At 43.2% G+C, this 135,789-nt stretch overlaps 5 protein-coding genes across 8 annotated transcripts; 4 read left to right on the plus strand and 1 right to left on the minus strand.

Moving 5' to 3' along the window:
- The first annotated feature begins 4,411 nt into the window (after nucleotides 1–4,411).
- LOC129841151 (beta-1,4-galactosyltransferase 1-like) lies at nucleotides 4,412–15,241 on the plus strand. Its single transcript, XM_055909290.1, has 6 exons — nucleotides 4,412–5,190; nucleotides 6,487–6,722; nucleotides 11,461–11,648; nucleotides 11,861–11,983; nucleotides 12,851–12,955; nucleotides 13,454–15,241. Exons 1-6 carry the CDS (start codon nucleotides 4,824–4,826, stop codon nucleotides 13,581–13,583), a joined length of 1,149 nt encoding a protein of 382 aa, XP_055765265.1. The 5' UTR covers nucleotides 4,412–4,823; the 3' UTR covers nucleotides 13,584–15,241.
- A 1,476-nt stretch (nucleotides 15,242–16,717) lies between these two features.
- LOC129841143 (phospholipid-transporting ATPase ABCA1-like) lies at nucleotides 16,718–62,305 on the minus strand. 4 transcript variants are annotated; one of them, XM_055909281.1, is made up of 48 exons: nucleotides 62,144–62,305; nucleotides 59,825–59,930; nucleotides 53,246–53,339; nucleotides 49,991–50,132; nucleotides 49,635–49,753; nucleotides 45,112–45,233; nucleotides 43,241–43,432; nucleotides 41,072–41,161; nucleotides 37,148–37,394; nucleotides 36,749–36,888; nucleotides 36,351–36,467; nucleotides 34,839–35,033; nucleotides 33,511–33,719; nucleotides 33,086–33,262; nucleotides 32,540–32,762; nucleotides 32,202–32,423; nucleotides 31,779–31,983; nucleotides 31,449–31,556; nucleotides 31,150–31,324; nucleotides 30,642–30,773; nucleotides 30,279–30,418; nucleotides 30,031–30,168; nucleotides 29,561–29,787; nucleotides 29,162–29,234; nucleotides 28,758–28,960; nucleotides 28,538–28,595; nucleotides 28,311–28,418; nucleotides 27,720–27,868; nucleotides 27,312–27,436; nucleotides 26,948–27,034; nucleotides 26,565–26,754; nucleotides 26,361–26,455; nucleotides 26,209–26,241; nucleotides 25,869–25,974; nucleotides 25,478–25,552; nucleotides 24,761–24,930; nucleotides 24,152–24,329; nucleotides 23,217–23,332; nucleotides 22,816–22,960; nucleotides 22,420–22,543; nucleotides 22,124–22,253; nucleotides 21,776–21,959; nucleotides 21,376–21,482; nucleotides 20,946–21,087; nucleotides 20,274–20,408; nucleotides 19,721–19,917; nucleotides 19,352–19,595; nucleotides 16,718–19,090 (listed from the first exon to the last, which is right to left on the minus strand). In XM_055909281.1, the coding sequence occupies exons 2-48, from the start codon at nucleotides 59,888–59,890 to the stop codon at nucleotides 18,947–18,949; spliced, it is 6,798 nt and encodes a 2,265-aa protein (XP_055765256.1). In that variant the 5' UTR covers nucleotides 59,891–59,930; nucleotides 62,144–62,305; the 3' UTR covers nucleotides 16,718–18,946. The 4 variants fall into 4 exon arrangements, with proteins under 4 accessions (XP_055765256.1, XP_055765255.1, XP_055765254.1 ...); XM_055909280.1 differs by having other exon boundaries at nucleotides 28,302–28,418; XM_055909279.1 differs by having other exon boundaries at nucleotides 29,516–29,787.
- A 19,867-nt stretch (nucleotides 62,306–82,172) lies between these two features.
- On the plus strand, nucleotides 82,173–101,012 carry LOC129841147 (zinc finger protein 777-like). Its single transcript, XM_055909285.1, has 6 exons — nucleotides 82,173–82,690; nucleotides 94,722–94,852; nucleotides 95,053–95,226; nucleotides 98,939–99,091; nucleotides 99,467–99,578; nucleotides 99,788–101,012. Exons 1-6 carry the CDS (start codon nucleotides 82,408–82,410, stop codon nucleotides 100,735–100,737), a joined length of 1,803 nt encoding a protein of 600 aa, XP_055765260.1. The 5' UTR covers nucleotides 82,173–82,407; the 3' UTR covers nucleotides 100,738–101,012.
- A 5,097-nt stretch (nucleotides 101,013–106,109) lies between these two features.
- On the plus strand, nucleotides 106,110–111,262 carry LOC129841149 (zinc finger protein 19-like). The gene is made up of 3 exons (XM_055909288.1): nucleotides 106,110–106,554; nucleotides 106,946–107,076; nucleotides 107,271–111,262. The coding sequence occupies exons 1-3, from the start codon at nucleotides 106,302–106,304 to the stop codon at nucleotides 108,537–108,539; spliced, it is 1,653 nt and encodes a 550-aa protein (XP_055765263.1). The 5' UTR covers nucleotides 106,110–106,301; the 3' UTR covers nucleotides 108,540–111,262.
- Nucleotides 111,263–116,813: 5,551 nt separating this feature from the next.
- On the plus strand, nucleotides 116,814–130,352 carry LOC129841146 (uncharacterized). The gene is made up of 6 exons (XM_055909284.1): nucleotides 116,814–117,315; nucleotides 122,238–122,368; nucleotides 122,546–122,707; nucleotides 128,297–128,446; nucleotides 128,618–128,729; nucleotides 128,927–130,352. The coding sequence occupies exons 1-6, from the start codon at nucleotides 117,036–117,038 to the stop codon at nucleotides 129,979–129,981; spliced, it is 1,890 nt and encodes a 629-aa protein (XP_055765259.1). The 5' UTR covers nucleotides 116,814–117,035; the 3' UTR covers nucleotides 129,982–130,352.
- Nucleotides 130,353–135,789: the final 5,437 nt, after the last annotated feature.

Genomic DNA, 135,789 nt, shown 5'->3' on the forward strand with positions numbered 1-135,789 from the left:
TCTCTTCCCTCTGCTCAAACCTTCTCCAACCTATCTCCTGATTCTGCCTCCTCAACCCTCCTCTCCTCCCTTTCTGCATCCTTTGACTCTCTATGTCCCCTATCCTCCAGGCCGGCTCGGTCCTCCCCTCCTGCTCCGTGGCTCGACGACTCATTGCGAGCTCACAGAACAGGGCTCCGGGCAGCCGAGCGGAAATGAAGGAAAACTCGCCTCCCTGCGGACCTGGAATCCTTTCACTCCCTCCTCTCTACATTTTCCTCTTCTGTCTCTGCTGCTAAAGCCACTTTCTACCACTCTAAATTCCAAGCATCTGCCTCTAACCCTAGGAAGCTCTTTGCCACCTTCTCCTCCCTCCTGAATCCTCCTCCCCCTCCCCCCCTCTCTGCAGATGACTTCGTCAACCATTTTGAAAAGAAGGTCGACGACATCCGATCCTCGTTTGCTAAGTCAAACGACACCGCTGGTTCTGCTCACACTGCCCTACCCTGTGCTCTGACCTCTTTCTCCCCTCTCTCTCCAGATGAAATCTCGCGTCTTGTGACGGCTGGCCGCCCAACAACCTGCCCGCTTGACCCTATCCCCTCCTCTCTTCTCCAGACCATTTCCGGAGACCTTCTCCCTTACCTCACCTCGCTCATCAACTCATCCTTGACCGCTGGCTACGTCCCTTCCGTCTTCAAGAGAGCGAGAGTTGCACCCCTTCTGAAAAAACCTACACTCGATCCCTCCGATGTCAACAACTACAGACCAGTATCCCTTCTTTCTTTTCTCTCCAAAACTCTTGAACGTGCCGTCCTTGGCCAGCTCTCCTGCTATCTCTCTCAGAATGACCTTCTTGATCCAAATCAGTCAGGTTTCAAGACTAGTCATTCAACTGAGACTGCTCTTCTCTGTATCACGGAGGCGCTCCGCACTGCTAAAGCTAACTCTCTCTCCTCTGCTCTCATCCTTCTAGACCTATCGGCTGCCTTCGATACTGTGAACCATCAGATCCTCCTCTCCACCCTCTCCGAGTTGGGCATCTCCGGCGCAGCCCACGCTTGGATTGCGTCCTACCTGACAGGTCGCTCCTACCAGGTGGCGTGGCGAGAATCTGTCTCCTCACCACGTGCTCTCACCACTGGTGTCCCCCAGGGCTCTGTTCTAGGCCCTCTCCTATTCTCGCTATACACCAAGTCACTTGGCTCTGTCATAACCTCACATGGTCTCTTCTATCATTGCTATGCAGACGACACACAATTAATCTTCTCCTTTCCCCCTTCTGATAACCAGGTGGCAAATCGCATCTCTGCATGTCTGGCAGACATATCATTGTGGATGACGGATCACCACCTCAAGCTGAACCTCGGCAAGACGGAGCTGCTCTTCCTCCCGGGGAAGGACTGCCCGCTCCATGATCTCGCCATCACGGTTGACAACTCCATTGGGTCCTCCTCCCAGAGCGCTAAGAACCTTGGCGTGATCCTGGACAACACCCTGTCGTTCTCAACTAACATCAAGGCGGTGGCCCGTTCCTGTAGGTTCATGCTCTACAACATCCGCAGAGTACGATCCTGCCTCACACAGGAAGCGGCGCAGGTCCTAATCCAGGCACTTGTCATCTCCCGTCTGGATTACTGCAACTCGCTGTTGGCTGGGCTCCCTGCCTGTGCCATTAAACCCCTACAATTCATCCAGAACGCCGCAGCCCATCTGGTGTTCAACCTTCCCAAGTTCTCTCACGTCACCCGCTCCTCCGCTCTCTCCACTGGCTTCCAGTTGAAGCTCGCATCCGCTACAAGACCATGGTGCTTGCCTACGGAGCTGTGAGGGGAACGGCACCTCAGTACCTTCAGGCTCTGATCAGGCCCTACACCCAAACAAGGGCACTGCGTTCATCCACCTCTGGCCTGCCCGCCTCCCTACCACTGAGGAAGTACAGTTCCCGCTCAGCCCAGTCAAAACTGTTCGCTGCTCTGGCACCCCAATGGTGGAACAAACTCCCTCACGACGCCAGGACAGCGGAGTCAATCACCACCTTCCGGAGACACCTGAAACCCCACCTCTTTAAGGAATACCTAGGATAGGATAAAGCAATCCTTCTGACCCCCCCCCCTTAAAAGATTTAGATGCACTATTGTAAAGTGGCTGTTCCACTGGATATCTTAAGGTGAATGCACCAATTTGTAAGTCGCTCTGGATAAGAGCGTCTGCTAAATGACTTAAATGTAAATGTAAATGCCTGTTGTCCGGACCTCTGGCAGTCTCTATGGGGGTACCACAGGGTTCAATTCTCGGGCCGACTCCTTTCTCTGTATATATCAACGATGTTGCTCTTGCTGCGGGTGATTCCCTGATCCACCTCTACGCAGATGACACCATTCTGTATACATCTGGCCCTTCTTTGGACACCATGTTAACTAACCTCCAAACAAGCTTCAATGCCATACAACACTCCTTCCGTGGCCTCCAACTGCTCTTAAACACTAGAAAAACCAAATGTATGCTTTTTAACCGTTCGCTGCCCGCATCCGCCCGACTAGCATCACTACTCTGGACGGTTCTGACTTAGAATATGTGGACAACTACAAATACCTAGGTGTCTGGCTAGACTGTAAACTCTCCTTCCAGACTCATATTAAACATCTCCAATCCAAAATTACTAGAATCGGCTTCCTATTTTGCAAACAAAGCCTCCTTCACTCACGCCGCCAAACATACCCTCGTAAAACTGACTATCCTACCGATCCTCGACTTCGTCGATGTCATTTACAAAATAGCTTCCAATACTCTACTCAGCAAACTGGATGCAGTCTATCACAGTGCCACCCGTTTTGTCACCAAAGCCCCTTATACCACCCACCACTGCGACCTGTATGCTCTAGTCGGCTGGCCCTCGCTACATATTCGTCGCCAGACCCACTGGCTCCAGATCATCTGTAAGTCTATGCTAGGTAAAGCTCCGCCTTATCTCAGCTCACTGGTCACGATGACAACACCCACCTGTAACACGCGCTCCAGCAGGTATATCTCACTGGTCATCCCTAAAGCCAACATCTCCTTTGGCTGCCTTTCCTTCCAGTTCTCTGCTACCAATGACTGGAACAAATTGCAAAAATCGCTGAAGCTGGAGACCTATATTTCCCTCACTAACTTTAAACATCAGCTATCTGAGCAGATAACCGATCGCTGAGGATGTACATAGCCCATCTGTAGATAGCCCACCCAATCTACCTACCTCATCCCCATATTTTGATTTACTTTTCTGCTCTTTTGCACACCAGTATTTCTACTTGCACATCTCCATCTGCTCATCTATCACTCCAGTGTTAATTTGCTAAATTGTAATTACTTCGCTACTATGGCCTATTTATTGCCTTACCTCCTCACGCCATTTGCACACACTGTATATAGACTTTCTTTTTTTCTATTGTGTTATTCACTGTCCGCTTGTTTATTCTATGTGTAACTCTGTGTTGTTGTTTGTGTCGCACTGCTCTGCTTTATCTTGGCCAGGTCGCAGTTGTCAATGAGAACTTGTTCTCAACTGGCCTACCTGATTAAATAAAAGTGAAATAAAATCACAAATCAAAATCTGACATTAAGGTAGAGTGTAGTGCATATGGCCCAGTACATCACTGTGGCCAAGCTTCCTGATATCCAGGACATATATACTAGGCGGTGTCAGAGGAAGGCCCAAAAAATGGTCAAAAACTCCAGTCTCCCAAGTCATAGACTGTTCTCTCTGCTACTGCACGGCAAGCAGTACCAGAGCGCCAAGTCTAGGACCAAAAGGCTCCTTAACAGATTCTACCCTCAAGCCATAAGACTGCTGAACAACTAATCAAATGACCAACTGGACTATTTGCATTGACCCTTTGTTGTTACACTGCTGCTACTCGCTGTTTATCTATATAGTCACTTTACAAATTACCTCGACTAACCTGTACCCCAGCACAGTGACTCAGTATTGGAACCTCCTGTTTATAGCCTCGTTATTGTTATGTACATTTATTGTGTTACTTTTTGATTGATTCGATTTTTTAAAACTTATTTCGTAAATATTTTATTAACTCTATTTCTTGAACTGCATTGTTGGTTAAGGGCTTGTAAGTAAGCATTTCACGGTAAGCTCTACACCTGTTGTGTTCGGCACACGTGACAAATATAATTAGATGTAATTTGATATATAAACCCTTCTCATAAAATATTATAAAGGATTACACATGCTTAGAACAAGAAATAAAGGAGTGTATACGTCGCTTATGCTGGTATTGATTTTAAAGTTGTATTAAATCCAATTATTTTAAAATGTAGGCCTTTTGCGTCAGAGAAACAAGTAGCCTAGTCCTGGCCTTTAGGCTAAAACGTTTTCCGGGAAAAGAAAATACCTATCTCACAGGCATCTGGTCCCTCTCCTAGAGTGAATTTAAATTCAAACAAATCTTAGCCTAGGGACTTGCAAATTAATAAAGACTACGTAATTAGTATATTTTGGGCATTTTACTGAATAGTTTGCTAGTGCAGTTCCCTAGTAGGCTAGGATTTCCTCGTCGTGGCTTTTATTATAGAGGAAGCCACAGGTCCACTAGCTGTCATATTACTGCCATAAAGTGTAGTACAGAGTGAATTTACTCTCGGGAGCCTACGACAATTGATGGTCACGGCCAGAATGCAACCACCACACAGTAGAGGAAAACATGATCTTATCTTGTTTTTTTTATCTTTAAACTATACTGATTGTTGCAAAAAATAAATAGAGTATTTGTAAATAGCTTTTTTAATACCGTCGGTGAGTAAACGGATATGTGTTTCGGTTCGGTTCGGCATATGACAACCGCATTATGCTCGACTCATCTCTCAACTTTAGGCTGCGGAGGAGAGGCTGCACCTTGGTTGTAGTTTTAGGTGTTATTAATCTCTTAGTGGCTTTATTTTATTTCATGGGTTACTCGAATGGGTTGTCACCAAACCAACAACTACAGACACAGACGCGAATTGAAACGGATTTTATTACCGTGACACTTCCACCGGAAGATATTGGACATCACGACCTTAATAATAATAGCGTTGTAACATTGCAAACTCCGAAGCATCACGATCTAGATTTACCCAATACAGCTACTACAACAACTACTAACACTACTACTACTACTGCTACAACTTCGTGGAAAAAGTTAGAAAAATGTCCTGATCCGTCTCCACATCTTGGTAAGTAGCCTATGATTTGATCAATTCATTTTAATACAAGGGCTGGTATTTAATCAAACATGCACAGCAGAAACATTACATTATACTGCATTATACATGTAACTGTTATAAACATGTAAGAGGAGTCTTTATAACACATTATTAGGCTATTTCTATACAGATTTTCTTTCTCTCAAATTCTTCTGTCATGCACATATTGACTGTATTCCCCCCCCCCCCCCCCTCTAATCTAACATGAAACCTACATTCAGATAGTTTGGCCTCCCATGGAAATACATCCAAACTTTTTATATTTAATTTAACTGTTTTGCCAAAAAATAACAGGATAAATAAACATGCTGCATATCCTTGAAATATACCTAATTATCAGCTGTTGAGCATGAAAAACCCAGCAGCGTTGCAGTTCTTGACACAAACCGGTGAGTCTGGCACCTACTAGCGTACCCCATTCAAAGCCAGTTAAATGTTTTGTCTTGTCCATTCACCTCCTGAATGACACACAATTCATGTCTCAATTGTCTCAAGGCTTAAAAATCCTTCTTTAACCTGTCTTTTTCACTTCTTCTACACTGATGAAGTGGATTTAACAAGTGACATCAATAAGGGATCATAGCTTTCACCTGGATTCACCTTGTCAGTCTATGTCATAGAAAGAACAGGTGTTCTTAATGTTTTGTATACTGGCACAGTTGCATCAAACATTGTATTATGTAGTTATACATATATTATGTAGTTGTGTATCTCATATTAGGCCTACACTTCCTGCCTTTAACTGAAAGTCGATACGAGGAAAGATCTCTCGATTTATTTCATGTTAAGCCGAGCTGCATTGTGAAGTTTGCTCCCTGCTGCTGAAAATAACTATATGTTCTGTATTCAGCTCAATCATGGCTCGGGGAAAATACTTTCAGCAGCGTAGACCATATTTTTTTGGGGGGGGACGAGATAACACATATTTCCTCTTAACCCCTGAACTGCCTGTTGCAAAGAGACAAGCATAAGATATCCGTTAAGTCAGCATCATTTCCTGTGGGTATGGGTGTGTCTGTGCATGCGTGCGTGTGTGTGTGCGTGCGTGTGTGTGTGTGTGTGTGTGTGTGTGTGCATGTGTGTGTGTTTTTTTTTTTTTTTTACATGAGGTCAAAGGCTGCAAACTTTGAACAAAGAGAGAGAGATAGAGCAGGGAGAGGTGGAGGCGTGAAGGCAGAAAGTGAAAAGGAAGTGAATGTGGTAGAGGAACAGGAAGAGGTGTGTGAGAGTTTGTGACCCAACATATCTGTTTCTCCCGACCTGCAGTTGGGCCTCTCAGGGTTGAGTTCTCTACGCCTGTCAGCTTGGACACAGTGAGGAAGGAGAACCCAGGTCTGCAGGAAGGAGGTCGCTACAAACCACATGACTGCGTCGCCCTCCAGAAGGTTGCTCTAATCATCCCCTTCCGCCATCGTGATGAGCACCTCAAGTTCTGGCTCTACTACCTCCATCCCATCCTTCAGCGCCAACAGCTGGACTATGGTGTCTACGTTATCAATCAGGTGAAGCCAGAGAAACCAATCTAATCTCTGTGTATAAGACTGGTTTCATATATTCACTGAACTAGCCTTTCAGAGTCTGTCTGAATAAAGAAAACCGCTCAGTTGTCCGACATTTGTTTATTCATGCCTGAAGGTTTCCACACAAGTAACCTCCCACCCCCTCGTTGTAGATTACAGGAAGAATGTTAACGTGTGTCGCAACATCCCGCCTGACAGTTACAAATCAGGGTCTTTAAACCGAGGCTGAATCTCAGTAGCCTATCCTCCATTCCTTGTGTCCTCTCCTGCCGTCCTTCACCCTCGCTTCCTACAGAAAAGCGAGATGTTCCGTACATTTACGTACTACGAAATGATAGATTTGTACGAAATGCGACGTTTGTGAGAAACTGAGAGAGCTAAGAGAGCTCTGAGAGAGACACAGAGAGACACTGAAACAGGAGATAGACAGACATAGAGACAGACAAAGCTTGCACTTTCAGCTGTTTCTCCGAGAACAGTTGTTAGAGGGTGGACCGTGGTGGCTGTTATTGCCCCAGGCCCAGCCCGAACCTCAGCCCCAGCTTAGCCCTAGCCCCAGTCCATCTCCCCAGCCCCCCAGCTCCCCAGCCGCCCTGCCCCCCAGCTATCCAGCGCCCCAGTTCCACACAAGCCCAGGCCTGTACTTTAAACAGACATGGTTCAGCTGTTAGTTGAAGTTTATCCTCACTATCTGTGGACCACCAGCTGTCCTGCTGTGTTTCTCACAAATAATCAGAGGACACAGCCAAGCCACCATGATGAACAAATGGAAACCTTCTTATAAACAAACGGTTTGCAACATGGAGTGTCTCTATCAAATAACCGTGATGCCTGATGTGATGTCATCAAGTATGAGTTTATTCTAAAGCACTGTGTATTGTTTTAAAGGACAACATGTCTTACTGTACTTAGGATAAGAGGAAATAAACATGGTTGACAGACAGCGTCTATTTCCTGATTGTGTGGTAAAGCAGGTCCATGTATTTCTTTTTGATGGTTTCTCCAATGGGCAAACCGTTTGTTAGTTTAAGTCAACAGATTTAGTGATTGTTAAAGGGTTTGAGACCCAGGTGCGTCTTGCTCTCTTTGTGAACAGTTTATTTTCTTGTAAACAGATTAGAAACCAGATATGGCAGAATGAGAGCCCATCCTACAACACTAGAAGAGAAAAGGGTCAATGGCTCACAAGGAAATATTTTGCATGAGGAATCCATTCTCACCAGCTGAAGCTGTTTGACTCTGCATACCGCTGCTAGCTTCTCTCTTTTTCATTCTCCCCTCTTTCCTCCACACCTTTCCTCCTTTCCACCACATCCATCACCTCAATGAACTCTGCCTTTCCTAACCTGTAATGATAAAGAGACAGAGGATTCCTTATTTTTTCTTCCATAGGTTTAAAACAGAAGAAAAAAAGTACAATTTAAAGGAGCTATCCACAGTTGAAACAATAAAAGGGCCTGGAGAAATGTAACGACTCTGTAATGTTCGTTCTCCTCCTCGTCTGAGGAGGAGCAAGGATCAGACCAATATGCAGCGAGGTATGAAGACATAATGATATATTTAAATAATAATAACGAAGACGAAAAACACTTAATAAACTACAAAACAACAAACGACGTAAACAGACCTGAACATGAGAACTTACAGACAACGAAGAACGCACGAACAGGAACAAACGAAACAGTCCGGTGTGGCATAAACACTAACACAGGAACAATCACCCACAAACAAACAGTGTGAACAGCCTACCTTAATATGGTTCTCAATCAGAGGAAACGTAAAACACCTGCCCCTGATTGAGAACCATATCAGACTAATTGAAAAGAACCCAACATAGAAACACATAACATAGAATGCCCACCCAGCTCACGTCCTGACCATACTAAACAAAGACAAAATAAAGGAAATAAGGTCAGGAACGTGACAGACTCTTAAAATCATAGATGGAGATATTGATGCAAAGACTGACCATCCAAGATATCAACTTTAGAGTTTTAAGCATATTTTCAGGCTATACATTTACAATGTTTACAAACATTGTTTACAAACATTGGAGTATAACCAGCTTATATTTTGGGTTCTGATGGGGTATGAAAGTTGAACAAAGCTCAAAGTCATTTAGAAGCTATATTCTTCAAGAATCAATGCGTATCTATCATTAATTTATAAGTCCAAAATTGGATGTAGTAACTACAGATTTCCCCTTTAAAGCATGATTCTTATGAAAATGGTCAGGTACAGTAGTTTTCAGGATATAGCAGGTATCTCTAATTACGAAGATCAAACAAAGGCAAATGATTAAAGCAATAGTACATGAGAGGGTGTGCTTTTTTAGCACGGCTTTGCACTAGCGGTTCTGGGGGAGGGCCAGGGGGGGCCAGTGCCCCTGTGACAACAATTTTGGACCCCCTTGTGGCCCCCCTAAATGTGGAGTATGAAATCATTTTTACATAACTCATTTTTGCTATCGTTCTTTTTTTACATCTGTTATTAGACAGTGGCAACGATGATGATTATGAACGTGGTATTTTGCCTGCTAATGCCTGCAATGCATTGAAGAAAACAATATGACAACAATAACGTCTAATGTAACTGGCCCCTCTAACAGTACAACTGGCCCTAGAACCGCCACTGCGGCTGTGATAGAATTGCAATATTGAAACACTGTTGCAAATGTCGGATAGAGACAGATAGTAACGTATGTATAGTACAAACCCCCGTTGTTGCAAACCAAAAGTAATGCCTCGATCAGACCAACAGTGTCCTTGCGTTTTGGTTAATTTATCCAACGTATGCATCACATTGTATGTGTAGACTTGACAGAAATAGTAGCAAAAAGTGAATGTTGAACTTTTATTGCACACATATCCAGTAACAATTTTGGAAGCCCGGGAGATAATGTCAAGATGCTTTTTATAGTGGAAATCAAGTTAACGGATTGCTTGACTGGGCTGATGGGACAGTGGATGCGCAATAATTTCTCTGATGGAACAGAAAACAAGATTCCAATTTTTGCGTTATAGGCTTACCCGTGCTAAATGGGTTATTTAGTATGGCTTAGACCGCGTCTCAACCAATCACAGTGCTTGTTTTGTCCAACCTGATGAAGAATTTAAACTTTAGATTAAAATAAATAAACAATCAAATTCAATATTATTTCATTTTTGTGGTGTATTTGGATGACAGAATCACCACTTCGGACCTAACTGTCAGCTGATGACTACCACGCATTGATAGTGAACAGTAGCCTACTCCTATGAAGATGACATTGACAGTGTAGAGGAAAGAAGTGTGTCCTTCTACAGGTGCTTCCTGTTCTTGTGACAACATAGGCAGCACTTGAAACCAAAATAACATAACTTTTCTCTCTCTCTCTCTCTCTCTCTGTCTCCCCCTTTCCCCCTCTCTCTCTTTTTCTCTCTCCCCCCACCCCCTCTCTCTCTCTGTATGTCTCTCTCTCTCTTTCTCTCTGTCTTCTTTCTCTTTCCCTCTCTGTTTCTCACTGTCTTTCTCTTTCCCTCTCTCTCTGTTTCTCACTGTCTTTCTCTTTCCCTCACTCTCTGTTTCTCACTGTCTTTCTCTTTCCCTCTCTCTCTGTTTCTCACTGTCTTTCTCTTTCCCTCACTCTCTGTTTCTCACTGTCTTTCTCTTTCCCTCTCTCTCGGTTTCTCACTGTCTTTCTCTTTCCCTCTCTCTGTTTCTCACTGTCTTTCTCTTTCCCTCTCTATCTGTTTCTCACTGTCTTTCTCTTTCCCTCTCTCTCTGTTTCTCACTGTCTTTCTCTTTCCCTCTCTCTCTGTTTCTCACTGTCTTTCTCTTTCCCTCTCTCTCTGTTTCTCATTGTCTTTCTCTTTCCCTCTCTCTCTGTTTCTCACTGTCTTTCTCTTTCCCTCTCTCTCTGTTTCTCACTGTCTTTCTCTTTCCCTCTCTCTCTGTTTCTCACTGTCTTTCTCTTTCCCTCTCTCTCTGTTTCTCACTGTCTTTCTCTTTCCCCCTCTCTCTGTTTCTCACTGTCTTTCTCTTTCCCTCTCTCTCTGTTTCTCACTGTCTTTCTCTTTCCCTCTCTCTCTGTTTCTCACTGTCTTTCTCTTTCCCTCTCTCTCTGTTTCTCACTGTCTTTCTCTTTCCCCCTCTCTCTGTTTCTCATTGTCTTTCTCTTTCCCTCTCTCTCTGTTTCTCACTGTCTTTCTCTTTCCCTCTCTCTCTGTTTCTCACTGTCTTTCTCTTTCCCTCTCTCTGTTTCTCACTGTCTTTCTCTTTCCCTCTCTCTCTGTTTCTCACTCTGACATACTAATAACTACTATTAACTCTGTTTCCACTCTCCTAGCACTGCATGTCTGCAACCAATCACATCTCAGCTAAAGTATGGTTGGGTTCTTCCAATGCTCGGTGGCTTTCTTCTCTTTCTGCTTTCTTCTTCTGAGGTAACTAAGAACTCTATGGTTCTCTAACACACCGCTGCTTATATTCTGACACATTTCTTAAAGGGAAGTCCCTTGGTTTTTCTATTTAGTGTACTGCATGATGGTTATGAAAATATTGTTTACTTTCCCCATGCTAAATGACAAAAATGTGCATATACCGAAACTTTTTTTTAAAAATTACACTTTTCGATGAATTAAACATTTTCTATGGACAAACTTTATTCAATTATATGTGAATATTTGTCAAATAATTTAGCATACCCATGTTTTGAAAATGACTGTAACTTCTTCATTAGGATGGAGACAACACGTTCAACAGGGCTAAGCTGATGAACATTGGCTATGCTGAGGCCCTGAAAGAGTATGACTACGACTGCTTTGTGTTCAGTGACGTGGACCTCATCCCCATGGATGACCGCAACACCTACAAATGCTTCAGCCAGCCCAGACACCTGTCTGTCTCCATGGACAAGTTTGGCTTCAAGTACGGCACAAAACTCAACCGACAACTTCTTTCTAATGCATCATCATTATTTTGATTAATTGGGACTCTCCCTCTTCCTCAGTTCATACCATGAGTACATAGCTAGAAGAGTAGTAAACAAGTATATCTATTTATGCTTAGCCTACCCTTTTCATTACTTGGCTCTTGGTATGGGCCAGATGAGAACTATTTTGTCTTTGTCTCATCCATAGGTTGCCCTATAACCAGTTCTTTGGCGGTGTCTCAGCGTTAAGTAAGGAGCAGTTCCTAAAAATCAATGGCTTTCCCAACAGCTACTGGGGCTGGGGTGGTGAAGATGATGACATTTTCAACAGGCAAGACAGTTTTTTATTTATTTTTTTATTTAACCTTTATTTAACCAGGTAGGCAAATTGAGAACACGTTCTCATTTACAATTGCGACCTGGCCAAGATAAAGCAAAGCAGTTCGACACATACAACAACACATAGTTACACATGGAGTAAAAACAAACATATAGTCAATAATACAGTGAAAAAAAAATAAGTCTATATACAATGTGAGCAAGTGAGGTGAGATATGGGAGGTGAAGGCAAACAGATATATGTATAAATAAATAAAAATATAAAAAGGCCATGGAGGCGAAGTGAGTACAACACAGCAAGTAAAATAAAAACTAAAAAAAAACACTGGAATGGTTGGTTTGCATTGGAAGAAAGTGCAAAGTAGAGACAGAAATAATGGGGTGCAAAGGAGCAAAATAAATTAATTAATAAATACAGTAGGTAAAGAGGTAGTTGTTTGGGCTAAATTGTAGATGGGTTATGTACAGGTGCAGTAATCTATGAGCTGCTCTGACAGTGCATTCCAATTCAAACAGATTTTTAAAGCATTACAGATGAGCCTATATTAAAGTCAGACTTGGCAATGGGGCATCATCACTTTCTAATGTTAGCGATGTATTGTATAATGTTCATGCAAAACACAATATATCCACCAGGGTGTTAGGGTCGGTCAATTCAAGAAGTAAACTGAAATGGCAATTACTTTTTCAATTATTTTTCAATCAACTGAAAAGGAGAAACTATTTACTTAAAAAGTTGTGACATTTTTTACTCGGATCACTTCCTGAATTGAATTAGAATTGACCCCAACCCTGAATTCCACACTATTTCCAACTTGTCTGCAAAGTCCATTATAATAATAAACTCTGATTTCCACAGGGTGAGCTCCAGAGGAATGTCCATCTCTCGTCCAGATAGCGAGGTCGGAAAATGCCGGATGATCCGTCACGAAAGAGACAAACTGAACGACCCAAATCCTCAGAGGTAGAGCTTTAGAACAACCACATTCACCGGGTTCCCCACAAATCAAATCAAATCAAAGTTTATTTGCCACGCGCGCCGAATACAAGAGGCCTTAGAGTGAAATGCTTACTTACAGGCTCTAACCAATAGTGCAAAAGAGGGGTTGGGGTGGGACACAATGCAGATAGCCCGGTTAGCCAATGTGCGGGAGCACTGGTTGGTCGGCCCAATTGAGGTAATATGTACATGAGTGTATAGTTATAGTGACTATGCATATATGATAAACAGAGAGTAGCAGCAGCGTAAAAACAGGGGTTGGGGGGGGGCTCACAATGAAATTAGTCCGGGTAGCCATTTGATTACGTTTTTATTTCTTCATGATAGTATCAGCATTGATACTCTGCCATCACAGCCAAGAAAATATTGGCTATTGTATGGCCCCAGAATTGACATATCAGTGCATTCCGAATATCTTCATATGAGGATGGTATACTGATAGTTGTTTCCTTTGCATCGCAGGTTTGACAGAATACAACGCACGAGACTGACGATGAATACCGATGGGATCAGCTCTCTCAAGTACGAAGTCATCAAAGTGGAAAAGGATCCTCTGTTCACGAAAATCACAGTAGATGTGGGGAAACCTTAGTGAAAGTGGATAAATGTGAGGAGTTATTTTGCACATCACTAATCACAAGGTGGCGGGCAGTGAAAGCACGGCAGAACCATGGAATACAATACTGAGAATGCTCTGAACGCGGTCATTTATTGTGGAAACAAATGGACAGCACTTGGACGAATAAGATGGCACAACAAGACCTTGTAAATATCAGAGTGGATCAAAATGTTTGGTCAACATGTTTGATGGCAGTACAAAAGGGAGAGTGCGTGGGACGAATAACTTATTTTGTACATAATTTGTAATAAGTTGCCTGTGTGTAATTCTGTACGGGACAACTACTTGATTTAAATGGGTATATAAGTTTAATAAATATGTATATAGTTAATACATATTTTATACATTGTTTCTTCTTGCATTTTTGGCAGAGATATTTGAGATGATTATGGTTTAATATGTTTGAAACTGTGTGAAAGGTCTTAATCCCGATCTACAGCAACTGTTGGTTTGGTTACTTATACATGTTTCCAAAAACATCAGTTGATACACACTTGTTTGCTGTATTCTGTACATTCACTACCCACAGGTAGTGATCACGATCACATGATCACTTCCATGCTTCTTTACATTCAAAACCTATTCAGCACCTGTTACATGAATGATCACTTCCTTGTTTCTGCAATGAGTGTACAAATCAGTCAGGAACAAATATACAACCTACCATCACGATGGTGTAGTATGTAGGTATGGTCAGTCTCAGTCCCCACCCACTTAAATTAAATATGTAAAAATACTGGTTTGGTGAGAAGGTTTGGTGGACCCAACCTGTCACTGTATTTCATGTGACTGAAAGCAAAAGCCTAATGTCTGGTGTTCAGTCATAGGAATAGAACAGGGAGAAGTTATTAAATAAAAAAAATGTTTTACATTTGAATTATTCAAATAATTGTTTTATTGAATACATTTTACTTTATTCTTCAGTTGGGCTATTGAATACATACATTTATTAGAATTAGAATTATTGGAATACATGTTTTATTGAGTTTATTTTATTTCAAGTTTCCAGTTAAGGACTCCAAAAAGTGACTACAGATGTAATAAATACCATTTTAAATAACACAAGCATATTGCTATTACATTGTTATAACTAACTTCTTTCTTAAACAAGGTTTTCTCACATACTCATAAGCAGAAACTGAGACCCCCACACACACCCAGAGACAGATGGCTGACACAGAACATTCATAAACACTGATAAGGCAGGAAAGGCCTTGAGCAAGAGTGCTTGGGTCTGTATTTCACGAAATAATGAGACACACACATAACCAAGGACTGAGGGCTGACGTAAACCTTTCATAAACACCGATTAGATAGGAACATCTGCGCACACACCTAAATCTCCTGTTTTAGCTGAACATTTGGTAACAAAGAACTTTTGATACAAGACTCAGAAGGATGACGCACAGCTCATCCGGACCAATCTGAGAAGACAACAACCTGATCAGGACCAACCAGAAAACCAGATCTACCAGACTCTACCTACTTTCTGTGCTGTTTAAAATGACTATATATTTCTGTTATCTGGGCTCTGTCTGCAGGTTCCTTACGAGCTGAATGAACGAGTCCATGCATGTTTGTATCAGATATCTTTACCTCTGAATAAAACTGCTTTTTATTATACGAATATCCACCCTGTCCAGAGTCTCTACTTCGTCTCAGTTCTCCAGTAAACTTGTGTCATCAACACAGACCTAGCTCTGTGTTTGATTTTCGTCCTGTTACAAGGAAACCAGTAAAGTATCGGTAAATTGTGCTTAGTCATTTTAGCTACTGTTGCATCAATAGGTTTTGACCATTTCAGTTTACAATCCAGGGTTACACCAAGCAATTTAATCTCCTCAATTTGCCCAGATACAATGCTTTTAGTTTAAAAAAAATATATATAAATATATATATTTATATAAACGTTGCAGTGGTTTCACTTGCTGTGGGAACTGACGTGTATAATGTTGAGTCATCAGCGGACACACTGGCTTTTCTCAGGGATAGTGGTAGGTCTTCAGTAAAAATACAGGTATGCCTAACTCTACCTGGTTAGCGTTAGAGGCAAGCATTTAAGAACACCTTCTGTGTTCTGTAACTCTCGATCCACAAGCTGCCGCTTATCCTTTCTTTGGATTGGTGGATACATCTCATTATTGTAACCCTTTTAAAATATTCGACGAGGGTCGTTGACTTCAACCGCCTGTATTCAATATAGAGACTCTATGATACTAGCCTAATTTCATGAATATGCATAGCCATCTCTAGACAACGCTCATACGAAGTGTTTTTCCTCAAAGTTGCCGGGATGTCACTTGTCCTACATGTATCAGTAGAATCGTAACAACTTTGGCATTATGAAACTTCTATTTGATCAAATAAACCCCACGTAGCAAATACGCTATACATTTTTTGTTGACCGCATTTGATACTCATTGACTTCCATACAAAAACACCTCGCTTGGTGAGCGAAACACAACGAAAAAAACACCTGCTGGAGGGAGACAGATTTCGAGTTTAGACTCTCTCTTCCTCTTCCTCTCTTCTATTACCTACCTACCCGATGCAATCTATGACGTGTGATTGATAGGAGAATATGTAAAGCAGGGTAATACAGCAGCCGATAGTCATCTAATGAAAAGCATGAATAGACGCACACCCAAAAATATTTAGAGGTGCTGACTAACGGAAAGGTAAACTTGAGATACAAAAACTATCACGAGTTGGTCATTAGATACAGCAGATTATAACTGGTTTGTTTGACTTGAGTGCATCTTTTGACATTATCAATCAGTCTGCTCCCGAAACAATGTATGTGTTATGGTTTTACATCCTCTGTCGCAGCTAGACAGCCTGCTGTTGTTCCGTTAGGGTGAGACATGTATCTTGTCAGTATATCTATCATCTTTGGTAGAAGGGAAAAGTTGTAAACAGCAGAAATGGTGCCGCCTGTTGTTAACATGAAGTTGTTTGACTTGAATTATTGTCGAAATAAGGGCAAAATATAAGTGATGTATTTTAAACTGTTTTCCAAATCCTTTCTACCTTAAAGATATCTAGAATTGATCATGATAAAGACAAGATAAGCGTTAAGATTTAAAGAAAGCAGACAAACTACTATCTTCAAAATGTATCCATTTTTATTCATGTAAATAAGTACTGTACACAACAAATAACAGACACAAACAACATTTGTAATACTTTAAATGTAAACATATAATATTCAAACACAAGAAAATAACTACCATGGTACTGTTGGACACTTTCTCCTCCGAATAGTTTTTTTTCCTTCTTTTTTGTCATGGAACAAACAAAATGCATTGTAGTTTCAGGTGTGTCTTCTGAAATCTAGGACTATTCCAGTGTAAATCCTGTACTGTGTAGATTAGATTACGTAGAAAACTTCTATAAAGTGCTAGGAGTCGTCCACATCACATCTTTGTGTCATCAGCTATTCTGTCCGCATGAACGTAGTAGTATTCATCGTAACGTAACCAAAACAGTGGCACTTTATTGGTCTGGTCCCTCTCAATTCGACTGGTGTTCGACTGTTGCCTTTTATCGTGTTTGTTTGGCCCTACGTTTGTATGTTAATATGGCAGACTGCTGGTGTAACTATGGCAGACTTGTTGTGTGTCAGTAAATACAACACCGGGAGTTACAAAAGAGGGAGGTGTACATTTGGGGTTATGGTCAGGAATAATAATGCACAAGAAGGACCGTGGCAATTGCAACAGAAAGTGCAATGATGTTTGGATCGTTTGTGAGCAACACGTGAGACCCAGCCTCCATGTGTAGCCACGTGCTCGGCGAAAAACCCCAAAGATGGTGGCTGAACTACAGGAAGTCCGCTGTTCAAGGAAAAAGACAAGTAAAAGTGTACAATTAAGCCGCCCGCCCACGACTCAACCTCATCACAATGTTGACTCAACGTTTTGGCACTGGTGACAGTGTTTACTGAACGACACATATTCAGATATATATATATTCTACATTGAAGATATATCTCATCAACGTCTGTTCTCCTGTCACTGTTAACCTGTGACTTCACAATACATATATAAATGAAGACGAAGAAAAAAAATGAATACGCAGTCACATTTCTCCCGTGGTCATGTTAGTAATACCGCTTTTTAAACACAGAATCTTGAAGCCTGCCGGGGGGGAAAACCCAGTAGGTTGTCCAACAACAACAGCCCATCTCTATAGTCCTTAATGCCTGTCTTAGAGGGTTTATGCTTTGGCACACATATCGTACAGGTCCTATCTACGCTGTTAGAAAGCATGAAATTTAGTTCCATCCTCACACTTCAGAAAACCTGTCACAAATGTCAGACGGATGATTGTTAGCTAATAAACAACCTTTGTCATTATCAGACTGCACATTCACATACAGAAGTACAGAAATTGACGCCTCACTGCCACAGTACAGTACATTTAAAGCAGTAATCTGACAATAAGGTCTCTGACATCCCTTCAGGGTTCTAAAGAAGCTCCGATCTTTTTGCTTTGTCATTCCAGAACATTCCATGGCCTCTCTTTTGGAGTGTTAACATTATCTCCACCACGATTGCAGGCACTGTGCTGGGCGTCATGACAACAACAACAAAACATGAATATTTTTAAACAAACACCATTAAGTTCCATTTTTTCAGATGCAAAATTAAATTGATCAATATGCTGTATTCAAAATGTATTTTATTTGGGATTGGACTATCGTTGGAATTGGTTCTTGTTCTTCCAGTTCATAAAAAAAAGTACTTCTCATGGTAACAAAGCGAGGGAGAGAAAATAGACTTTGAATCAAAATGACTGTCGGTTGGCAGTTGATTGGAACTTCCTTCTTTTTACATTGTCGAGCGTGTCGCTGATCCTGGTCGAGTGAGCACACAGAAACTGTGTACTCTTCATGCTCTGCCTGGGGTACAACTTTGAAGTGTATTCAAGTCTTTCAGTCTTTTCAATCTAGCTAGCGAGGGGCACAAGGCTGTTCCTCGGAGAACACTTCATGGGATTGTATCATCTTTATTGATTTGCATTGATTTGCATTGCGTTTCAGTGTTGAACTTCTGCCACTCGTTCTCGTGTCGCCCTACAAAGAACGCTAACCCTGGGCAGTCCACTGAGAAATAATTAAAAGAACGCTACAATAAAGTAGAAAACCCTCCTCTCCAGAATGACCCATCTACAGGGGCCTCAGCAGTTAATCTGGGAAAGGGATAGGAACAGACACAGGGTGCGTCCAAAATGGCACCCTATACCCTACATAGCGCACTTTTTTGACCAGGGCTTTGGTCGAAGGTAGCGCACTATGTAGGGAATAGAGTTCCACTTCAGGTGCAGCCTTGGATTCACACACAGCTCTCCCTGGCCTTCTCGTCTGTGAGGAAAGACTTGAGCTGAGTAATGTCCACTGCCACCGCGTCTCTCTTGTGCACGGAAATGTCTTTTAAGTGGTCCTCGTCACTTTGGTCCTTGGCGAAATTGACAAACACCTGAAGACAAGAGAACACACACAAACCAGATGAATCAGTGTGCTATGCAAGCGACGGTTGTTTAATTTGTATTTTGATTTAAATGTTTTTCTTTTTATTGTTCTATTTTGTATTGGCGATGAAACACTAATTTCATCTAAACCTATGCAAGACCCTCTAGAAAAACAACTTTATTTCAATAAAAAATTATAATAATAAAGGGATAATTGCTATGATAATCAAAATGGCCGACGACAACATTCAACCAGCCTCAGTGCTTACTTGATCTAGTGTTGTCTGGGAAACAGAGTAGTCCTCAATGTGCAGCCACTCCTTGTTCTTGGCCAGGATGCTGAAGATGCGTGCCAGGGAGGTTTTGGAGGAGGACAGCTGATACTGCAGCATGTTCCTGTGCTTCTCCTTCAGAGTGCTGCCTGGAAGCTCCTTCTCAATGAACTCCATCACCGGCCTCAGGTCCGGGTCTGGTCCTGCCACCCGGAGGATGATAGTGTAGCCATCCCCAAATCTGAATGAGGAAACGCATATGGATGAATAGCGTTAGCTCAATGTTGATCCAAAATGGCCACCGTGCTTCTTCACCAATGTAGTGATTCACTACTGAACATCCCATCTCTCACTCTCTGTTTTTACCTGTTCTTTAAGTGCTGTACGCTGCCCAGGCAGCGGAACCTCCCATTGACCATGATGGCCATCCGCGTACACAGGGCCTCACACTCCTCCATACTGTGCGAGGTGAGAACCACCGATCGCCCCTCCTTGACGATACTGAGAATGCAGTTCCACAGAGCCCGTCTGGCCTTTGGGTCCATACCAGTGGTGGGCTCGTCCTGTCAGTCACAAAGAAGAACCACGCCACAGCCTGGTCAGACTAGGCTCAGGAACAAGTTGGTGTAGGAAACACCATCCTCTAGCGCCTGGTCTATTGTTGACATCCTCAATGGAGAGATTGGTTTCTAGGTTATAGGCTGGGCTGGGAGTTTTTCCAACTGACCATGATGTGATCAGGAAAAACTCTGGGCCCTAGATACTGTAATAGGTATTGAACTTGAATTTAAAAAGGTTAGTCCAGTTCACAAACATTGCTATACTGTAACGTACCATGACCGAAAAACATTATAACAGCGTTTGGGTATATGAACAAATGATTAGTTAGTTAAAAGGCTCAGAAAGTAGGACTACTCACCAGGAAGACCACCGGGGGACCACCGATCAGTGCCATGGCCGTGGAGAGTTTCCTCATGTTCCCTCCACTGTAGCTCCCTGCTGCCTTGTCCACATACTTGATCAGGCCTAGTTTACGGATGCCCCACTCTGCAACCTGGACCAGAGAGAGAGAGAGAGGTGCCAAAGACATGATTAGACAAACAAGATAACAAGATCACATACTATAGCCCACCAGGGCTGGGGTCAATCCCATCTTACTTCAGTCAATTCAGGAAGTAAACCGAAACAACCTGTCCTTAAAAACAACAACCCGTCCTTAAAAACAACAACCCGTTCTTAAAACAACAACCCGTTCTTAAAACAACAACCCGTCCTTAAAACAACAACCCGTTCTTAAAAAAACAACCCGTCCTTAAAAAAACAACCCGTTCTTAAAACAACAACCCGTTCTTAAAACAACAACCCGTCCTTAAAACAACAACCCGTCCTTAAAACAACAAAGTGTCCATAAAACAAAAACATGTCCTAAAAACAATTACCTTCCCTTAAAATGGACCAACAAAGAGGCAGAGATAAGGTCTCCAAATAAAGAGCATGACATAGTTACCTGTCCTTTGACAGAGCACAAAATGTCACGATTGTAAGAATGTTCTTTTTTTGTCAGGAGGATAACACACGGACACACACTCACCTCACACACTTCCTTCTCGGGAACCCCCCTCAGGATGGCGTAGAACTCAAGGTGCTCCCTGCCAGTCAGCAGGTCGTTGATAGCATCAAACTGAGGGCAGTAGCCCATGTTCTGGTGCACCTCGTTTATCTCCGTCAACACACTGACAGACCACACAGAGAACGCACACTGTCAGTCACAACAGCACACACCTCCAAGCTATTTAAGACTCTGTTCACAGTACGTATTTCAAGACGTTGTTAGGCTATTTCAAGACTATTTCAATGTACAAGGGTCATGGAAGCTTCAGTGTGAACAAGGTCTTAGAGGCTATAACCAATCATGCATTTAACCATTAAGATATACTGTAAAATACGGTACCTGTATACTGTATAAGTCCCTCAATAACAATTTGTTCAGATGGTTTAATTATCTTTACTATCCTTCTCACCTCTTTCCCGCCAGGTAAGCTTCTCCACTCGTGACTATTGAGTCTCCAGTCAGCATCTTGAAGGTGCTCGTCTTTCCTGCTCCGTTGACTCCAAGCAGACCAAAACACTGGAGAGAGAGAGGAGAGAAGAGTTTCACTGGACTGAACTACCAACAGGATATGGAAAGGGGAGACTCTATGGGCAGGGCCAGCTACTTTTCCTGACCATCTGACCTGACCAGTAAAGCTAATCTATTGTAGACCAATGATCAGGTGAGGTCATGTGACCAGGAAAACTAGTCTAATGGTCATGTGACCAGGAAAACGAATCTAATGGAGGCTAATGAGCAGGTGAGGTCATGTGGCCAGGAAAAACTCCCGTCCCTATCTATGCTGTACAGTGGTAGCACAGCCAGCTCACCTCTCCTGGAGGAATTCCCACACAAAGACGATCCACTGCTGGTTTCTGTTTTCTATTGTACACCTTGGTCAGCTGCTTGAGTTCCAGAATGTCAGACTGTCCCCCTCCTCCCAGAATCCTTTGCCTCTCTCTGGCCACGTCTTCATCCTCCTCACCGATAGGTTTCTGGTCGGTGCGCAAAGACCTGAGAGAACCAATCAGATCAGGGAGGATATTTACAGCAGATCATTATGAATACAAAATGTTTTACTGACTTGACAATTTAGATTTGTATTATTTTTTAAATAGAAAGTGGATAAACAAAAGAGTCAGTTGAATCTGTCCAATGAAATGTGAGGCTACGCCTACCTGGCCTTGATACAGAAGCGGTATTGGATGAGCACGGTGATAGTGAAGAAGACCACGCCCTGCACAGCCATGGCGAACAGGTTCTTGCCCACCATGTCCCACGCCAGAGGGGAACGGAACCGGTTCTCACCTTGAACCAATGGAAGGAACAGATGATGGTCAAGAAACAGAAGCACAGCATTGACAAATGTACAATAATAATAAAAAAAACATTAAATCACAAACTTGATTCATGGACATTACTTTTTTGTCCCAAAGTAATAACGACCTATGACCTATGACCTGAGCCTACTTACCAAACCTCTCCAGAGCGTCGGCCATGGCCTGGTTCTTCACCATGTCGATGAGGCCTCGGCCCAGACAGAAGTGAGGGAAGATCAGGAACACGTTCTTCAGGATGTCGTTGATCCCGCCGATCTCCTGTTGTCACATAGTAGAACAACACACAATCAGTCAAACTGTCACATTCATTTCTAAAGTCCCAATTTAATTCAAATCACTTTAAATGTTGTAATAAAATAAGTGCTGAATTGTAACAGTATGTCACACGGATAAAAAGCATTTCCACAGGGATCTTTCATTTCTGCAGTATGGGTCCACCTAATGACTTTCACAAGTTCTATGAAGTCTCATTAAGCCCTATAAGTCCCTATGAAGTCTAACGAAGCCCTATGAAGACTTGTTGTACGCACGTTGCTGCCGAAGAGCTCGAGGACGAAGGTGGAGACGCTGCCGTTGATGCCGATGAGGATGTTGACGGAGGTGAGCACCACGTAGGCCGTGCTGGGGATCTTAAAGAAGAAGGACGCCGGGTACATCAGGGGCGTGATGGACCACCTAGGAACAGACATCAACAGGAAGTGAGAACAGGTACGTTGTAACTCCCAATCGATCGTATATAGACGCAGCCTTGCATCGCTAGGACATATGGTGTGTGAGTGACGTAGTTTGTGTGCGACATATCGTGTGTGTCGAAGGCAGTGTCTGTGTGCCTGCACGTGTTTTCCGCGTGTGCGTTCTTCTGCATGTGTTCATGTGTGGTGTGTGTTTCTGCGTCTGTGTGCCTCTGTGTGTGTATGTATGTGTCCCTCACCCATAGAGCAGCAGCAGCAGGGCCAGTACAGGCAGGTTGGTGGAGGAGACGTAGGCGTCTTGTTGGAAGCAGATGAAGATGATAATGACCAGAGTAGCAGGGACGATGTAGTTACACTGGAACATACAGGAAGAGGCCAGAACATTCAGGACTTTCTCATACAGTCACATACCATTTCAGGGTAAAGGAACATGCTGCGTACAGTCCAGATACAGAGTTTTTCCAATGAGTTGACTTCAAACAACGGAGAAGATGTGTTTGTGACATTTCCATGGTGTCTCAAGTTATTTGTATTTTTATAAAAGTCTAATATACAGTTATTGAAAGTCACTACAGTCTCCACATTATGCTGCCTTCAAATGACATCTAAAAAGGTATACGTTCACTAGTCACTGTAAGGCTAATATATATGGTATACTGTATATCCACACTGACCTCTCTACACTCGTAGAACTTAAAGTTCTTTGGCTGTCGCCATAGGAGAAGCCTTTTTGGTTCCAGGTAGAACCCTTTTAGGTTCTAGGCCAGTGAAGGCTGCTGAGAGGAAGAAGGCTCATAATAATGTCTGGAAGGGAGTCAATGGAATGGCATCAACCTCATGGAAACAATGCCTTTGATGTGTTCTGATACCATTCCATTGACTCCATTCCAGCCATTATTATGAGCCGTCCTCCGCTCAGCAGCCTCCACTGTTCTAGGTAGAAACATTTTGGGTTCCATGTAGAACCCTCTGTGGAAAAGGTTCGACATGGAACACAAAAAAAGGTTCTACATGGAACTCAAAAAGGTTCTTTAAATGGTTTTCCTATGGGGACAGCCAAAGAATCCTTAAAGGTTCTAGATAGAACCCTTAACGGTTCTTAATAGAACCGTTAAAGGTTTTAGATAGAACCTTTTTTCCCCCAAAGAGTGCAGGATGAGACGAGAAGCCTTACCATGTCCCAGATGAAGTTGGACACCCAATAGAGGAAGGGCTGCACCCCACTGATGAACTGCATGTGTTTGGCCTTGTTGACTCTCTCCTGGATGAGGAAGACTACGAAGCTGGCCGGGACGAAAGACATGGCGAAGATCACGCAGATGGACACCAGCACATCCACAGAGGTGGTCATCCTGGAGGGAGCATGCATAGGGAAAGATGCTTCTGAGTCATACATAGAACAAGTTATAAAGCATTATGCCTGGATGTAAAGTGTTGCCATGCTTTTTTATTAAAAAAATGTATAGTAATTAGGTTGGTACTTACACTTGTTCTATTTCACACACACAGTGTGTATTATATGCATGTGTGATTTGGAAATGTGTTTTTTGCGTATCCCAACTCTCTCTGATTCACCCCCCCATTGAGCAATTAGAATTAATTGCATTGCTCAAGGGCCCATCAACAGATTTTTCACCTTGTCGGCTATTGCGATTCGAACTAGCGACCTTTCAATTACTATAAGGAGGTGCATTGTCATAATGTGTATTTCTTCCAATCCATGTTATGGATAGATGAGAAATTTATGTCATGGAAGAATTTGAGTTGTCGGCTAGGTACTTACAGTGCGACCTGGGACAGTTGCTCCTTGGTGAGGTTGAGTGGGTGGTTGAAGGCACGGATGCCATACTTGCTGGAGTCCTGGCCGGCGGGCAGGCTGGCGCGCAGGATTCCGTTGTTCATCACGTTCAGGAAAGACCCGATGCTGTGCCACCCCTTGTTGTTGAACCAGATCTGGATGGGGTCAGAGGTTACAGGACAGAGGTTAGGAGGGAGGAGCTATTAAAACAGAGGAAGGAAGAAGTGGTTTTGTGAGGTCTTAAAATGGTGGAAGCGATAAATGCGAAAACTGACTAAGCACACACACACAAAGGCCTCATCTTCCGCTTCTTGGTAGAATAACGGAAGTGATGATGAGTGACTTTAGGTTCTGGAACAAAAGGTCTTTGGTCTGGATATAATCAACATCGTTCAAGTTCCCTGAAAAACAGTGTGAGCGTTTCCTCAAGTCTCATTTCCTGGTCATGGCATTTCCGTCGGTCTTAACCTGCTCATTAAGGTCAAAGTGCAGTCGTAGCAATTGTAAAAGCTTTTCAGCTGTGTAAGCATAGAAATCTACTGTGTTGGGTCTGAAACAATGTTCCCACAGTACAAGCGGCACGAAGTTCAACATGTGATTAAATGAAATCACTGTGCAATTGAAATTGTGCAACAAAAGACCTGCAGTTGAACCCTACATTTATACAAGTGTGGAAAATTTGCACCAAAGCACTAAACTAACCTTGACGTTGTTCTTAGTGTCCAGTCCCTGGATAAAACTGGATAAGCTGGCAAGGAAACGGTCAGCAGCAGTCCCCTATACAGAGAAAGACCGCAAAACCCAGTTTAGTACGCAAGCTAACCCTAACAACATTAAATGCCAACATTTAAACAAATAGCAAGTATTGGTAATCATAGAAATTTAATTGTTAGAAGGGACAAAGCCCCTCAGACCCTAATAATTTGAGTGAAACACTCATGAGTACACTCAATATGGCCGCCGTTACACACAAAACAGAACCTGGACTTGAACGTCCATTCTAGCCATTCTATTTCTATGTTGACAATATTGTACAATGGCATTGTTCCAGGGTAAGTTTAGGGGATATTGAGTATGTAATGGTAAGGCTTACTCTTTCCAGGTGGAAGCGTCGTCTGATCTCAGAGATGGCCTGATCAATATCATCACCTGGTGGGAGGAGCTGAGTGTTCCTAGCGCCCAATGAGAATCCACCATATCTGCATTAAAAAAAACACATTTGCATATTATTGAATAACGTGGTGGGGGTAGGATGACCTAAAATATTCTGCTTTTACAAAATGTGATGCTGTTTTCAAATGAAACACAATACCTTGCTCTTGTTAAAGCTTTTAGAATTTTTATAACGTTCTCAGACCACTACTGATGCCTATGGCGCGTTCTAAAGACCTACAGTGTATTTAGCATTGAGAGATTGACACCTGTCAGTTTACCTGAATTCATTGACCGAGATTTTGTTCTTCAAACTGTGAAAAGACACCATGTACAGTATTAACATAATGTTCCACCTCCTTTTTCATTGAAATCAAATGGCGCATTAAAATGAACATCTACATTTGTAATAAAATAATACAATCAATTATACCTTTTCCCGATAATCTGAGCATAGGTTTTGACCAGGTAATCTGAGATATTTCTGCCAGTCAGATTTTGCAGGGTACCTTTGTCACTGATTTTCACCTGAAGAGAAAGAACGAGATTAAACTTTTGTGGATACTACATTATCTGCATTTCTCTGTGTGTGTGTGTTTTTGCGTGTGCGCGTGTGCGTTTTCTCATGTGTGTATACCTGTGGAGGAGGCAGACCACCAGCTCCCGCTGGGCATTCAGGTAGCATCTTCTTGCGCCCTTCACAGCTGCACTCACACAGAGGAGAGGGGTTTTCCATACTCCAGTTGCCATTCATAAAGATGTCCCTCACACTCTCCGGTACCTCAGGAGCGGCCCACTCATCATCCAACGTGTTGCAAGGAGCATGACTGTTGAGAGAGGTAGAGAGAGAGAGAGAGAGAGAGAGAGAGAGAGAGAGAGAGAGAGAGAGAGAGAAAGAAAGAGTTACAATCACTCTTCAAAGCGACAAGTATTTAACTATTAACTCTTTTACAACCAGTGAATATCGATACTGTAGTTTAGCCTCATTGTATTTGGTCAGTAGGGGGGGGTCAGACTTACGGTGAGTTACAGCGTGAACCAAAGCCATCATAGTTTGTCAGGGCACCCAACAGCTTGTTAGTGTCTGCATCCTCAGGGGCGTCGTTGCTGCGACAAGATAATATTGTACCATCGTCAAGGAAACAGACACGGCACTACTTCTTACAACCCAATGGGTGATCTTCATTGTATACGTTTATATAACATAATTTCTCTATGTAAGAAACACTATACTTTGGTTTTGAACTTTGATTTCCAGGCTTTCTAACCTCGGTTCAAATAACTGAGTGAATGCGAGAAGTATCTACATATTCAAAGATATATGAAAACAAATAAACATTCTGTTGGCACTAATATCGCTCCATAAAGTTAGCGTTGGTCTTACCTGATGAAGGTGAACTGTTCTTCGTACATGCCAGGCTCCAGCTCTAGACTGGGGTACTTTCCAAACGGAGGGACGATGAGACTGAAGACGAGGGCGATGCACACAAACACAGCAGGAAGCACGATCTGAAACCAACACAGGACAAGGCTCCGTTTACAACAGGAACTGATATTTGAAGTTGAAGATCTACTTCGCTACCAAATGAAGAGGTTCCAAGGTAAACACGGCAATTACCCACAATGCCAGTAAAAATATGGTATAAACTTGCGCAGTACAATAGATGCAGAGAGGTAAATGTACCTGCTGCACCATTGCTAGATCATTTAATGATGATGAATTAAAATGTAACACTTAACAACTTTGATCAACTTTGATTTTATTTGTAATGCCCTGATGAGTCCAGTTTACCTGAGCGAAGAAGCCTTTCCTGGAGCGCCGGGCATACAGGAAGCGTTTCCATATCAACGCCACAAACTGCTGTCTAATCAGACGCCAGCCTTTGACCTGGTACGACCCTTTACCATCCGAGCCTCCCAGCCAGTCCGTCTCACGAGATTCTGGGGCAGGAAGAGGAGAAAGTGAATGAGCCTCAAGTGTTCGAGGGTTTCCACTAGTTACCACAGCCACAATGTCAAAAATATCGCAAAAATGAATCAAATGTTTCATTTAAGGTTAGGGTTAGGCATAAGGTTTGTTTGTATGATTAAGGTTAGGGTTAGGTTTAAAAGAGAAAAGAAATTGAAATTGTAGAAATAGGTAGGGAAGAGAAGAGAAAAGAGAAAAGAGAAGAGAAATTGTAGAAATAGGTAGGGTTTATGACTTTGTGGCTGTGGTAACTAGTGACGACCGTGTTCAAGGGCAAAATGCACAGATATGATGCTTTAAAATGAGACGAGATCCTTTTAGTGAATTAACGGCGAAACAAAGAGCGCTTCGTTCCAATGGAACGTGAGAGGAGTGAAGTGATGGTTCATGGCTAATAAATGGTACCTGGGTCACCTTCTGAGTCGTTGAAGTCGAAAGCGTCATCCTCGGTGAAGGGTTTCAGACAGCTCTGGTGGTCTCCGAATGCGTGTCTGCGGTGCCTACGAGCCGGGATGGTGCCATCTGAATGAAAGGCGACATAGAGAAGGTTGAGTCACGGAGTAATAATGAGTAACGGAACACTAATAAATGAAGTATTTGCTATAAAGGGGTTTCAATGGGGTAGTATGATAATGTCTCACCAGATTTGGGAAGTTCAGCAGCGTCCACTCCACTGTCCTCTGCTACTTTCAGGAAAATCTACAAAAATGTATTGTAAATATGTTTTTTTTTATAAAAGAACCAAAGTCAACATACATGCATCAAATAATCAACTGACACAATAACTCACTTAAAAGAATATAGCATGTAAATATATTTTTTTTAAATGGTCAAATCCAACTGCTTGGTTATTTGCCGTACCTCTTCCAGGGTGGTGTCTGAGATGCCGTAGCTGGAGATGCCGAGGTCAGACAGGCGGTCGTCGATCTCGTGGAAGAGTTCCACGAAGGCTCCGCCTTTGGCCGCCTTGTAGGGCAGAACGTAGGTGAGTTCATGGCCCAGGTCCTCAACCAGCCTGGCAGCGGGGACGTGCTTGAAGATCACATTGGAGATCATGGTTACGTCTGCGAGGAGGATAAGGATCAAAAGGATTATCGTCAGCGTCATTATCGTCAGCATCATGTTATTGTTATCCAAAAAAGGATGAGTACCAAACGGTTTAAATGATCATTTATTGTTCCTTTCTGATCAAATTGAAAACGGTACAATAAAACGACCCTTCTATAGGGATCAAGGTGTGTCCGTAAGGCATTTTTCTGACTTACCAATAGTGGTGGCTTCACTCTCAGGTTCACTACCCAGTCCAGCATCAGAGCTGCTCTCAGAAACACTGTCCCCCTGCAGAGAGAAAAACGACACTGGTTAGTCTAACTGAGGTAAAATTCTCGTTAGCATAAGGTGCATTTATATTTGTCTGGCACAGGGCGATTAACTTGGTTATTATGTGAATTAAAGATCAGAGCAGTCTAGCTGTGAGAAGAATTCCATTTCTGCCAATTCTCATAACTGTGATGTCTTTAAATCTACCTTTAAAAGTGAGTACCGTAGTTTATATGTGTCGGGAGGTGTCGGGATCTGAGGGATTTTCGTCCCTTCATCCCGGATGTATTTCAATCTACCTTTAGGACTGTGAGGGCCTGAGGTTGCGGCTGAGGGAGGCCCACCTTCTTGCTGTAGGAGACAGAGCTGCTGCTGGAGGAGTTCCTACAGGAGCTGAGGGTCAGGTCGAAGTCTCTCTTCACCAGGGTCAGGTAGTACCCCGTCCCCAGCTGGGTCTTCAGGAACAGGGAGGAGCCCACGCAGCACAGCTTGCCGTGGGAGATGATGGCAATGCGGTCGCCCAAGATGTCCGCCTCGTCCATGTGGTGAGTTGAGAGGATGATGGTGCGGCCTGAGGGGGTGAGGAGAGAGAGGGGGGGAGAGCGATTGAGGGGGGGAGAGAGAACCAGGGGAGGGTGATAAGAACCAAGAAGAGGACATTAGATTGGATATAATAAAGCTAGCCGTTAGCCTATTTACATAATAATTTGCCTGCTTTCCATACACATTTGTTTCAGAGAAATTGTTTGCATAATGACAGTCTCACTCCTCCAACACAGGAGAAATAGTAAAAATTCTATGTACAGTTCGTTACCTGCACGATACTTCAGAAGCAGGTCCCAAATGCCCCGGCGTGCGTAGGGGTCGACTCCAGCAGTGGGTTCATCCAGGATCACGACCTTTGACCCTCCAACGAACGCCAACGCCACTGACAGTTTCCTCTGCATGCCCCCTGAGACCAAAACAAACAGGGTCGATCAGCTTCAATTATTCTCAGCAATACTACTATTTTTAACAACGGCTGATATAGTTGTTATATCGACAGGAAGGAGAACCCCTTACCGGACAGCGTGTTGCTACGACACTGGCGTTTGTGAGGCAGGCCGATGTCGTTGACGATCTGCTCCATCTCAGCCTTCACCTTCTCCTCAGACAGACCCTTCAGACGGGCATAGAACCAGATGTGCTCCTCCACCGTCAGCCTGGGACAGAGGAGGAGGAGGAAGAGGAGGAAGAGGAGGAAAAGGAGGAAGATACGAGGGCAAGAAACAGATACAGTCAGTCATAAACAGCTACAATTGTATTATGCAAATTAACTTGAGTTAGAAGGACTAGTCATTATGTTTTACTTGAACTAGTAAAGTACTAAAACTGTCAACCCCAGTGAGTATGTATAACAGTCATAGTACGGTAGCGATGACTTACATGCTGAAGAGAACGTTGTGCTGAGGGCAGACGCCCAGGTTCTGTCGGATGGCGCTGAGCTCCGAGCGGATGTCCTTGCCCAGGATGTAGGCGGTGCCAGAGGTGGGCGGGAACAGACCCGTCAGGATGGACCTATCAGAACACACAACCATACCTGTCAATTAACACAATTTAACTCAACACAGTTTAGTTTCAAACATTTCCTATGTACACATATTGCATCGGACTGTTGTATTTTCAACGTGTCAAAATGTTTTAATTGTATCTGTCCCGACGTTAATAACGATCCAAACAAAAGATTGCCCTTACACACAAATTCATTTCAGCTGTTTAAAATGTCTAGATTGATAAAAGGTGTATAAACCCCATAAGCCGTCCTGCCACAGCTCTGTGAACCGTGGCACATTAAAGCATATAATTGGTCTAGTTATGTAAGGGATCGAGGGGATTGGATGCAGGTTTTAAAGAAACGCCCCTCAAGATTAAGCTCTTTGATCCTAGGCCTTACATGGTGGTGGTCTTGCCGGCTCCGTTGTGCCCCAGGAAGGAGGTGATCTGCCCCTCGTAGAAACCCAGGGTCAACCCGTCTACAGCCAGCTTGTTGCCATGGCTATATACCTTCACTAGGTTCTTGATGTAAACACCAGGCTCGATGTGAGACGGCTCCTCTTCGATGCACACAGCTGAGGACGAAACAAGACAAAATTAGCATCTGAAATATCTCAAATCAAAATCACCCCCCCCCAAAAAAGTGTTAAATCCATTTAGAAAAAAGAGGTGTAAGCAGATTTTCTTGTTAAAATTTACCTTCTGCGTTTCCTTCCTTTCTTTCTTGCATATTCTTCCCTTGTTTCTCTCCACACCAGTAGGACTTGGTGAAGGGGAAGTACCAGGGTCTGGGGATCCCATACTGGCCTAAAGGGGAATACCAGGCATCATACACGATGAGTACAAATACACACTCCTTTATGTACAATATAATATGACGTTTTATAATATGACATTTCTTTTCTGGTCTATTTTATTTGCCTAATAGTGTTGGTAGTCATAAGAAAATGTGTGTAGGTATGCTTGGGAACACATTCAAAAACAATACAGGTTCATCAAACGACATGGCTTCCTCTGGCTGCTGCTTACCGGGGAAGACAGCCTCGATGTACCAGGTCATGACCCCGTAGAGGAAGGAGTCAAACAGCATGAGACAGATGGAGGTGGTGAGGGAGTAGCTGTCCTCCTCCAAGGGGCTGGACAACAGATTGGACCACTGGATTCCCACTCCCTGCTCCTCAAACAGGGCAAAGTACTCACAGCCGAACCCAAACGCCACCGGGGACAACAGGCTCTGGAGAAAGACGGGAGAATAGAACACAAGTTAGAAAAGAGGACTATGTTTATGACAAAGAACAAACAAAAAAGTGACAAAGTAGATTCGAACAGTCTTCAGGTCTCGGGCAAGGTAGCTCGTCATCACGTGAGAGGGTTTCACAAACCCACCTCCACTACAAGCCCATTCCAACATTACCACGACAACAAAAGAGTGTATTAGCGATCTGAACTCACCACAATGACTTTAGCCCCGAAACCCACGTAGTCCTGCCAGGCCACACAGAGGACATAGGGCAGGTAGAGGGTGAAGTAGATGATTCCTCCGCAGGCCGCCGCCAGGTTGGCACGGGAGAAGATGGTACTGATGAGGAAGCACTGCATGATGGTTACCACAGCAAAGGAAGCCAGGAACAGGAAGACCACGCAAGGGTCGCTGTAGGGAAGCAGGTTCCCCATCTGATTGGACCAGAGGAGATGAATGAGATTATGAAACATGGTGAATTGTGTGTGTATGTGATTGCGTAAGGGTTCCGTGCATGTGTGCGTGTGTGTGTGTCTGCTTCCACACACACCTTGAGTATGACCACCAGCAGCGAGGCGGAGATGAGCAGGGGGATGAGGCTGCTGATGAACCAGCTGAGCCACAGGATGCCGTTGTCCAATCCCATGATCCTCATGGTCTCTTTGAGCCGTGCCTCCTTCTCATAGACCACGCCCTTGATGATGAGGGCCACAGAGTACATCCAGGCCAGGGTCATGAAGAGAGGCATGGAGCGACTCATCACCCGCAGGAACCTGGAGAGGAGGGAGCACAGAGAAATCCTGAAACGCTGAAAATGATTAAAGATACAGCGTACTTTCGCAGGCAGTGTTAACAACTAACCGGAGCTTGTAGCCTCATCTCTATGCTCCAAAATATCTACTTTTCAGCATGACTCTCTGAGAAGGGGAAAAAAAAGCTTTGTTTTCTTGTGTGCTCTGCTATGCTGTGCTGTGCTATTCTGTGCTGTGTTATGCTATGCTGTGCTATGATATTGTGTTATTCACATACATACTATAATATTTCATCCTGGCTATAGAACAACAGCATGTCTCCAAGTCTCCGCAGCGCTACTTACATGTCGTCTACGTAGCAGGGGTAAGGCATCTGTTGGATGTAGACTCCAGTCTTCTCCTTACTGCCCGTCACCGCCCTGACGATGCCCTGTTCTATAACGTCCTGCAGGTAGGAGAAACCACCCCAGATGTAGCGCAGGTCCTCAAAGGGGTCGGCCCGGGGACCAGGGTCCCAGTAACTACAGAGAGACCAGGATAGAAAGTTAGGAAGACGTGTTTATATACTCTATGTTCACGATTGGCTTCTAATACCTTATTACAACATACTGGACTCTTTCAATAACTAGAATAACTAAAAGTATAAAATACATTAGTCTACAGCAGGGGTTGGCAACCGGCAGCCCACGGGCCAAATACAACCTGCAAGCCAATCTGATTTGGCCAGCCAGAGTTGTCGTAGTAAAACATTTTATGAAATCGATCTTACCCGTCCTTGATCTTGTTGGTGCGCTCCACATTGTCGATGTCCATGCGGATCTTGTAGTTGACGTTACCCGGCAGGTCAGAACTGTTGCTACGGGCGATGTCCGGGAACACTATCCCAGCCCAGAACTTCTGGTTGTCTAGGAGACCCATGGATTTGTTGACCAGTCTTTCCTCATTGGCCACTGGCTCTAGTTTATCCAGGTTCACACACTGTGGAAGATTACAAGAAGGGTTGTCAGGCTTTTAACACACTGTGGAGGGTTGTCAGGCTAATAACTACTCACTTGATATCAAATGACTTGTGCAAATAAATTACAATTTTGAATGAGTTTCTCATTTTGACAAATGTACATTGAAAAGCTTATTTAAATGGCCATTGGCCTTATTTCCAAGGAAGTGTCACGTGTGCTCCCTCTCCGGCCTCTAGGTCACCAGGCTGCTAGTTATGGCGCACTCCCGTCACCAGCGTTCTGTGGATCATGACACTCACCTGGACTCCATCACCTCCTTGATTACCTGCCCCTTATCTGTCACCTCCCTTTTGGTTTCTTCCCCAGTCGTCATTGTTTCTGTTTCATGTCGGCGCGCTGTTCGTGTTTCTTGTTTTGTTCATTTATTTATTAAGTGTATTCACTCCCTGAACTTGCGTCCCGACTCTCAGCGTACAGCGTTGCCGGAGGAAATGTGTTAAAGTAATAAGCTGCACTAATACCGTATATAATGATTGTGTTATAGGAGCCACAAATACCCTTGCAAAACGCATAAATCTATCAGCATGACTCTTAAAGGTTTTGGCCTCCAGCTTTTTGGGACTCACATACTTTGAAGGGACCAGTGTCACCAAGCCAAGGCCTATTTGGACACACTAAACTATTTTCAACCCGTACAGTATGTGTCATGTATAATTATCTGGAATGGAAAATCATTCGGTTGTCCAATAGCGTTTAATCTGGCATGGCAACAACAGTTACCCTTTCATTGGAGCCATTAAAATGGATCAGCATTTAGCTACAGAGAGCAGGGTTACGTAAGACACTGACAAACTGACCAAAGTCTAAACTGAATTGATTTGATTTACAAGGGCATGGTAAATGTGATGTTCACGGGAAACCTAAGGCTTAGAATTACCACCATCTATTGGTGCTCAGTGTTAACAGAAACGAACCAGGGGCTCATTCGTTATCTTACGTCCTTTACCTTGAACTGAGCTGACGGAATTAGATAGGAGTGTAGACTATAGAATGGGGCCAATTCCACCTACGGTATGTCATTCGCTTATTAGTGTCATCTAAGCGTATAACTGTCCTTGAGAACGGCGCACACACGCACCTCCATAAAGCGGGAGATGGTCTTGATAGCGTCATCGGTCTCGTTGAACACCTCTCTCCAGGTGTAGGCCGAGCCGGCGGGGCGTTTGTCCTCCGCAGTCTTGGTCAGGAAGCGGGACACGTCCTCCGCCTTCCACTCTGTGCCAGCCAGACGGTCGTTAAAGAAGCGGGCGCTGGCGTTATTCTGAAGCAGTGTCTAGACAGGAATAAGGTAACAGACGGATAGAGATTCAGATATAGACGCTGTGTTGGTTGCCTATAGTTGTTTGTGTAGTGTGGAGCTCTCTCATAAGCATTGTTTCCCTCAAATCATTCATCCATCCTATCCATTAGCCTGTATCTATTACCAGGGGTCTCCTATCAATAACACTCACACCACAAAGTACTATGTAATGATAAGTCAATTACAAGCCATTGTGGTTAATGGCCACATTAGCTGTAAGCCACTAAAAATACCACAAAATGAATTGCTATGGAGAAAATGCCTCTGGGAGTTCATTTTTGTCATATATTTTCGACCACTGTGTGGCAGTATTGGACCGGTGATGTACATTACTGGTAGGACCATGGCCTTTCTCACAGCATGAGGAGGAGCCATGTTAGGTGGCAACCTCTGTAAGAAATGGAAAGATCTATACACCTACGGTTACCTTAAATTAACATGAATCAAATAATGTAATTTCATCGTTGTTTGTCCCTTTCCTTTCAACTGCATGTCAGATTCTCAAGACGATAAACCTGCTGTGTGTACACTGAAAACACTGTCCCCTCTTTTCTAACCCCTTTCAAAAAAATATTACAGTTTTGAAACTGCGGTAAAAGTGCAGTAACTGCAGTCGGCTGTGGTATTTTGGACACAGTAATTGCAGAATAGACTGCACCGCAAAATTACTGCAGTAAACATTTATTTCTATTTTTGACGCAGTATTTGCAGCATACTGCAGTTATACTGCACTCTGACTGTAATATTGTTTTCCCGTTAGGGACACCGTAGACCACGTTAGTTACGGTGATTGAAATCTTTAACAACATCTTGTCAATAAATAATAATAAACCACACAGCAAATGATGTATTGCTTGGACTGTCTGGGGGTTCTTTCACTTCAAATATTTTTCCCACCTTCCTAGCTCTGACTTTGCTGATAGCTACTTTGTTGAGGACAAATTGACTTACTATGACTGAGATATGTGGTCGTCCTACCTAGCTATCTTAAGATGAATGCACTAACTGTAAGTGGCTCTGGATTAGACCGTCTGCTAAATGACTCAAACGTGAATGTAAAAGATCTTCCCCAACAGCCTTCTTTTAGGCTAATAGGAACCATGATCACATTAGCAGCCTCAAACCCTATCGACACCAAACCTATGCGTGGAACCCTATGTTGTTCTCTGTTTTCTGTGTTCTTCTACAGTGCCCGATACTGTTGGTATCATGACAACCGATCTGTAGCTACTGTATACTGTAGGTAGAACTGTAAATATCATAAGATCAGATGAGAGAGTAGAAACTCACCCGAACCAGGTCCATCTCCTCACTGCTCTCCATGAAGGTCCAGACTTTAGGCCTCATCTCCTCCCACATCCCACCCAGGTCCCTCAGGATACCCAGCTCCTGGAACGTCTTGTTCATCTGGGGGTTGGGGTGGGGGGGGGGGAAGAAAGAGAGAGAGAGATAGGAGAGAAAGATAGATAAGAGGGAGAGAGAGGGGAGAAAGAGAGAGTCGAGAAAGAGGAAGAGAGATCAGAGAGAGAGTTATAGGAGAGAGAGAAAGAGAGAACGGAGAGAGAGCGAGAGAGAACGGAGAGAGAACGGAGAGATGGTTAAAATGGCTGCCTGGCCTCGATGCTGAGTTAGTGGAGAAACATTTATATGTAGGTTCCTTTGGTGTTCCTTCAGTTAGAGTCTCTCACCTCGTGTATGATCCTCTGTGTGGCGGGAGTGTCGGGGGTGTAGAGGATCTTTCCCATGAGGAGAGGCTTCAGGGCCCTCCAGATCATCCTGGAGATGGGGCTAGCTTCCAGACTCCTCATCATGCTGTTACAGTACGGAGCTGAGGGGCGGAGGACAGACGGACACAGGTTAGTATCACACCACCGTAGGCTGAGTATTCCGTAGCCTATACACTTTGAAGAGGGTTACTGTGGCAAAAGCTGTACCAAAAATTACAAACTGAAATTGCATCTGATTGAAGTGCGTGGAGACTCCGTTTTTTTACTCTAACATTGCGAACAAATTGATCCACGTTTGATATAAGTGAAAACTAGGAATTTATGTAAAAGTTCAGATCAGGGAGTTGACCAAGGACTCACTTGAGGTGTTGTCGTAGGCGGACACGGGTTCGTCGTCGCTGCCGTTGCCGCCATGGTTACCGAACAGGGCCTTGTAGTTGTTGTCCTCGTACCAGTTGAGGGACTTGATCTTCAGTCCGCCGCCCTCGGGGTGGCCACAGACGATACGGGACACGGCCTGGTACATGTGGCTGGGGGAGCCTGTGGCGTTGGCCGTCAGGTAATGGATCTCGTTACGCATCTCCTTCCAACTCTTCATACTGGCCAGCTAGGGGAAGAGGAGTGGAATGTGTACATTTAAGACACTATAGAATACATCTTATGAAGCGTATTATTTCGTTTTTTTTATTTGATGCATTTGTCTGGTACCGATTTATTCAAATTTTTACTCTTGTATTTGTGTATTGTGTTCTATTGTGTTTTGTGTATGCGTAAATTAAAGTATTTTCAGAGTACAGTAATATGTGTCAAGTCAACACATAATTACACCATGTGCCGAAGACATGTTGAGACATGTTTACACCAACACTCAGACATGTTCTAGAACTGATGTACTGTGTGAGTTCAGAGAGTTAATGAAAGATAGGAGCCTTTGGCTGCAACGGGCCCTAGTCAAAAGTAGTGCACTATATAGGGAATAGGGTGCCATTTGGGAAACAGACTTTGTTAGACTTAAGGTGAAAAACACTTGTCCTAACTGCCTGCCTAACAGCCTGGGACAAATACAGCAACTGTTCTTGTCACACTCACTCAAATTGCATGGTAGCCTGAAAACGTTGAAAACATGTGGCTTGTGTGGTCTATTGCGCAATCCCCCGCCCATATTTTCAATAAAGGATTTTTAAAAACATTTTAAATACTCACATCCTTATTCTCCTCAAGTCCTCACTACTTCTGAGAATTCTGTGTCCGGTAATAAATTAGAATAGCAATGGGTTCACTGTGCACTCAAGGTCAGAAATGCTGAAAATCCACAAACATTTAAGACCCTAAAAAACCTTGAATAACTTCTATGAGAGTTTGACTTTTTGTTGTTGTTGTTGTTGTTGTTGTTGTGTGGACCCATCACACCTTTTTGCTGATCTGAATTCCCAGGTTTTATGCACCAACCAAACTTCTGGGAGAGTGTGATGGTCCCCTTTTAATTGAGTCTATTTAGCTAATCTGCTTCTTTAGGTGTAAAAGTGACATTACGAAAACCAGGTCGACCTGTGTGCTTGAGAGTGAGACAGGCCCTGTGCGTGTGTGCGCGTGTATCAGTGTTTGCACAATGGAGACAAAGAAAAATGGCCGAGAGTAACCGAAGAAAGGAAACACAGTGGACTCACCGCACAAGTGGCTGGTTATCTTAGAAAAACACTTTGAAGACGGTGGACGGAGCTAAAATTAACGCACCTATGCATAACAAGGTCTTTTGTCATTTGAGACGGAGAATAGAATAGGTAGGTCAGTAATTATATCCCAACGCAGCATCTTTCTGGAACTATAAATATATATTGGTTTTATTATCTAGCCTTGTTGCATAATATCTTGTGATACGCGATGAAATGAAACAGACCGGATATTGTTGCACAGTTCTAGTAGTTTTCTTCCACAAGGAGACGACTTGAGATCCCTCCGACACGTAACATATCTTCATTGACACTGACCCTTTAATTTAACAACCCTAGTTTTCCTAGAACTGCCCTTTTTGACAAAGATGACAACACATTCTAAGCATTTAGAATGTTGTCATCGTTTAGAATGGTGTAATCATTTAGAATGTTGTCATCGTTTAGAATGGTGTAATCATTTAGAACGTTGTCATCGTTTTGAATGGTGTAATCATTTAGAATGGTGTAATCATTTAGAATGGTGTCATCATTTAGAATGCCGTGATCATTTACAGTCAAGTTTCTCATAACAAAGACAAAGAAATTCCAGCAAACTCCGAGATCCGCCCTCAGTGTTCTGTGGTTGCAGCTGATTCCGGCAGCCGCCTCAGCAAGTCACATGCTTCCTCAGCTCCAAAAACACACAAAGATAGAACAGGGCAGCCAGTGGGAGGACGAGAGGAAGAGATGGGAGGAAGGTTTTTTTCTCCACTCCACCTCAAGTAGAGCTCTCCGTATACAGTGAGAACGGTGACAGAGCCTCTCTCTCTCTCTTTCTGTCTGTGCCTGTCTCTCTGCCTCACGCCCCGCGGGCCAGACATATAGCATGCAAACAGGCCGAGTCATTTGAGGAAGGCTGCGTCTGTTCCAACACCTCGTGCCTCCAGCCTGAAGAGAGGTTACTAGAGGTTATGTCTCTGAGCCGAGACAGCTCAGTTAGCTACGAGGCTAACTAAGCTTCTTCCCTCTCACACCAGGGAACAAAAGCAGCTAATGGCAAAAAGCTGTGGTTGAGGTTAAATAAAGGTGGAAAAAGTGTATTTTTCTGTTTTTGAGACATTCATACCGGTAGCTTCTCTTGCCTTGTAACATTGCTGCTTGTTTGACTTGTTGAGTAGGGAGAGGATCATTCCATCATTCTTTTAAGGGACTTATCTTTGTCCATGGATTTCCTCTGATGACACATACAGTATGCCAGATGGATATACAGGGACATACAGTTCTGCCAGAGAGTGTATGCTAAACACATCAGTGGGAACGACCTCTTTTTCCCACAGCTGACGGCTTCCTTATGTTCCGCCAACTCAGCAGTACTGTGGCTGGAGAGAGGGGAGTGGTAGGGAGAGAGGGGGAAAGGGGGAGGTGGAAGGAGGAGAGATTGAAAAGGGGGGGTGACAGGGAGCTGAGAGTCTCGTGACAAGGTGATCTATTGTAGTCTTTTCCCCTAGTACAGCCTGCTAAGTCTCTCAGCGTTTCCCAGCCATGTATTGTATTCGACATTACTTAAATTGTTGTACTTTTATGTCTTTGTACTTTTTACCCCTTTTTCTCCACAATTGGTAGTTACAGTCCTGTCCCATCGCTGCAACTCCCGTACGGACTCTGGAGAGGCGAAGGTCGAGAGACATTCGTCCTCCGAAACACGAACCACCCAAGCCTCACTGCTTCTTGACACACTGCTCACTTAACCTGGAAGCCACCCGCACCAATAAGTCAGAGGAAACACGTACAACTGGTGACCGTGTCAGCGTGCACTGCGCCCGGCCCGCAACAAGGAGTCGCTAGAGTGCGATGGGACAAGGAAATCCCGGGCGGCCAAACCCTCCCCTAAACCGGACGACGCTGGGCCAATTGTGCATTGCCTCATGGGTCTCCCGGGCGCGGCCGGCTGCGACACAGCCCGGGATTGAACCCGGATCTGTAGTGACTGTAGCCCGGGATTGAACCCGGATCTGTAGTCACTGCAATGCAGTGCCTTAGACCGCTGCACCACTCGGGAGGCCCCATAGTGGACATTTCTGTATGTAGCTAGCACAGATTTGGTTACCCCAGAACTGGGTCTGATATGTTGGGGGCAGTTAGCTATGTTGACAGTGCAGATGCCACGGAGAGATAGCGTTGCGGTTTGGCCATGTCCTGACCTGGACTGCTACCAACTGGACTGATGACACTAAACAGTCGATTTGTTGTGAAAGACTAACCTTGTGTACAAAATTGCAGGGTTACAGCCATTTGAGGTGGCCATTTTGTGAGGGCCAGAGCACCAAGCTAGCTTGTTTATTATTGAGGGGACAGATGGGTTTTGTTTGCACATTGCGGTCCAGAGATGTGTAACGGGAGGAGCTGTTTTTGTCAGACCACTGTTACAACTGATGGCTATCTTAGTGGTTGCTTTCGGCCTACATTCAAATGAGTTCACTGATAAGGCAGGTTGATTCACGGGTTGTTTAAGACTATCCAAAACAGATGCAGACCCAGAAATGTACGTTGAAACATACATGTTAGTGTGTGTGTGTGTGTGTGTGTGTGTGTGTGTGTGTGTGTGTGTGTGTGTCTGACAAACAGCACCTACCTCTACAGCCAGCGCTCCCAAGCTCTCTAGCAGACCGTCGGTTGCCACGGATACCTTCTGGACGACCTCAGGGTCGGACTTCACATCCTTCTGTTGTGGGTGAGGAGGATGAGGGAGAAAGGGGAGAGAGGGGGAGGGGGGGTAAAAGACATGAGAACAAACACTCTCCAGGGACACTTCAGAGAGGGGTTCCTGTTCAACCTCATCTGTTATTGACTGTCACAAGAGGGCCGCTGAAATGTGAGCTGCTGCACTCTCACAGCTGACCCCAGACCTGTACTTAGTGGCTAAGGTGCATCTGAAATGTAACCGTATTCCTTATATATTGCACTACATAGGGAAAAGGGTGCCATTTCAGATGCACCTTAGCCACTAAGTACAGGTCTGGGGTCAGCTTTCCTTATAGGTCCAATATTGCTGCATTCCATTGTCCATATTAGTGTACCACTTAGAACGCAAGCCTAATGCAAGGCTTAATTTTATGTGTAGTTGTATGATGTGGATATTGGATCAGGGCCTATATCAGTACAAGAGAAGTCGGTTACTTTATACTAGTCTAATATCCCTGATCTATTTTGTTAGGGAGGGAAACCTATTGGTCTTTTTTAGAACAAATATTATCACCATAACACCGGTTTGAAATTACGGCTGATTCAGCAGTATGATATTTCGACAAATATTTACAACATTTTCTCCCGTGTTAGTTGACCATTGCGACAGCATTTTCATTGGCAGACTGTTCTGTACACTTTGGCACCTTCCAAAAGCTTGTCCCAACACCGGACTGAGAGTTCTGACTTAGCTAACAAAACTGGGTCAGCTAAAATGGATCACTCCTCTATTTGCATCCAAGTGTGCCGGTTATCTGAGGTGTACAGTGATTCTATTCACTGAGTCCTATTATTGTTGAAATTAACACACTGTATCTGTCTGTCTGTCTGTCCGTCCGTCCGTCCGTCCGTCCGTCCGTCCGTGTGTCTGAGTGTGTGTGTGTGTGTGTGTCCGTCCGTCCGTCTGTGTGTGTGTGTGTGTGTGTCTGTGTGTGTGTGTGTGTGTGTGTGTGTGTGTGTGTGTGTGTCTGTCAAAAGTCTATATTCAGACATCTGCCAGAGCAGGGTTCACGGCCTCTCCAACTCCCATTACGAGAAAGAGACAAGGGACGAATTCATTGTCAAGCTAATGTTTTGTGACAGGAACAGGACTTATGTTCTTATGAAATAAGAACAGAAATCTTGTACAGAAATATGGATTGATAATTCCTGACCCTAAATGGTAATCATGTCAGGGAACATGATGTTCTCTTTATCAGAAGAAAGAAGGCTTGGTGTCAGCAGGCTACATTATCCCGCCATAAAGTGTGCTTTGTTTAAAAGTGAGTGCAAAGGGAAAAGCCTATTCAGTTTGTCTGACTGACCAATAGTGTAATAATACATTCATTGAACAAATGAAGATTTGCTAGGCCTATGGAATTGAGTTATTAGGTGTTCCGTGTTAAAGCCCCCAGTGTTAAAGTGTTCAGTGTTAAAGTATTCACTCTTTTTTTTTTTTTTTTTTTTTTTTTTTTTTATCCAATTTTCTCCCCAATTTTCGTGGTATCCAATCGCTAGTAATTACTACCTTGTCTCATCGCTACAACTCCCGTACGGGCTCGGGAGAGACGAAGGTCGAAAGCCATGCGTCCTCCGAAGCACAACCCAACCAGCCGTACTGCTTCTTAACACAGCGCGCCTCCAACCCGGAAGCCAGCCGCACCAATGTGTCGGAGGAAACACCGTGTACCTGGCCCCCTTGGTTGGCGCGCACTGCGCCCGGCCCGCCACAGGAGTCGCTGGAGCGCGATGAGACAAGGATATCCCTACCGGCCAAACCCTCCCTACCCCGGACGACGCTATGCCACTTGTACGTCGCCCCACGGACCTCCCGGTCGCGGCCGGCTGCGACAGAGCCTGGGCGCGAACCCAGAGACTCTAGTGGCGCAGTTAGCACTGCGATGCAGTGCCCTAGACCACTGCGCCACCCGGGAGGCAAAGTATTCACTGTTAAAGCCCCCAGTATTAAAATATTCACTGTTAAAGCCCCCAGTGTTAAAGTGTTCAGTGTTAAAGCCCGCAGTGTTAAAGTGTTCCGTGTTAAGTTTTAAAAAGTGTTAGTATTTTAAGTGTTTCTTACCCGTATGGGTTTTAGGAAGTCCAGGTTGGACAGGAAGTGGTCCTGGGCCTTGTTCAGCCAATCAGGGGAGGCCTTGCAGATGATGTCTTGAGTGAGCCGTGACACATTATTGTCGGAGATGGTCACAAACTCCTCCAGAGAAGTGGTGTTACACATATCTCTAAGATGGACGCCGAAACCTCCAATCAGGACCTGGTAGATAACATGAAATGATATTTCAGGGATCAAGTTCTCGCAGTCGAGAAACAAAAAAAAAAAATGTGTTGCGGGGATGTCGAGGAGAATTGTGATTTCATGTTTTAACTGTAACAACTTTCACGATGAATGCCTAGTCAGGAATGATTTTGCAAATATGTTTTGAATCATATATCATCACAGGAAAGGTGTTGTTATATCTCTGCTGGCAGTACTACTGCCTCTAGGGCAGCGTTTCCCAAAACTCAGTCCTGGTGACACGTTTAGTTTCTTTCCTTAGCACTACACAGCTGATTCAAATAATGAACTCATCATCAAGCTTTGATTATTTGAATCAGCTGTGTAGCGCTAGGGCAAAAACCAAAACGTGCTCCAGAGGCATTACCAAATGTTCCTATGACTCAACACAAACAAAGATGTTTGGGGAAAGTTATTTCTAACCTATCAGAACCACTCTGGAAACCCAATTCTTTAAAATTCTATTCCAGGAAACTATTTGCTTGCGGAATGACCCATAAAAAAAATCTAATTTCATAATTTTACATTTCCACATGGTCATAGCTATCTCACAACATGGTCAACAACTTAACATATGAAAAATGTGCACTGTGCAGCTTTTCAGTCATGCATGGGAGAGACTTGTTTTTTCCACTTAGGGAGGCATAGCTCGAACGTCCCACCGGTCTGAGGCGCATACAGTGCACATGTGTCCAGACTGGCTGACTGAGGGAGGGAGGCAGAGGAAGGAAGGGAGGCAGAGGAAGGGAGGGAGGCAGAGGAAGGAAGGGAGGCAGAGGAAGGGAGGGAGGCAGAGGGAAGCTGCTGCGGTGAATAATAATGTGTCCTGTATTACCACATCCAAGCTGGGATGAACTACATGATAGCCTGGCTGAGACAGCTTCAGGACATTCTTTCTGTGTAACTGTAGAGTAGAGTGGAGGAGTAATGAGTTGACTCCCTTAATGACCTTGACCCTCAGCATCACAGGTTACTTTTGAACCTGGGACAAACTGTTAGATAACTGCACTACTAGGTACCTATGGGTATTAAAGGCTACACTGTTTTTTTGTGTGGATAATACTGCCAAATTCTTTACCATACCAAATATCCCTTACGCAAATTGATTTCCTTGATGATTTTTTTTTCTTCATATCAGAAGAAGAAATGTATCTCAACAGAAAGCCGGACTAAAATCCCCTGAACATTTCTACAATGTCCTGTAGGACCATCCCGGACTATCTGTGGAAAAAGGCCAGAGAGAGAGGGGGCTGATGGGTTATAAAACATCCCCAGGGGTGGGTGGTGATACGGTTAATAGATCCACCGCGTGTGAGTGAGCCCCTCTCTGCACATGCTCACTGTGAGGCAGACAGAAGATGGAGGAGAGACGGAGGGCGGAGCTAAATCATGTGACTACTGCCCTCCAACTACAGACAGTGATGAATTCTGCTGAAACTGAGCTGAATTATTTTCCCTGAGAAAGAGGATGATACGAGCCAAAGACGTGGTTCTCTCCGCAACACCACCCCCCCCTTATGATTTCATAACAGGGCGTTACAAGTGTAGCCGTCTCACGTTATATATATAGTTACAGCGTGTCAAATACCAGCAAACCAAGGTCATGGCATGTATGACTACCTTTAAAAAAGCACTCTTCACACAGTGAATATGTTTACCTTCTCTAGGTTGAGGTCAGCCTCTACAATCTGCTGGACGGCATGATGGGATAGGGAGGCGTTGCGATGCAGGAACGACGATAAGGTCTCCTTATCGCGGAGAAAGTCCTTCAGCTTGAAACCTGGAATGGGATGATGGAATGCACATTCAACAGACTGACTAGGAACACCGTGCTGCATAATTAGAAACAGATCTATTTAATAGACAGAAATAGGTTTTTATGGATACAATTGTGATTTAGCATCGAAACTCATCGTCTTGAATAAAGAAAATGATAGTCTATTATCTGGGGAAACTCCAACTACACAGGGTTCTTTGGTTGAAAACTGGAAAGTCCTCAATAATATGGTATAGTATAAATGTTATACTAATACACTGGCATGGACAGAATGGAGTGATACAGTGAGGGGAGAGATATCATGGACCCAGTTTACCCTGCTCTGAGGGCTATTGTGTTCACTGGGTCAGAACATTCCAGAGAAGTCATCTCCGCTTAAAAACCAGTTGAAGTCAGCTCAGCACTCTGCTGCTTGGCACTCCGCAGCCTGGGTTACTCTAGGGCGTTCCACTTTGGCCCAAATACTGGGCTAGAGTTCTGGGCTCCTCACTTTTCACTCTGCCCCGTCCCTCCCTGCCCAGCTTGAATTGGAAATCTCCTTACTTAAACATTAGCATCTCTGTGTTTGTGTTGCGTTAGTTAGCACAGTGACAAGAGTAGCTGACGGATACATGGTAAAGTAGGAACATTACCCCTTGGAGGGAGGAAGGGGGGTTACTAGAAGGTAGTTTCACCCCTAACTAGGGCCAAGGAGTTTTTCCTGGTCAGAACCCTAACCCTATTCCTAACCCTATACTTTTTGAAGAAAACTTATACCTACAACTTTGTCTGTCCCTGTAGGAGAACCCTTTTGGGTTCCAGGTAAAACTCAACTGGTAACACGATCTAGACAGGAAACACTTAGCTGCCCCAGAGGCTCCTGGGAGCAGGTCAGGGGGGACGTGGTGTGTGTTGAAGAGACGTCCCCACAGCATAGAGACCACTCCAGAGCATAGAGACGACCCCAGAGCATAGAGACGACCCCAGAGCAAATAACCAAGGAGTGGTCATGAGCTCTAATCATCCTGACTTCAGGAAACAAGAGACTGGAGATGTGCCTTAACAACAGTACTGAGTGAGAGTACTGCCATGAAAGACCAGCGGGATAGCCCCTAAAGGTACTGTCTGTCTGCACTTGGCCCCTAACTACTGAGAGTACCGCCATACAAGAAAGAGGGATAGCCCTGCACGTGACTTAGGTGGTGACTATGCTGTGTCTCTGACCTACCAAAACAATAACAAGTAGGCTACAACAATACGAGGCAGACTGGCAGCCAGGCTTGTCACTACTTGCCCTAGCTTCTGGTGAGTAATTCTTGATAGACCCGAGGAGACTGATGATTCACCTGTTCCCAAACCTCACTGACTCAACAAACAACCTACAATCAGACAAACAAAATGGCTGCCTTTGCCAAGTATGACAAATGACAGTTGGCTACAGATAATTTCAGGTTGATTGAAGAAGTGGAAGAAACTTACTGCACTATACCGGGAATAGGATTCCATTTGGGACGCAGAAGACGACTGTCCTGACTGACAGTCTAATATCCTGAGAGAAAGAAGCTGCCTGTGGTGTTATTCAACAGAACCAAAACGGGAAATGAGAGTCTGACTGATCTGGAACTTGACCGACCGACAGGGGGAAAAGGACAAAGAATGTGGGACACTAGGCAAGCCAGACCTCTTCGAGAAGGAGAATTGTGCGTGCGTGCATCCGCGCGTCAGTGTGCAGAGAATAGTTTAGCGACCTTCGAAAGAACAAACGACCCATCTAGGAAGCCTGTCAGTCAGTCTGGCTGACACATCAACCGATTACATTAAAGCTAGTTTTTGCTACAATCCCAAAAAGAGAAATGCAGGCAGCAGTCTAACGATGTCTAGCATATAAAACATACAGCGAGAGAAGAGAAAAGTCTGTGGATTTCGTGAGAAGTGGACATGTTTCATGAATAAGATTAAAGTGCTTCTGTTGTGACACGAGGCACTAATTCTAACAACAACATGAACTTTCTCCCCTTTGACATATCGGCACTTCACTGTAAGGCTTTATATAGGGGAAGGATTTTACAGCGGGTCAATGCACAGCTGTGATCTGCTCCGAGACTCCTTTTGAACACTGACGTAACCAATTGTAACACTAGTTGCTTTTCAAGTCTTGATATTAGAACACTGGTATTTTTAACACTGACACCTTTCTCCACGTTTGCCCAGACTGTTCACGTGACTCGTTTTAATTTGCATACAACATAATTATGCTGGAAGGAGCTGTTACGCAATAGTGTTGACGCGGTCTTCGCGACCTGAATATCTCAGGTCATATCTTAACTGTGCTCGAGTCCTCTGGAAGGACGCCTAGGTGGGAAGTGATACTGCAAGAGTAGATAGACGATAAATGCATGTTGGAGTGGAAATGTGAAATACTTTTTCACACCTTTTCTCTATCCAGACCAAAGTGGGGTCAGTGTTTTGAAGCGATTCATCTTGTAGTGATAGTCCTATGTTAATCTCTGAACTACTCTTTGGTTAGATATAGAATTGTAATAGTATGGTTACCACAGACACAGTTCATTTATGCTCCTTTATGTAATAATGAATGACATTTGTTATCTTTAAAATGCGTCAGCTTGATGGTTTAACAGCGGTGTTAGCGTTAACCTTGACGACGTGCCATGAGGCTCATCCAGCAGTTGATATTACATAATAAGCCAATTCAACCCAAAAAGTCAATTAATAGTCAATGTCAGTTGTACGTTGAAATATGACATTGGTATAATGTTAATTCAACGCGTTCTGCCCGGTGGGTAGGTAATATGTATGGCAGATTTGTAGGTGTGTGGGGACTGGGACACCTCAAGACTCATGCAAGGGAAAGATACTATCATCAACCTGATATCCTCGAAGACCTTTCCCCCTCTTCCTGGGCCAAGGTCATGACATCCCCATGTACCTTCCACTCTGAAAATGGCCGCTCAGCAGGAGCCAAAAGCGAACATACGGTACCCATTAAATCTGTGGAGCAGTGTGCAGGAGTTTCTTTTCAATGGTATGCAGTTTTATCATGCCGTTAATACAATTACTTATTCACCATCTAAAATGAGATGGACAGGAACGTGAGGGGAGACTAGAGCACATAATGATCCTCAAACAGGATGCAGACACATTCCAAGCCCAGGGTTGGTCCAGTTCAGACACAGCAGTCAAAACATTAAAAGGGCCACTTTGTTTAAATCTGTATCCTGTTGTGATGGGTGGGGTCCAGGGAGGTCTTCCTGCCATTTAAAGAGATAGAACAGGACATGGGCGCTCCCCCCCCCGTTGGCCCAGCAGCAACCTCCCCACCCCAGGACTGGCATGGACTGATTACACCAGTGCTATGCCAACCATAGAAATCTAATTACTAGAAGGGACAAAGCCTGGTCCCATATTTGTTTGTGCCGTCAAGCCAACTCCCAGCAGATCTGGGACCAGGCTAACAAAGCCCCTCAGACCACAGCGTTGTTTGACTGGATCACTCATGGGTACACTGAATCATAGAACATTGACTGGAATGAGAACGTCCATTCTAGTAATTCTATTTCTACGCTGCCAACCTGCACCCATTGCCCTCCATTATGAGCCAAAAGGCCCCATTCTGATTAGGAGCTGTATGGTCCCCAGTAATCTGCTTTTCTTCACATTAGGAATTTGGGTTTTCATGGAGGCCATTAAAATCTAAGCATGCCATTTGCTCTGAACTCTCTGCACCGTATGGCCCCAGGAAAACGAGGACTGAAACCGTCAAACAAGTCTCAAGTTCAGTACTATGTGCTTCAAGTGTACAGCGTGTGTCCTACGTCTATAGCTATAAGGCATGTACAGATAGGTGATCATACCTACCTACTGAAAAACCAAGCTAACCAAACCCAGATCAGTATGCGTGCAATACGTCTATGGCTCAGGGCCTATGTATGCATGTGGATACAGGCTTCGGATCAGATTCAGTAACATCAATGTCCACGCAGAAACATACATAAAATGTGATGTCAAGCAGTACTTTAAACAATACGTACAAATATATAAATCAGCGTAAATATATGGACGGTGCATCAATAAAAAAGTTTATCCATGTACATCCCACTGGGCACAGATGTCATTTCGACGTCTAGTTTTCATTTACATTTGGTTAAGTTGTCAACTAGCGAGAATTCAATGTGAAATCAACAAAACATGTCACCATGTCTTTGAATTTAAGAAAAAAGACGAAATTCCTGCATGTTGATGACTTTTTGCAAATCCAATCAGTTTTTCACATTGATTCAATGTCATCGCATTGCATTTACTTTGTTGAAATGACATGGAAACAAAGTTGATTCAACCAGTTTTTGGCCCAGTCGGATGCATCTTTAAGTCTGTAGCTCAGGGTCTATGTAATGTGATCTGTCCTACCTGCCGTGTTGCTCTGTAGTTTCCTCAGAGCCCGCACCAGAACTTTGTAGCCCTCGAAGCTCTTGTCATTCTGGCTGTAGAGGAGGATCTTCTTGGCATCGATGAACAGGCGGGAGATTCTGTGTTTCATAGAGAGACGATTAGACGATGTGAGGAACAACGGTGGTAAAACACACATGCTGATCCTCTGGGGTTGAGGGTCTGAAAGGAGGAACAATGCTCCTTGTGGCATGGTCCATTATTTCAATCTTTTAATGTCTTAGCTTACATTGTTTACTTGGTTGTTTGTCATAGACATGACTAATCAAATCATTCTATCAAATGTTAAAGGGCCAATTTTCCCGGGATGAACTCACATAGAATCGTTGAAGTTGCCCACCAGCCCTGGGGTCTCTCCTGGTGTGGGGTGGCGGAAGCAGGGGTTGTTGGCGTTACAGATGATCCCTTGCACCCAGGGCAAGGTGCCCGCCGAGGGCATGGCCTTGTTAGGGAAATGGCCTGGGGGGGGGGGGGGGGGGGGGGAATAGAGAAGTTCAATGATCGACACCACTCTATGTCACAATATCTCTCTATGTAACTGCCCAGATGGCCACTGAAGTCAAATGATTAGGTTGGGTAATTGTGGTACTTTAGTCAGTCACCCAACATTTCACAGTGGCAGAGCAAGGAGGACTGAGTGAAACTCCATTTCAGCTTGGCTCAATTCAGAAGATCGAAAGGACAGCCAGGCGAACATCTTGTTTAGCATGAGAACCGTGTTATCTAACAGAGAGACCAAGCCTGCATCCCAAATGACCCCCTATTCCGCAGGTGCTCTGGTCAAAAGCAGTGCACTATGTAGGGAATAGGGGGCCATCTGGGACGGAGAACAAGCGAGATCGTCATTGTCCGCAACATCAAACTCCGTACCATAGACAACAGTCAGACCCCCGTGGGGGGGTATCTGGTGAATAATTGCATCGGTGAACCACACGACTCATGTGACCTTTGGATCAGCATTCACTTTCAGTGACGGGTCAGAAGAGGTTGTCACTGCTACTGTACAGTAGTTAGTTATAAAGCCCGGCAGATTGTGAAGCAATCAACTAGACTGGGACGGTACAGTGTGACCCAGTCCTGAGGTCAATACTCTTGAGTTCAGTAGGTGAAATCAAGTATTACTATTTACATCCGAGTTGACTAGTGACAAGTTTGACCGTCAACAAAATGGTGACGTGCACATTCTGCAAAACAAGATGTTATAGAAGTATTCACATTTTCCTTTTTGTCAATGTTTGTGTGTGTGTGTGTGTGTGTGTGTGTGTGTGTGTGTGTGTGTGTGTGTGTGTGTGTGTGTGTGTGTGTGTGTGTGTGTGTGTGTGTGTGTGTGTGTGTGTGTCTGACAAGCCTGCTGGACTTTTTAAAGCAGTGCCATTGTAGTGACACTTGAATTGTCCTTTCACATTCCACAGTTAAGGTATCATACACAGAGTTTAATAGTCTAGCCTACTGGCCTGCTATCCAACCTACACTGAGTGTACAGAACATTTTGAACACCTGCTTTTTACCATGACATAGACTTCCCAGGTGAAAGCTATGATCCCTTATTGATGTCACTTATTCAATCCATTTAAAATCAGTGTAGATGAAGGGGAGGAGACCGGTTAAAGAAGGATTTATAAACCTTGAGACAATTTTGACATGGATTGTGTATGTGTGCCATTCAGAGGGTGAATGGGCAAGACAAAAAATGTAAGTGTCTTCGAACAGGGTATGGCAGGCACCAGGCGTACTGGTTTGAGTTTGTCAAGAACTGCAACGCTGCTGGGATTTTCACATTCAACAAGAATGTGTATCAAGAATGGTCCACCACCAAAAGGACATCCAGCAAACTTGACACAACTGTGGGAAGCATTGGAGTCAACTTGGGCCAGCATCCCTGTGGAACGCTTTCGAGACCTTGCAGAGTCCATGCCCAATGAATTTAAAGAGGGTGCAACTCAATATTAGGCAGGTGTTCCAAATGTTTTGTACACTCAGTGTATATCTGTATTATATATGAGGGCAAAGAGCCTTCTGACCTGGTGAAATACAGTATGTACATCCCAAATAGCACCCTATTCCCTAGGGCCCTGGTCAAAAGTACTGCACTATAAAGGGAATAGGATGCCAATGGAGATGCAACCAAGATCTTTACTGGAGACCTGTACTGACAAGATAGAGATAAGGAGGGCAATAGAAAGTATAGTAGCTATACATTCTTCTACTGACGTCCATACTGTATTGATGTAAACAAACATACTACACAGTCCAGTGTTGTTGGAGTCTTACTGGTATACATTTGAATTCAGGAAGTAGATTTAATGGAGATTAATTTATTATTGCGTTCAGGTGAATTTTGCAATAATTCAATTTCATTTCACTCTCTGATTTTACAGAAATAAACAATTCCACTTTAGCTTCTAACTTTGTCAAAACATCTTTAAAATGTCATCAACAGGTTTGTCGGAGTTGACGTTTTCTAAGAATTATTATCATGTTCTCATTAACAACGTTATTCAATGTGAGTTTGCCAAGATACAACAGGCAAATGTTGTACACCGGTCATTCCAGGAAACAGGCTTTTCTTGACTGACTCCATTGAATTAACGATCAATGGATCTTTCACAAAGTGGAATGCAAAGGAAATAGAATTACACTTAAATGAAGTACATCAGCATTGATAATATATTACCTGTGTAAGTAAGTTCCCAGAGCTGTCATTGTGTACTACAGGAGTTTTAAAGGCCAGCGGGTCAATATATCAAATGTTGACCAACTGAGTGGGATATTGACCAACTGAGTGGGATATTGACCAACTGAGTGGGATATTGACCAACTGAGCGGGATGTTTTTAAGAAAAGAGTATAGAGGGAGGACATTGGCTTGGGATGAGTAATGGCAGGTAAGGCCATTAACGTACTCTTCTCTGCATTGACATTTGGACAATAAAAAAAAAAAAATTGCTTTCCAGGAGGCCTATGGAACAATTCCACAAGTGTTCACTCAGTCCACAATTTGTTTCCCCTTATCCATTGTTCTAGATTCTAGAATAACTAAATCCATTTAGACACATTTCTTGTTGGAATGTCCTGCCTTCCACTGTTTTGTTGTGACTATCTGTCTTTGATATGAACAGTAATGTCCTTTAAAAATGATGAGCTCTCTCTTTCCCTGAAGTATCTTTTGCCTGTATTGCTTTGCTTTCCTATGAGTCTTGGACTCAATAAACAATAGTGGCTGATGATATAGAAGACAACTGTCTGGAATCCTGTTGTCCTCCATCTTGTGATCTCTGACTCATCTGACTACAAAGAACGGGAAATGGGAACAAATGATTACGGGAAACAGTATTCGGACCAAATGTCATGAGGTCTCTAGTACGTCACTGCTTACCCAGTCGAGACTAACATTATTCTTGAATTGCCTCATTATAACTGTGCGTATAGACAAGGCTAGATTTGAGTCGATTTGAGCTCAATTCAAATTCTAAAAGCTTTATTGTCCTTCAAATTTACAGAAGACAGAAAATCGTCTTTCACAGGCTAGTGCACTGTGAATTCAGGCACTCTGTGTATGTGTGGGCTACTTACATTCATGTTGCTCGTAGGGCGGGTAATGCATCCTCACAGATATGAGGATGAAGAAGATGAAGAGCGGCCATATTATCTCGATAACTAGCTGGAGCTGAAAGGGAAGTTCAGAAGGTCGATGAGAGACTGAAACTCAGTCAGGACAAACAGCATTCAAACAGTGAAACCAATGCCATAGTAAGGATGTCTGGTCTCCCTACAGAACAACCCATTTAGAGATTTCAATCATGTGGAGTTTATTCGGGGCAAAATGACAGATAAGGAGGAATCTTTGAACCTGAAATTGTTTGCAAAGTAGGGTGGCCATGGATGTAAAAACAATTTGTCGCAAAAAAATACTGAATGTTTCAGTGTCTTAGAGCAGTGGTTCCCAACCAGGGGTACTAGAATAGGTACTTGAGAAGACTTATGAGAGTCTTGGTACTTGGTGGTACAATAACTGAAAAAGGTTGCGAACCACTGTCCTGGAGTAGACAACCCACCTCTAAGCTTTCTTTGTGTACTTTAGTCTACAATCCAGGTTACCAATTTCTTGACTATGTTGGATGGATCATTTTGATACTAAATGAGACATTTCATCAATTACAAAAATATTATTTTAAAATCTAGGATCCCCTTTAGAATGGACTGGTCCAGCTATACAATGGAAGTGGGTCATTCCACAAACCCTTATTGGGGTGTCAGGCAGCCATTAAGGGCTTTATCAGCTGTTGTTGGCAAATATATTATAATCTTTATCCTAGCTAGGGCTGGGAGTGGGAAGGGAGAGGTGTTGGTTGGGTGGACATATGTTCACAACAGCTGCTGTCCTCCCAGCCCCAGACTCACAGAGCATCGGGATGGGGGATGGGAGACGGGAGACGAAAGGATGATTGGTCAAATGGAGGCCGAGGATATGTTCTATAAATGTACCTGGTTCTTAGATTCTTCTGAGAGATTTCGAGGTTTAACAGTTGGATGACATGATAAGACAAGGTGACAGTGTTGTTTAAAATGTTCCAGAATCAAAACCCTTTGTGTGGAAAACGTGCACTTGAGAGAGCACTTAAGACTCCTCCCCGCTATGAGACACCATCACTACATTGACTCTCTGCTACGTTGACGTCCTCTACAGTCTGAACATCCTCAATGAGTCAAAGGATCAAGTTCATTCAAGTGTTGTTTTTTTTACAATATCTGTCATGTTTTGTCATTGATTATCATGTCTTGTCCCTGTGCTTCCCTTCTATTCGTTTCCCTCTGCTGGTCTTATTTGGTTCTTTCCCTCTTTCTATCCCTCTCTCTCTCCCTCCCTCTCTCCCTCTCTCGCTCTCTCTCTATCGTTCCGTTCCTGCTCCCAGCTGTTCCTCATTCTCCTAACTACCTCATTTACTCTTTCACACCTGTCCCCTATTTTGCCCTCTGATTAGAGTCCCTATTTCTCCCTCTGTTTTCCGCTTCTGTCCTTGTCGGATCCTTTTTTGACGTTTGCTGTTCTGTGTCCTTGTTCCGCCCTGTCGTGTTTTTGCCTTCATCAGATGCTGCGTGTGAGCAGGTGTCACCTAAGATATATCCAGGAGTACCGTTTTGTTTAAGACTGGAATAAAGACTCTGTTTATGTTAAGTCGCTTTTGGGTCCTCATTCACCAGCATAACAGAAGGATCCGACCAATAATGGACCCAGCGACTACGGATTCTCGCAACACTGCCATCAAGATCCAGGAAGCAATGCTCGGCAGACACGAGCAGGAATTGTCTGCTGCTCGTCATGCCGTTGAGACCCTGGCCGCTCAGGTCTCCAACCTCTCAGGACAGTTTCAGAGTCTTCGTCTCGTGCCACCTGCTACTTCCTGGTCTTCCGAGTCTTCGGAACCTAGGGTTAATAACCCACCATGTTACTCTGGGCAACCCACTGAGTGCCGCTCCTTTCTCACCCAGTGTGATATTGTGTTTTCTCTCCAGCCCAACACATACTCAAGAGAGAGAGCTCGGATCGCCTACGTCATATCACTCCTTACTGGTCGGGCTCGGGAGTGGGGCACAGCTATCTGGGAGGCAAGGACTGAGTGTACTAACGATTATCAGAGCTTTAAAGAGGAGATGATACGGGTTTTTGATCGTTCAGTTTTTGGGAAGGAGGCTTCCAGGGCCCTGGCTTCCCTATGTCAAGGTGATCGATCCATAACGGATTACTCTATAGAGTTTCGCACTCTTGCTGCCTCCAGTGACTGGAACGAGCCGGCGTTGCTCGCTCGTTTTCTGGAGGGACTCCACGCTGAGGTTAAAGATGAGATTCTCTCCCGGGAGGTTCCTTCCAGCGTGGACTCTTTGATTGCACTCGCCATCCGCATAGAACGACGGGTAGATCTTCGTCACCGAGCTCGTGGAGGAGAGCTCGCGTTAACGGTGTTCCCCCTCTCCGCATCTCAACCATCTCCTTCCACCGGCTCAGAGACTGAGCCCATGCAGCTGGGAGGTATTCGCATCTCGACTAAGGAGAGGGAACGGAGAATCACCAACCGCCTTTGCCTCTATTGCGGTTCTGCTGGACATTTTGTTATTTCATGTCCAGTAAAAGACAGAGCTCATCAGTAAGCGGAGGGCTACTGGTGAGCGCTACTACTCAGGTCTCTCCATCAAGATCCTGTACTACATTGTCGGTCCATCTACGCTGGTCTGGTTCGGCTGCTTCCTGCAGTGCCTTGATAGACTCTGGGGCTGAGGGTTGTTTTATGGACGAAGCATGGGCTCGGAAGCATGACATTCCTCTCAGACAGTTAGGGAAGCCCACGCCCATGTTCGCCTTAGATGGTAGTCTTCTCCCCAGTATCAGATGTGAGACACTACCTTTAACCCTCACAGTATCTGGTAACCACAGTGAGACCATTTCCTTTTTGATTTTTCGTTCACCTTTTACACCTGTTGTTTTGGGTCATCCCTGGCTAGTATGTCATAATCCTTCTATAAATTGGTCTAGTAATTCTATCCTATCCTGGAACGTTTCTTGTCATGTGAAGTGTTTAATGTCTGCTATCCCCCCTGTTTCTTCTGTCCCCTCTTCTCAGGAGGAACCTGGTGATTTGACAGGAGTGCCGGAGGAATATCATGATCTGCGCACGGTCTTCAGTCGGTCCAGAGCCAACTCCCTTCCTCCTCACCGGTCGTATGATTGTTGTATTGATCTCCTTCCGGGAACCACTCCTCCTCGGGGTAGACTATACTCTCTGTCGGCTCCCGAACGTAAGGCTCTCGAGGATTATCTGTCTGTTTCTCTTGACGCCGGTACCGTGGTGCCTTCTTCCTCTCCCTGCCGGAGCGGGGTTTTTTTTTGTTAAGAAGGACGGTGCTCTGCGTCCATGCGTGGATTATCGAGGGCTGAATGAGATAACGGTTAAGAATCGTTATCCGCTTCCCCTTATGTCGTCAGCCTTCGAGATTCTGCAGGGAGCCAGGTGCTTTACTAAGTTGGACCTTCGTAACGCTTACCATCTCGTGCGCATCAGAGAGGGGGACGAGTGGAAAACGGCGTTTAACACTCCGTTAGGGCATTTTGAATGCCGGGTTCTGCCGTTCGGTCTCGCTAATGCTCCAGCTGTCTTTCAGGCATTAGTTAATGATGTACTGAGAGACATGCTGAACATCTTTGTTTTCGTTTACCTTGACGATATCCTGATTTTTTCACCGTCACTCGAGATTCATGTTCAGCACGTTCGACGTGTACTCCAGCGCCTTTTAGAGAATTGTCTCTACGTGAAGGCTGAGAAGTGCGCCTTTCATGTCTCCTCTGTCACATTTCTCGGTTCTGTTATTTCCGCTGAAGGCATTCAGATGGATCCCGCTAAGGTCCAGGCTGTCAGCGATTGGCCCGTTCCTAAGTCACGTGTCGAGTTGCAGCGCTTTCTCGGTTTCGCTAATTTCTATCGGCGTTTCATTCGTAATTTCGGTCAAGTGGCTGCTCCTCTCACAGCTCTGACTTCTGTCAAGACGTGCTTTAAGTGGTCCGGTTCCGCCCAGGGAGCTTTTGATCTCCTCAAGAAGCGTTTTACGTCCGCTCCTATCCTTGTTACTCCTGACGTCACTAAACAATTTATTGTCGAGGTTGACGCTTCAGAGGTGGGCGTGGGAGCCATTCTGTCCCAGCGCTTCCATTCTGACGATAAGGTCCATCCTTGCGCTTATTTTTCTCATCGCCTGTCGTCATCGGAACGCAACTATGATGTGGGTAACCGCGAACTGCTCGCCATCCGCTTAGCCCTAGGCGAATGGCGACAGTGGTTGGAGGGGGCGACCGTCCCTTTTGTCGTTTGGACTGACCATAAGAACCTTGAGTACATCCGTTCTGCCAAACGACTTAATGCACGTCAAGCTCGTTGGGCGTTGTTTTTCGCTCGTTTCGAGTTCGTGATTTCTTATCGCCCGGGAAATAAGAACACCAAGCCTGATGCCTTATCCCGTCTCTTTGGTTCTTCTGGGGCTTCTACCGACCCCGAGGGGATTCTCCCTGAGGGGCGTGTTGTCGGGTTGACTGTCTGGGGAATTGAGAGACAGGTAAAGCAAGCGCTCACTCACACTGCGTCGCCGCGCGCTTGTCCTAGTAACCTTCTGTTCGTTCCTGTCTCTACTCGTCTGGCTGTTCTTCAGTGGGCTCACTCTGCCAAGTTAGCTGGCCACCCCGGCGTTCGGGGTACGCTTGCTTCTATTCGCCAGCGGTTTTGGTGGCCTACTCAGGAGCGTGACACGCGCCGTTTCGTGGCTGCTTGTTCGGACTGCGCGCAGACTAAGTCAGGTAACTCTCCTCCTGCCGGTCGTCTCAGACCGCTTCCCATTCCTTCTCGACCATGGTCTCACATCGCCTTAGACTTTATTACCGGTCTGCCTTCGTCTGCGGGGAAGACTGTGATTCTTACGGTTGTCGATAGGTTCTCTAAGGCGGCACATTTCATTCCCCTCGCTAAGCTTCCTTCCGCTAAGGAGACGGCACAAATCATCATTGAGAATGTGTTTAGAATTCATGGCCTCCCGTTAGACGCCGTTTCAGACAGAGGTCCGCAATTCACGTCACAGTTTTGGAGGGAGTTCTGTCGTTTGATTGGTGCTTCCGTCAGTCTCTCTTCCGGGTTTCATCCCCAGTCTAACGGTCAAGCAGAAAGGGCCAATCAGACGATTGGTCGCATATTACGCAGCCTTTCTTTTCGTAACCCTGCGTCTTGGGCAGAACAGCTCCCTTGGGCAGAATATGCTCACAACTCGCTTCCTTCGTCTGCTACCGGGCTATCTCCGTTTCAGAGTAGTCTTGGGTACCAGCCTCCTCTGTTCTCGTCCCAGCTCGCCGAGTCCAGCGTTCCCTCCGCTCAGGTTTTTGTCCAACGTTGTGAGCGCACCTGGAGGAGGGTCAGGTCTGCACTTTGCCGTTACAGGGCGCAGACTGTGAGAGCCGCCAATAAACGTAGGATTAAGAGTCCTAGGTATTGTCGCGGTCAGAGAGTGTGGCTTTCCACTCGTAACCTTCCCCTTACGACAGCTTCTCGCAAGTTGACTCCGCGGTTCATTGGTCCGTTCCGTGTCTCTCAGGTCGTCAATCCTGTCGCTGTGCGACTGCTTCTTCCGCGACATCTTCGTCGCGTCCACCCTGTCTTCCATGTCTCCTGTGTCAAGCCTTTTCTTCGCGCCCCCGTTCGTCTCCCCCCCCCCCCCCCCCCGTCCTTGTCGAGGGCGCACCTATTTACAGGGTACGGAAGATCTTGGACATGCGTTCTCGGGGACGTGGTCACCAGTACTTAGTGGATTGGGAGGGTTACGGTCCTGAGGAGAGGAGTTGGGTTCCATCTCGGGACGTGCTGGACCGTTCGTTGATTGATGATTTCCTCCGTTGCCGCCAGGGTTCCTCCTCGAGTGCGCCAGGAGGCGCTCGGTGAGTGGGGGGGTACTGTCATGTTTTGTCATTGATTATCATGTCTTGTCCCTGTGCTTCCCTTCTATTCGTTTCCCTCTGCTGGTCTTATTTGGTTCTTTCCCTCTTTCTATCCCTCTCTCTCTCCCTCCCTCTCTCCCTCTCTCGCTCTCTCTCTATCGTTCCGTTCCTGCTCCCAGCTGTTCCTCATTCTCCTAACTACCTCATTTACTCTTTCACACCTGTCCCCTATTTTGCCCTCTGATTAGAGTCCCTATTTCTCCCTCTGTTTTCCGCTTCTGTCCTTGTCGGATCCTTGTTTGATGTTTGCTGTTCTGTGTCCTTGTTCCGCCCTGTCGTGTTTTTGCCTTCATCAGATGCTGCGTGTGAGCAGGTGTCACCTAAGATATATCCAGGAGTACCGTTTTGTTTAAGACTGGAATAAAGACTCTGTTTATGTTAAGTCGCTTTTGGGTCCTCATTCACCAGCATAACAATATCACCCTTTTTACCAATACATAGACAATGCTATTTTTCTGTGTGCATTGGCCACACAAACCACAATAGTAACACATTGTATAGCTACCAAATCTCGTAGCCAATAACCCTTATTTTTTCCACTTTTCCCCAGCAACAACCTTGACATGCTCCCCTTATCTCACAGAACCTTCGTAGGGTTGGTGGACTTTTATTTTGTAGTAGCTACTTACTGTCTGTCTCCGTCTGTAGGTGAAGTTCTTCCACAGCAGTAAGCCCAGTTGAGTAGAGATGGCCATCTCGCCTCAGGGACCTATCCTACAGCCGTCCAACTCCCAACTGCAGAGCACAGTGACAACACAATGAGACTCAGGGACCTTTCCTACAGCCGTCCAGCTCCCGACTGCAGAGCACAGTGACAACACAGTGAGACTCAGGGACCTTTCCTACAGCCGTCCAGCTCCCGACTGCAGAGCACAGTGACAACACAGTGAGACTCAGGGACCTTTCCTACAGCCGTCCAGCTCCCGACTGCAGAGCACAGTGACAACACAGTGAGACTCGGGGACTTTTCCTACAGCCGTCCAGCTCCCGACTGCAGAGCACAGTGACAACACAGTGACAACACAGGAGTGAGACTCAGGGACCTTTCCTACAACTCTTGAGCTCCGCATCTGCAGACACACAGCACAGTGAGACCAGAGAAGAAGGCTGTTTGAGTCCACTGGACACCACGCCACTCATAGGTCAAAGTCTAACCAAATATAACCATCAGATCTCCAATGGATACTGGACTGTATTAACCAATCAGAGCAGTTTCCAGGATTGGGAGATTCAGTGTATGTTACAAAAAACACACTGGGACTTTTGGATCTACAAACAGTCACTGGATACTTGGCAAGTGAAGGTGTGCCACCCACACAATTGCAAAAAAAAATTGACTTTAATATCTAAAGTACCAGATGTCCTCATGACATTTCAATTCTATCCAGCTATTGCAATGCAGAAATTAGCAATCACTCAAATAGCAAAAGGCAAATGCTGTTACAATCTATTTATACAAACAGCTGTATTGTTAAAAACTTCCAGATGCAACAGAGTTTTTATGACACAACTGGGTCCCGTGTGGCTCAGTTGGTAGAGCATGGCACATGCAACGCCAGGGTTGTGGGTTCGATTCCCACGGGGGACCAGAATACAACAACAACAAAAAAAGTATGAAAATGTATGCACGCTCTATTCAATAAACTATGGTGATGAAACACGCTCTCAAACAATTGTAAATCCCGTTCTTAGGCCAAAACTGTATGAGACGAATGAAGGACAGGCAGACTATGCATGTAACATTTCATCAGTGATGTAGCCTATTCATTACGAAACACATTCAAAAGATTAATTGGGCAAAATCTGAATGATAGTTTACCTCAGGTCCCAGCGTAATAAAACAGATGTTCAAATGAACATATCGTATATTGGTTACATTTAAGGTTGTTACCATGTTTTTACGTTCTTTTTTCCATCAGCTTCATCGCATAACATAACAAACCACTACAGTACAAATTGTAAACAACAGCCTCCCTCCAAATGAATCAAAGCGGTTGCCTGGTGCAGAATTGCTGAGGGCTCCTCTAGTGTTTTAATGTGGTTATTGCCTTTTTCACTCGTTCCAGATCCATATCATGATCATCTTTTTCCCCCAATAGAAGCTTAGCCTGTTATTTTTTCAACTACGGTCTCAAAACATTCAGAATGCGAACATCTTACAAAGATGAATAACAAAATTAATCAACGCTTTGATGAAACAGGCTATGAAAAAAAACGAATGAATAACGATATGACAACCACTATAGTCAACGATGGGCCGAAAATAAAACCTAATTGCTCATCCTTTCTGGCAAACATCTGCTACCTTTACCAACAACATCAAGCCTGCATCAATGAATCAGAAACAAACATTTATTAAAACAATACAAACATAATTTCACAAACTAAGACGTTGCATTCTTTCATTGTAATCGAAAGTCAACCATATCAGGGCAATATAATTATCGAAATTATTTCAGAACTTCATGCTGGGTGTTTCATTGTTTCAAGAGGAAGGGGTTACTCTCGGTCATTCAGCGCAGCGCAGACTCTTCCATACAATAAACCGCAGCAGATGCTGTAGCCCATACACTGTATTCATCAAGCACAATACGGTCATATGTGATAAAGGACATAACATACACTACCCACACTTTGTCATCTTACCCATCCGACCAAAATCTCATAAATGCATCTAAGTTATTCAATAGATTTGATGGAGGATAAACACTAGAAATCATGTGTTGATTGTTGTGAACGACGTCGCGTACTATACAGGCGCGGAGGCAAAGATGCGCTTTTGTTTTGAAAAGATTTACAAACTGAATCAAACATGCGCAACCATGTACATCCATTCTGTAAATATCAAATAAAACAGTTCCTCTGGGATGTTGCATGACACAATGCATATCACCCACAGAGCAACTTAACAAAGAAACAACAAAAACGAACAAATAAAAACAACCGACCTTTTTCCCTAATGCTGCGAAATTCCAATTCTTCAATGTTCATAAATGTTAATTCCTTGAATTGGAAAAGGTAAAATGTACGCTTTTTTATTCGCTTTTTCGGGACCGTTATTGTCTTCGCTGCTCTGTGTCTCTGGTTCTGCCTTTTTTCTCTTCCAAGCTTTTATAGTGGCAGCCAATGCAGCCGCTTTCAGAAGAGGAAAGGTAACTCGCGGTCAAAAGGATACGAGGCTGTTTGTGTTGCTGTCGCCTTAAACGGGACACACGCGTAGAGCCAAAACACTGCTCTTAAGAGGGCTACGGTGCCCTATACGGATATATTTAGGTATTGAATTGGTCCATGCAATGTATACAACAATTTTATGATTGTGTAATTGTCATATCTGTATAATAGCCACATTTTGGGTTGAAAACAAGTGCTCAGTCTTGTCAGTGGCCAGTGGGGACATAATCGAGTCCAATAAATACCATCATTCTATGACAGACTCTAAATGTAGGTTCAATCTGAAGGCATATCAGTTCACACACTTTATAAAAATAGAATTGTGTTTTATCCTTTGGAAATAGAATTCTATAAGTGTTTGAACTTCAGATTGAACCTACATTTAGAGTCTGTCATAGCATATTGATATTTATTGGCCCAAAGACCATTCCACCTCAGTGACTTTGACTAAACAATAACTAGACACACAAGTTTGACGACCAGGTTTACTGGTTAACTAACTACAGAATGCTGTCCAACGATGCTGCATTCGTGATGACTAGGGCCAATATCAATGTATCATCAACTAGACTACAGGAGAAAATACACTCGGAGGCTGGGCACAAGTTGAATGTTGAAGACGTATCACAGATTGTTGAGTAGAGTAATCCTAATTGGTTTGTGTCTTTGTCTTTAGAGGATGGGTGCAAGGACATGGTCGCATCTCTCTGCCAAGGGATCGACCATCTGGTGTTCAATCTTTAAATAGCTTGTCTAGTCTCTTAGGTTTAGTCTTACTGTATTACAGTCTTACATACATCTACTCTTGTATTCACATCCAATGTACAATATGGACCATAGAGTTCATGAACCCTAAAGGTCTTCATTTGTTGACTTTAGAGGGCAACACAAAGGCTGTTCCTTACAGTAGCCTATCTTTGTAGCTTTACTGTACCTTTACTGTAATATGGTGAATCTTTACTGTAAGATGGTGAATCTATACTGTAACTTTACTGTAAGATGGTGAATCTATACTGTAATTTTACTGTAAGATGGTGAATCTATACTGTAACTTTACTGTAAGATGGTGAATCTATACTGTAACTTTACTGTAAGATGGTGAATCTATACTGTAACTTTACTGTAAGATGGTGAATCATTACTGTACCTTAACTGTAAGATGGTGAATTTTTACTGTATGTTGGTGAATCTTTACTGTAAGATGGTGAATCTTTACTGTATCTTTACTGTAAGATGGTGAATCGTTACTGTATCTTTATGTATACCTAAATATATTTTTAAGTGTAGATTACTGTTTCTATACTCATTTACTGCACAGGAGGTTGGTGGCACCTTAATTGAGGAGGACGGGCTCGTGGTAATGGCTGGAGTGGAATGGTATCAAATACATCAAACACATGCCATTCCATTCACTCCGTTCCGGCCATTATTATAGGCCTCCCTCCCCTCAGTAGCCTCCACTGATCTACTGTATCTTGAAGACAGTTTACAAAAGTATTTATTTTGTCTAGTAGGAGTAGTAGAACACTTCCACACAGTAGCGTGTTTCAATTAGACAGCAGTTAGGAGAGATTAGAGACAGAATCCATGAAGAAATATGATTCACTTAGATCAAACATTAAGGATGAAGGAGAATCCTGATTAAGAGAGACAACTGTATTGAAAACAGCTCAATATTTACCCCCACAAAGCTCAATTTGATGAGGTTCAAGTTGATGGCCCACTGTGATATTTGTAATTGTTTTGCATTTAAATGACTGATGATTGAATCTTGATGAATATCACTTACACAGCAAATTGGCCAGCGTTACCTCGTGTTGATTTTTCAGTGTAACATTTCTAGTGTTGATTCAGAAGTTACATTCACTTTGTAAGTGGTAAATGGTGTAAAATAATCCCAGTGTTGGTGTTAATAACCAGCGTTGCATGTGAGAGTGTGATTGTGTCAGTTTTACTCTGTGGAGGGTAAAACATTCCCATCAAAACCACGCTCATCATTATCATATTTCCCAGCGTGCTCTACTGCAGGTAGATTTTTTAGGATTGTTTATATTATCTGTGTTTTTGCATGCTCATTGATTGATTAATCACATGCTACACAAAGATACACAACATAATTTTTCTAAACTAATCAAATCAGACAGATTTATTGCACCCGTTACTGAAATGGTTGTTCCAGTTTAAATGGTAAAAGGAGAGAAAGGAGATGCGATAATCTTTTAATCTGCAGATATAGGAAAGTAACCCCATTTCTGGGTTGAATTTTCCATATGCATAATTTCTTACACATTTTTATTTTCTTAGATTTTTGTATAACTGTTGTTATACATCAGTGTTTAGAACCCAGACAGCCATTCTGAATGCAGGTTGCTGGTGAATGAAAATTCCAACTGTTGGAATGTACACATCACTTTGCAAGCCAACATAATGTGACTTGCAGGCCTGATGTGGCCTGTAAACAATGAGGCCACAAACTAGGCCTCAAAATAAGGCCCTATGAGATGTAATGTCATAAAGATTTGAATGATAACATTTGCCTAGAAACTCACTTGGTGAACGAATTCAACAACCATGGGTCTGTCACTAATAAATACAGTCATGGGTGGTAACTCAATCAAAAAAGCAATTATATCGGAGGCGTGGCTTAGTGGCTTTCAGTTAGTTATTCTTGGCCAACCTTGAGTGGAAGTGCTGTACCAGTTTAAGTGGTCTATGGTTATGTTAATTAGAGTTGGAGTATGTCCGCTACCAGATCTGAAGTCTTCGTAAATACTTTGATAAGTGCATGTGACAAAGGGTTGTAAAGTATATTGTAACCCAACACTGAGTGACCTTGTCAAGAGAAAAAAATGTGTGTGTTTGTGTAATGGTTAAAAACACTATATGAGGTGTTATTGCATAATATATAAATACACACAGTGCCTTCGGAATGTATTCAGACCCCTTGACTTTTTCCACATTTTGTTACATTACAGCTTTATTCTAAAATGGATTAAATAAAATAAAAAGTCCTCAGCAATCTACACACAATACCCCATGCTTACAAAGCGAAAACAGGTTTTTCTAAATTTTTGCAAATTTATTAAAAATAAAAACAGAAATACCTTATCTACATAAGTATTCAGACCCTTTGGTATGAGACTCGAAATTGAGCTCAGGTGCGTCATGTTTTCATTGATCATCCTTGAGATGTTTCTACAACTTGATTGGAGTCCACCTGTGTTAAATTCAATTGATTGGACATGATTTGGAAAGGCACACACCTGTCTATATGAGATCCCACAGTTGACAGTGCATGTCAGAGCAAAAACCAAGCCATGAGGTCGAAGAAATTGTCCGTAGAGCTCCGAGACAGGATTTTGTCGAGGCACAGATCTGGGGAAGGGTAACAAAACATTTATGCAGCATTGAAGGTCCCCAAAAACAAAGTGGCCTCCATCATTCTTAAATGGAAGAAGTTTGGAACCACCAAGTTTCTTCCTAGAGCTGGCCACCCAACCAAACTGAGCAATCGGGGGAGAAGGGCCTTGGTCAGGGAGGTGACCAAGAACCTGATGGTCACTGACAGAGCTCCAGAGTTCCTCTGTGGAGATGGGAGAACCTTCCAGAAGGACAACCATCTCTGCACTACTCCATCAAACAGGCCTTTATGGTAAAGAGGCCAGATGGAAGCCACTCCTCAGTAAAAGGCCCATGACAGCCCGCTTGGAGTTTGCCAAAATCAAATCAAATCAAATTTATTTATATAGCCCTTCTTACATCAGCTGATATCTCAAAGTGCTGTACAGAAACCCAGCCTAAAACCCCAAACAGCAAGCAATGCAGGTGTAGAAGCACGGTGGCTAGGAAAAACTCCCTAGAAAGGCCAAAACCTAGGAAGAAACCTAGAGAGGAACCAGGCTATGAGGGGTTGCCAGTCCTCGTCTGGCTGTGCCGGGGGGAGATTATAACAGAACATGGCCAAGATGTTCAAATGTTGTTAAATGACCAGCATGGTCAAATAATAATAATAACAAAAGACACCTAAAGACTCTTAAACCATGAGAAACAAGATTGTCTGGTCTGATGAAACCAAGATTGAACTCTTTTGCCTGAATGCCAAGTGTCACGTCTGGAAGAAACCTGGCACCATCCATACGGTGAAGCATGATGGTGGCAGCATCATCATGCTGTGCGGATGTTTTTCAGCTGCAGGGACTGGGAGATTAATCAGGATTGAGGCAAAGATGAACGGAGAAAAATACAGAAAGATCCTTGATGAAAACCTGCTCCAGAACACTCAGAACCTATGACTGGGGCGAAGGTTCACCTTCACATAGGACAACGACCCTAAGCACACAGCCAAGACAACGCAGGAGTGGCTTCGGGACAAGTCTCTGAATGTCCTTAAGTGGCCCAGCCAGAGCCCGGACTTGAACTCGATCAAAGGTCTCTGGAGAGAAAAATGGGAGAAACTCCCCAAATACAGGTGTGCCAAGCTTGTAGCGTCATGCCCAAGAAGACTCGACGCTGTAATCGCTGCCAAAGGTGCTTCAACAAAGTACTGAGTAAAGGGTCGGAATACTTATGTAAATGTGATATTTATGTTTTTTATTTGTAATAAATTAGCAAAAACATTTGAAAAAGCTGGTTTTGCTTTTTCATTATGGGGTATTGATTGATGAGGTGAAAAAAACAGTTTAATACATTTTAGAATAAGGCTGTAACATGGAAAAAGTCAAAGGGTCTGAATACTTTCCGAATGCACTGTCTATATACAGTACTAGTCAAAAGTTTGGACACACCTATTCATTCAAGGGTCTTTCTTTATTTTGACTATTTTCTACATTGTAGAATAATAGTGAAGACATCAAAACTATGACATAACACATATGGAATGTGATCTTATTCAAATATAAGCACGGTTTTAAATTATTCTGTTTTAGTTAAATATTATATCCCTTTGGGCTTCTTGCGGTCAATTTGCAGTTGAGAAATTATTTGTAATTCTGTTCTGGTCCCCTGATCATCCGCTCAAGAAAAATAAATGGGCCCGCGGCTGAATATATTTGATGATCCCTGCTGTATACACCTCCTTGTGTTAAATATACTATATGAGATGTTATTGCGTAACACTAAAAGTTTGAATTACCTAACACTGACAAAGTGTAATGGCGTCAGCACTTAATTTAACACTGAAAAGTTTAGAGCCATTACACACTGGCTGATTTTTAAAATTGTAACAGTGTTGATTCAACACCTGTGAATTTTCTGTGTATAAATACCTCATGGTCCAAGTGCTTTTAATTTTCCAGTGCATGGGACACAATAGCTGTTGTGGCTAGCACAGTGTGGGGCTAGACTAGACATTGTGTTAGCGGTGGAAGAGAATGGCTGAATAAGTTGGGTAGCTAGCTAACCCTCTTTTGATGTAAAAAGCCCATCTGTGAGTGCCTGATCATTCAAGTGTCTCAAAGCAGAACCTTGCTGTGAGATCTGGTTGTCTTTCTGTAATCTCAGCAACCCAGAAGCAAAATCTCCTGTAACTACGTCAGCGACTAAATATATCTGTTCATGAGAGATTAGTCTTTATGTTAAACACCAGTAGCCTTCTTATGGAAACCTACACCTGCAACAACTTGAATACAAAGCATTTAGAAAACAGAGGAAGTATGCTATAGGCTTTGCTGACAGTGAAACTTCCTTATCAAGGTTAAAGCATTGGCTATTTTGTTCTGGCTCATACAAGTGATCCATAGACTTAATTGTTTGTTCCATGTGTTTAAAATTAGACGTAGGCTGGAATTCAATTGAAACCACATTTACAACAAATATTTCAGTTGAAAAAAATCTGCAGTAAAACTGCAGTAATTGCAGTTGACTGTGATATTTTGAACGCAGTAATTGGAGAATAACTGCAGTTGAACTGTAAAAATGTTATTTTGGATGCAGTATTTGCAGCATACTGCAGTTATACTGCACTCTGACTGCAATTATTTTTTGTAAGGGCATGCTTATGCAGTGTGTTGTGCACACACACTCTTATATAAGCTATAGTAGCCAGTGGTGTAGTGGAGAGTAAACAAGTAAAAGCAGTTAACCCACGTGTTTTGTGCACGACAGTTTACCCACCTTTAACGAAAAGACGCATTGAAAGTATTTATCTTTAAAAAAAAAATGTTTTACCGCAACACGATTTCCCCCCCACTACATCACTGATAGTAGGCTAGTCTATTATTACAGAACCCCAAAACATATTTATTCGTAGGAGGAAGAGATGCTGCCTATTTACCGCAATGCGGGTTTGATTGAAGTAACATCCATCTTTCATTGGAGGAGCACACAGTGGCGTTGCCCTTTTAAGAGCGAACAGTTATGTGGTGGTCCATAGAGGGGCCTACTTGGTCTAGAGCAGAGAACCAAATTCACAGAGGAAACCGCAGTCGAAATGATGCTGCATACTGAGTGCCTTTGGAAGAATACACATTTGTTCGATTGTTTTGGCTTTATTTTTTACAAATATGATAGGCTACTGACTTATTCAAAATATCAAAACACACGATGTACATGAGCATAGTGCCCATCATCTTGAATGATAAACATTCGCTCATTAAATTAGCCACAGAAAATGTTGACCATTGAAATGAATAACTTGCGTCGTCTTTATTTGGGGTTTGTACATCGATCTGCAATTCATTTCAAAATTTGGCAACACCACACAAACACTATTGTGCTTCCTCAATTGCCTAAATACCTAGGCAACTTCTCAAAGCCATAACCTATATATAGTAGACTGCCTGTCTGTACGTCCCCATTATCCTAAAATTACGTGTTACAGAATACAGAAACACAGTTGTGTTGAAAACAAAGGCACGCCTGCCTGCCGGTATGCAACGTAGACAGCATAGTTGATGAGCGGAGGAGGATGGTTTGTCCGATAGTAACCTCGGAGTGAGAAAAGGAAGGGGTTACGTGGTTTATAATCAGTTAGCTATATATAGAACGGCAAATCATTCATTTTTATATCTGTACCGTGCCCTGCAATTATTAAATTATACATTTCCCTCCTGGACCTGTGAAAGTGTCCCTTCTTGTCTCAAAATAGGCATCACTCATTCCTTTCTCTCTGATATTTTTCATACAAAACCAGCCATCAATGATCAGAACAATTCCTCTGAATCGCACATCGTTTATCGGATAATTATAACCATATAAATATAATCTATGAAATAACAATGTTGACGAAAACATAATGGAGCTAAACACAAATGTTCGAATGTTGAGAAACCATTGCATCTTATCGAAAAGATAACGCTAGAGAAGAGAAACATCAACTCAAGTCGAGACCACATCCGCTTTGCAAGAAAAGCAGCTTTGACCGATAGTAACCTCGCTTCGTAGCCAGCAGGAACTCGGTGAAAGGGGAATGATGTCATTGGGCTGTGGAGGAGAATATCATGGCTCGAAACAGCAGAATATCACGATGGCTACTTGGTTTTAGGGTAATATTTATAAGAACATGGTCATGTGTGATTTACTGCACAGAATGCTGCAATATGTTACTTTTTGGGCAACCCGAAGAAATTGACAGAAATGTGAGCTATAGATAAGAAGCGGTAGATCTGTTCTAGTTGCGCTATTTCTACTCGACCATTCTAAGTTTCGTTTTTACATATTTTACTTTTGGTTTTGTATACCAGCTTCAAACAGCAGAAAATACAATATTTTTGGTTATTGAAAATCTGTTTCACAGCGGTTTAAATGGTACAATGAATATCTATACTATACTTGCTTTGTCACAAACTGAAATTAGGTGAATTATTTCTGCACATTTTTGTACATTTATTTAAAAAATCACATTTACATAAGTATTCAGACCCTTTACTCAGTACTTTGTTGAAGCACCTTTGGCAGCGATTACAGCCTCGAGTCTTCTTGGGTATTACGCTACAAGCTTGGCACACCTGTATTTGGGGATTTCTCCCATTCTTCTCTACCGATCCTCTCAAGCTCTGTCAGGTTGGATGGGGATTGTTGCTGCACAGCTATTTTCAGGTCTCTCTGGGGGTGTTCGATCGGGTTCAAGTCCGGGCTCTGGCTGGACCACTCAAGGACATTCAACGACTTGTCCCAAAGCCAACGACTTAGAGTCGTTGTCCTGTTGGAAGGTGAACCTTTGCCCCAGTCTGAATTCCTGAGCACTCTGGAGCAGGTTTTCACCAAGAATCTTTCAGTACTTTGCTCCGTTCATCTTTCCCTCGATCCTGACTGGTCTCCCAGTCCCTGCCGCTGAAAAACATCCCCACAGCATGATGCTGCCACCACCATCCTTCAGCATAGGGATGGTGCCATGTTTCCTCCAGACCATAAAGGCCTGATTGGTAGAGTGCTGCAGAGATGGTTGTCCTTCTGGAAGTTTCTCCCATCTCCACAGAGGAACTCTGGAGCACTGTCAGAGTGGCCATTGGGCTCTTGGTCACCTCCCTGACCAAGGCACTTCTCCCCCGATTGCTCAGTTTGGCCAGGCGCCCAGCTCTGGGAAGAGTCTTAAGAATTCCATTTAAGAATGACGTAGGCCACTGTGTTCTTGTGGAGGTTCAATGCTGCAGACATTGATTGGTACCCTTCCCCAGATCTGTGCCTCGACACAATCCTGTCTCGGAGCTCGACAGACAATTCCTTCGACCTCATGGCTTGGTTTTTGCTCTGACATGCACTGTCAACTGTGGGACATTATATAGACAGGCGTGTGCCTTTCCAAATCATGTCCAATCAATTTAATTTACCACAGGTGTACTCCAATCAAGTTGTAGAAACATCTCAAGGATGATCAATGGAAACAGGATGCACCTGAGCTCAATTTCGAGTCTCAAAAAATGATTTAATCCATTTTAGAATAAAGCTGTAATGTAACAAAATGTGGAAAAAGTCAAGGGGTCTGAATACTTTTCGAATGCACTGTATACCAACATTGCGATATGCATAGATTGTTGTGGAACTCATACACTTGTGCAAGACTCTTTAAAGCCAGTGTCAGTGTTTGACTTTAACACGTGATAACAATATAACAGAACAGATTAACCGGAATAACATTTACTCTCATGGATGGCCAAAAATAAACATCTGAAAGCCACACCCCAACTAAACCACGTCTCTAGCCTCCTGAGCTGACCCGCTGGGTGATATCTCAATAACCCGGCATCAATAACCCAGTACCCGGCATCAATAACCCTGAATTTTATAAAGAAAACAACCCAACTAAGTGACCCAACACCTGCAACCCAGAAGTTGGGTCAACCAAACAATCCAGCATTTTTTTTAGAAGGTAAGCTTCCTGTCCTAGAGAAAAACTATATGGAAAAAGTAACTGGATCTCCTATGGAAAAACTAGGGTCTTCAAGGGAAAAATAATGTCTACTGGCGATGACAAAAAAAGTTGATATTCTAGCGAAAACTGAATCCACTAGGGAGAACTGGATCCACTAGGGAAAACAGATTCCACTAGGGAAAACTGGATCCACTAGGGAAAACTGGATCCACTAGGGAAAACTGGATCCACTAGGGAAAACTGGATCCACTAGGGAAAACAGATTCCACTAGGGAAAACAGATTCCACTAGGGAAAACAGATTCCACTAGGGAGAACTGGATCCACTAGTGAAACAGATTCCACTAGTGAAAACAGATTCCACTAGTGAAACTGGATCCACTAGTGAAACTGGATCCACTAGTGAAACTGGATCCACTAAGGAAAACTGGATCCACTAAGGAAAACTGGATCCACTAAGGAAAACTGGATCCACTAAGGAAAACTGGATCCACTAGGGAAAACTGGATCCACTAGGGAAAACCTCTACCTCAGCAGAAGAACATGAATCATCTGGAGACTTAAGCAACACATGCTATGTGGTCGGTGTCATGAGAGCTGACGTCTATAGAACCAATGACTCAGTATTTACTAAGCACCTCCACTATGTTACATCAGCACACAAAGTTACTCGTTTGGTGGTGTGTTCAAACGTGTGTTAATATGCTTGACAAATTATGTTTTACTTTCTCACTCATTAGAATGATCTTGATTAATCCCCCCCCCCCAGACACAGACAGGTGTCATACAAATAGCTGCTTTATTGGGGGAAAATGTACTTCCTATGACTGACATGTGTTTGTCTCACCCAGCAGTCACTGTAAGCCTATGCATTGATAAAATTGTCATGGGGGTGTTTGACGTTAGTACGGTTGGTGAATTGGAAACCTATAGGTATTATGTTGTCCAACATGTTGATAGTTTACGCCAAGTAGTATGTTACATGGACACACTATGTCTCTCGTGACTAAACAGAACTGTTCTTCTTGCTTCCGTTTGTGTGTGTGTGTGTGTGTGTGTGTGTGCGTGCATGTTGTTGCTTCCTCATTTATGATCAGTATAATAATCGTTACCACTGAGCAAGATAATCTTGCCAACTGTTGTTATAGTAACGTACATATTTTTAGTCAACAAATTAAGCGATTGCATTTTTGTCCATTCTAGTCTTTAAAAAATAAAAAAAATAAAGATTTTATGTTACTTATTGAAGCTGTAATGATACAGTTTAAAAGACTAATTTACACTGTAAGACTAATTTACAACGTGCAGTACAAGCCTCCTCTTGATGTGGCTAACATTTCTAAAAATGATTAGGAGCTATGAGCTGCATTTAAATCTATTATAGAAGCTGTTTAATACTTAGTGTAAAAATGTTTTTATCATTTCTGGTAAAAAGCTTTGTAGAATGAATTAATGTACAAGGGAATATTATAGGAAATTGCTAAATTAATATACCTTATCAAATATAAGCTTATGGAAGGACACTATATTAGTTACTTTAATTATGGAAAACAAAACTGTAAAAGTATGAGAGTTTTGCATGGGAATGTGGATTTTCACAAGTAGTCCAAAAACAACTGACAACAGCATACTTCTTTAAATCAGAACAACAGTTTTCAGCTGTGCTAACATAATTGCAAAAAGGGTTTTCTAATGATCATTTAGCCTTTTAAAATGATAAACTTGGATTAGCTAACACAACGTGCCATTGGAACACAGGAGTGATGGTTGCTGATTAAATGGGCCTCTGTACGCCTATGTAGATATTCCATTAAAAATCAGCCGTTTCCAGCTACAATAGTCATTTACAACATTAACAATGTCTACACTGTATTTTACCTTTCCTTTCAAAAACAAGGACATTTCCAAGTGACCGCACACTTTTGAACAGTAGTGTACATGTCATTATCCTCCCCATTTAAATTTGATACACTCCTACATATGTGTTCTGCCTGCCTGTCTGTGTCTCGTGCTTGCTGACCAACCAACCACCTGCAGCCCACTGCCACATAAAGGCCCATTCAACCCCAACAGCTGGTTACAACACTATGCTCTTTCTCTTTCTCTCCATCTTTCATGGTCAGAGTGGTGGTTGCCCCCTCGGTTTCTCATGACTCTATATCTGCTTGGCCTCGAGTACTTTTCTCTTTCAGTTGCTGTTTGGTCTAAACAGACAGTTGCTGTTGTTTCTTCTACCCCAGTGTGTTGGAGGGTAGGTTACCGCTGTCCCAACATGGGCCCCGGACCAACACTCTCACTGCGCTGCTGACTGCTGATAACCGCATGTTTCACTTCACCAACCTTGTGTTGAGAACATGAAAAACAACCGGTTATGAACCACTGAGGTCTCTGGTTGGAATGTACTCACTTCTCCGGTAGTTAGGGCCAGAAGTTTATCTGACCTGATCGGGAAAAGCTCTAGGGCATAGTTAAAGGCTGTGCCGTAGGAGTTTTCCTGGTTGGGTCACAATGCTCAGGAAAAACTCCTGGTTCCTAGCAGAGTTGTTAAAAAAAATTATTGCATAAAAAGATATGAAATGCACTGTATAAAATAAAATAAATACTGAAAGACTGAGCGTTCATTCTGTTCCCAAAGGGATCACCCAGTCTATGTCAAGCAGGCCCTTTGAAGTAGTCAGATTCAGAGGCTGACGATGTATGTCTGAAAGACCTATTTTAGTTACAAACAGGGTTTCAATTACAAGATTGCTGGGGGTAGCTTGGTTGCTACTCTGGACAACCCTTTGCCCACTGTAATATTAACATGGGCATCCCTATAGATGCTGGAAAAACAATGCCCTATTTTTAGAGCACCTCGCTACGTAAGTATGACTGTATGTAATTCAATCCGTGGTATGAAATTAGTCTGGCAATGGACCAATCCTCAATATAGATTGAATATAAATCTCAGGTGCATTCAGGAAAGTATTCTGACCCCTTAACTTTCTCCACATTTTGTTACGTTACAGTTCTATTCTAATTCAATTTTTATTTTTATCCTCATCAATCTACACACAATACCCCATAATGACCAGTGGTGGAAAAAGTACTCAAATATCATACTTGAGTAAAAGTAAAGATACCTTAATAGAAAATGACTCAAGTAAAAGTGAAATTGCCCCAGTAAAATACTACTTGAGTAAAAGTCTAAAAGTATTCGGTTTTAATTATAAAATGACTTAAGTATCAAAAGTGAATGTAGTTTCTAAAATATACTTAATTATCAAGAGTAAAAAGTACAAATAATACAAAAATCCTTATATTAAGCAAACCAGATCGCACAATTGTATTTTTTATTTATGGATAGCGAGGGTCGCACTGCCAGATCAGAGGCAATAGAGATGACCAGGGATGTTCTCTTGATAAGCGAATTGGACCATTTTCTGTCTTGCTAATCATTCAGAATGTAACAAGTACTTTTGGGTGCCGGGAAAAATGTATGGAGTAAAAGGTACATAGTTTTCTTCAGGAATGTAGTGAAGTAAAAGTAATCACAAATATAAATATTAAAGTACAGACACCCCAAAAACCTACTTAAGTAGTACTTTAAAGTATTTTTACTTAAGTACCTAATACAACTGAGAATGACAAAGCAAAAAAAGTTTTGACATTTTTGCAAATGTATTAAAAATATAAAAACAAATACCTTATTTACATACATATTCAGACCCTCTGCTATGAGACTCGAAATTGAGCTCAGGTGCATCATGTTTCCATTGATCATCCTTCAGATGTTTATACAACTTGACTGGAGTCAACCTGTGGTGAATTCAATTGATTGAACATGATTTGGACTGCCATTAGGTACCGAGATGAGATCCTCAGACCCCTTGTGAGACCATATGCTGACACATGCACATTTGTGGCCTGCTGGAGGTCATTTTGCAGGGCGCTGGCAGTGCACCTCCTTGCACAAAGGCGGAGGTAGCGGTCCTGCTGCTGGGTTGTTGCCCTCCTACGGCCTCCTCCACATCTCCTGATGTACTGGCCTGTCTCCTGGTAGCGCCTCCATGCTCTGGACACTACGCTGACAGACACAGCAAACCTTTTTGCCACAGCTCGCATTGATGTGCCATCCTGGATGAACTGCACTACCTGAGCCACTTGTGTGGGTTGTAGACTCCGTCTCATGCTACCACTAGAGTGAGAGCACCGCCAGCATTCAAAAGTGACCAAAACATCAGCCAGGAAGCATAGGAACTGAGAAGTGGTCTGTGGTCACCATCTGCAGAATCACTCATTTTTTGGGGGTGTCTTGCTAATTGCCTATAATTTCCACCTTTTGTCTATTCCATTTGCACAACAGCATGTGAAATTTATTGTCAATCAGTGTTGCTTCCTAAGTGGACAGTTTGATTTCACAGAAGTGTGATTGACTTGGAGTTACATTGTGTTGTTTAAGTGTTCCCTTTATTTTTTTGAGCAGTGTATAAAGAGGGAGAGAGAGAGAACCATCTAAAACAAAGAGTAAAAGCATATTGGTTTCATTACAATGTTGAGAAATGTGGGTTATTAGGCTTATCTGGGAATTGTTTATCCCAAAATAAGAAATACGGCTGTTTGTTTGAAATAAACATACGTACCTAGAGTCATATGCAAGTCAACACAACACACAGACATAGATAAGTATTTGATGCCATTAAACTAAAAGATTACTTTTTACGTCACTCTTACTAAATGTTATCCAGCACACCATCAATTATTAAGCATTATGTAGGCATATAAACTGTCCTAAATATAGTAGCCTACTGTACTTAATAAAAACGAAAACTGTCCAAAGAAAATTAACTGTATAAATCGGAAAGTGTCACGTCTGGCTGGGCCCCTCAACATGCCCTTCAGTGGGTGCATGCTGCTTCAGTGGGTGCATGTGAAAGGTTGTCATTATGAAAACAAATATTGAAGAAAAAAAGAGAAGGATGTGGAAGAAGGAAGTGGGGCTCACAAGCGTTCCGAGAAGTTGCAATGTTCCTGAATCTCCGGTGACTCATTTAGCTTCCCAACAGGAATACAAATAAAAACCCTGGACCATTGCACCATCTAGTGGAGTATAGGGATAAATGGATTTCGTTTTTTGTACATTCAAGACCATAAAGGGAGGCCCGCAGTGACTGAAAAGCAGTCTGGAGCTCTTCAACAGCCTGAACCAAAGAAGGTGCACATGAATATATGACTGTATCATCTGCATATAGATGTAACTTTGCTGGTTGCATCCCATTTCCCAAATCATTAATACTAATTGAGAACAACATTGGAGCACACCTATATTCATCTCAAGAATGCTAGACGTGTGATTGTCAGTATATACACATTGTGTTCTGTCAGAAAGATAATTCCCAAACCAATTTACTGCCCCTTCACTGAGACCAATGTTTCTGAGTCTAGCTTGCAACAATTCATGGTCAACTGAATCAAAGGCCTTTAATAAATCCACAAACAGAGCAGCACAATGTTGCTTTTTATCAAGTGCATTAATGTTGTAATTTGCCACTGCAATAGCTGCAGTTGTGGAGCTGTGCCCCGATCTAAAGCCAGACTGAACCTAGCTCAGTATGTTCTTTTCAATTAAGACATTTTTTTAAACTGTGAGTTCTCTATGGATCCATAGACTTTGCTTGCTTGTACTATCATAATGATATTTAAAAACACATCAGATAAAAACAGATCAAAAACTGATATCTTTATTTATATCACTTCCACATAATTGTACACTGTACAAATGGATTACTTTATAATATTGAGAAAAGGGCCTCCCGAGTGGTGCAGCGGTCTGAGCTACTGCATCGCAGCGCTTGAGGCGTTACTACAGACCTGGGTTTGATCCCAGGCCGTTTCACAGCCGGCCGTGACCGGGAAACCCATTAGGCTGCGCACAATTGGCCTAGCGTCGTCCGGGTTAGGGGAGGGTTTGGCCGGCCAGGATTTCCTTGTCCCATTGCGCTCTAGCAACTCCTTGTGGCGGGCTGGGCGCCTGCAAGCAGACTTCAGTCACCAGCTGGACAGGGTTTCCAGGTTAAGCAAGCAGTGTATCAAGAAACAGTGCTGCTCGGCAGGGTCGTGTTTCGGAGGACGCTTGGCTCTCGATCTTAGCCTCTCCCGAGTCCGTAGGGGAGTTACAGCAATGGGACAAGACTAACTACCAATTGGTGATTAAAAGTGGTCAAATAAATAAATTATAATAAATAATGTTGAGAAACAATGACTAGGCAACTTGAAAATTGACTTAGGCCTAAAATAAGAAAAGTCAAGTGATTCATTTAAACCAACTAATTTGAAGTGACCATTTTAGGATGCCACGTATCCTAGAACGTCCAGTAAGTAGCCCAGGGCTCTAAAGGTGACTAGGGTCTTGTTTTTTCTCTGTGTGAGTGTTCCTCCCATCTTGTGACCGTGGGCTGGAAAACAGAAAACATGGAATTCCCAGAAAGGAAGCCTTGACCTTTGCTCTGAATTGTTTGTGACTACATTTAAAACAAGGGTTAACTAAACCAACCATTGGAGGGAAGCCAGTTCTGCTGAGATGACATGGCCTTGATGTCATGCTTTCATTGGGGAAGAGATCCAAAAACAACCCCTTCTGTGGTCGTTTCCTCTATAACCCTCCCATGGCACTGGGTAGTAGGTAGGAGTTGTCCTTAAATCAGATATTTTTCATCATCTTCCAGACTGACTGGTCTCTACAAACTGGGTCAGAGTGTATAACCTGCTTATGTCTGTTTAAGGGGGTAATTTACCACATACCCCTCATTAACCATTTGTTAACTTGTCATTTGAAACGGGGTTGCAAATACCTGTTTTTAGAGAGACAGTAAACCTAAGCAAAATAAAGGACAGATTAATATTTACCTTACTGAGGCGATGTAGAAATAGTCATAATAATACTTTTCTTTCTAAAAAATAAATAAAATAAAGGTATTCTCTGAGCTTGAAAGTTACTGATCATGACTAAGAGATTGAATGTGATAAGAAATTATATATATATATATATATATATATATATATATATATATATATAGACAGTGTTGTAATGATGTGCAAATAGTTAAAGTACAAAAGGGAAAATAAATAAACATAAATAGTTTGTGGCGGGACACAAGGTGGCAGGACACAATGCAGATAGCCCGGTTAGCCAATGTGCGCGAGCACTGATTGGTCGGCCCAATTGAGGTAGTATGTACATGAATGTATAGTTAAAGTGACTATGCATATATGATAAACAGAGAGTAGCAGTAGCGTAAAAGAGGGGTTGGGGGGGGGCACACAATGCAAATAGTCCGGGTAGCCGTTTGATTACCTGTTCAGCAGTCTTATGGCTTGGGGGTAAAAACTGTTGAGAAGCCTTTTTGTCCTAGACTTCGCACTCCGGTACCACTTGCCATGCGGTAGTAGAGAGAACAGTCTATGACTGGGGTCTTTGACCGTTTTTAGGGCCTTCGTCTGACACCGCCTTGTGTAGAGGTCCTGGATGGCAGGCAGCTTAGCCCCAGTGATGTACTGGGCCGTACGCACTACCCTCTGTAGTGCCTTGCGTTCAGAGGCCGAGCAATTGCCGTACCAGGGCAGTGATGCAACCAGTCAGGATGCTCTCGATGTTGCAGCTGTAGAACCTTTTGAGGATCTTGGGAACCCATGCCAAATCTTTTTAGTTTCCTGAGGGGGAATAGGCTTTGTCGTGCCCTCTTCACGACTGTCTTCGTGTGTTTGGACCATGTTATTTTGTTGTTGATGTGGACGCCATTTTAAGTCTGCTTGAAATGTGTAAATTTTATAGGGAAGCTGAGAGGTCAAATATACTGTTTAGGTTTTCTACTGCCAAGTTTACACCTTGAAATATTTTGTCCAGGAAATTGTCTAGAAGGGATTGAATTTGTTGTTGCATTATTTATTTATTTTCCTTCAATCTATAACATTTCTTAATATTATTCAGTTCCTTTGGCTTTGATGCTTCATGAGATTGAGCACAGCTCTGTACAAGTAGGCTGTGATCTGATAGAGCATTCACAGTCAGTCCACTGACACCCCTACGAGACTCTGGGTTGAGGTCTGTGATAAAGTAGTCTACAGTACTACTGCCAAGAGATGGGCTATAGGTGTACCTACCGTAGGATGACCATCAAAGCCTACCATTGACTATGTACATTCCCAGCGTCCTAAAGAGCTGCAGTTGTGACCCGTTTTTGTTGCTTATGTCGTCTTAGTTGTGTCAAGGGGGCCATATGGGGGAGGGAATGCTGTCACCTCCAGGTAGGTGTTTGTCCCCTGTGTGCTGACGGTGTCAGGTTCTTGTCCAGTTCTGGCATTGAGGTCGTACATGTCCCTGGGCCTGGAAATTGTTGATCTCCCCCTCTAGGATGGAAAAGCTGTCATCATTAAAGTATGAGGATTCTATTAGGGGTGCATATAGGTAGCACACAAGGCCATTTTTCTCTTATTCATTTCTAGCCAAATGTGAAACGTTCCTGACTCATTTAATAGAGTGGGTTAGGTCTGCAATGTACCAAATTAGCATACCCCCTGAGTCTCTTCCCTGTTTCACACCTGGTGATTTGGTGGATGGGACTCCCATCTCTCTGTAACCTAGAGGGCAACCAGTGGATCCTTGGGTGGCTGTAATAGTGGGAGTTGGGCCTGTTGCTCTGCTCACGGCCTCATATGTCCTGCTGTCATGTTGAGGTCCTTGATGCAGTGGCGTGTGGCCAGGGTTTGCTAGGGTTGGTCTTAGCTGGTTGGGGTGTGGCTGGTGATGCTGTGGTCTGCATGTAGGTCCTTTTGGTGTGGGTTCTCACAGTGCAGTTCCTTCGGGAGGGGGTCTTGCACGTCTGGGAGGGTGTCTCGCTGGTCTCGGCGGGTTGTCCGTTGCTCCTGTGTGAGGTGCTGGGGCTACGATTGAGGGTGATGTCCTTCAGGGTCCTGGAAAAAGTTGGGATTGCTGCCTTGTAGAGGTGGACCTGGTCGTAGAGGCTGATAAAGTCCAGGGTGGAGTTGTGGGCTAGGTAGACATTAGGTTTTGGAGGTACAGTCTCGCGAAATGCTTGCATTCACCTGCTGTATGGTGGCAGGGTGAAAGTATTTGTGGTATAAGGGTCTCTCTCGCCCGCTCTCTCTTTCTCCTTTGCCAAGATAATCCATCCACCTGACAGGTGTGGCATATCAAGCTGCTGATTAAACAGCATGATCATTACAAAAACGACCTGTTTTTTCAAGGTATCTGTGACCAACAGATGCATATCTGTATTCCCAGTCATGTGAAATCCATAAATTAGGGCTTAATGAATTTATTTCAATTGACTCTTTTCCTCATATGAACTGTAACTCAGTAAAATCTTTGAAATTGTTGCGTTTATATTTTTGTTCAGTATAGATGACTCTAAAGACTGAGGTATAGACTTGGGAGGAGTAATTTTACATTTACATGTTTTTTGTCATTTAGGAGACTTGAGCAACTTGTCATTCAGAGCAACTTACAAGAGGAATTGGGGTTAAGTGCCTTGCTCAAGAACACATCGACAGATTTTTGACCTGGTCAACTTGGGGATTTGAACTAGCTCCAGAAAGATTCCCGAGTTTCTGACTTGGAATTCCTAGTTGTTTGAATGCTGGCATAAGTGTTTAGACACCGGACACGAACCAATAACACAATTTCTCTTATTAGCGTCATGGCAGCAGCACTAGTTTCCCGGCAGCAACATTAAGACTTCCAGTTTTTGCCTTCAAAATAAAAGACTGCGGTAAAACGCTGTGTGTATGATACGAAATCAATCATTTTTGCAGCTTTGCATAGTGCATAATGTTAAAATAATAAACTAAAAAGAGAATGACTACTTTATATAAGATACATCATATTATAATGTGGTGCACATTGAGAAATGCTTGGAACTTGAATAAATGACTGTAAAGAACATAATATTCTACAGACCCTATTGATCTAGTACTAGAGTCTATATATGGTGTTATTTCTTGGATGATACCCAGCAAGCCCTTTCTACTCCACTCATTTCATTGCTCCCAATGCAATACACTGTAGGCCTATAAATTACATTATTGGCTTAGAGAGAAAAAACTATTCTATGTGCCAATGTAAAAGTGGGGTTGGAAATACTCAGTAGGGTCTGTAGAATGTATGGTGTTATTTCATGGGGGACTGAGGTTGGTCCCAATGGAATGAGTGGAGCAAAAGGCCAGCAACACTCTCTATTATTCAGAGCCCCATTGAAATGACACAGAGCCCTATTGAAATGCGGCACCCAAAATAGTTTTTGCTCTATAAGCCAATATGTATTCCATTAACAGTGATTCACATTGGGGGCATTCATATGACTTTGGAACATGGTGCAAATGTCACTTAAATATGAACAAATGTAAATACATTCATGTTATTGACAGTTTTCTACTAATACTTGAAGAACCTTTATTTTGAAAATGTCTAAAACAATGACCCGGAAGTATTTTACGTGCTGCTGACGAGACACTGACATTTCTCGTCACTGTGAACGGAAGTAAACAGTGACGAAGAACAATTTCCACGTTAGCGATTTGATTTAGACGTTTATTAACACCATGGACATCTAAATTTGACTCATTTAACTGCACAACATCACATACTTACCCCAGGTTGTTTTTCATTCGCGTTGGAGACAGGACTTGGTTGATACATTTTATCTATATAACGCTAGCTAGCTGCTAATGTTAGCTAACAATGGCCAACTGTATTGTTTTTCACACTCAAATAGCCTCCATCATGGAGGTGCTAGCGAATGCAGCCGTGGCAGAGATCTGTAAACTCGTAGACGACGACTATGCAGTGTTTCGTTTGGAAATAAGTCAAAGCCAGAAAGAAATCAGGACATTACGAAGGAAACTACAGCTACAGGAACTTAAGGTGTCACGGGAGCGCGCAGAGGGGACAATGCGAGAGCGCGTCCTTGCCAGTCGTCCCAGAAGTGTCAAGATCATGGACCGATACAGGGGAATGGCAAGAGGTACATTTTGCATAAATGCGCTGCATTAGTTAAATAAAACTAAATTGAATGAACATGAAATTGATTTCTACAGTATAGGCCTATACTTTAGGTAGGCTATATATTTTTTATGCATTTACGGTGATACGACCGCTACAGAAGTCAGGACATTCATACCTCTTGTTGTTTCGCGGAGCAGCACAGAGCTGTTGTGGAGAAAGTTGTATTCTATGGTATATTGGCAAACGCACAATTTAATGTACATCCCACCACCTACTGTGAGGGATGGAAACAGGATTCCCATAAATGAATAAAAATACCCATAAAAAAACGAAACTAAATCAAACAACTTTGCTGTTTAAAAAATTAAACCGATCTGATGCCTACTCAGGCTCAAGGGGAAACTGGGAGGGCAGGTCTTCCGGCGCCAGTACCCCTTACAAGTCTTCATATGTAAAATCTTTAAGTCACAAAAACGTTTCTGCCACAGCCACAATATTGTCCAGTTTCTTAGTCTTCTACGAGACTTATGCCGTACAGTTAATAACTGTGGCAATGACTACCACAAAATCCACCCTTTTAACACACAGTATCTTTTGACTGGCAGCAAATATTTACTACAGGCTGTGGTGCGTCCACTAACATATCTTCACTAGCATCCCTTGTTTTCTCAATTGTTTTAAATCACCTCTGCATAGGAGATTTGATTGGCCGCTTTAACTACATCGTTCTTCAATATACTCTGTCCGTCTGCACACACTTGAATCATGGCCAAATCCTTTACAATTCTTACACTGCAATGGTTTGGAGATTAAAGCTCTTACAGCGTATCTTACATAACCAAGCTTCACACGCATATGTTGCTCTTTATCAAAAAACAACAGGACCGACAGACTTTGAAGGAAGTTGTCAAGTAAGTGAGTTTGTGTTTACACAGGACCTCTCGCCCCCACCTATAGTCAACCAATCATGTCAGTGCGGAGCTATACAGAGCAGTACTGAGCTCAATTTGGCCTTTGCATGCCTCCCGAGACTCCGCGATTGCGTCACACCGTCCATACGGATCCTCCGACCACATTTTCGGATCATGCATAAATTGTCTTAAGTCGGCCCGTTCCCCTCTGCGTATTTGTTCAGGGCCCGGTTTCCCAGAAGCATCGTAAGGCTAAGTATATCGTTAAAACCTTCGTAGGAGCATTGTTAAATCTCCAAGCTGTTTCCTAAAACCATAGTTAATGTTGCACTTAAACGCTCATAATTTAACGCCTGCCTTAGCCAACTCGTAGAACAGCTGAGTGGGTTGTTAGATGCTTTTTTGCTCTCCAGCGTCACTTTATACACAGAAGAGATATGTTATCCGTGACCACCGATAACTTCACAACGAAGTTGCCTATGTCTTTGCAATTGTAGGGATAAAATATGCTTAAAAATTAAAATTGAGATGACTGCATAAAAAATATATAGCCTACCTACAATGTTAGGCCTATATGTTTCAATGATATTGAAATACATGTTCACTCAATTGAGTTTTATTTGTCTACTGTTTAATTTTTGCCTCAATATATTTAATATAATGTAGCCTAATGTGCTCAATGATCTTGATTGTATTGTGGAATCATGTTTATGTTAAGGTATGATTTGAATGGAGAAAACTGACCCGAGAACAGCGCTGCCTTTCTTTCGATTCTACCAGTATCTACAGTTGAAGTCGGAAGTTTACATACACTTAGGTTGGAGTCATTAAAACTCCTTTTTCAACCACTCCACAAATTTCTTGTTAACAAACTATAGTTTTGGGAAGTCGGTTTTAACATCTACTTTGTGCATGACACAAGTAATTTTTCCAACAATTGTTTACAGACAGATTATTTCACTTATAATTCAATGTTTCACAATTCCAGTGGGTCAGAAGTTTACATACACTAAGTTGACTATGCCTTTAAACAGCTTGGAAAATTTCAGAAAATGATGTCATGGCTTTAGAAGCTTCTGATAGGCTAATTTACATAATTTGAGTCAATTGGAGGTGTACCTGTGGATGTATTTCAAGGCCTACCTTCAAACTCAGTGCCTCTTTGCTTGACATCATAGGAAAATCAAAAGAAATCAGCCAAGACCCCAGAAAAAAAGACCTCATGTTTGGTTCATCCTTGGGAGAAATTTCCAAATGTCTGAAGGTACCATGTTCATCTGTACAAACAATAGTACGCAAGTATAAACACCAGGCGCAGCCATCATACCGCTCAGGAAGGAGATGCGTTCTGTCTCCTAGAGATGAACGTACTTTGGTGCGAAAAGTGCAAATCAATTCCAGAACAACAGCAAAGGACCTTGTGAAGATGCTGGAGGAAACAGGTACAAAAGTATATCCACAGTAAAACAAGTCCTATATCGACATAAACTGAAAGGCCGCTCAGCAAGGAAGAAGCCACTGCCCCAAAACTGGCATAAAAAAGCCAGACTACGGTATGCAACATGGGGACAAAGATCATACTTTTTGGAGAAATGTCCTCTGGTCTGATGAAACAAAAATAGAACTGTTTGGCCGTAATGACCATCGTTATGTTTGGAGGAAAAACGGGGATGCTTGCAAGCTGAAGAACACAATCCCAACCGAGAAGCACGGGGGTGGCAGCATTATGTTGTCGGGGTCCTTTGCTGCAGGAGGAACTGGTGCACTTCACAAAATAGATGGCATCATGAGGCAGGAAAATTATGTGGATTTATAGAAGCAACATCTCAAGACATCAGTCAGGAAGTTAAAGCTTGTTTGCAAATGGGTCTTCCAAATGGACAATGACCCCAAGCATACTTCCAAAGTTGTGGCAAAATGACGTAAGGACAACAAAGTCAAGGTATTGGAGTGGCCATCACAAAGCCCTGACCTCAATCCCATAGAAAATTTGTGGGCAGAACTGAAAAAGCGTGTGCGAGCAAGGAGGCCATACAAACCTGACTAAGTTACACCAGCTCTGTCAGGAGGAATGGGCCAAAATTCCCCCAACTTATTGTGGGAAGCTTGTAGAAGGCTACCCGAAACGTTTGACCCAAGTTAAACAATTTAAAGGCAATGCTACCAAATACTAATTGAGTGTATGTAAACTTCTGACCCACTGGGAATGTGATGAAAGAAATAAAAGCTGAAATAAATCATTCTCTCTATTATTATTCTGACATTTCACATTCTTAAAATAAAGTGGTGATCCTAACTGACCTAAGACAGGGAATTTTTACTCTGATTAAATGTCAGGAATTGTGAAAAACTTGAGTTTAAATGTATTTTGCTAATTTGTATGTAAACTTCTGACTTCAACTGTATATCACCTTGATCTACAGTACCAGTCAAATGTTTGGAGACACTTATGCACTTACTCATGGTTTCTTTATTTTTACTATTTTCTACAATGTAGAATAATAGTGACAACATCAAAACTATGAAATAATATGTTGATCACTTGTTGGATGCTTTTCCATCACTCTTCGGTCCAACTCATCCCAAACCATCTCAATTGGGTTGAGGTCGGGTGATTTTAGAGGCCAGGTCATCTGATGCAGCCCTCCATCACTCTCCTTCTTGGTCAAATAGCCCTTACACAACCTGGAGGTGTGTTGGGTCATTGTCCTGTTGAAAAACAAATGATAGTCCCACTAAGCGCAAACCAGATGGGATGGCTTATCGCTGCAGAATGCTGTGGTAGCCATGCTGGTTAAGTGTGCCTTGAATTCTAAATAAATCACTGACAGTGTCACCAGCAAAGCACCATCACACCTCCTCTATGCTTCACCGTGGGAACTAGAGGTCGACCGATTAATCGGAATTGCCGATTAATTAGGGCCGGTTTCAAGTTTTCATAACAATCGGAAATCGGTATCGTTGGACGCCGATTTAAAATAAAATTATTTTTATTTTTTTACACCTTTATTTAAATTAATACACAGAAGTATATATTTTTAAACCTGCATATTTAGCTAAAAGAAATCCAGGTTAGCAGGCAATATTAACCAGGTGAAATTGTGTCACTTCTCTTGCGTTCATTGCACGCAGAGTCAGGGTATATGCAACAGTTTGGGCCGCCTGGCTCGTTGCGAACTAATTTGCCAGAATTATGACATAACATTGAAGGTTGTGCAATGTAACAGGAATATTTAGACTTATGGATGCCACCCGTTAGATAAAATACGGAACGGTTCCGTATTTCACTGAAAGAATAAATGTTTTGTTTTCGAGATGATAGTTTCCGGATTCGACCATATTAATGACCTAAGGCTCGTTTTTCTGTGTGTTATTATGTTATAATTAAGTCTATGATTTGATAGATCAGTCTGACTGAGCGATGGTAGGCACCAGCAGGCTCGTAAGCATTCATTCAAACAGCAATTTTGTGCGTTTTGCCAGCATCTCTTCACAATGCTTCAAGCACTGTTTATGACTTCAAGCCTATCAACTCCCGAGATTAGGCTGGTGTAACCGATGTGAAATGGCTAGCTAGTTAGCGGGATGCGCGCTAATAGTGTTTCAAACGTCACTTGCTCTGAGACTTGGAGTAGTTGTTCCCCTTGCTCTGCATGGGTAACGCTGCTTCGAGGGTGGCTGTTGTCGATGTGTTCCTGGTTCGAGCCCAGGTAGGAGCGAGGAGCGGGACGGAAGCTATACTGTTACACTGGCAATACTAAAGTGCCTATAAGAACATCCAATAGTCAAAGGTATATGAAATACAAATCGTATAGAGAGAAATAGTCCTATAATTCCTATAATAACTACAACCTAAAACTTCTTACCTGGGAATATTGAAGACTCATGTTAAAAGGAACCACCAGCTTTCATATGTTCTCATGTTCTGAGCAAGGAACTTTAACGTTAGGTTTCTTACATGGCACATATTGCACTTTTACTTTCTTCTCCAACACTTTGTTTTTGCATTATTTAAACCAAATTGAACATGTTTCATTATTTATTTGAGGCTAAATTGATTTTATTGATGTATTATATTAAGTTAAAATAAGTGTTCATTCAGTATTGTTGTAATTGTCATTATTACAAATACATTTTTTTTTAAATCGGCCGATTAATCGGTATCGGCCTTGTTTGGTCCTCCAATAATCGGTATCGGCGTTGAAAAATCATAATCGGTCGACCTCTAGTGGGAACCACACATGCAGAGATCATCTGTTCACCTACAGTACTCTCCATCTCACGAATACATGGCGGTTGGAACCAAAAACCTTACTTTTGGACCCATCAGACTAAAGGACAGATTTCCACCGGTTTAATGTCCATTACTCGTGTTTCTTGGCCCAAGCCAGTCTTCTTCTTATTGGTGTCCTTTAGTAGTGTTTTATTTGCAGCAATTTGACCATGAAGGCCTGATTCACCCAGTCTCCTCTGTACAGTTGATGTTGAAATGTGTCTGTTACTCGAACTCTGTGAAGTATTTTATTTGGGCTGCAATTTCTGATGCTGGCATCTCTAATAAACTTATCCTCTGCAGCAGAGGTAACTCTGGTTCTTCCTTTCCTGTGGCGGTCCTCATGAGAGCCAGTTTCATCATAGCGCTTGATGGTTTTACAACTGCACTTGAAGAAACTTTCAAAGTTCTTGAAATTTTCCATATTAACTGACCTTCATGTCTTAAAGTAACGATGGACTGTTGTTTCTCTTTGCTTATTTGAGCTGTTCTTGCCATAAAATGGACTTGGTCTTTTACCAAATAGGACTATCTTCTGTATACCACCCCTACCTTGTCACAACGCAACTGATTGGCTCATACGCATTAAGAAGGAAAGAAATTCCACCAATTAGCTTTTAACAAGGCATACCTGTTAATTGAAATCCATTCCAGGTGACTACCTCATGAAGCTGGTTGAGAGAATGCCAAGAGTGTGCAAAGCTGTCATCAAGGTGGCTACTTTGAAGAATCTCAAATATAAAATATATTTTGATTTGTTAAACACTTTTTTGGTTACTACATGATTCCATATGTGTTATTTCATAGTTTTGATGTCTTCACTATTATTCTACAATGTAGAAAATAGTAAAAATAAAGAAAAACCCTTGAATGAGTAGATGTGTCCAAACTTTTGACTGGTACTGTACAATAAGGCCGTGACAACAAAAAGACCACACAGTGGTGGAATAAATTCAACTACACATGTTTGTTTCATCACAAAACTGGAGAGCAATATCCATCCGCTGAAGTCCACAAAACAAATATTGCATGTAACAAACAGTTATATCACATGCAGTATTGTGAAGCAATTTAATGTTTTCGACAGTTTACTAAACAACTACTGATTTAGAACCACAGAGTTACCACAAGTCAGCACAAAGACAACAGGAGCACTGCCTCCGCTATTCCATCACCATTTCAACTTAAACATTTAAACATCATCAAATCAACAAAACTATATATGCTTAGTTTAATACACTGAAAAAAAAACTTAAAGATACAAAAAAAAAAGATTTAGTTCTATCAATGTTGCTAAATATCATACTTGTAGACTAGTTAAATGCCTATGCCATCCTCCTCTCTTTGATGTTGGCAAAACGGTCTATGGCTCTGTCATACAGCACGCTTTTAGTTTTTGTTGTCATAGGCTACATAGCTAAAACGCTTGCTAACCTGACTTCCTCACATGGGCAACAATGAACCAGCTAAGTTAGCTAGCTAGTTAACGTGAGCCTTCTAGGCTACATCTAAACTACATATTGACCTTCAATCGTCTCAGGCCAGTGGTACAACATTAATTTATGGTTAGATCTGAATCGCCATCATAATCATTGGCCTGTACAGAGAATTAAGTCAAAATCCCCATTCATGGCCAATTTAGCGAGCTAGCTACTGAAGACCAGAAACAATAATGACGTTTTGCTTAGGATGTGATTTGATTGGTGTGAAGCCGAATCCAAACTGGCCTCCCTTGGGACAACCTACTGACAACTTATGCTGATTGGCTAATTATTTTATAAAAATGTTTATCAAGGGAGGCCAAATGCTTGCTGGCATCAATCAATCAAATGCTCCGGCGGCAACATGTCATACTCTTTTGTTCCAGACAGCATCAGATACATGGGCTTCACATGCTGAGACAGAGGGTCGCTGTTTCCCTCGCTCGGATGATTTCTCCTGTGAAATTCAGCCCCTTGCAAATAGATGGAACATTTTGAAAAAACAGAGATGAAAGAGACCTTATTTTAACATTTAAATTCTTTTATTGGTCAAATGTTTGGGGAAGCCTGGCTTCCCTTGGCGTCCATGAAAACACAGCACTGTATTTAGGCTATTGTTTATATGTGTATTTCACACTATGTTGAGGTAAAAATCTTAGTATAATGCTTATGTGGATGACAAGCCCCAATACATGTCGATGTCATTGTCAGTTAAAACTACTTTGACGACCACCATCACCGCTTTCTGTATGCTAGCTATGCTACCAGTTTATACGAATGGGAGCTAGCATTTAGCAGTCTTTTTTTCTAAACCTGAAAAGTGACAATCTCTAAATGTTATGCAGCGAAAAGAGCCAAATGTATTCAAATTGGATTTGAGTAACCACATTGTGGGCCTGTTACAATATATCAATCATGATGGATTTGACAAATATCCCCGTTGTTAGATCAGATTTGTTGAGTGTGCGCCAATCCAACTTCCTTCTGTCCCCTACGGTCTGCATTCCATTGACCTCTTTACCACGTCTATCCCCATTACCTTCCCAATCTCTTTCCAGGAGTTCAAACACATTTTTGTGTCTTTTGAAATCCCTACATGAGGTATCATAAATAGTTATTTTTATTTGTGAACTTCTTCTGATAGCCTTTCATCAAAGTTGATAGCCTTTCATTGGTTGTCAAGGAAGTTGTCAAGGAAGTGAGTTTGTGTTTATAGTGGATTTACCACCCCCACCTACCGTCAAACAATCATGTCAATGTGGAGCTATTCGGAGCCCCCCTTGTTGTTACAAAATATAAGAGGCGCATGGCATCGCTGTACGGAGCTCGATTTGGCCTCCACAAGCCTCTGAATGCTCCGCAATTGCGTCACACCCTGCGTACGGAGTGTGGTGGTTAATTTCTTTATCAAATGAGAGACACACTTATCACACAAGTCAGAGTTATACTTAAACCACATCTTTAATAATAAGAGATTTGCAATGGCAATGACTTTCAACGATTCACTATTTCTAATGATCCGTTGAGAGTGACAACACAATGGCTACTGAGATCTTTTATAGCAAAGATCCATCCCCTAGTCGACATAACAAACCACATATATTAGGAACAGTTCACAAAGTGAGACTTTATCAAGGAGAAAGGAGTATCCCGTAGCCAGATAGCATTTGCTATAAATTATCGTTCAGTTTGGTCTCTAAGACAAGGTTCTAATCTCGTTCCTGGTACTTCATAGCACAAAAACACCAACTCATCCAATGGCATAACTCAATTGTCAACTCTAGATACTCCCATCTCAAGGAAAACCCATTCTTGACTCCTCTCCTGGACAAGCTCACTGAGGGGAGTGAGCCTCTAGGTCAGGGGTGTCAAAGTCAAATGGACGGAGGGCCAAATAAAAAATTTAGCTACAAGCCGAGGGCCGGACTGTTCGAATGTTCATTGAAATTTTTTTAAATGACGCATATAGTCTAGTGAACCTAATTGAACCTACTGAAAACCTAACAAATATATTCCAATATGATCAGATAAATAAAGCAATATTTTCTTATGGCTCTGTCAGTAATCTTTAATTTTCAACAGACACAAAAGACAAATTTCCTTTATATAAAAATCCCCATAACATGAACATTAAATGAAAGAAACCGGTATTCAAGGCACCATCAGTAGCCTATATTTTCTATTTTAGCAAAAGTGGGCTAAATTTACTTCAAAGAAAAAAACAATAATAGCAATTTTCTATCATCCACTCAACTGAAATATTTTTAAAATATAATTGGATTGAAATACAATAAAATAAAGTGCAAAAATCTATTAATCAAAAACAACACTTTGTTTAAGGAGAAGTAACATGCAGTGAAAACAAATATTAAACTTTAACTTTTAAACTTGAACTGAGTAAAAACTCTAAATATGTGATTGCACAGTAATGTTCACTTGTTTGAGGTTGAGGGTGATACTTGGTGGTGTCCCATCTTTTCCACAAGTTCATCAATGTTCGGGGTAAGGCTCTGAGCTGAGGAAATCCTCAGAATTGAGTGGAGGTGTTCAGCAGTAAGTCGACTTCTGTGTGATGTTTTGTTCAGGTTCATCAAAGAAAACAGTTGTTCACACAGGTATGTGCTGCCAAACATAGACAACGTTTGAGCAGCCTGGATGCGCAGCTGGGGCATTGTGTCGGGGAGGAAACGGGCGAACTCCGCAGCACCCACTGCCGCATATTTTGCCCTCAGTGCATCATTGCATTGGAGGTCAATCAACTCCGTTTGGTGGTGAGCTTTCCACGTCAACAGCAAATGGGTTACCGAGCAGTTCCAACCTGCTTTTTTGTGCTTCAAAGTCAGCAAATCGGCGTCGAAAGTCAGCGGCAAGCATACCTATTTTATCAGCCAACTGTGCGCTCGGGAACGCACTGGTAGAGAGCTTCTCTTTCATGGTCTGGCAGCTGGGAAAGTGGCTCAAATTTTCTTTCCGCATCTGCGTCTCCCACAGAGTCAGTTTGGTTTTAAATGCCTTCACTGTACTGTACATATCAGAGATGACATGATCCCGACCCTGCAGCTGCAAGTTCATTGCATTCAGATGACTCGTAATGTCACACAGAAAAGCCATTTCACACAGAAACATTTCGTCTCGGAGTTGTGTTGTGTCTTTCCCTTTGCTGTCCAAGAACAGACAAATCTCCTCACGAAGCTCGAAACATCTTTGAAGCACCTTTCCCTGGCTTAGCCATCGCACCTCTGTGTGATAAGGCAAATCACCATGCTCCGTTTCTAACTCCGTCAGAAATGCCTTGAACTGGCGGTGATTCAAACCTTTGGCTCTGATAAAGTTAACTGTGCGCGTGATGATGCTCATTACATGCTCCATTTTCAAGGCTTTACCGCACAACGCTTCCTGGTGTATGATACAATGATAAGCTGTCAGCTCACCTGTCGCGTTTTCCTCTTGCATCTTTTCCCGTATCTTCGCCACCAGTCCGCTCCTGTGTCCACACATCGCAGGTGCTCCGTCGGTTGTCAAACCCACGAGTTTTTCCCAAGGCAGCTCCATCTCATTTACACATCTTGACACCTCTTCATACAAATCATGCCCCGTAGTTGTGCCATGCATAGGACGTAAAGCCAAAAACTCCTCTGTCACGCTTAGGCTGGAGTCCACTCCGCGGATGAAAATTGACAACTGGGCAATGTCAGAAATGTCGGTGCTCTCATCCACAGCCAAGGAATATGCAATGAAATCTTTTCCCTTTTTCACAAGCTGCTCTTTTAGATTGATGGACAACTGGTCTACTCTCTCGGCAATGGTGTTTCTGCTCAGACTCACATTTAAAAAGAGTTGCCTTTTTTCTGGGCAAACTTCGTCACAAACTTTAATCATGCAGTTTTTGATGAAATCCCCCTCCGTAAATGGCCGGGCTGATTTAGCGATCTCTTCTGCCAAAATAAAACTGGCCTTGACAGCAGCCTGGCCTTGTGATTTGGCTTTTTTGAACAGAGCCTGTCGAGATTTGAGGCCTCGTTTTAATTCCTCTGCCTTTTGTAGCCTTTGTTCCATGTCCATATTCTTGTTTTTGTCCGCGTGTTTCGTTTCATAATGTCGTCTCAGATTATACTCTTTCAGTACCGCCACACTTTCTCCACACAGAAGACACACATGTTTTCCAGCTACCTCCGTGAACATATACTCCGACTCCCACCTTGTTTGAAACCCCCGGTTCTCAGTGTCCACCTTCCGTTTTGCCATTTTTGATGGGTATCTGAAAGTTAATTTTACTGTGATGCTGACGACTGCTGTGCCAATAAATATTGAAATGAAGCAGCCTACTGCTCGGTGCGTCACCGTTGCATTGTGGGAAATGTAGTATTGGTGCGTGTAAAAGATCTGCGGGCTGCCGGCTTGCTGCGGTCTGCGGGCCGGTTCTAATAATAAATCAAGATCATCCCAGGGGCCGTAAAAAACCTTCTCGCGGGCCGGATGTGGCCCGCGGGCCTTGACTCTGACATATGTGCTCTAGGTCATACACTATCCCAGGATAAGTGCAACATCAGAGATGACATACAATGTTCCATCCTGACCTCTCCCCTCTCTGGGCCCCAGGTGACTGAGCCCCAGCTGAGGGAAGAAGTGCAACTGCCAACACCAGAGTCCAAAAGGGATACATTCTAATAACAAGTATATCACATAAGCATATTATGCAGATAAGACATCTTAATTGTCTATGTTACCCAACTAATTCTGATTCATCCACCACGGGAGCCTTTGGATCAAGCATAAATTGGCTTTAAGCAAAAGTTGTCTCTGCTTGGTGTTTTGGGAAATATGTTACATGTTAGGCCGTTGTAGGAAAGATGAACCGTTAATTCCATCGCTATCGGGAAACCGGGCCCAGATGTGTTACCCAGAATTGGGTCTTGGTCAGTTTTTGGATAGCGTGCAATAATTCCCCTATCTTCCGCAAAGACACAATAATATATTCTAACCAGATTCTTGATTGGGGCTACAGGTAGCCTACCGGATAAGAGTGTTGGACCAGTAACCAAAAAGTTGCTTGCTCGAATCTCTGACTAGGGGAAAAATCTGTTGATGTGCCCTTGCGCAAGGCACTTAACCCTAGTCGCTCCTGTAAGTCGTTCTGGATAAGAGTCTGATAAATGACTCAATGTAAAATGTTTTTTTTTTACTGCATTTCAAATGATTTACTCAATGAAAACAATGTGATGCATGGAAAATAATACATCAATTAATAAATAGTGTATCAAGAAGTTATGAGAAGTGTTACCTTACACCCTGGCCAATTATAGACAGTGTCAATAGTGTACAATATACTGTTGAGCATTGACAATACCGAACTTAAGCCCATCTTTCCCCCAATCACTCTCTCAGGTGAAGGACATCTCACTGGAGGCCACAGGGGCTTTGTGAAGCCAGCGGGACACAATACTTGGAGAGATGACCAACCAATCACTGTTGATGAGGGGAGTGGAACCTCAACCCAGCACGTTATCGTGATAGAGGTTAGTGTAATAATATTACATCAAAATTACAGTACATCAAATGTGGCCAGTTTATTTAAAAAAGGCTCCCCTCAGCTATTCACTTGCTTACATGTACATCTTCATTTATCTGCCATAGAGGAGCTTGTGAGACTTCCCCATGACATTGTTATCCAATTTAACTCATGTACCGATAATAGCCTCCTCTCTTCTTGTGTCAGTCTGCAGATATAGAGGCTGCAGGTCCTGGGGTCAAGCTGGAGAGGTCTGAAGGAGAGGAGGACCCACGGCACAGCAGAGACATCCAGTCTGTAACTACAGGGGGAGCTCCTGCCGCTCCAGAGGATCCCACCGCCTCACCAGCACAGCCCAGGACCAGACGCAGCATCACGGAGGTCAGTGGAACGCTGAACGCCGGCCTCAAGTCAGAGACTGACAAAGAGACTTTAACTGTAACACAAAGGCTTTTACCCACACGATCTGACCACAGATCAGACCCAGAAAGACTGGAGCCACTGGGCTGTCCTCCTGCTCTCAGCTCAGAGTATTTACTTTATGGTAACCTAAGCCCGAGGACGGTTCAATCCCATCGGGACTCAGGTGACGCGTTAGAGACCGGCAATGATCCGTCTTGTTCTTACACTAAAGAGATGGACCCTGGCAACATGCCCTTGGGTTTAGAGACACAGACTGATCTGTCTAGAGGGGACTGGAACCAGTACAGTAGTAGTGTATACTCTGAAGGGTGCCTAGATAAGAAAGGAGATGGTCTGGTTGTAGAGGAAGTGACTGTGAAAGTGGAGGGCGACGTTTCTCCCACATGGAATGCAGATGGTCACCTAGGAGATGGAATCTCACAGGGAAGAGATTTCTTAGATTACAGTGAAAGCTTAGAAACAAATACAAATGTTGCTACCCACTCCCCTTTACACGCGCTCAGGCATCACGACCCAGTTTCCACGTCGATGGGGCCTTCAGATTCATACGGCCATGTCTTTTTCGATCAGGTGTTGAACTCAAACAACAGGGCTAGAGCCCAGGCTCAGGGAGGGGGAGCCACATCAGGATATAGTAAAGAGAAACGGTTCCTCTGCATGTTCTGTAACAAAGGCTTCAGTTGCTCCCAGAAGGTGGAGAGGCACCAGAGGGTCCACACAGGGGAGAAACCATTCAGCTGTACCCAGTGTGACATGCGCTTCGCCCAGGCTGGCCACCTGAAGAGGCACCAGAGGGTCCACACAGGGGAGAAACCCTACAGCTGTACCCAGTGTCACATGCGCTTCGCCCAGGCTGGTGACCTGAAGAGGCACCAGAGGGTCCACACAGGGGAGAAACCCTATAGCTGCCCCCAGTGTGAGAAGAGGTTCTCAGAGAGGAGCTACCTCAGGATGCACCAGCAGAAAAACCATTCCACTCTATAACATAGAAAGTAATCATTCCACTCGATAGCTTCTGACGTTTAGATCAAATCCTGCATTAAAGACACATTTTCATTGTTTTCAGCAGAAAAGACCCACAGATGCATTTGGAATATTCCTTGGTAGAATATTGCATCCAGACATTGTGTGATATGATATGCACTGAGTGTACAAAACATTAGGAACACCTTCTTAAAATTGAGTTGCATCCCTTTTGTCCTTAGTACAGTCTCAATTCGTCAGAGCATGAACTCTACAAGGTGTCGAAAGCATTCCACAGGGATGCTGGCCCATGTTGACTCCAATGCTTCCCACAGTTGTGTCAAATTGGTTGGATGTCCTTCGGGTGGTGGACCATTCTTGATACACACGGGAAACAGTTGAGTGTGAAAAACCCAGCAGTGTTGCAGTTATTGACACACTCAAACCGACTACCATACCCCGTTAAAAGGCATTTTCGTCTTGCCCATTCACCCTCTAAATGGCACACATACACAATCCATGTCTCAATTGCCTCAAAGCTTAAAACTCCTTCTTTAACCTGTCTCCTCCCCTTTATTTACACTGATCTAAGTACATTTAACAAGTGACATCAATAAGGGATCATAGCTTTCACCTGGATTCACCTGGTCAGTCTATGTCATGGAAAAAGCAGGAACGTGTTCCTAATGTTCTGTACACTCGGTGTATAAGCCACATAAGCCTAAAAAGTCTGTTACATATTGTGTTTGTACTGTGTAGGCTATATGATGTTCACAAATGCCTTGTTTCATTACTTCCAATCAACTACTTCACCCCCCCCCCCCCCCCAAGACATGTTTAATGAGAAATTAATGCAGTTTATCAACTTCATGCAGATTTTTAGTTGAGTCGTGTGTATGTGTGATTTTCATATGGTGTATTTAAAACTTGTTTATGTTTAATAAACACAAAATGGGACTTTTCATCCTAAGACTTTCATTGAGATTCTCTTTAGTATAAATCACATCTGGACCCGTATCCACAAAGCATCTCAGAATAGATCCCAGCAGTTAAAATCTGTTTTAAGACTAAAATAACTCCCAGCTCAGAGTAGGTTTTAGGATGACGTCGAGACACTGCCCAGACAAACTCTGAGCTAGGAGTAAAATCAACTCATAAAAGTGTATCTCAACTGATAATCACGACATCCTGCAAAGGAAAGATAGTGATGACGCTCATTGACGTTGTTTGCAAATGATAGGGAATAACCAATCACAATGAGGCATCACCAGCTGTGAACTCCATAGCACTCATCTACATCAAATGTTGCAATGGTAAAATGTTTGATATAATATTCACCTGACACGATCACTTTGCCTACTCTTAATTATCACCTAATATGTTGGCATGAATAACCTTTCAATTTCTTTTGACCAATTCCCCTTTAACAACTTCTCAACTTTGAACTCCCGTTTATCAAATCACTTGCCGATAATGTTGCATACGTTTGAAAGGTTTTTCATCGGACACAATCAAAGTTAAAATAAGCCCTAAATGCTTTCAGTTGCCCAACTCACCGGCATGCCCGATTTAGGCTTTTTTGTTGCACTCCAAAGGGATAACATGAAATAGCATGATGTAGGTAATTAAATAATCGAAAGAAAAACTTGTTTATTTATTAGCCTAGTGGTTATAAGTATTTAGGCATATCATGTGAAATAGGCCATGTGAAATCATTGTCAAAATCGCCAGAGGGTCTAAATTATTTATGGATTGATCATATAGACATATCAAAACATTATTTTAATAACTTCAAAGCAATTGCATGTGGCACAGGAACCACTGACTCGCTTCATTACCAAGACACCTGCTGGTAACTCTGAACTGTTTAGGACAGCTCATGAGGTCTCCTAAATATCTGTTGACAAGGTGGGACTCTTATGGCTAAAGAGGCTTCACACATAGCTTTTATTTTTACTCATCAGAGTAGGAGTAAAATTTCTCTTCTCAGCACTTACGACCAATTTTCTACTTTGAGAGGCTTTTGTTGATACGGCCCAACAAAGAGTCTCAGAGTAAAAGTGCTGATCGAGGATCAGGTCCCCACCTGTCTACATAGTCTTATTCATTATGATCTAAAAAGGCAAAACTGATCCTAGATCAGCACTCCTCTGGGAGGCTTTGTGGATACAGACCCCTGATTTCACCCTATTCTACATAGCCCGACAGAGCATTATAACCAGACTACTTACTAATGATACCTACACATCCCCACACACTAACAAACACCTACTGTACACGTCAAAATAGTTCAGTCAGGTTTGTCTGATGATGACATCATAGCTGACTCATATTTACCCACAACATGATATTTATGTCCACCATGATGGGCTTAACAACAATGAAGTCATTCTGTAACTACAGTACAGGACTCAAACGTAGAACGTACACACACACACGATAACAAGGATTTTGTGTTGTAGATATGTGATAGTAGAGTAGTGGCCTGAGGACACACACCTAATGTTGTGAAAGGTAATGTAATGTTTTCATTGTGCTGAACCCCAGGAAGTGTAGGTCCTCCCTTGGCAGCTGCTAATGGGGATCCTTAATACATATAAACATAGTGGGGATTGGTAAACACTCCATGTTGAAAGTGTGTTTATTATCTGTGTGTACGTACCTGTGTGCGTATGTCTGGGTAATCTGTCTCACCTGTCTCTTTCAGGAGGAGGAGGGTCCAGAGGTGTTGCTGGTGAAGGAGGAGGGTCTGGGCAACCCTGAGGGGACCATGGTCATGGAGGACAACCAGACTACACCTCCTCCTGAACCCACAGAGGAACCAGCTGAGCAGCACAGGACCACACACAGTCTCACAGAGGTGAGCCCACTGAACTACTGTCTGAATGGTATTATTTCAGGGCCTGTATCCACAAAGCCTCTCAGAGTAGGAGTGCTGTTCTTGGATCAGTTTAGCCTTTTTGGTCATAATTAATATGATTATATGGAAAGATCCTAGATCAGCACTCCTACTCAGAGATTTTATGGATACAGGCCCAGGTGTTGATTAGTTTTGTTTAAGTGTGGGACCCTGCGTTTGAATTATCCAACCATTTAAGTGTCAGGTGATCAAATCAACTGACATGTTTGCATAGTACTCATCAATCCCTCATTTCCCAATCAGAAAATGCTCCATAGCAGGGTGCTCATAACAGATTTCTTGATCCAACATCCTCTCACTCTGTATCTCTTACAGTCAGTAGACATGGAGGATGGGAAGCCTGATCTGCTGCTGGTCAAAGAGGAGACGATAGAGGACAGACAAGAGAGCATTGACCTGCTGAGTGGACTAAAGATGGGGGAGCAAGGTAAGGAAGAAATACATATAGCCTACGTACAGTATGGGTACTTTATTTCTAAAACAATATCAATACAATTTGTATGATATAATGAAATAAACAATACGATGTATATCAACATAACAGTCATAGATATCGCCAGGCAAATAACACGCACAAAATCCATGTCTATGATTTTTGTTCTGTTGCTAAGTCTGGATTGTAATATTTGCCTGAAGGTGGCTGGCTGGAGGCAAACAGAGAAGACTGGGTGGCCATCTTGGATTCCCAGACTGGTGCCGCCAAAGGCCCAGAGGATGACATCACCGAGCAGGCTGGGACCAGGAGCGACATAGTGGAGGTCAGTGGATGGGACCGTGTCCTCAACTCTGGGATGGGGAACAACACTGTTAACCACAACCAGAAACAGTCTGTCAAATACAAAACAACAACCGAACTTAGTCTCCATGACAACAGACTGGCTGAGACCAGGACGAGGTTTAGATTTGGTCCACGGGGACGGGGAGGTGTCCGTATGCGGCAGGAGAGAACAGACACAGACTCTGCTAGCGATGCTCCGTCCTGCTCCTATAGTTGTGATTCAGAGAGACTGATGGCGCCTCAGGTTAACCCCCTAACAGATGCTGCCTTCAGCCTGCCTTCTATAGGATCTATCAACTGGAACATGGACCCTGCAACAACACAGACACTCCCTGGCCGTCCTCCTCACACTCTCCTAATGTTAAACCAGACCTCAGACAATGCCAGTGCACTAAATGGCTACACAAGCCCATTGACAAATGACAGTAGTAGTAACTCTATCAGCAGATCTGGTGGCAAAGAGAAATGCTTCCCGTGTTCGTTCTGTTGGAAAGTTTTCAGTTTCCACAAACAGATGGAGAGCCATCAGAGGATGCACACGGGGGAGAAACCGTTTGGCTGCCACCTGTGTGAGAAGAAGTTCTCCCACCAGCACCACCTGAAAAGGCACCAGAGGGTCCACACAGGGGAGAAACCCTACAGCTGCCCCCAGTGTGAGAAGAGGTTCTCCCACCAGCACCATCTGAAGACGCACCTGAAGGTCCACACGGGAGAGAGGCCATTCACCTGTACGCACTGCGGGAAGAGGTTCTCAGAGAGGAGTTACCTCAGGATACACCAGCAGAAAATGCACATGGCCCATGTATAGAGTATAGTAACATGTTATGTAGTACTAGCTAGTTTGTTTGTTTAATTAATTCTGCTGGTTTTGGATGTATAGGGAACTGGTCAACGGAGGAAAGAATGAGTATGATGAGGCCGAGTAAATGATATGGTGATGGTTGGTGTGATGGTGTCTGTAAAAATGCTTTACTTATGAAGAGTGACAACCTTGTCCTGTTGTTTGATAATAAAGAAATGATATGCCTTAATTCATGTTTACTTGACATGTATAATTGTGTGCAATAAAAGTACTGTACTTAACGTTATGTGAGTATGACCATTTTGTTTAAATGAAATACAAAATTGACTCTGTACTGACTGACTTGTATATTTTTGTATCATTGCAGGGACTGAGTTTCTCTTCTCTGTCGAACCAAAATATATATTTTTTTACCCCAATTTCGTGGTATCCAATTGTTAGTAGTTACTGTCTCATCACTACAACTTCCGTACGGACTCGGGAGAGGCGAAGGTCGAGAGCCATACATCCTCCGAAACACAACCCAACCAAGCCGCACTGCTTTTTAACACAGCGCGCATCCAACCCAGAAGCCAGCCGCACCAATGTGTTGGAGGAAACACCGTACACCTAGCAACCTGGTCAGCGTGCACTGCGCCCGGCCCGCCACAGGAGTCGCTAGTGCGCGATGAGACAAGGATATCCCTGCCGGCCACACCCTCCCTAACCCGGACGACGCTAGGCCAGTTGTGCGCTGCCCCATGGGCTTCCCGGTCGCGGCCGGCTGCGACAGAGCCTGGGCTCAAACCCAGAGTCTCTGGTGGCACAGCCTTAAACCACTGCGCCACCCGGGAGGCCCTATTATACTTAATTATTGAATCAACACATACAGTTGAAGTCAGAAGTTTACATAGGCCTTAGCCAAATTAATTTAAACTCAGTATTTCACTATTCCTGACATATAATCCTAGTTAGGATCAGCACTTTATTTTAAGAATGTGAAATGTCAGAATAATAGTACAGAGAATTATTTATTTCAGCTTTTATTTCTTTCATCACATTCCCAGTGGGTCAGAAGTTTACATACACTCAATTAGTATTTGGTAGCATTGCCTTTAAATTGTTTAACTTGGGTCAAAAATTTCAGGTAGCCTTCCACAAGCTTCCCACAATAAGTTGGGGGAATTTTGGCCCATTCCTCCTGACAGAGCTGGTGTAACTTAGTCAGGTTTGTATGGCCTCCTTGCTTACAAATTGTCTATGGGATTGAGGTCAGAGCTTTGTGATGGCCACTCCAATACCTTGACTTTGTTGTCCTTAAGCCATTTTGCCACAACTTTGGAAGTATGGGTCATTGTCCATTTGGAAGACCCATTTTGCAACCAAGCTTTAACTTCCTGACTGATGTCTTGAGATGTTGCTTTATCCACATAATTTTCCTGCCTCATGATGCCATCTATTTTGTGAATTGCACCAGTCCCTCCTGCAGCAAAGTACCCCCACAACATGATGCTGCCACACCCGTGCTTCACGGTTGGGATGGTGTTCTTCAGCTTGCAAGCCTCCCCCTTTTTCCTCCAAACATAACGATGGTCATTATGGTCAAACAGTTCTATTTTTGTTTCATTAGACCAGAGGATATTTCTCCAAAAAGTATGATCTTTGTCCCCATGTGCAGTTGCAAACCATAGTCTGGCTTTTTTATGGTGGTTTTGGAGCAGTGGCTTCTTCCTTGCTGAGCGGCCTTTCAAGTTATGTCGATATAGGACTCGTTTTACTGTGGATATAGATACTTTTCTGCCTGTTACCTCCAGCATCTTCACAAGGTCCTTTGCTGTTGTTCTGGGATGGATTTGCACATTTCGCACCAAAGTACGTTCATCTCTAGGAGACAGAACGCATCTCCTTCCTGAGCGGTATGACGGCTGCGTGGTCCCATGATGTTTATACTTGTGTACTATTGTTTGTACAGATGAACATGGTACCTTCAGGCTTTTGGAAATTGCTCCCAAGGATGAACCAGATTTGTGGAGGTCTACAATTTTTTTTCTGAGGTCTTGGCTGATTTATTTTGATTTTCCCATGATGTCAAGCAAAGAGGTACTGAGTTTGAAGGTAGGCCTTGAATTACATCCACATGTACACCTCCAATTGACTCAAATTATGTCAATTAGCCAATCAGAAGCTTCTAAAGCCATGACATCATTTTCTGGAATTTTCCAAGCTGTTTAAAGGAACCGTTAACTTAGTTTATGTAAACTTCTGACCCACTGGAATTGTGATACAGTGAAATAATCTGTATGTAAACAATTGTTGGAAAAATGACTTGTCATGCACAAAGTAGATGTCTTAACCGACTTGCCAAAACTATAGTTTTTTAACAAGAAAGTTGTGGAGTGGTTGAAAAATGAGTTTTAATGACTCCAACCTAAGTGTATGTAAACTTCCGACTTCAACTGTATGGACATTTAAAAATAAAAAATCTGATAGCTCCATATTGTTTGGTACTTGAATCACGGTGTTAAGAGGCTGGGAATGGGACCGATCCGCAACGGACCGAGACTCCACCACCACCACCACACAGAACACAACCAGTGGAGACAAACGGGAGTACTGAACAACCTCAGACCTGGTGGCTTTCTCCTACAATTTGTTTTTGAGAAGGAAACAAGGAGAGGACCCGAGGAGTAAGATATTAAGATCTTCCCAGAGGCTCCAGTCAGGGATCCAGTCTGCAGCCCAGACCCTTCTCTTCACAGTCTCAGTGCAGGGATGAAGCAGGGCCTGGGGCTGATAGAGATAGACCCTCCTGTTCCTATTATACAAACACCACAGTATCCATGATGAACAGAGCAGGTCACCCTGAGCTTCAGCCTTCACAGAGAGTGGTGGGAGACCCCCCTGGTGGTAGTCTATCAGCAAGTCTGTCTTCTCCTTCAGGATCTTGTCTAATGTCTGGTAAAGCATTCATAGAAAGTCTGGGCCTGGCCTTCCTTAACCTTCTCCCCAGGCTATTGCGCACAGTGCATATAAGCCTGGGATATCAACCACTAAAGTTGGTTTTAGTGGGAGTGACCTACTTGGTAAAGTATTTGTCATCATTGAATTTTAGCGAATCACACGACTGCGTGACTCTGTGATTGTGATGTGCTAGCATACGGGGGAGTGTTAGGTGGAAGGTGTTGAGGGAGATGATTGGTTGGTAAATTATGCAGATTAAGCCAATACTATTGGAACCGGGAGATTCTCAGGTTGAATTTGACGTTTTGGTCCACCAGACTCTACGCACATTGGGCGTAAGTGTCTGGGAATGACATTAAGCCTTCCTCAGTTACCTCAAGGTTACTCCACCAACACAGACAGGTTCAAGATGGACGTTCACAATCCCAACAACACTCAAATAATGGCTTGAGGTCAAAGAGGGAGCTCAAAGACTAACCACCTGAGGGTTGTGGCTCCTGCTTCTGCCTCCTCTGGTGTCATTGGGTCACAAAGTGGGAGGCCGAGCATTTGGATGGACGCAGACAAGCCGTACGCCTGCCCTATGTGTGGGAAGCGCTTTGCTGAGGCGAACTATATGGAGAAGCACAAGACTGTTCACACCAAGGGGCCCTTAAAGCAGGAAAATGCATGAAGACGAAAAGGGCTGCTCTCTGGAAAAACGAGCAGTTGTTTAATCTTCTCGGTATAACAGTTAAGATAATGGGACAATTCTGACTACAATGCAATTTCTCATCCCTGGATTGAGGTACGTTTTTTCCCGAGCCATCTCTCACCAGCTCCGCTGTGTCTTCATCTAAATCGGGAAGCCTGTCTGACCCCAGTGCAGCTGTTAGCAAGCATAGGGTCGGAATCTATTCCAACTTTGATCAACCTGTGTCATGCTTTGCTCTCCGGAGTAGGGCGCTGCTCAGCGTTGAGTGTAGAGGTGGATGAAATGAAAAATAATATTCCTGGTGTTTGAGACGCCTGCCGTTTGGTGAGACGTACTGTAGACCCGGTGGCAATGGTGAGACCTGAGAATACCCTGTCTGTCTTGTTGAGCTTTGACACATAACCTAACCTGATTTTATCAAGTAAGAAACTATTTGTTATTCTGTGAGGGCCTATGTTCCGAACCCGCTACGATGCTTTAGGTGCCAATTCTGACATGTTGCAGCAGTGTGGAGAATGGAGATCCCACAATGTGAGAAATGTACAGGAAGATGTAGTCAGAGGGAGTGTAAAGTTGGGATAGAGAAATCACTTTGTGCCAACTGTGGGGGCGCCCATGCGGCTGGGGATTCAAAGAGCCCTGTGAGAGAGATGGTTGAGATTGCCAGAGTTTGAGTGGGGAGGAAAGTTTCTGATGCTGAGGCAGTGAAGAGAGTAGAGTATAGGCCAAGTGATTCGACTGGGAGCCCCCTAACCCTTAATCATGACTCTCACTTCAATTACACATAAGAGTCATTGGACGAAGGCGTCTTCTGTAAGGGGGGGATTTGTTAAAAGCCTCGACGGTCGATCTGAACATAAACACGCGTCGCTTGCGGTACGGTTTTGGAAGCATAAGGACCTTATCTTTCATATCAGCAAGAAATAATTTACAAAGAACAAAAGGTTAAATTGATACACACCCTGATAGTGTTAGGGTTCCCACACGGCCATATCGCCATGTTACAGCGCTTGTTTAGGGAAAACAGCCGGAAGACAGAGGCAACCATCTGTGCTAATTAGCAATCTAGCGTGCTCCCAACACGTGTGTGTAAGCGTAACTCGGGAAATGTAGTTTCGTCGGATGGAAGCACCCATAGCTGCATGGATCTGTGCAAAACTGCTACAGTAAGTGTATGTTTTTGTTTCGAAAGCCGTATTGCAAGCGATGATTATTGACGTTTCTAAACGTTAAAACAAAGCGTCGGGATTGTAGTGCACATGAGCCAGTCGTGGGCGACGCTAACAGCTGAGAACTGTAGGGAGAAGGACGCCTAGAGTTTGAGAGTTAGGGGCCTCCCAGTGAATAGGCCTGGAGAGAGAGATACAGAGAGGATGAGTTTCAGTAAGGTAGGATTTCTTGCGTTTATGGCTATGGTTATTGAATTGTACTGCACTGATGGGGCGTAAATCCCTGTAAAAAAAAATGTGGTAGTGACAACAGCAGAGACAAGTTGGGGTGTAAGAGTTGTTTTTCTTCTGAAGATCTACAGGAGGTTTTAAGAGAAGGGGCTCCATCCTTCCCAGGCTGGAGGAGGATCTGGTTGGGCTGGTGTGTTTTTGGGGTATAGTGGTGTATATGTGCAGGGTTAGATGGAGGTGAGAAACTTTTTTTTTAAAATCCTTAACACTTTTTCCTGTCAATGTGCAATTCACACTCCAACCTGTGAAAGGCAGCAATACGTAACAAAGCTATTCTGCTGGAAACTCACACGAAGTAAACGGAAGTGAATAAGAACAATTTCCACGTTAGCGTTTTTATTTAATGTTAAAATATGACTAATTTACCTGCACAGCTTCACATACTTAACCCATATAGTGTTTAATTCACGTTGGAGACAGGACTTGGTTGATAGATGTTATCTATGTATGTAACGCAGACTAACTAACTGCTAACAATGGCTAACTGTGTGGTTTTTCACACTCAAATAGCCTCCATTATGGAGGTACTAGCGAATGCAGCCGTGGCAGAGATCTGTAAACTCGTAGACGACGACTATGCAGTGTTTCGTTTGGAAATAACTCAAAGCCAGAAAGAAAACAGGGCATTACGGAGGAAACTACTGGAACTGAAGGTGACACGGGAGCGCGTCCTCGCCAGTCGTCCCAGTAGTGTCAAGATCCTCGACCGATACAGAGGAATGGCAAGAGGTACATTTTTCAGGAAAAAGGCAGAGGCTGCGTGGCCTGTCGCTCGGTTCAGCCCTGCAAGTGTTAAGATGTGTTACCCATGATTGCGTCTTGATCAGTGTTTGGATAGAATGCAATGATTCCCCAGATTACTTAGCTACCTTGCCCAAAGACAATAACATATTGTAACCAGATCCTTGATTTACTGTATTTCTTATTATTTACTCATTGAAAACAATGTGACAAATGGAACATAATCAGCCTACATCAATCAATAAATAGTATATCAAGAAGTTATAAGAAGTGTTACATTACATCCTTGCCAATTCTAGACTGCGTCAATAGTGTACCATATACCGTTGAGCATTGACAGTAGCTTACCTCACCATCTCTTTTCCCCCAACACTCTCAGGTGAAGGACATCTCACTGGAGGCCATAGGATCTTTGTGAAGCCAGTGGAGCACAATACATGGAGAGATGACCAACCAATCACTGTTGATGAGGGGACTAGAACCTCAACCCAGCACGTTATCATGATAGAGGTTAGTGTAATAGTGTTACATAAAAATGTGTTACTTTGTAAATGAAATGTGTGTTTATTTCAGAAAGGCTCCCCTCAGTTATTCAGCTATGTACATCCTCATTTATCTGCCATAGGGGAGCTTGTGAGACTTTCCTATGACATTGTTATCCAACACAACTAGTGTACTGGAATAACCTCCTCTCTCCTTGTCAGTCTGCAGATGCAGAGGCTGCAGGTCTTGGGGTCAAGCAGGAGAGGTCTGAAGGAGAGGAGGACCTACGGCACAGCAGAGACATCCAGACTGGAGGGACTGGAGCGCTCCCTGTAGCCACAGAGGACTCCGCCCCGGCGCAGCCCAGGACCAGACGCAGCGTCACAGAAGTCAGTGGAACGCTGAGCAGCGTCCTCAAGTCAGAGACAGACACAGAGACTTTAACTGTAACACAAAGGCTTTTACACACAGGATCAGACCCAGAGAGACTGGCGCTGGGGCCACTGGACCGTCCTGCTCTCGGCTCAGAGTATTTACTTTACGGTAACCCAAGCCCGAGGACAATTCAATCCCATCGAGAAGCAGGTGACGTGTTAGAGACTGGCAATGATCCATCTTGTTCTTACACTACAGAGATGGACCGTGACAACATGCCCTTGGGTTTAGAGACACAGACTGATCTGTCTAGAGGGGACTGGAACCGGTACAGTAGTAGTGTATACTCTGAAGGGTGCCTAAATAAGAAAAGTGAGGGTTTAGTGTTAGATGAGGTGACTGTGAAAGTGGAGGGCGACATTCCTCCCACATGGAATGCAGATATTCACTTAGGAGACGGACACTCACAGGGCAGAGATTTCTTAGATTACAGGGGAAGCTTAGAGACTAATCCAAATGTTGCGACCCACTCCCCTTTAAACGAGCTCCAGGATCATAACCCAGTGTCCACGTCGATGGGACCTTCAGATTCACATGGCTGCATCCTTTTCGATCAGGTATTGAACTCAAACAACAGGGCTAGAGCCCAGGCTCAGGGAGGAAGAGCTACATCAGGCAATAGTAAAGAGAAACGGTTCCTCTGCATGTTCTGTAAGAAAGGCTTCAGCTGCACCCAGAAGGTGGAGATCCACCAGAGGGTCCACACAGGGGAGAAACCCTTCAGCTGTACCCAGTGTCATATGTGCTTCGCCCAGGCTTGTGACCTGAAGAGGCACCAGAGGGTCCACACAGGGGAGAAACCCTTCGGCTGTACCCAGTGTCACATGCGCTTTGCTGAGGCTGGCAACCTGAAGCGGCACCAGAGGGTCCACACAGGGGTGAAACCCTTCAGCTGTACCGAGTGTCGTATGCGCTTCGCCCAGGCTGGTGACCTGAAAAGGCACCAAAGGGTCCACACGGGAGAGAGGCCATTCGCCTGTAATCACTGCGGGAAGAGGTTCTCTGAGAGGAGATACCTAAGGATACACCAGCAGAAACACCATTCCACTCTATAACATAAAAGTAACCACTCGATGGCTAGCTAAGTAAACAATAGCTGGAACGATCTAGCTAGCTGTAAAGTTTACATGTATCCCCACTAGCTGGCTACTAGACGACCAATATAAAGCTTTTTTTTCTCTTCTTATTTCTACTTTTTAAAAAGGTATCCAATTGTTAGTAGTTACTGTCTTGTCTCATCGCTACAACTCCCGTACGGACTCGGGAGAGACGAAGGTCGAGAGCCATGCGTCCTCCGAAACACAACACAACCAAGCCGCACTGCTTCTTAACACAGCGCGCAGCCAACCCGGAAGCCAGCTGCACCAATGTGTCGGAGGAAACACCGTACACCTAGCGACCTGGTCAGCGTGCACTGCGCCCGGCCCGCCACAGGAGTCGCTAGTGCGCGATGAGACAAGGATATCCCTGCCGGCCTATCCCGGACGACGCTAGGCCAATTGTGCGTCGCTCCATGGACCTCCCGGTCGCGGCCGGCTGCGACAGAGCCTGCGCTCGAACCCAGAACCTCTGGTGGCACAGCTAGCACTGCGATGCAGTGCCTTGGACCACTGCCCCACCCGGGAGGCCCGGGCCTAATGCTTTTTGTAGGGACCCATGGAAAGCAACTCTTGCCTGTATCAGTGATGGACACTAGTTGTAATAATGTAGACCAATACTTTTATAGCTAACTACTAATACAACAGCCTAATTTATTACATTGTTTTAATAAACTGGTTAGAATATGGTCATCATAATCTGTACCAAATGGATTGCCTATCAATTAGGGCTGGGCGATTTTATATTGAATTAATTAGATTAATTCAAATTAATGTTTTTGCGAGATATTCCAAATGCTTGTATCGCAGAATCGAGTTTTGTATTTTCCGATTTTATGAGCGGTTCTTTAGTATGCTTGTTCGCATGTTGTCTTTTTGGTCTTGTTCGCTCCTTCTGTGCTGTGCACATTACCATTTATACCAATGATCTGTATATAATGATGAGATGCTCATGTCTCCGCCCTAACAATGGGAGTCTTTGTCCCAAAGGGGGGAATGCAGGGGGACAAGCTTAGGTTCCAAATAAGCGCATAGAAACCCATTGGGCTTATTTTGGATAGATTTTGGCGATAGTGAAACCTCTCGCTTTGCCTCTTTCTCCCAAGCCCCTCCCCTACCAAGCACAACAATAAAGATGAGAGGTCACTTCTTCCTCTCTGACGAACGGTTTCAATTTGCTATTTGCATTTGGTCCAACAGAATCGGTCATATGGACATCGCAACATTTGAACCCTGTTTGTTTCAGCTGCTCACATTTTTAGCAGAGCAAGCACTGCTAAAACGGATGTACCAATGAACATTCATTCTGGAAAATGTATGCTCAGTTTGTCGTGCATATATTACGGTACCACGTATCGCTAGCAGCATTTTTGTCAAATAAAGGCTGTTATACTAGCTGTTTAGTCTGTTTTATACATGAGCAATAAGCATAAAACAATTCTATAAGGAATTGGCAACTCGTCATTCTGAGAAATAAGGTACTGAACAAGGTGGACAAACTAGCATGCCGTTCAAACAGTTGGAGACGGACAAAAGAGTCTGTTCATAACAAATCAACTGTTCTACCTCGTTAGCTGAATTCAGAGCTTGTGAAGTGATACCTAGATCCAAGTTGGCTAAACTTGAAATATAAATATTAGCTGGCTACTCGCTAGCACGTGGGCTTGTGCTTGAGAGATTGTTTGAGACCTGTGTTCATTTTCTACAATGCCTACTACATTATTAGTGAATGTGCATTATGCATGGGTCTGGTTAAATTTGTAACAAAATCACATTTTTATAGACAGACCTGAAAGCCAGTGATTACTGCAAAAAAACAGCAGGTTAAACTATTTTGATAAAATGATTTAATTATTAGTGGGTCTTATGGTTGTGGAAGGCTTATATTCAGCCAAGGTATAATTTCACACCTCTGAATTCATTATATTATTGCTGAGTGTTTTAAATGTATTTGACCTTTTTAAAATTGTACAACAAAGCTTATTTAGAGAACATTCAAAATAATTGAGAGATGCGTTTTAGGCCATATCGCCCAGCTCTACTATCAATAAACATCTTACAATGTACACATATCATGTACTTCTACTATGATCCATGTCATTTACTTAGTATTATCAACCTTCATTGATATATTACACTGTTGATGTTTATGGAGTACAACATGACTAGTTAGCTTGTATTCTCCGAACAATAACACCTGTGTTCCTGTACCAGAATGTGTACACTGTATTAAAAGTTGTAGCCAAGAGAGGAGGAAGTGGTGGCTTGTTAGAGCACAGACATGGTTCTAATGTCAGTGGTGCTCATGAGGAACCCTGTAACAATGGAAATGTCAATGTGGCCTCTGTCAAACATTGTAGCATTGGGAACCCTCGGTAGTCAATGTGTGATAGGATGCTGAGTGCAGGAGTAGACTAATGAATGTGGGCTTTCTGTACATTGTAATTTATTTTCCATTACATTGTTTGCTCATCTTGCAATTGGTTATATAAACATGATCAGAACAGTCATTGATTGATAAACTGAACAAAACGTGGACCCATTGTTTACAATTGGCTCATTCATCCCCCTCCTCTCCCCTGTAACTATTCCCCAGGTCGTTGCTGCAAATGAGAACGTGTTCTCAGTCAACTTACCTGGTAAAATAACGGTAAAATAAAATAAAAATAAATAAATTGTGATGTATTTGTTTGTTTTTTACAATTTCATCCGCATCCTCACTTTGTGTCAATATTACAATATTGCTGCTTGCTCAGCCTCTGTCCTTGGTCTGCATCACACAGCCTGGGAGTCCTCTAAGACCCATGAAACACATAGCTAGGTTGTTTAATGGTCATGTCTGTCATGGATCCGGTCCATACATGACCAGTTTGCTGTTCTCAGTTTAGCCCAGAGAAGTTAGAATCAGGCATCTCTCTCTGTATAGAGTCAAGACAGTGCTGTCGCGTTCCTACAAACTGTGTACATCAACACCCGGGTCAAGCCACCGATGATTGCACAGTCTCGTTGTAGTCCTAACTCGACTCCACCTATCCTGACTCGACTCTATTTCACCTAGGTGGTGGAGGGATTTTAGCAGGGTTAGACAATCATGAACGGTGACCCGATTTGCATTTTGTGTGAGAGAGAATGCACTCTGTTTTCTGGGCGTGTGAGTTCTGATATATTTAGAGTGACATAGGCCTACCTTCACAATAAGCTACTCAAATTAATGTGTACACAGCATTTTTCTCGGACAAACTTCAGCGGGGCTGAATTGTCGGACTCCCGAAACAGACACAAAGGTGGAGTTAGTGAATAAGTCACATTGTCTGCCTGTCATGGGTCAATGTATCGCCTCAATTCTATGAGCTTGACAATGACAAGACACTTAGAATAGTTGAGTCTGTCTGGTCATGGTGTCACTTCTGTAGCCATGCAGAGCAGAGGGGGCTGTGATTGGTAGCCTAACAAAATGGCAGGTAGGCAACTACAATGTTAGTTATCGCATGTGATGCCTGTTGGATACGATAGAATGTTACCATGCCTAACACAGATGTGCGAAATTGAGGGATAAATTAATTTCACTAGCTACATACACCAAATCTCTCAACTTTGAAAGCAAGCATTTTAGCTAATTAAATTTTTTGTCCTTTACACGTTTTTGAATAATTTGAGTTTAGAAAATTGACGTTAAAGGGTAAAAAATTAGAAGCAAAAAACAAGAAATTATCAAATAAAATTGTTTGACAACCCTGGCATGTAAGCTTTTAAATGATATCAAACTCAACTGTTTATCTTTTCCAGTGATTAAGACATGGATGTCTCAGGGTATGGTGGGGGAAGCAAAATGGTTCAACTTTGAAAAAAGTCCCTTTCTGACCACTTCTACCATGGGCAAGTATGTATGGAAAGTTTAGTTCAAATCAAAAGGGATGTGGTCAAAAAGTAATTGAAATCAAATGGAATAACCCCAAATCAATGAATACATTTGCATATTATCAAATCAACTAACATAAATCTCATGGCAATCCCTCATTGCCCAATCATCCTATCAGATGTCTTGATCCTACATCCTCTCACTCTGTATCTCTGACAGTCAGTAGACATGGAGGATGGGAAGCCTGATCTGCTGCTGGTCAAAGAGGAGACAATAGAAGACTAACCAGAGAGCATTTATCTGCTGAGTGGACTAAAGATGGGGGAGCAAGGTAAGAGAGAAATACATATAGCCTACATACAGTAATAGATCTTCAATGGGAATAGTGATGCGCCAGGCTGTTTTTCCTGAAACCAGTACAACATATGTTTGCATAATGTATGAACTTGACCAGGTAATTGACTCAAACTTCATATGTAGTTTTTTCTGCCATGTTTGTAAAGTCTATTTTCTTACCTCTTCCTGCAGGTGGTTGGTTGGAGGCAAACAGAGGAGACTGGGCAGCCATCTTGGATTCCCAGACTGGTGCAGCCAAGGGCCCAGGGGATGACATCACTGAGCAGGCCAGGACCAGAGGCGACATAGTGGAGGTCAGTGGATGGGACAGAGTCCTCAACTCTGGGCTGTGGAACAACACTGTTAACCACAACCAGAAACAGACAGTCGCACAGAAAACAACAACCAAATTTAGTCGCCATGACAACAGACTGGCTGAGACCAGGGTGAGGTGTAGATTTGGTCTGCGGGGACAGGTAGGTGTCAGTATGCGGCGGAAGAGAACATACACAGATTAAACTAGCGATGCTCCGTCCTGTTCCTATAGTTGTGATTCAGAGAGACTGATGGTGCCTCAGGTTAATTACCCTCATAAACAAGTCATACAATCTGACCCAGTTTGAAGAGATCAGTCAGTCTGGAATAAAAAGTACAGGTGGACTTTTGTTCATGTTTAATATTTCACTGAAGAGAAGCTGCATGTAGGCCTACCAAATGTCAGAAATGATAAGCAGAAATGTATTTAAATTAGGAGTGAAAGTAGCCTTAACCACTCGGCCCAGTGCGGAATATCAACAAAATAAATTATGGTGGATCGAACTGCGCATGTAGCCTACTTTTTCAAGTCATTTTTCAATCCGTTGAAAACGCCATCACACAACACTCATGATATGCGAAACTGAGCCTAGGCAAACCGTGAAAAATAACAACAAACAAGGGATCCCCCTAAGATTAGCATAACCCAGGCATTTTATCCGGGTTTCTCATAACCGGGATACAACCTTTTTCGGGTTATTGTAAACGGGATATGATGTTTATGGGTCAACGCAAAAGCAGAGTATTTTTTTATATCAAAAATAAAAACAGGATACTGGTGTGCATGTGAACATGGTCAATGATTAAGAAACATGGGTTAGATTGCTGGCAGAGGCAATGGGGTGAAAGTAAGGTACTATAATATAATGAAATTGGAACAGAAGGGATGAGATTAGGGCATATGGGATTGAATTCTTATTTTGAAATTGATAGGGAAACATGGTACTGGAATTAGGTTTGTAGGGAATTCTTTTATTTTATTTGAAATTCTGGGTTAAGAGAATATAGTAGTATAGACACCCACAATGGAGGTGTCATAACATAGTGGTCAAACAGGGAAATGGTTCCAAAAGTTTTTCCACTGTATTTTTTCCGTTGCTACGCTGCTTGGTCCGAGATTGGTGGGTGGTTCTGTAACGGCAGCCTTCCCTCTCTTCACGAGAAGAGAGGGTGTAGCATTGATCGGACCAACACGCAACGTAGCCAGTGCTCAACATGTTTAATAAAACTAATAAACAGTGAACACTAAACACTTAACAAATAACAAAATGTGGCAAACCGAAACAGCCCTATCTGGTGCAGACAAAACATAGAGACAGGAAACAACCACCCACAATCCCCAACACAAAACAAGCCACCTATATATGATTCTCAATCAGGGACAACGATTGACAGCTGTCTCTGATTGAGAACCATATTAGGCTGAACACAGAAACAGACGAACTAGACACACAACATAGAATTCCCACCCAGCTCACGTCCTGACCAACACTAAACAAGCAAAACACATAAGAACTATGGTCAGGACGTTACAGATTCAAACATGCTAATTAGCATCAAAGTAGACATGCAAAACTATAAATCCCTGCAAGCTCCTGCACATCATCTCTAGCTGACACCTTTGCTAACAGGTAGTGTCAATTTAAGACTTGCTCAAGACAGTTCACAGAATTTTCTATTTAAAGAAATGTTTCCAATATAATCATTACTACATTAATCTAACATTAGATAGTTAACCCAGAGATTCTTTGCCTCAATTCGGCACTCTCATCCAGATCATCATGGCATTTATAGTTCTTTATGATAGGCGCATTAGCAGTTAATTAGCATTTCATTTGGGGGGGGGGGGGGGGTAAATACAGGCAGATATTGATAAGTCACCTTGTCCTAGAGAGATTTACACAGTTATCAAAATGTCGTGCCAGGGTAAGCCTGCACGAAACACAGACCATATTTTAAGTGTTCTAAATCCTCTAAGGGAAAAATTAAGGGTGGAAAAACAATTGGAAACATTTCCTTGTTTGACTGCAAGGTTTTATGGGTATGACTCATACTATGGTCCTCTATGGCAGTGGCGTGTTTTAATGGACGCCAAGGGAAGCCAGGCTTCGCCAAAAAATGAAATATATTTTGTCTCTGTGTTTCATAATTTTCCTTCAATTCGCAAGAGGCTGAATATATCTCATAGGAGAAAGCATCCAAGCGAGCGAACAGCACCCCTCTGTCTCTCTATGTGTAGGCCATCTATCTGATGTTGTCTGGTCCAAACGAGTATGACATTGTTGCCGCCCGTAGCATTGAAAGCAAGGGAAGCCAGTGAGCATCTTGCCTCCCTGTGCCAATCAGCGTTGAGCTAAACTGAGTGAGCGCAACTGTGAATGTTCCTGGTGCACCAAAAAAAAAAGTGTCAAGGGAAGCCCGGTTGGATTTTGGCATCACTCCTATCAAATCCCATTGAAAACGACAGAAAAACTTGAATTGTTGCATCTCTTTGTGTTGCTGTCCTCCGGTGGCTAGCTAGCCAGATAGCTAAAAATAGCTAAATTAGCCAAGGATGGAGATAGGGATTTGAACTTGTAGTTTTACTTAGTTCTCCTTACTGGCCATTGATTATAACTGCAATTCTGATCCATTGTTGTTTGCCCCTTGCCTGATTGGATGGAAGTTCCATATGTAGCTAGATGTAGGCCTAGAAGGCTAATGTTAACTAGCTAACGTTGCCCATGAATGGAAGTTCGGCTAGCGAGCAAGCATTTTAGCCAGGTAGTCTAGGACAACAAAACATAAAAGCGTGTACTGTATGAAAGAGTGAAGTGATAGAGTGTTTCGTCAACATAAAAGAGAGGAGGATGGCATTGGTGTTTCTCTACAAGTAGAGTGAGTCAACATGTTTTTCTACTTGCATGAACGCGCACACAGACGTCAGAAGCATTGACAGCCACATCATATTTAGCTTACGTTGATTGGACTAAATTGTTTTTGTTATCTTGTAGTTGTCACTATATTAGACTAAGCATAGGTGATTTGATGATGTTGAAGTTGAAATGTTGCTGAAATAGTGGAGGCAGCTCCTGTTTTCTTTGCGACAACTCTGTGGTTCTAAATCAATAGTAGTTTAGTGGTCTGAAAATGTCGTTAACATTAACTGTCTTAACCATGTAACAAGGTCATGTAACTGTCTGTTACTGTACATGCAATATGCTTTGTGGACTGCCCTGGACAGAGGTTGCTATCGGGTTTTGTGATAAAACAAAAGGTATGGTTGAATTTATTCTGCCACTGTGTATTCTTATTGTCTCTGCCTTTAGGCCTATATATCACGGCTGCAAGGCATATGAACTAACAGGTTACAGAGCAAACAGCACGATTATCACAACAGAGGGGGCGGGGCTACACTTGGAGAAGGGGCGGGGCTAGGCTTCCCCAGTGATATTTTTTTTTACATATGCACCACTACTGCTCTATGGCAGGGTTTCCCCAAACTAAATCCTGCCCCTACAAAGCTGATTCAAATAACCAACTCGTCATCATGCTTTGACTATTTGAATCAGCTGTGATGTTCTATGGTTAAAAAAAAAAAAACGTGCACCCAGGGGGGACCCCAGGAAGGGGTTTGGGAAAACCTGCTCTTTGTGGAGGCCGTGAACGACCTCACACTCCAGTACAGTAGGTGGCGGTGTATGTACCTTTCAGTTGATGGTGATCTGCCAATATACATTTGAAGAAGTAGTAGTAAACGGAAGTGAACTGCCCAATAATAATTTCCAAGTTAGCGTTTTTATTGTTGTTATTCAGACATTTATTTACGCCATGGAAAAAAAATATGACTCATTTAACTGCACAGCATCACATACTTGTCCTAGGTAGTCTTTAATTCGCGTTGGTGACCGGACTTGGTTGATGTTATCTAGGTAACGCTCACTAGCTACTAACGTTAGCTAACAATGGCTAACTGTATGGTTTTTCACACGCAAATAGCCTCCATCATGGAGGTACTAGCGAATGCAGCAGTGACAGAGGTCTGTAAACTCGTAGACGACGACTATGCAGTGTTTCGTTTGGAAATAACTCAAAGCCAGAAGGAAAACAGGGCATTGCGGAGGAAACTTCAGCTACTGGAACTGAAGGTAGCACGGGGGCGCGCAGAGAGAATGCAAGACCGCGTCTTCGCCAGTCGTCCCAGTAGTGTCAAGATCCTCGACCTACACAGAGAAATGCCAAGAGGTACATTTTGCAGGAGGCCTGTTGCCCGGTTCCCCTCTGAGCATGTGACTTTAAATGTATTAACCACTTATGGTTAAAGGGACACTTCACCACCAGACACTATTTGGGGTGTTTAACCACTCAACCTACATCATTCTGAGTGATGAGGTGTTTCAGACATAATTATGCACTATAGCGGTGTTTTTAAATTTTAGTGCCAGACAGTTACACTGATGATGCTATCAGTTGATTGAGCCTGCTGTCTGATCTAAAAATGAACAGAGTCAAGTTTTGTAACAATTATTGTGGCACAATTGTGTTTAGCGAATTGCACGATCAGGAGTAGATAGGATTGTCCTTGTTCAATAGAGCCATTGCAGGGCTTGACATTCAGGTAAATGTGCCAGTACCATGTGAAACCTACTGGCCCAAATGAAAAAATCACTGTTCCTAGCCAATATTACAGGAAAGCAAGTTGTACACGCAGAATTTCAATCATGGCTGATTTCATGTTTCATTTGCAGTCTGCGCAAGTACCTTTTTATAGGCTATTATAGCCAACCATACAATCAGATATTTACACTGATTGTTTGGAAAAGGCTTCCCGTGGTTACTTTATATATTGTCATGTCAGACACTCGGTGTAAAACTTAAAAACAGAAATAATTTAAGCAGCACTGGAAAGCTGGGATCCCGCTCTTCTCAATAATTGTCTTTGCCCGAGATTACATTTAGGAGTGTTGCGCAGTGACTGGGTTTACTGGAACACATTTATTTCCATGCAGCAATCAGCTGTATGAGGAGTTGTGCCCTCTTGCCACCCAACAGTTGATAATCCGCTGATAAATAAATGACAGCTCATTAACAGCTTTGTGAATTAAGCTGGTTTTTAAACAATTATATAGACTACAGAATAGCATTATTACAATATTCAGTTTTATTTTGTTCATATATTTTTGAACCAACAAGTGATGTGTAAATAATTGGTCTTAACAAGCAAGCAGCTACATAGTGAATGCCTTGGCCTACGTTAACCTTCCTTTGCTAATAATGGCATCCCAGTGTAGGATGTCTGATGGAGGACTTTTATTCTGTGATTGTGACATTCTTGCCTCGGCTTGGAAATCGAATGCTGGTTGATACCTTTGACGCGTCAGACGTCGGGAAGATTGTAAAGGATTAATTATAAATTACTTTGGTTTGGAATTAGAAAATGTACTGGCCCGAGCAGGCCATATGGGAAAGCGTGATTAACTGGCCCGGTGAGCTCAGCAGATGTTGCCGGGCCGACGGGCAGCCCTGAATGTCGAGCACTGCATTGGACTTGTCTCAACGGTGTTCCTATCTGCCAGGACAGCTAGGTTTACTCAATTTCTCTGGCCTTGTAAAGACTACAGTGTGATAGGAGCCCTACTTCCTTGTCCAATTGTGTTCCCACTCTCGAAGGCAGGCTCTTCAGAACCTCCTAGATCGGGCATGGGCAACTCGAGTCCTCAGAGCTGGAGCCAATAATAATTTCCAAGTATAATAATTTCCCCTCTAGCACCAGGGTCAGTGCACTCAAATGGTTTTTGCCATCATTGTAAGCCTGCCACATACAATGATACATTTATTAAACATAAGAATGAGTTTGTCACAACCTAGCTCGTGGGAAGTGACAAAGAGCTCTTATAGGACCTGGGCACAATTAATCAATTTCTCTTTATTTAACCATCTTACATATAAAACCTTATTTGTTCATCAAATTGTGAATAACTCAAACCATGTTCATCTGTAAACAAAAAGGATACAGTACACTGGTCTGTGTTGTTACACTCAGTCAGTGACTTGTAGACAGTCTAGTGTCCTCAAACTTAACTATGGACCTCTAAGCCAGTTCCACTGTGTTTTCATTGTTCCCCTCTACTCAGGGACTGATTTAGACCTGGAACACCAGGGCTGGGTTTCACACAACTATTGTAGCACTAAGAATCTTATCTCCATTTAGTTAATGGAATTAAGATGACCTCAGTGCTATGATGGTTTTGGGAAACCCAGCCCAGGTGGGTGCAATTAATGATCAGGTAGAACATTTAAACTAGTAGGCCCCAGACCTCGTAGGGTAAGAGTTGAATACCCCTGGGGATATTAATTATTAATATTATAATTATTAATTATAATATTATAATTATTATTATTATATATTAATGATATTAATTTGGGGACAGGTCGAAAAGCATTAAACATGTATGGCAATTTAGCTAGTTAGCTTGCACTTGCTAGCTAATTTGTCCTATTTAGCTAGCTTGCTGTTGCTAGCTAATTTGTCCTGGGATATAAACATTGAGTTGTTATTTTACCTGAAATGCACAAGGTCCTCTACTTCGACAAATTAATCCACACATAAAACGGTCAACCGAATCGTTTCTAGTCATATCTCCTCATTCCAGGCTTTTTCACAGTTGAATTTATATGGTGATCGCATCTAAACTTTCATAGTATTACCACGACTACCGGCAAAACAGTTTGTCTTTCAATCACCCACGTGGGAATAACCAATGAGGAGATGGCACGTGGGTACCTGCTTCTATAAGCCAATGAGGAGATGGGAGAGGCAGGACTTGCAGCACAATCTGCGTCAGAGAAAGGAATGATTTCTATTTTAGCCCTGGGTAACACAGACGCTCGTTAGCGTGCACGAGCAGTGTGGGTGCAACAATTGAATAACATGGATTTCTAAATTTATTTTGCGACGCACGCAACGTGTCCGGTCTGGTCAGCATGTTGGCTACAGAGGGCTAAATAAATGGAGATTAATCAAGGTGATGAAGTCCAGGTGTGCGTAATGATGGTGCTTGGATTGGTGAGGGGGAGCGGGGTAGGCGTGACACCTGGCAACCCAATCAATTGAGACTTCCGGTCTGTTTCGAAATCCTCGGGCTGAAAGTGCTGGCTACAAACACTGACTTTTAGATATTTCTCAAGGAGAGTATCCACCTCTACTACGTCTTGAAATCGCTATGAATTCTGGATATTGTGGTTCGCTTACAACCAAGAAATGTCGATGGCCCGTTTTAACCGGTGAAATGCAGAAACTCGATTTTTATGACATGCTATGTAAATAACATATTAATGAACATATAGAGCAGCAGTGAAATTGCCCTTTAGCCAGAAATGGATCTTGGTCAGTTTTTGGATAGTATGCAATAATTCCCCTGATTACTTATCTATCTTGAACAAAGATACAATATCATATTCTAACCAGATTCATGACTTACTGCATTTCTTATTATTTATTCAATTAAAACAATGTGATGCATGGAACATATCGATCTAAACTCAGCAAAAAAAGAAACGTCCTCTCACTGTCAACTGTGTATATTTTCAGCAAACTTAACATGTGTAAATATTTGTATGAACATAACAAGATTCAACAACTGAGACATAAACTGAACAAGTTCCACAGACATGTGACTAACAGAAATGGAATAATGTGTCCCTGAACAAGGGGCGGGTCAAAATCAAAAGTAACAGTCAGTATCTGGTGTGGCCACCAGCTGCATTAAGTACTGCAATGCATCTCCTCCTCGTGGACTGCACCAGATTTGCCAGTTCTTGTTGTGAGATGTTACCAAACTCTTCCACCAAGGCACCTGCAAGTTCCCAGACACTTCTGGGGGGGAATGGCCATAGCCCTCACCCTCCGATCCAACAGGTCCCAGACGTGCTCAATGGGATTGAGATCCGGGCTCTTCGCTGGCCATGGCAGAACACTGACATTCCTGTCTCGCAGGAAATCATGCACAGAACGAGCAGTATGGCTAGTGGCATTGTCCTACTGGAGGGTCATGTCAGGATGAGCCTGCAGGAAGGGTACCACATGAGGGAGGAGGATGTCTTCCCTGTAACGCACAGCGTTGAGTTTGCCTGCAATGACAACAAGCTCAGTCCGATGATGCTGTGACACACCGCCCCAGACCATGACGGACCCTCCACCTCCGAATCGATCCCGCTCCAGAGTACAGGCCTCGGTGTAACGCTCATTCCTTCGACGATAAACGCAAATCCGACCATTACCCCTGGTGAGACAAGACCGCGACTCGTCAGTGAAGAGCACTTTTTGACAGTCCTGTCTGGTCCAGCGACAGTGGGTTTGTGCCCATCACCGTTGTTGCCGGTGATGTCTGGTGAGGACCTGCCTTACAACAGGCCTACAAGCCCTCAGTCCAGCCTCTCTCAGCCTATTGCGGACAGTCTGAGCACTGATGGAGGGATTGTGCGTTCTTGGTGTAACTCGGGCAGTTGTTGTTGCCATCCTGTACCTGTCCCGCAGGTGTGATGTTCGGATGTACCGATCCTGTGCAGGTGTTATGCGTGGTCTGCCACTGTGAGGACGATCAGCTGTACATCCTGTCTCCCTGTAGCGCTGTCTTAGGCATCTCACAGTACGGACATTGCAATTTATTTCCCTGGCCACATCTGCAGTCCTCATGCCTCCTTGCAGTATGCCTAAGGCACGTTCACGCAGATGAGCAGGGACCCTGGGCATCTTTCTTTTGGTGTTTTTCAGAGTTAGTAGAAAGGCATCTTTAGTGTCCTAAGTTTTCATAACTGTGACCTTAATTGCTTACCTAAGATGTTAGTGTCTTAACGACTGTTCCACGGGTGCATGTTCATTAATTGTTTATGGTTCATTGAACAAGCATGGGAAACCGTGTTTAAACCCTTTACAATGAAGATCTGTGATGTTATTTGGATTTTTACGAATTATCTTTGAGACAGGGTCCTGAAAAAGGGATGTTTCTTTTTTTGCTGAGTTTATAAATAGTACTGTATATCAAGAAGTAATCTGAAGTATTACCTTACATCCTTGCCAATTTTACAGCGTCAATAGGGTACAATATACCGTTCAGCACTGACAGTAGCTAACCTAACCACCTCTTTTCCCCCAATCACACTCTCAGGTGAAGGACATCTCATTGGAGGCCACAAGAGCTTTGTGAAGCCAGCGGGACACAATACATGGAGAGAAGACCAACCAATCACTGTTGATGAGGGGAGTGGAACCTCAACCCAGCACGTTATTGTGATAGAGGTTAGTGTAACAGTATTACATCAAAATTACAGTACATCAAATGTGGCCAGTTTATTTCAGAAAGGCTCCCCGCAGCTATGCTTACATATATATCCTAATTTATCTGCCATAGGGGAGTTTGTGAGACATTATCTAATTCAACTTATATGCACCCGTAATAACCTCTTCTTGTGTCAGTCGGCAGATGCTGCAGGTCCTGGGGTTAAGCAGGAGAGGTCTGATGGAGAGGAGGACCCATGGCACAGCAGAGACATCCAGACTGGAACGGCTGGAGTGCCCCCTGTAGCCAGGGAGGACCCCGCCACAGTGCAGCCCAGGACCCAACGCAGCATCACGGAGGTCAGAGACAGACACAAGTCAGAGACAGACACAGAGACTTTAACTGTAACGCAAAGGCTTTTACCCACAGGCTCTGACCACAGATCAGACCCAGAGAGACTGGGCTGTCTTCCTGCTCCCCGTTCAGAGTATTTACTTTACAGTAGCCCGAGGACGGTTCCTTCCCATCAGGATGCATTAGAGACTGGTAATGATTTGTCTTGTTCTTCTGCTACAGAGATGGACCCTGGCAACATATCCTTGGGTTTAGAGACACAGACTGATCTGTCTAGAGGGGACTGGAACCGGTACAGTAGTAGTGTATACTCTGAAGGGTGCCTAGATAAGAAAGGTGAGGGTCTCATCGTAGATGAAGTGACTGTGAAAGTGGAGAGTGACGCTCCTCCCACATGGAATGCAGATAGTCACCTAGAATACGGACTCTCACAGGGCAGTGATTTCTTAGATTACAGGGAAAGCTTAGAGACTAATCCAAATGTCACAAACCACTCTCCTTTACACACACTCGGAGATTACAAGCTAGTGTCCACTTCGATGGGGCCTTCCAATTCACAAGGACGCTGCCTTTTCGATCAGGTATTGAACTCAAATGACAGGGTTAGAGCCCAGGCTCCGGAAGAGCGATCCACATCAGGCAATAGTAAAGAGAAACGGTTCCTCTGTATGTTCTGTAACAAAGGCTTCAGCTGCCCCCAGAAAGTGGAGATCCACCAGAGGGTCCACACAGGGGAGAAACCCTTCAGTTGCACCCAGTGTCACATGTGCTTCGCCCAGGGTGGTGACCTGAAGAGGCACCATAGAGTCCACACAGGGGAGAAACCCTTCAGCTGCCCCCAGTGTGAGAAGAGGTTCTCCCGCCAGCACCATCTGAAGATGCACCTGAAGGTCCACACGGGAGAGAGGCCGTTTGCCTGTTCACTCTGCGAGAAGAGGTACTCGGAGAAGAGCTACCTCAGGATACACCAGCAGAAAAACCATTCCACTCTATAACATAGACCGTAACCATTCCACTTGATAGCGTCTGATGTTTAGATAAAACCCTACTTTAACCCCTTACACTTGTGACAATTGGCCAATATGGATAGGGCTAAATTGAAATGTTTCTTACAGAAGAACTAGGGATTGCATAACCATGGTAGCAATCAAAAGGGAACAGTTTGGAGATTATGGGAAAATTATTAGACTAAGGGTGGGGACACAACAGTTCTCCTGATACAACACTGCATCCAAACATTACACTGTTGATTTTATGCACATTTTACATTTACTGTACTTTGCCGCATTTGTTCAAAATCAGAACATACTCTGGATACTTTCAGTAACAAAATAAGAATATTCCTGGAAAATGTGGGGTTGGTGCAACATAAGACAAAAAAATGACCAGGGTTTGAGTGCGAGGACTAACTGGTGTTTCCAAGCGTCAACACAACTCTCCAATGTGTACACAGTTATGAAGTAATTTCAATGCACTTTTATGACTTAAGGAAGTGTCTTCAACTTTAAGGTGATATTTATTTATTTTAGCTCTCCTAGCTGTGCCGTTGAGGAACTAGAGCAATCACACTTGTTTATTATTTATTTATTTATCTGTTATTTTACCAGGTAAGTTGACTGAGAACACATTCTCATTGACAGCAACGACCTGGGGAATAGTTACAGGGGAGAATGAGCCAATCGTAAACTGGGGATTATTATAGGTGACCGTGATGGTTTGAGGGCCAGATTGGGAATTTAGCCAGGACACCGGGGTTAACACCCCCTACTCTTACGATAAGTGCCATGTGATCTTGAATGACCTCTGAGAGTCAGGACACCCGTTTAACGTCCCATCCGAAAGACAGCACCCTACACAGGGCAGTGTTCCCAATCACTGCCCTGGGGCATTGGGATATTTTTTAGACCAGAGGAAAGAGTGCCTCCTACTGGCCCTCCAACACCACTTCCAGCAGCATCTGGTCTCCTATCCAGGGACTGACCAGGACCTGTAGTGGTTTTGTTTGGAACACAGCCCTGCATCCCCGCCTTTACACAATCACTGTTTAAGAAATCCAAAAACGGTCCATTATAAATCACAATCTGGGCCAGGTGTTCATAATTTGAAATCTTTCTCTATTGCCGACATCAATTATAAAAGCTAAATTATAGAATACATCTTACAGAGTGTTAGGTTTCACAAGGCAATTCAGAGAAGCAGATCATACTTTTGGTACCATAGAATGGAGTCATAAGTAAATTCAAATGCGTGGTCCGCGGCCCAAAAAAATCACAATACAACAAACGGGCTCATTCTGTTCAAGACAACTCAGGGTTTTAACGCCATGCCATCTTGTATCTAGGGCTGTTGCAGTGACTATATTACCGCCACACCAGCAGTCATGAGTCATGACCGCAGTAAAATGCCACTTGTCATGGTAATCTCCTTTTATGCACTCTGGACATGCTTTGGAAGTACCCAATTTGCTAATTACCATCAGGTCCTAATGACCTGGTACTCGGGGCTCTATTGTCTCTCACCCACTCTGACAGCAATGCAAATGCAATGGAAAATCACGTCAAACACTGATCATCAAAACAGAACGTCTATAGTACGTTTAAAACTCACCTGACTGATGATCAAATTGAAGAAAGAAGTTCAACAGCAGGTTGAAGCAGTGTGAAACATGGTTGTTGTGGATGTTGTTTTAAATCCTAACATAACGAAATTGACAGCACTTCCTACGGTGATGATTATCAAAACACCATAGAGTTTATGCGCCCCCCCCCCCCCCCCCCCCCAAAATACAATTGAATTAAAATTATGATTGTGCCTTTATCCTACCGCATATTACGCATGGCAGAAAAACATCAAACAAAACTGATTTAAGATGTCGTTGGTACATAATTGGTCTAGTTAGCCTATACTCCAAAATTAAACAAATTCGAGTAATCGCCTCGGAGTGTGGACTGTGTTATAGATGGTGCGTCACACATGATCTTTTAGCTATACAGAATATCTCGCCGCCACGCGTTTCCATCTCGTCCTCGCTCTCCTTTATTCATTTTTTCGAGCGCGCAGACGGGCTGTCAACAGTTTAGTGAAATATGTTGCATTGCGAAAACATGTTACTATCGCTGATCCCGAACGGATTTCAGTTGGTTTACCAAATTAAGCGCTGGGTAGCTGCAGGAACAAGGTTGGAGCCGAAACCGAAGTAGCCTACAAAACGGACCCGTGGGAAAGCGCGCGGCCTCCATTTGCTATTCGAGTGCCTACAGATGAAATGTATTTCCTCTGCCGCTGTTCCTGCCCATTTAATAATTGGCCATTCTAAATCGACATTCTACATATTAGTAAAGATGAGATTAATTTTAGAATAGTCTAATGAGTGAACATATGATCACTTGATGAGATAACAGCTGTGCAGCCTGAGGCAACATGAGCACAATCTTTTTTTGTTGTTGATACTTTCTCAAATCATCAATATCCTATAGTCCCACCATGCAGCCCATATATGTTTTGCTTTATAAGGTATTTGTTGCCAAGTAACTCAAACTAGCATATAGGACCTGTTTCAAATGCTAACTTTTACGCTCAACATTGCCACTTCATCTGCGCGGTCGCTCAGTAATGTGAAAAATATCCTTTCTATTTTATTCAGCTGAGTTCAATTATATTATTCTTACTATGAAATAAAATGTCACGGGACTTAAGCATATACTGTCAGCCAAATGAACAAGAATACAGCCAATGTCATGGAGCATAGCCAGATAGCATAGGCCTACAGTAGGACAACTCATACTCTGTTCTTCTGAAATAAATGTCATTCATATCATGTTTATTTAGACCTGGTTAATAGAAATAGATTTATTGTGAAGTTGTATATTCAATTGATTTATTATACTTTTTAAAAAATGATGTAGATGTTCCAAAGTCCCGCATCAGCAGCTTGTATGGGCGGAGGCCTGGAGATACTAAACGTGTTTATGTTCATTACCGGTCAGTTACGGTGAGACCTAAAGTCTTTTGCATGACAATAACCGGCTGCCAACATTTCATGACCACAGCTCTCTTAGTTTTCAGTATTTCCCTCAATTTACATTCCCCTCACTCAGACAATAAAAACATTAGCAAAAGTTGCCCAATTAGCAGGAGGGACAGAGGCATCTTCTTGTCATGTGATGCTCAAGTTCAGAACCTCTGTCAGTCAAAACCCATCCAGCGCTGAGACGCTGAGCTCTGACGTCATGTATAGCAAGTTACTGTACAGCCACTTTGTTCCAATTTAAGTGCTTATCAGTGTCACAATCTGCCATTTTCAACCCGGGTAGGAGTGTAAAGGGTTAAAGAAAAACAATAATTTTCATTGTCAACAGAAAAGATCTACTGATGCATTTGGAATAACGAGAGTAACATATTTCATTGTTGAATATTCCTGAGTAGAATATTGCCTCCAGACATTGTGATATACACTGAGTATACCAAACAGTAGGAACACCTTCCCACAGTTGTGACAAGTTGCCTGGTGTACCTTTGAGTGGTGGACCATTCCTGATGTACACGGGAAGCTGTTGAGCATGAAAAACACAGCAGCGGTGCACCTGGCACCTACGACCCAGTTCAAAGGCACTTAAATCTTTTGTCTTGCCCATTCACCCTCTGAATGGCACACATACACAATCCATGTCTCAGTTGTCTCAAGACTTCTTTAACCTGCCTCCTCTCCTTCATCTACACTGGATAATGTGGATTTATTAAGTGACAAAAATAAAGGATCATAGCTTTCACCTGGGTTCATTTCGTCAGTCTATGTCATTGAAAAAGTTCTGAATGTTTTGTACACTCAGTGTATGAGGCATATATAAGCCTAAAAAGTATGTTACATATTGTGGTTGTACTGTGTAGGATATATGATATTCACTACTTCCATTGACCTACTTCATTTTTCCCCAAGACACTTTTAATGATATTTAATGTAGTTTATCAAGTTCATGCAGATTTTTTTTTGTGTATGTGTGGTTTTCATATGGTGTATTTAAAACTTGTTTATGTTTAATAAACACAAAATGGGACTTTTCATTCTAAGACTTTCATTGAGACTCTTTTAGTATACATCACATCTGATTTCACCCTATTCTGCATACTCCTGACAGCACATTATAGCCAATATACACTTACTAAATATACCTACACACATCTACTGTACACATCATAGTTTAGTCAGGTTTGTCTAATGATGACTTATCATAGCTAACTTATTTTTTTACCAACAACATATTTATGTCTTCTGTGATAATAATGCAATTTAAAATCACAGGACCAGACGAAACAGGATGGATAAAAAGAGGAGTATGGGGTAGAGGGTATGGTTTAGGGTATGGGTTTAGGTTGGGCGGACACAGGGGAACTAGGAAGGCACAAAAGGGGAGGGGGATGACAGAGTCAATCAGGGACGCTAGGCTTAACAACAATGAAGTCATTCTGTAACTACAGTATAGGACTCCAATGTAGTGGGGATGGGTAAACACTCCATGTTGAAAGTGTGTTTATTATCTGTGTGTACATACCTGAGGGAGTGTATGTCTGTGTAATCTGTATCACCTGTCTTCCAGGAGGAGGGTCCAGAGGTGCTGTTGGTGAAGGAGGAGGGTCTGGGGAACCCTGAGGGGACCATGGCCATGGAGGACAACCAGACTACACCTCCTCCTGAACCCAGAGAGGAACCAGCTGAGCAGCACAGGACCACACACAGTCTCAGTGAGGTGAGTCTTTGAATGATCAAACCATTAAAGAGTGTCAAGTAATCAAATCAACAAACATGTTTGCATAATACTCATAGCAATCCCTCATTGTCCAATCAGAAGATGCTCCATAGCAGGGTGCTCATATCAGATTTCTTGATCCAACATCCTCTCACTCTGTTTCTCTTACAGTCAGTAGACATGGAGGATGGGAAGCCTGATCTGCTGCTGGTCAAAGAGGAGACCATAGAAGATGAACCAGAGAGCATTAACCTACTGAGTGGACTAAAGATGGGGGAGCAAGGTAAGGGAGAAATACATATAGCCTGCATACAGTAATAGATCTTCAATGTGAATAGTGTTGCACCTGGCTTTTATTTCCTTTAAATGCAAAAACCAAATAATATATTTACTTCACCAGGTAATTAACTCAAGCAAAAATGTAATGTGTAGAGGTTTCTGACATGTTTGTGAAGTCTATTTTGTAACCTCTTCCTGCAGGTGGTTGGCTGGAGGCTAACAGAGGAGACTGGGTGGCCATCTTGGATACCCAGACAGGTGCAACCAAGGGCTCAGGTGACAACATCACTGAGCATGGCAGGACCAGAGGCGACATAGTGGAGGTCAGTGGATGGGACAGCGTCCTCAACTCTGGGCTGGGGAACAACACTGTTAACCACAACCAGAAACAAACAGTCGAACACAAAACAACATCTGAACTTAGTCTCCATGACAACAGACTGGCTGAAACCAGGCGTAGATTTGGTCTGCGGGGACGGGGAGGTGTCAGTATGCAGCAGGAGAGAACAGACACAGACTCTACTAGCGATGCTCCGTCCTGTTCCTATAGTTGTGATTCAGAGAGACTGATGGTGCCTCAGGTTAACCCTCTAACAGGTGCTGCCTTCAGCCTGCCTTCAAAAGGATCTATCAACTGGAAGATGGACCCTGCGACAACACAGACACTCCCTGGCCTTCGTCCTCCTCACACTCTCCTAATGTTAAACCAGACCTCAGACAATGTCAGTGCCTCAACACTAAATGGTTACACAAGCCCACTGACAAATTACAGTAGTAGAGACGCTATCAGTAAAGGTGGCAGCGCCATAGAGAAGCGATTCCCGTGTTCGTTCTGTGGGAAAGCCTTCAGTTTCCCCAAACAGGTGGAGATTCACCAGAGGATTCACACAGGGGAGAAACCATTCAGCTGCCACCTATGCCAGGTCAGTTTCTCACACTCGTCCAGTCTGAAGAGGCACCAGAGGGTCCACACAGGGGTGAAACCCTTCAGCTGTACCCAGTGTCACATGCGCTTCGCCCAGGCTGGTGACCTGAAAAGGCACCAGAGGGTCCACACAGGGGAGAAACCCTACAGCTGTACCCAGTGTGAGAAGAGGTTCTCCCACCAGCACAAGCTGAAGATGCACCTGAAGGTCCACACGGTAGAAATGCTGTTTGCCTGTACGCACTGCGGGAAGAGGTTTTCAGAGAAGAGCTACCTCAGGATACACCAGCAGAAACACCATAATAAAGAATGTAGCCTTTCCACTCGTTAGACCTTTAGATCGAATCCTGCATTAAAGACAAAGATACATTTTCATTGTCAGCAGAAAATAGCCACAGATGCATTTGGAATCACAAGAGTAACAGATTTCAGTGTTGAATATTCCTGGGTAGAATATTGCATCCAGACATTGTGTGATATATAAGGCCTAACGAGTCTGTTTCAGATTGTGTTTGTACTGTGTAGGCTATATGATGTTCACAAATGCCTATTTCATTACTTCCATTCAACTATTAAATGTTTTTCCCAAGACACTTTTTAATGAGAAAATTAATAAAGTTCATGAAGTTTATGCAGATTTAGTTGAGACGTGTGGTTTTCATATGGTGTATTTAACATAAATAAACAAACTGGGACTTTTCATTCTAAGACTTTCATTGAGACTCTTTAGTATACATCACATCTGATCTCACCCTATTCTACATACACTGATAGCGCTTCATTACCATTATACACTTACTAAATATACCCACACACTAACTAACACCTACTGTACACATCAAAATAGTTTAGTCAGGTTTGTCTAATGATGACTTTTGACTTATCAGAGCTGACTTGTTTTTACCCACCATGATGGGTTTAACAACAATGAAGTCATTCTGTAACTACAGTATAGGACTCAAACATAGTGGCGATGGGTAAACACTCCATGTTGAACTTGTATTTATCTGTGTGTACGTACCCAAAGGAGTGTACAAATACATTTTTGTCACATGCGCCGAATACAACAGGTGTAGTAGACCTTACAGTGAAATGCTTACTTACAAGCCCTTAACCAACAATGTAGTTAAGAAAAACAAGTGTTTTGTAAAAAATTGATAAATAAGAAATAAAAGTAGCAAATAATTAAAGAGCAGCAGTAAATAACAATAGCGAGGCTATATACAGGGTGTACCGGTACAGAGGCAGTGTGTGTGGGCACCGGTTAGTCGAGGTATTATGTACATGTAGGTAGAGTTAAAGGGATTATGCATAGATAATATACAGAGTATCAGCAGCGTAGAAAAGTCTATGACTAGGGTGGCTGGAGTCTGACAATTTTTAGGGCCTTCCTCTGACACCGCCTGGTATAGAGGTCCTGGATGGCAGGTATATTAGCCCCGGTGATGTACTGGGCTGTACGCACTAGTGCCTTGCGGTCGGAGGCCGAGCAGTTGCCATACCAGGCAGTGATGCAACCAGTCAGAATGCTCTCGATGGTGTAGCTGTAGAACTTTTTGAGGATCTCGGGACCCATGACAAATCTTTTCAGTGTCCTGAGGGGGAATAGGCCTTGTCGTGCCCTCTTCACGACTGTCTTGGTGTGTTTGGACCATGATAGTTTGTTGGTGATATGGACACCAAGGAACTTGAAGCTCTCAACCTGCTCCACTACAGCCCCGTCGGTGAGAATTAGGGCCTGCTCGGTCCTCCTTTTCCTGTAGTCCACAATCATCTCCTTTGTCTTGATCACGTTGAGGGAGAGGTTGTTGTCCTGGCACCACACTGCCAGGTCTCTGACCTCCTCCCTATAGGCTGTCTCACTGTTGTGTCATCAGAAAACTTAATATGATGGTGTTGGAGTCGTGCCTGGCCGTGCAGTCATGAGTGAACAGGGAGTACAGGAGGGGACTGAGCACGCACCCCTGAGTGGCCCCCGTGTTGAGGATCAGTGTGGCGGATGTGTTGTTACCTACCCTTACCACCTGGGGGCGGCCTATCAGGAAGTCCAGGATCCAGTTGCAGAAGGAGGTGTTTAGACCCAGGGTCCTTAGCTTAGTGATGAGCGTTGAGGGTACTATGGTGTTGAACGCTGAGCAGTAGTCAATGAATAGCATTCTCACATAGATGTTCCTTTTGTTCAGGTGGGAAAGGGCAGTGTGGAGTGCAATAGAGATTGATGCTCTCATGCGTGTTACAGTGTTACTTGCATAGAAGTACTTTAGCTTGTCTTGTAGGCTCATGTCACTGGGCAATGAGTAATTCGAAGTATACCAAACATTAAAACAACTTCCTAATATTGAGTTGCACCCCCCCTTTTGCCCTCAAAACAGCCTCAATTTGTCAGGGCATGGACTCTACAAGGTGTTGAAAGCGTTCCACAGGGATGCTGGCCCATGTCGACTCCAATGCTTCCCTCATTTGTGTCAAGTTGGGTGGATGTCCTTTGGGTTGTAGACACTTCTTGATACACACAGGAAACTGATGAGTGTGAAAACCCCAGCAGCGTTGCAGTTCTTGAGACAAACCGGTGTGCCTGGCACCTACAACCATACCCCGTTCAAAGGCACTTAAGTATTTTGTCTTGCCCATTCACACTCTGAATGGCAAACATACACAATACATGTCTCAAGGCTTGAAAATCCTTCTTTAACCTGTCTCCACCCCTTCATCTACACTGATTGAAGTGGATTTAACAAGTGACATCAATAAGGGATCATAGCTTTCACCTGGATTCACCTGGTCAGTCTGTCATGGAAAGGGCAGGTGTTCTTAATGTTTTGTAAACTCAGTGTATGTCTATCACCTGTGTCTTCCACCTGTGCTTCTGGTGAAGGAGGAGGGTCTGGGGAACCCTGAGGGGAACATGGTCATGGAGGACAACCAGACTACACCTCCTCCTGAACCCACAGAGAAACGAGCTGAGCAGCACAGGACCACACACAGTCTCACTGAGGTGAGCCCACTGAGCCCACTACTGTCGAAATGGCATTAGTTCAGAGCCTGTATCCACAAAGCCTCTCTATGAGTGCTAATCTAGGATCAGTTTGGCCTTTTAGATCAAAATGAATAAATATGATATGTAAAGATTCTTTTACATTGAAGAGGCGCTGTTGCACCTTCTTCACCACGTTGTCTGTGTGGGTGGACCATTTCAGTTTGTTTGTTATGTGTACGCCGAGGAACTTAAAACTTTCCAGCTTCTCCACTACTGTCCCGTCGATGTGGATAGGTGGGTGCTCCCTCTGCTGTTTCCTGAAGTCCACGATCATCTTCTTTGTTTTGTTGACGTTGAGTGTGAGTTTATTTTCCTGACACCACACTCCGAGGGCCCTCACCTCCTCCCTGTAGGCCGTCTCGTCGTTGTTGGTAATCAAGCCTACCACTATAGTGTCGTCTGCAAACTTGATGATTGAGTTGGAGGCGCGCATGGCCACGCAGTCATGGGTGAACAGGGAGTACAGGAGAGGGCTGAGAACGCACCCTTGTGGGGTCCCAGTGTTGAGGATCAGCAGGGTGGAGATGTTAATTCCTACCCTCACCACCTGGGGGCGGCCCGTCAGAAAGTCCAGGACCCAGTTGCACAGGGCGGGGTCAAGTCCCAGGGTCTCGAGCTTAATGACGAGTTTGGAGGGCACTATGGTGTTAAATGCTGAGCTGTAATCGACGCTTTGTGGATAAGGGCCCGGGTCTTGACTCATTTTGTGTTAAGTGTGGGACCATGTCTTAGAAATATCAAACCATCAAAGGCATAGTTCTGGATTCTGGCAATGGATCCCTTTATCCACTTCCCCAGAGTCAGATGAACTCGTGGATACCATTTTTACATCTCTACATCAAGTATGCAGGAAGTTGGAGGTAAATTCACAAGCCAATGCTAACTATACTGAACAAAAATATAAACGGAACAATTTCAACGTTTTATTGAGTTACAGTTCATATAATGAAATAAGTAAATTTAAGTAAATTCATTCATTATGCCCTAATCTATGGATTTCACATGAATGGGCAGGGGTGCAGCCATGGGTGGGCTTAGGAGGGCATAGGCCCACCCACTACCAGGCCCAGCCAATCAGAATGAGTTTTCATCCACAAAAGCGCTTTATTACAGACATTGTGTTGTGTGACAAAACTGCACAATTTAAGGTGGCCTTTTACAGTGCATTCAGACCTTTTCCACATTTTGTTACATTACAGCCTTATTCTAAAAGGGATACAATAATTTTCCCCCCTCATCAATCTACACACAATACCCAATAATGACAAAGCAAAAACAGGTTTTTAGAGATTTTTGCATATGTATACCTTATTTAGATAAGTATTCAGCCCTTTTGCTATGATACTCGAAATTGAGCTCAGGTGAATCCTGTTTCCATTGATCATCCTTGAGATGTTTCTACAACTTGATTGGAGTCCACCTGTGGTAAATTCAATTTATTGGACATGATTTGGAAAGGCACACACCTGTCTATATATATATATATATAAGGTCCCACAGTTGACAGTGCATGTCAGAGCAAAAACCCAAGCCATGAGGTTGAAGGAATTGTCCTTAGAGCTCCGAGACAGGATTTTGCAGAGGCATAGATCTGGGGAAGGGTACCAAAAAATGTCTGCAGCATTGAAGGTCCTCATGAACACAGTGACCTCCATCATTCTTAAATGGAATAAGTTTGGAACCACCAAGAATCTTCCTAGAGCTGGCACCCGGCCAAACTGAGCAATCGGGGAAGAAGTGCCTTGGTCAGGGAGGTGACCAAGAACACGATGGTCACTCTGACAGAGCTCCAGAGTTTCTCTGTGGTGATGGGAGAAACTTCCAGAAGGACAACCATCTCTGCAGCATTCCACCAATCAGGTATTTATTGTCGAGTGGCCAAACGGAAGCCACTCCTCAGTAAAAGGCACATGACAGCCCGCTTGGAGTTTGCTAAACAGCCCCTAAAGGACTCTCAGGCCATGAGAAACAAGATTCTCTGGTCTGATGTAACCAAGGTTGAACTCTTTGGCCTGAACTTTTCCCACATTTTGTTACGTTACAGTCTTATTCGAAAATAACTGCTATAAAATAACAGTTAATTTTTTTGGTGTGGAACGAACAGCTGACTGAAGACGGAATTAGGGATTTTCTAATCGGATTCTCTGTGGCCGTGTATGAAAATGGTCTTTCTGGGCCAGGTGTCAGTTAAACTACAGTACCAAAGCAATTCATATCTTGCAGTAAAATACTTTATCTTCGAGAAGACAGGTTAAATGTTAAAAAAAAGTGTGTAATGTTCTCTTACTTAGAAAACAGTCCGGATCATACAGGCCTAGACAATATCCAAAACAACTAACAATACACTGAATTCATACATTTTCAGTAATTTATAACACAATACCACAACATTTTTTTTTCAATCTGGTAGATAAACTCAGTAACGTATTCAATCATTTTGCTGTGTATTTCGGATGCCAATAGAATGTACCAGAGGCCTCCAAAATAGAGCTTGTTTGGCAAAAAGTTCTTAGCCCAGGGGATCCTGACTGGCTACTTTTTCTATTTAGCTGGCTACTCCATGTGCTTGTGGAAAAAACTGAGCCCTACCATGGACGTACGGTGTCGGTCAGTGCTCAGTGAGTGAGGATGCTTGTCACAGTAACTGGAAAGAGGGTAGGTGGTAGGAGACAGGAGAGGAGACATTAACTGGAGAGAGAGGCAGAGAGAGAGGGAGTGTGAGGGGTTGTCCAGATTGTTTTGCTTTAACCACCAGATAACAGAAAGATGATCTGAACATAACAGTATGCCAGTGGAAGGAAGGACAATAGCAGGTGACCCAACTGTGGTTTGTGACTACTATCATTTCCCATTGTTGCTAAGTCAATCGCAGTAATTCCGTTACCAATTTGGTAACAGAATTGCGAGTTTCAATCCCCTAATAATTCATAAACAAACTTGATATCAGTAAAAATAATAACTAATTGGTAGGTCTACCATGACATGTTACCTCTGACCTGTTGTTATCCTTCTTCCTCATGAGCGTAAACTGTGTTAGAAGAGTTTCTACTTCCTGAGTCACCTTATCCGATATGAGTGTCCACAACGGGGAGAAATCATAGC

The sequence above is a fragment of the Salvelinus fontinalis genome, chromosome 42, assembly GCF_029448725.1.
Source record: "Salvelinus fontinalis isolate EN_2023a chromosome 42, ASM2944872v1, whole genome shotgun sequence".
In the NCBI taxonomy this organism is placed as follows: domain Eukaryota; kingdom Metazoa; phylum Chordata; class Actinopteri; order Salmoniformes; family Salmonidae; genus Salvelinus; species Salvelinus fontinalis.

Bases quoted from the DNA above. Each gene is read 5' to 3' on its own strand.
- LOC129841151 (XM_055909290.1), top strand. From the start codon at position 4,824: ATGCTCGACTCATCTCTCAACTTTAGGCTGCGGAGGAGAGGCTGCACC. The intron at 5,191-6,486 runs GTAAGTAGCCTA...CCCGACCTGCAG, and splicing joins TGATCCGTCTCCACATCTTG to TTGGGCCTCTCAGGGTTGAG. The intron at 11,984-12,850 runs GCAAGACAGTTT...TGATTTCCACAG, and splicing joins GATGATGACATTTTCAACAG to GGTGAGCTCCAGAGGAATGT.
- LOC129841143 (XM_055909278.1), bottom strand. From the start codon at position 59,890: ATGGCCATCTCTACTCAACTGGGCTTACTGCTGTGGAAGAACTTCACC. The intron at 31,984-32,201 runs GTGAGTTCAGAT...GTCTTTCTCCAG, and splicing joins TCGGGGCTAAAGTCATTGTG to AGCCTGTTGTCCCCGGTGGC. The intron at 23,333-24,151 runs GTAAGGCTTCTC...TGTATGTTCCAG, and splicing joins CCAACTTCATCTGGGACATG to TGTAACTACATCGTCCCTGC.
- LOC129841147 (XM_055909285.1), top strand. From the start codon at position 82,408: ATGGCCAACTGTATTGTTTTTCACACTCAAATAGCCTCCATCATGGAG. The intron at 95,227-98,938 runs GTCAGTGGAACG...TGTCTCTTTCAG, and splicing joins CCAGACGCAGCATCACGGAG to GAGGAGGAGGGTCCAGAGGT. The intron at 99,092-99,466 runs GTGAGCCCACTG...TATCTCTTACAG, and splicing joins CCACACACAGTCTCACAGAG to TCAGTAGACATGGAGGATGG.
- LOC129841149 (XM_055909288.1), top strand. From the start codon at position 106,302: ATGGCTAACTGTGTGGTTTTTCACACTCAAATAGCCTCCATTATGGAG. The intron at 106,555-106,945 runs GTACATTTTTCA...CAACACTCTCAG, and splicing joins ATACAGAGGAATGGCAAGAG to GTGAAGGACATCTCACTGGA. The intron at 107,077-107,270 runs GTTAGTGTAATA...TCTCCTTGTCAG, and splicing joins AGCACGTTATCATGATAGAG to TCTGCAGATGCAGAGGCTGC.
- LOC129841146 (XM_055909284.1), top strand. From the start codon at position 117,036: ATGGCTAACTGTATGGTTTTTCACACGCAAATAGCCTCCATCATGGAG. The intron at 122,708-128,296 runs GTCAGAGACAGA...CCTGTCTTCCAG, and splicing joins CCCAACGCAGCATCACGGAG to GAGGAGGGTCCAGAGGTGCT. The intron at 128,447-128,617 runs GTGAGTCTTTGA...TTTCTCTTACAG, and splicing joins CCACACACAGTCTCAGTGAG to TCAGTAGACATGGAGGATGG.